The sequence below is a fragment of the Gambusia affinis genome, linkage group LG02 (genome assembly GCF_019740435.1).
Source record: "Gambusia affinis linkage group LG02, SWU_Gaff_1.0, whole genome shotgun sequence".
NCBI classification, from domain to species: Eukaryota; Metazoa; Chordata; class Actinopteri; order Cyprinodontiformes; family Poeciliidae; genus Gambusia; species Gambusia affinis.
Window position 1 is genome coordinate 11,708,483 of NC_057869.1, and position 123,576 is coordinate 11,832,058.

Consider the following 123,576-nt stretch of genomic DNA (forward strand, 5'->3'; position numbering starts at 1 on the left):
TCTGGTCCACCAGATTTATTTATGTGGCCCACTAGACCAGGAGTCTACAACATGTGGCTCTTAAAAAAACAAAAAGGACTTTATATATATATATATATATATATATATATATATGTGTGTGTGTGTGTGTGTGTGTCTGTGCTAATCTTAGGAGTTTTTCTCATAAGTTCTTATGCAAAATCTTTTAATATCTACAACAAGCTTTTTAAAGTAAAAAGCATCAAACCATGCAACTTTTCTATTTCCCATGGTTGCTGATCCTAATCTGGACTCTACAATCATTTAAACTTAAAGGTAACAATTGTGCTCTTAATTCTATAGTGCCAAATTACATCAATGTGAAAGGATGTTCAATATTATTTAAGCTCCAATATTAAAAGTTAATAGTTTCATTAATACTTTCTGGCAAAAGCAATCATAATCTGGATCTGGCCCAAATTGAAAATGAGTTTGACACCCCTGATATACTTTTATATAATCTGATATATACAAAATTCAGGAATAAAATATTTCTCAGAAATTCAGAAATAAACAAAATTCCAACATTTATTCATAAAAATATAACAATTTGTATTAAACAACAAAAATATATCGACTAAAATCATAATTTGTTGTACAGCTGCATGTGTTTTACTGATTATTAGTTTAACTTGAGTCTTTATTATTTCATCCAGTTCCTGTTCATTCTCTTTCCTGGTTCAGTAGCTGATGAGAGTAGACGGCGTCCTCGTAGTGGTATTTTCCGGTTAGAGCCAAGATGGAGTCATAGCATCTCAACCTGCTGAGAACCTTCAGCTCTTCGACCACAGCAGACCTGCAGCAGACAGAGTTTGAAGACGTTGATACAGTCAGGAAGGATCTCCATCAGCCTACAGAGGGATTATTGTTTTGTAAATACACCGGATGCGTCCGCAACTCAACAGCAGCAAGAGCAGGGCCCGCATTTTAACCGCTTATTGGTTACCATGGTTACCCGCATTTATCTCGCTGCTAGCTATTAGCTAGCATGTTGTCAGCGGACTACAACTGTTTATCACAGCGTGATCAAATACGCTATGCTACTAAATTGACAGTGAATGAGATGCGTCTTAATGACCCATAAGCTGCAGGTGAGTTGATAAATGACGAGAAAATACGCCCCAAATGTCGGATGCTACTTGCTAGCAACACTAAAGCAATTTGCTTGCGGTAACGGGAGGCAGTGCGACGTGCAGAATCGATGTGCCTTCAATCGGCAGATGCCGCAAAGCTACGCATGGGAGTTGGGCCAGACGAAGAGGAATGACCTACGCTGGCTGCCAGATGTAAATTATTTTATTAGCCTCTTTGTAAATATTTAAAATAATGTATTCTCGACTGCGTTCTGAAGACGACATGCGAAGTAAGCGGCTGCTGACGCAACGTGACATCGACCGATAATCTAATGGTGCTTTATTACCTGTTGGTGGGATTTTCAGGCGGCTGCTGTTTGCAGAGGCTGTGAACTTTCTGAACAATGGTGTTCCTGAAATTTTGCAGCTGAGGCAAACAGACGCTTTCTCCTTCAAACCAAGAGTCAGGCAGACATTCTGCAATCTGGAGCCAAAGAAAAGGTTACAAACAGAACCCAGGATAAACTCTGTGTTTAGATATATTTAAATACCTTTCTGTGTGCAGAAACAACTCTGCTTGACAGTGTCTCACTAGACAAGGTGATCATCAGGTATCGGTTCAGAAGTTTGTCCAACATTAGTTCTTTCAAAATGGACTCAGGAAGCAGCAGATCCCATTTCCCCATATTCCCCAGCAGCTAATAGAAACATAATATAATCCAGATTAGCTTTAAAAAACAGCCTGTAAACATTTAAAGGCAACAACATTTAAATCTGAGACATCTTTTAGGGAATTAGTTACTTTTACAGCCATCCAGAACTGTTCATCTCTGAAGCGACGCTGTGGGGACAATCTGTCCTCCAGCAGCCTGGAAGGAAAAACAAATGGACCATTAATGTGACTGAGATGATGATGCACAAAATAATATAAAATTATCCTTTAGAGACAAGGAATTTAATCCAATCAGTGAATGATCAATGACTCTAGTATACTGACTTTTTTGGATACAAGGGGATAAAGACGTCTTCATCTACACAGCTTCTGAGCCTATGAACCACTGCTTCAATAAATCCCTGCAAGAAACAGAAAATACACAGAAAATACAGTTTATCTGATGTATGTTTCATAGGCTACATTAGCACTGCAGGTGAATAAGACCCAAATCTTCTTTTTTGCCTATATGTGACCAATATCTGACCATTTCACTGCAGTTTCAACATCCCAATTTCTTTTATCAACCAAAAATATCCAATCTGTGCCACTTCCATATGTGGTACTAATTCAGATACACGTCCAATAGTTTTCAAAGCTTCTGCATTCCGATTAGTCATGTTGCATTTTATCTATCTTCTATGTCATTAATTTGAGACGTGCATCATATTTCTGCACCATAAAAAGCTAGAGGCGATAAATCAGCATGTAAACAATGGATGAAAATTATAATTATGAACTTATAAACAAAGTCTGCTCCACTAAAGCAGATCAACAATAGACCACCGGTGTTTCTGACTACAAATCCAAACAGACTTCTTTACAAAAGCTGCGGTCAATGCTCCACAATTTTCTTTTTATTAGCTTTCTTCATTTTGATATGATCTTGTCTGGTCTAATTGCTAAATAAACTTTAAACTGATGCATAAACGACTCCAAACACCATGACTTCCACAAACAATGTGCTGCTATGTTCCGTCAACGTTCCTCTGCGAATGCGGGTCGCAGAAGTCTCACTGCAGTCTGATTTAATTAGTATTATGAATGACAATGCACACACACACACACACACACACACACACACACAAAAAAAAAAGAATTTCAGCAACAACAAAAAAAACTTTGGAATTAAGCATCAAAACCTAAACATAATAAATCTAACGTTAGTTGGCTTCACCTTCACAAGTTTACTCTGCTCGCCTTCAAAGATGGAGTAATCCTCCCTCAGCCTGTGGCAGACAGCGGACAGGCAGGTAGATTGTTGGTTGGAAAAAGGATCCCACACCAACTCCACATGACCTGCGCAGAAAAACACAAATTATTTATTCACTTGCCCTGACAGACAAAACGTACAGAAACAGAAAACTCTGCTGGTAAAGGTAGCAGCCGTACAATCTCACACTGCAGCACAGTGAAGCCGTGGTAGCAGCACTGTCGCCTTCAAGCTTAAATCCAACATTTAAATCCCAGCTTGGAGTATTTTCTACATTCTGTCACATTTTCTGACATAAAAAAATGATCTTTTTTCTTGCCACAGCCATCAGATTTTTTCAATTCTGTACAAAATAAGCTACTTTAGAATTAGAAATACAAACATTGCTTGTTAATGTGAAATCTAACGACTCCACAAGTTTGTAGTCTCCTAAAACTTAAGAGCTTCTTTAAAAACGTAAGTCAAGCAGACCCATTTTAATTGTATTTAAACAAAAATATTACTGTTTTGTTTTGAGTAATGTGCAAAAAAACCCAACATAATGTAGCTTCAAAGTAGCTCACTGGTGCTACATCTCATAATTTAATCTTTGATAATTAGCTACATATAGAGGTGAATATGTGCTGATGGATATATGAGTGTAGAGAAGGGAGGATGGGAAAGTTGTTTTTCTTTCTATTTGTGCTTTTTTGTATGTATTTTTTTTATTTTTCTTCACTTTTATCTTTTCCCTGATATTGAAATTATCTTTATACAGTGAGCTGAAACAGGTTATACTTTGGTCTGTGTTCCTGCTGCACATATGTTTTTTATATTTTAATTTACAATTAGAATAAGGCCATGCATCTAAAAAAATTAATAAAAAAAAGAAGCATAATACAACTTTTGAAGAATTGTGTTTGTGAAAAGCAGGAAAGAAAAACAAAGTTTCCTTTGGTTCCCTAAATTCTCTGAGCAAAGGTTTTTATGGATTCTTCACTTAAACTAGTTACTGTGATTTGATTATGCACACTCGGTGGAAACTATGAAATTAATCAAATCAATTAATGACTCCTGAAAGCCTGGCTCTTACTTCTTTTAGTTACTGACCGTTATGGATACTACCTGAGACAGGAAACATGAAGTGAAAATAAAAAAAATAAAAAAAACTACGGACAAAATGGTCAGCAATAGACAAAACAAGTAAAGACTACAGCTCCATCAATTCACCTTGACAGGATCTAAAAAGTTAACATTGTTGGTAAAATGTTGTAGTGTGTGTGATATTTACTGGTTATTTTGGGTAGAAGAGTCTTTTCCATGACGTTAGAGAGCGTCTGTCTGTCTGTGTGCTCCAGCTCCTCGTGGCCGTGTCCGTGACAAAATGTCTCCACTGCTGTGAACCAGGGGAGGTTTTCAAATTCTCCACCAACGTCCTGCAACACGAACACAGAAATGATCAACACCTCGACGTGTTTGGCCAAGCCCGATCGTTTCTAATCTCTGCTCTCACTTTTAACGGGTTCCACGTCAGCAGCTGATGCCTAACGATGGGGTTGAGCAGCTTGGGCAGACACAGAGAAATGTAGGCGTTGTGGTAGGAGTCAGAGTACGACCTCCTCCATTCTTCAAATCGAGACAGAATCTTTTTAACGTCGCAGAAGTCGTCTTGGACGTCAGCAAACACCGCCTGAGCTCTCGACTGGATATCAGCTGAAAAGGAAGCATAGAAGGCACAAAGTGAGACAATCCATCAAGAAGAAAACAAAAAAATAAGCACCTACAGTAAACCTTTAGCAAATAGATTTGTCTTTCACATATTCTCTCCTGAAGCTGCTCCTCCTCTTCTGCAGAAAGCTTGTCATCTTCAGGTAAATGAAAATCTTCTAGATTACTGGCCACCTCACTGCAGGTTATACACACACAGAAGAATTAAAAGGACTATGGTTTTTTTGTAGAAAAAAAGTTTAAACAGGAAAGTAATTTTAAATTTCACTAACCACTGAACATCAGAGCTGCCAGTCTGTTCCTCTGTGTTATCTTCAAGAGACAAGGAGTTAGTTTAAATGTTTCATCACTTCCTGGATGTATGGTTGTATTGCACAGAGCAACCACTTACAGCTGAGCTGCTGCAGGCGGTCAGCCTCCTCTTTTATACTCTTTCGCCTCTGAGCCAACAGCGCCTCCATGTGGTCAGACAACAGTGTGTGCATTTCCAGCTCCAAGGCATTGATTTCAACAATCTAAAGACAAGAAATTAGTGATAAAACCTTAAGCCGATTAAAAATAAAGACTATTAAAGGTGTCCCATCATGCTTCTTTGAACAGGTTAGAATAGATATACGGACGATACAAAATATGTTTAGAACATTTTTTGCATAAAATCATTCTTGGATAATGTGATTTTATTCTGGTCAGTTCTGAAAAGAGCTCACAACGGACAGAATGAGCTGTTTTAGGGCCTCTGTTACTTTAAATCCAAATAAGCAGCTCCCAACTCAACATTTTTACTCGCATGTGAAAATGGCTGCAAACAGATGCACAATTACACAACTGTACAGCTTTGAAAAGTGGAGCCTCCTGCTCAACCAACAGGAATGCAGCAAGTGGTTTATGAATGGTGAGTCAACAACAAAACACTCGTCTTTTCCACCAGCCATTTCACAGAACATACAGCAGAAAAAAAAACAGCTAACCAAACATGTTGGAATTCTGCTTGGGTTGCTAGGTAACGGGCTAGGATTCGCTGGGCTTGCTAGGTGATGGACAGCAAGCCCAGCTTTATTATCAACAAGCAGGGAGGTTTTGCTCATTAAGCAAAAAGGATTAAGTTATTGCCAAAAGTATTTTTTTTCCCTTTTCAGAAGCAGCAACTCAAATGGAAGCATAAAAATATCCAAAATGTGATTTTTACATATTAGACCCCCTTTAAATATCACTAATCAAGCTTTATACTCAGTCAAGCAGCTTTTCACAAAGTCTTCTTTGTAAGTGACACATATTATTTTCATAATTGTTTCAAATAATGTTGATTTCCAGATCATAACGTGGTGAAGTCAGACCTTCTCCTGCAGACATTCGACCAGGTTGTGGACGTAGAGGATCATGGTTCGGTAAAACCTGAGCTGAGCCTCAGAGGAACTTTCCTCCAGCAGCTCTAATGAACTCTGGGCGTTCTCGGCGTCGCCTGCCATCCTCCTCAGCTCCGCCTGCCGCGCTCTGTACACCTCCTTCAGGGAGTCCAGTCTAGAGACCAAACACAATCAGGGGGGGAAATGGTCTTATATTCAATGAAACAAAAACACAATCACACCTTGAAAATAATGCATCAGTCTGGAATAAAGAACGTCACAGGGAATGGAAACTTGAATGTCTGTATTTGAGAAATCCATTTTTATTTTCAGTAAATTTATGGAAGTTTGTGTTACTTCTAAGGTATCTACAGGCTTCAACAGTATTCCCTCACAGCTATAAAATATTTCCAGCTCTGAAAAACAGAGAAAGAAAAAGAGAACTGCTAGAAAATGTAGAAAACTTTTTGCGGTAAATGTATGTTTGGCTTATTTAATTGAGTCACATTTTTTTCATTATTTATTTGTTACTGTGTTTGTAATGTTGGTTGTTTTATTAAAACTTGTCTCTCTTGTAAATGAGATCTTGGATCCCAATGAGAACCTGTATAAATAAAGGTCAAATAAATTAATATCATTACTAAAATGATGTTATTAAAAGCACATTTAGCTTATATTGCAATTTTGAATTTTTGTGTTTTAACTATGGATCTTTTTACTAATCTGATTATAACAACTGATTTTAAAGATAATTAAACACCTGGTTGTTATTTAGATAAATGTTGCTACATTCCAACTTCAGTTCAGAAAAGCATCCATTAGTTTACTTTAACTAGTCAGATACAAACTGTAGATTCGAACAGTGATTCTGCTAGTTGCAGCTACACCAAGGTTTGAAGTGAAAATACATTAAACACGTGTTTTATGTATCACTGATTATGTCTGAATCATTGCGGTTGTGGATTGTTATGATGTGATGTAAGTACAAGCATTGTAAGTGAGAGGAAAACTAACTTTTTAGTGATCCTTTTCTTCACCGTTGAGACAGAAACGAGAGGAAGAGTCTTTGGGATCTTAGCCCCTGTTAGTCTCTTTTTGTGTCCTCCTCTGTCCGGCCTGCTGCTGCTGCTGTAGCTGCTGGACTCGCTGCCAGACGGACTCTGAGAAGGAAAAAAAAAAGAAAAAAGAGACTTTCTGTAAAAAAAAATAATAATAAATTCTTTTCCAATTAATAGTCAAACTTGACAATAGGAAAATGATTAGAGGGACAAAGAGCATGAGGAGATCACAGAGGAAAATAAAACAGAAACAGACATGAATAAAGAGCAGAAAATGAAGATGAATGGGAAGAAACTATTCTTTTATTATTTTCACCTGTTGTCCTGGTCGTCTGTTGACTCCCTTTCCAATCTGTGTCTGCTCCCAAAGTTCCTGCTCCTCCTCATCAGTTCCTGACAGACTTTCATCACTTCCTCCTTTATTATTACACCAAAAATATAAAAGAAACAACAGTGCATCTTTTTTTTTTTTCCACTGTGAGCTTCAGTTTTATTTACTGAAGCTCACAGTATCTCTGGTTGCTCTCTCTCACGGTGTCACCTCGTCTTTACCTAGTTTCTCTGCAATCCTCTCCCTGATGCTCTTCATTCGGGGGGCGAACTCGATTCTTTTCTCATGGTCGTCTGGCTCATCATCGTCGTCATTTTCAACTCTGTCCTCTTCATCGTCGCGGCTGTAGTGGTCGGGGGTGCTGCCAGCGGAGCTCCGGCCATCTCGACCCAACGGTATGAACCCCTTCTGGGCTCGTGCCGCGCGCCGCTGCCTCCTGGCCGCGTGTATCTCCTCTGCTTTAGGGATAACGGCTGAGTAGCCAGAAAGTTAGACAGACTTTGAACACGCTTTCTCTATCACAACTGCCTTTAATGAATACATTCAATAAACATGAAGACATACTTGGTTTGGCAGCAGAGCAGCTGGAGTCAGAGTTGGAGCTACTTGCAGATGATCTAGCAAAACCTCCATCACCGTCATTGTCACCATCGTTACTGCTGACATCATCGTCGTCATCATCATCATCATCATCGTTATTATTCTCATCATCACTATGCTGAGAATATGGTGAAGCCTCACTGCTGTCTCCATGACTGGGAGAAACAGATGGTGGAGCATCTGCACCCCCAGAAGCTGGAAGACATGCAGTGCAGAAGAAATTTGATCAACATACAACGATGATTAATCAGATAAATTGGCACATTCAGCAGATATTATTATTAGAGTATTAGAAATATATTAAAAGAAGCAAATGAACAAAGAATTCAATTTACTTTTTAAATAAGATAAGTATTTTAAAATGCAACATTTGTTCTACAGAATTTGAACCAGGTGAAGCTAAAACTATACCACTTGAGTAGTTCACAGACAAAGTTTTTTCTTTATATTTTCACCTCATAAGCAAATTGTATACATTTTAAAAAGATAAATATCGACCTGGACTTAATTTAAGTTCACATACATTTAGAGAAAGGAGGAATCAGAAAATGGAGAACATTTTGGTGATTTTACCTTTGCTGCGGCTCGTCTTGGTGGGTGGAGCCTCCTTCTTCCTGGCTTGAAACACCACAGCTTTATCAGAGGACCTCTTTAGTTTAAAAGTTGACTCTTCTGCTACAAGAAGAAATGAAAAGTTTTTAGATTAATTTTGAGCATTATGCATGTACCTTTTAGCTCTAATCCAACTTTAAGATAATTGGTCTGCAACCTTTATAATCCTAAAATTAATCCTGTATAATCCTGTTCATTTGCCTCCAGTATAGCGAATTAATACTTGTTTAGAATAGCAAATGTATTTATTTATTTATGGTATTTATTTTTTATAAAAGGCTACTTTGGAAAATTTGTCATTTCAAAGATTCACCTTTTAGTTCTGTTTTTGGGTTTCAGAATAAAGATGATTGATAGCTATCTTTCTGCGGATGCTAATGAAAAGGAAAAAAGCACATAATTTCCAACTTAATTACAAAATAAAATAGATCTTAAAACAATATCACTGTATTTTTAGTCATTATGTTATGGAAAATAAATAACACAAGGACAAACTGTTTAAACGAGCTGGTGTTAAAATTTGTATTTAGAAACATTATTTGATTCTTTATCGTTTAAAGCCAGAGTTATTAAGAGCCATTGTGGATCATCCAAAGAGGCACTTATGGCTCCGGAGCCGCAGGTTGAAGACCCCCTGTTCTAAATCAGACGACTATTTCAGTCAAATAAATAGTCAATACATGTACTTTTGTCACGAAAGACCCAAATAAAATACAACGTGAAAAGTAAAAAAAAAAAAAAAGTATGAATATTTCAACGGACAGAAAATATCGATTTTTCTGTCCGTCAATGACAGAAAATACTTATTTCTTCACTTTAGCGCATTAATTTAGCTACCTTCTTTGTCGTCTGTAAAACTAAGGATGGAGCTTTTCGTCGTCTTTGTCCCATCTTTATCATCTCTGTCCTCCGTCGCTTCCAGCGTCCCTGCCGCGGCTTCTCCATCATTGCTGTCCGCCTGCGGAGGTGTCGCTTCCCGCTTGGAGCTGCAGGAGATGCCGCGGCTCTGCGCCGCTTTGGAAGGCTTGTTTATCACCGACGGAGCCTCTTCGGGTTCATCTCCTTCTCCGCCGTTCTTCTGTTGGTCCTCATCCTCGCTGGAGGTCTGTTTTCTCTGGCGAAAGTTCCTCCGTGGCTTCTTGTTGAACATTTCTGTCTACACAAGGGCCTGTCATACGTTACTTCTGACGTTTGCGGTAAAATGTCGCAAAGCAGCAGCTTACTTCTGACGTTTGCGGTAAAATGTCGCAAAGCAGCAGCAATGCACCATGGGTAATGTAGTAAACAAGTGTATATTGTAGAAAACAAGCGTAAGATAGCTACATTTCAAAGGAAATTTATCATATAGTTTATAAAAGTTTCTCATAACTATTCCAGGTGTGGAAAATGTGTCATAAAAAAGTTAATTTGGGGCCTCAAATATCAGTAAAGACCTAGTTTTGACGGTAGATGTTGGTGATGCAGTGGTAACGCCAAATCAAATAGATTTTTTTTCTTTAGTTTTAACATTAATTCAATTGCTTATGAATGATATAGGACCACTATATTTTTGTGCTTCCAAGTTGCCAGGCAGGGGACACAGCGGCACTCCAAAAGAAGGGCTAAGTGGGGCCATGACTCCCACTTGAAAAATGTTGACCAATAGTCGCCACCAATAGTGGCAGGGTTTCGGGGCAGATATCTTGTTATGTTCTTCAATCAAGAAATAAATGTACAACCCAATGAATGAATGAATGAATGAATGAATGAATGAATGAATGAATGAATGCATCTATCTATCTATCTATCTATCTATCTATCTGTCTGTCTGTCTGTCTGTCTGTCTGTCTGTCTGTCTGTCTGTCTGTCTGTCTGTCTGTCTATCTATCTATCTATCTATCTATCTATCTATCTATCTATCTATCTATCTATCTATCTATCTATCTATCTATCTGATTTATTTAATGCTTGTTTCTTTTTTTTTTAAGTTGTGTCGTCCCCCCCTAAAAAATTAAAACTTGCTGCCCCTTTAAAAATTGCCTGTGGCCGCCACTGAATGGGCAGTTTTCCTCTTTAAAACTAGAGATAAAATCAGTAAATTCCTCCTTTAACGTGAAGAAACGACAGTCCTTTCTGTTCTGCTGTGTCCTTTGTCTCTCTATGTCCCGTCCTCTCCTCTGTGTGTCCGTCTGTGGAGCTGGTATCCCTCCCTTTCTCTCCGTCTCCTCCCACCGCGGTCGGTCAGACGTTAACTGAGCCCCGCTGCCTCCGGTGAACACTCGTCGTCGTCAGCCATGTTGTTGGTGTGACACACGGAGCTGTCAGCAACAGGTTCCCAGAGTTTACCAGCGTGGGTAAAACTCACCAGCCTCGACTCTCCGTGGACAGTAAACTTGACAGCGTGTTCGAGAAAGCATCCAGAAGTGTTGAGGGATAATTTTGAGGCGGCTCGGAAGTTGGTGTTTTCTCTGGATTGACCGTGTGAGAGAAAGGTACGCGAGCGAAACTGATTCTCTAAGCACGACTGTAACTTTGATGTTAGCGCTGTAAAGAAACAAAACGGTGACTTTTAACTTTTAATTATACTTTAAACTATAAATAGTCCCGGTATGTTTGCTTGTGTCGTAACTTTTGATTCCAGGAAATGTGTTGAAAAAAATGATGTTTGTAGGGAGTGATGCATCTCCTCTCTGTGGATTCCCAAACTGGCTGGAGCTGTAGTTCGGTTAGCTAGCTAAGTTCTGTTCTCATTAGCTTGATATGTTCCTGAACCTTTACAGGTTCGGTGTGAATGGGTTCTTCTATAAGATCGGGCCTCTTGCCGGAAAGTTTGCAAAGGCAGATTTGCCGGAAAGTCTCTTAAATTCCTCTCGGTTGAAACTAGTCAAACAGGTTGCAAGTCTCAGTGAGTGGTGACAAGTGATCAGGGAATGTAACTCTATCAGTTCATCAACAGACACATAGAGGCTGGCGGATTGTCTGCAGACAGGAGAGATCTGTAGAGAGTGACTGTGCAGGTTTGGCTTTGATATTCAGCCTTTCAAAAGAGTTTAAAACAGCCTTTTAATTTCAGTTTAAAAAATACTTTATGTATTAAACCATCTTCAGAGAGTTGCTATGGATGGTGATGCTGTGGGCATTAAGCATCTCTGGTAGCAGTCAGTCTAGAAGCAATTTGAAGAGGCCTCTGACCAAAGACTGTTTCTGTCTCGTTTCTAGCTGTGTTTCCATTACAAATGTGTGCATATCTTTTTCTATATTCTGCTAATGACAACAAAACAACAACAAAAAAAAACACAACTTTGCAATTGCAGTGTTTCCATTAAATAAGAAATTAAATTAAAATCACATGTGAATAAGCTGGTTCATGCTATAAGTTGTTACAAATCATGGCGGCGACGGATGTAAACAATTACATAATACATAAGGGTGCACCGATTTATCAGCCGGCCGTTTTCTTTAATTTTGGGAGATGGGAGATTGGCTATTACTTGCAGGTGAAGCCAATCTTATCTATTTCAGCAAAGGTCTTAAAATCAACCGGTGTCCTCTTCTGCTCTCCAGTTAGAGAGGTTTGACTGGCAGGCCGGTCCTCCAGGTCACGTTTGCAGTTAACAATAGTCACCATACTGTTGCCAACTCAGCGATTTTCTTCCTATATTCAGAAACATTTCATACTAAAAAAATTGGTATCACCCAAAATCTGAATCGGCAGGTCAGGCCTTTATAAAATTGGTAATTACTGATTCACCAGAAAACTGCAGTTGGTGCACTCCTAATGATATGCATTCATAATTCAACCATGGCGCTAAAGCTCATCATCTATCAACCACCATCCTCCTTCTACTTCCTGTTGTCGTCTTCATCCTTTTCGGACCGTTGATCATGTGACTTGGTTTATCCGAAAGAAGTGCTTAGATACCTCTGTGAAACCACCTCAGCCTAGAGCAAGAACTTTTTATTCAAAAACATGATTTTTATTCTACAACTGTCGTGTTTCCATTAAGCAAATTAATTTTATTCATGCAATTTGTGCACTTTTAAGGTTAATGGAATCACAGCTTCTTTCATACTTTGCAAACAGCTCAATTTCTGGCAGCAGAGATGATATTTCACAGTAACATTTCCTGGATGACTCCATGAGTTGGCAAGCACTGCTGATCCACCTCATTTGGTTTTGCCATTCCTCTTGAAATCTCTGTTGGACCGAAAGCCAGAGAGAGAGAGATGTTGGGATTAATATCATAATAATATCAGATAAAAGTAATACAAAGTTGTTTTTGGATATAGCTGCATGATATTAGGTCAACATTTAATTGGGATGTTATTGTTTGCTATTGTGATGGTATTAGTTGGGTTTAATAAAACTGTTTCTTAATAATTTCTTTATTTTCCATCACAGCTATGTGAGTTTTAGCTGTATAGTTAATAAAACCTCCTTCTGTCGAAACATCTGCGTTGTGTTTAACTGAAGTAGAGAAGCTGTGTCAGCGCTGTTGTTGTGGGTAGAGAAATCTTATTGGTGAATATCTGTTATCAGCCTTTGTAGCAATATTAGTATTGAATGTAGATATTGGCTCAAAGGGTATCAGAAAAAGAGAATGTCTTGCCTTGAAAGAAGCGTGGATTCAACTAGAGTTTTTTTTTAAACAACAAATGATAGTTTTATTCTAAAATTAAGAGAGAAATTCTTCTCAATATTTGCAGGAATCTGAACCTTAGTTAGTCTGATTAAGCATGAACACAGCTGGGGGGGTTTTCTATATAGGTACTTGAAGACATTAGTTGATTTTTAAATTTTTTTAAACCAAACTCTGCTCATCTTCCGGTAAATCTTTGTTTCAACATCCGACTTTGTTTTTCTGCTGGTGTTTTTATTGTGGTTAGAGTGTTTTTGTTATACGAGACCACAATCAGAGAGACTGATTATAGCAGATAGATCAAACTGCAATGTGTTGCTATGTTTGCACTTGTACTCATTATATAGCAATAATCTACAAGTTTACAATCTCATAAACATAAGGTTTTGGAAATGCAAAACAAACACTGAAAGACATAATGAGTGATTTAAAATACACAAATAAACCGAATCTGAAATATAGTTTAACCCAGAATAACCAGTTAAAACATGAAAAACTGGAAAAAAATATTCCATCCAAAATAAGTCATGTTGACTATAAAGAGAGAGGCTGGATAATTTTCATTTGAACAAGTTATAAACGGGTCACAAATTAAAGATGTACCAATCTATCAGCTTCGACTCTGAATCTGTTTTTATTCTTGACTGGCTGTTTGGTCCAAATACACATTATTCCTACTCAATAAACTTTTGATATGTCAAAAATAAAAAAATCCCTCTATTTACATATTAAAAGTAAATGTAGGGTATTTCTTGATTTTCTTTGTTGGATTTAAAACTCTTTTTATATAACCTGTAGTAATTGCAGTGTTGATGATTGTTGTCCATATCGGTCTCAATATTCAATCAACAGCTTTCACGTGACAATGCTCAGGTATCATCTTTATGGGATAAATCCACTAAAAAACTAGATATTTAACATTTTCCTCATATTTTTTCAAAATTTTTGCTAGATTTGTAATAGTTGGTGAGATTCTCAGAAACGTATTTTTCAGAAACTTTAAAGTTTTGTTGCCACAATAAAAGCACCTAAGATAACGCTGATCGAGCATTGCAATATGTCCACAGAATGGCTGGAAAACCAGTTCAAAATACAATTTTTCCCAGCGCTTCCTTCAGTTTATGTGCAAATAAGGGTGTGTCAAAGCAGGGAAGGGCAAGCCTTGCCTCTTAAAAAAACAGAATCCAGCAGAACAAACAGTGAAGCTAATCCAATCTTTTAAATCTCGATTCAAGCCTAGCAAACACCACAGCTGAATTTCTGTCTAATGGGGAGAAATATTATGTTTTATGGTGAATTTTTGTCTCTGAAATGCATGAAAAGATAAATGAGTTGCTGTCAGAAGGATAAGTCATCAAGCAGAAATAGTGTTGTGGTTTACGCTGCTGTCATTATTATGAGGTCAGTGTGAGAGGCGGCTGAACTTCAATTTTTATTTTTTTTTATTTCAGAACAATAGCCAGTCAGACAGCAATTGTTTCTGAGAAAATATTAATTAAGAGGCAGTAGAGCACAAATTTTATTTGCTCAAGTTATTAGATTTGGTTAGAGAAAAAGAAAAAAAAAATGCTGTAATTTTTTATTTTTTCTACTTTTCTGGATCAAATCTCAAGGAGAAAAAGCTAATTAAGCAAATAGGGGAGATAACAGGAAAAGCTACATGTTCAGCACTGCTGCTGTTGAAGCAGATGAGGTCAGAGGTCAGAGATATTTATCCAACACTTCTTTGTTGTGTGTATATACTGAGTTAAAGACAGAAACGTCCCTGTCCGAAGCAGAACCGATGCAGCAGAGGTTTAACCATGAAACCAGATCAAAAGTAGAGACGGAGACCACACTCTCAGGAAGTGGGGTGTTTATTTTACTGCCGCTGCGCAAGTTCACCGAGAAGCTTCCTGTGACTTTTGGAAAAAATTACTTTAAACTTTTCAGTGAATTAAAGGAAATATGCAAACGCTTATTAATAATGTCTAACTTCAGCTAACAATGGCGTTTGCTGAGTATTGCTGTGTTATTAGTTAGTTTCTGTATAATAATGTTTAATTTAGAGGGGATATGAAAATAAAAGATGGACTGACCCGGCTTTTCTTGGTCAGTTTCCAAAAATCTTTATTCTGATTTTTGACTAATATCTACTTTTTCTTTTTAAAGACTAGTGCAGGGGCATCAAATTTTCATTTTGGGCCATATCAAAAATCTAAGTGTACTTAAAGCGCCGGTTGTGCCGGAATGTATTGATAAAACCAATTAAACTAATTGGAACTGCTATGTATTAAATATCAATAAATAGCTGTTCCTCCAGGATTCTGTGACTTTTTTTTTTTTTTTATCAAAATTAAAGATTTTGTGGTACCAATTTAGAAATGTTTAGGATTTTTTTACAATATTTGCATTAATGTGTGATGTTAAATACGACATTTTATTGTTTGTATCAATTATGAACTATAAAATCAAGGAACGCTGAGGCAGTAATCACTTAAGTTCAATGTTTTTGTCCAATTCTTTGGAAAATTTACAGTAAAATTAGTAAAATTAAGTTTTATAATTTAGCCTATCGTGTTTTAGGCAGGTGATTATTTATGTTGCGCACCATGAGTTTCTTCCACCTATGTGTTTCTGAAGAAAATTTTCAAGTTCAGACTGGGGGGATTTTATTTGATTATAATGTCAGGGTTTTTATTGTTTTTCGGGGACTCGGAAGCGCTCTACACTTAAATGCTTCACCACCTCTCCATGTCTGTACAAGAGCCATTTCAAAAGTGACGCGTTAGGAGTCAACATGATACGTATTTCTATTTATGTGCCAAACCATGACAGCAGTAATGGAACTACTGAAACCGGTTCTGGTTTACGTTTGATCAGCGGGGATACACAGAGATTACAAAATAGGCAAGCAATGTTAATGTGAGTGAGAGTTTGGTGACAAAACTCTCACTCAGTATGGTGTGTTCAGCAGCCACACTGCGGATTTGCAGTGGCCAGTCGCTACATGCTACTGTGTACCGATTAGTTTAAGAGTCTCAGATATGAAAAGGGTTTAGCACATTTGACATTTGTTTGTTTTTACATATTTATGGGAGTATATACTTTTAATATTCCCACTCTTTACCCACTGACATAATCCTACATTTACTACATGTGTAATCCAGACGTATGACAATAAAGGTGTTTGAAAACAAACATGGATCTGGTGCAGAGACACACATTTTATCAGTGTAAACAAGAATTTAGTCCATTCAGATGTATTCAACTGCAGCCCTGTGCAATTTCTGCTTTTGGTAATTTTACATAATTTCTTTAGTAATCCGCATCAGGATGGGTTGCACTACTCTGCTTCATTGCTTCACTATTTGGTAGCCGTCAGCTGATAAACATTTTCTTCAGTGCTGTTTGTTTTTAGTGTAATTAGAAAGAAAGCACTGCATCACTGCTGGTGTACAGAGAAAGTTGGTTTTCATGGAAAGTGGAGTTCCAGTAGCTGACCATTGCCCTGATTCCATCTGACTTTATCGTAATGCAAATAGTGACTCATTCAGCAGATCAAGACCTCAGTGTAGACTCAGAGGAAAAGCGTCGGATGGTCTCTGAAAGTATTTGCATGAGGTTTGCCAAGCTGCGTCTGCTCCTGAAGTCAGCTCTTCTGTAGGTCAGGAAGACACAAAACCTCAAAGCAGACAGTTTTAGTGATTCATTAAAAATCCTACAGTGTAATATTCTCATCAGCTCATCAATCTCACAGCTTAAGACTGATCACTCCAAATACTAAAACCTCAGAGCTCTGTTTACTTCAGCTCTGGCGAGACAGAAAATGCTCCAGACTCATACTTGATGGATACTTGCTCTTGCATTCTGTTTTATGCTATGTGTATTTGAACATATTGATTATAAAGCAGTAAAAAGCATCTTAGTTGCCCTGACCATCTTGCTGATTTAATAGATCTGCCCACACACTGACTCATGCTACCTGATGTCAGAGACTTTTCAACTGTAGGATGCTTCATTTGGTTGGAGAAAATTCAAAACTTGTTAATTTTATTGTAGTTATGATTAAATCTGGTGTCAAATAGTGGAGAAGAGCACACTGGTTGTTGTGTAATATTATCCGTTTACTGCAAGGTCCTTATTGCAAAGTCATCAGGGTTTCCCGTGGTGTATTATAATCCTGGTGGGCTGCCAGGCTTTACTTACTCCCCCACCAGGCTAAGCATCGTTTGTTTTTTATTTAAGGTTTCTTTTCATTTCCATTTTATTAAGACTTTATAGTTGGGATTTAGGTATTGTGAATAATATCTTCCAATAACACTAGTGATATTTTAAAATTTTCTGTCACCTTTAAACAAGGTTTTTACTTAAAACCACGGCAGGCCACTAAATGATTGGCCTAGCCTGCTTTCCACCGGGCTTAGCAAGTTTTATGAAGGAAACCCTGGTCATCCTGATTTAGTTTGTATTTAGGCCTGTCACGATAAGCAATAAATCAATTAATCAGATGGTAAATTAAAACAATCTCAATAATTTCCATTTGTATGATTTACTGTTTTTCTCTTTCTCCCAAAAGGTGGATGATAAGTCTTCAGTCTAGTGCTTTAGTCTCAACTAAGCCTATTTTTGAAGGACACGTATGTTTACAGAGACTTCATAATTATTAGTTTTTTTGTTTTTGTTCTTTTGTTTTATTTGTCTTGGATATTTAAAATGTCTTCCCAGTGCCTGCATTAAATGTTCTTCAGAATTTAAAGTGTTGTAGTGAAATTTAAGGATGTTTTCTTGCATTATTATGATGTCATTACCATTATATTACCGTACTTCAAAATAGTTTGAAAACAATATTATCGTTTATCGCAATAACTTCTGGGACAATTTATAATTTGTTATTGTGACAGGCCTGGTTGTATCTAATGGAAAGAATTGATGAAATTACGTCTGCGTATCAGAAACATTTTGCTAACATAGTTGACATTTTCTGTAATTGTTGGCAGTAATGTTGGAGCACCTCAAGGCTCTACATTTGACCCTCTGATTTTTTTTATTTAATTTTTTTATTTTTAGCAGTTTTTTATTGGCTTTCTTGAAGTTTGTGTCCTGAAGAATGTTTTTTTTTCAAGGTGTATAAATGGAGTTGCTGATATTCAAGAATCAGAAAGAAGACCTGATTTAGGAGTAACAATGAATATGTAGCTTGCTTTAGGAGCAATTTAGCTGCAAAGCTTTATAGATGCACATGAATGTCATAATTATTTTACATCTGAATTACTGCATCGCCCAAATGACGTAATCTTTCCATCTTGTCGTCATATCCTTCATCGGCCAGGTTTGCAGTTTACCTGACACTGATTGATGCACATTGTCCCATTTTACATAAAATAATAAAATGAATGACTTTTCAGGGAGTTTCAGTTCTGCTTGTCTGCTGCACAGCTTGCTGCTCATTAACGAACTGGCTGCAGTTTTCCATTGGTGCCAGACTGCCAGTTGTCCACTTTATGAGCTCTGTATTGATTCAGTAGTTTTATAGTTGGGATGCATACAGTTACAACCTCTTACCTCCTTTCACACACCACACGAGCGTCATATCTGTCAGTCAAACACATATTGTGGGAATAAACTGTGTTGTATTTATTTTACAAATGGAGTAAACCTTGAGTGGAAACCTTTGCGCTGGAGGTTTTTGTAGCAGGCAGCCAAATTGTCACCACAGGCACAGAGTTATTGATTTATTTATTTTTTTCTGTTTAGAACTTCATTTTAGGGTTGAATGACCAAATTAGGTTAAAGTTTGGTTCAGGTCACGGCTGGATGCTCAACTTTAATTGCTTGCCCAGTTACTCCCTTTTTTATTTTCTTTGTTTATGTATAATTCTTATTTTCCTCATAGGTATTAGTATGTTTTTGTTTTCTTGTTTTTTGCCAACGTTTTCCTACAAATCGGCTCAGATGTTAAACTTTCGAAACAAATTTTTCTCCTTTCTTAATATTTGTTGCCAAGCAACACACTCCATAGTTCAGAGTGATGTCATCAAGCCCAAGGTCCACCATTTTGTTTTTCATGCATGCTTTTCTGCAGGGGTGTCAAACTCCAGTTCTCAAGGGCCGGTGTCCTGCAACTTTTAGATGTGCCTCTTCTGCACCACACCTGAATTGAATAATTACGTCATTAAGGCTCTGGAGAACTGATCTACATAAGAAGGAGGTAATTAAGCCATTTCATTCCTGTGTTTTGTACCTGTGGCACATCTAAAAACTGCAGGACAGCGGCCCTCGAGGACTGGAGTTTGACACCTGTGCTTTACAGCATCAATTTATTTATTAAGTTTCATAATATAAGGGTTGATTGATTACTTATTGCTATTGGCTAAAACTTACTGGAATAAACTCCTGAAAAATTGTAAAACATCTGAGACACTGAGTTCCTTTAAATCTAGACCAGGGGTTTTCAACCTGTGGCTCCTTGAATGATCCACAACGGCTCTTTATAACTCTGACTTAAATAATAAAGAATCAACTAATGTTTCTAAGTATAAATTTTAATACCAAATTCTGTTTCAATCAGTTTCTCATATATTAAGTGGATTTTCTATGACAGAATGACACTAAAAATACCAGTTATATTATTTAATTTCTACTTTATTTTCTAATTAAGTTGGAAATAATGTGCTTTTTTATTTCATTAAGTTATCAACCTTACTATATTTATAAATCTTTATTCTTAAACTCAGAAACAGAACTAAAATGTGAACCTTTTAAAGTTACATTTTTTTTCCAAAGTAGCCTTTTATCAAAATAATTCAAGTATGTGGTTCTGAACAAGTTTTAATTTGGTGCACTGAAGGGTAATATGGCTCTTAGGATTGTAAACAGACCAATGATCTAGACTAAAAGCCCACCTGTTTAGTTACCTTTGAACCATAATCAATAAAACTACTAAACATTTTGATATCTAATGATGGCACTTAGCAAAATGTAATGCTTCAGTAGTTGACTGTGTTCTCTGATTTAGTATTTTAGTGATTTTATGATATGAAGGAATCACTTTGAACTGCCTTGTTGCTGAAATGTGCTTTACAAATAAACTTGATGACCTGATAATTGTTCATTAACCTTTTTGTGAAATAAGTATCATCGTCACGTCTACCACTACCATTTTTTGTACTGAGAAATTCAGATGAACCTTTCAGCCATGAAATTAAAGAAGTAAAAAGTGAAAATACAGGCTGAATGGACAAAAGAATAAAGTTAAGAATGGAAGGAAAGTTTATTGGTCTCAATGAGAGGAGGATCGACTGTGGAGACGGATAAGACACAGATGGCAGGCGGCGGCCCGGTCCCTCCTCGCTGTTTTCTGCCCTTATGAGAGTAACAACCAGACCACAGGCTTAACTTTCACCCTTATTATGTTTCCTCTAATTAGCAAATAACTCGTGCAGCAGTAGAGTGCTAAAATCATTTATCGGTTTGTAATATCTGCTTCCCTCCTGTGCTTAAATATTTATACATCTCTTTCAATATCGCTTTTCTTGTCTGGGAGCATCAACTCTTTGGACTGATGAGGAATGAGGACATGTTTACCACTGTTTGGTATCGGACAGGAAGCTGAGCTGTGCAGAAAGTTTTCTTTGTATTATTTGAGGTCTGAATGCGCTGCATCTTTTTTCTTATTTTGACCATTTCTCAGTGTCTGTAAATAAAATCAAAATTTTTGCTTGGAATTTCAGAGACAAGTTGCTAGTAGTTCATAGAATAAAAGAACAATGTTCATTTTATTCAAACCTATAATTATAAGGAGTAAAATCAGAGCACTGATCATTTTAGGTGGCCTATTAATTTTTCCAGAGTTGTATATTATTATTATTATTATTATTATTATTTCTTGCATTTTGGTTGTGAAGCATTTCTCTCTGTGTGGAGAAAAGTGAAGCATCTGAAGGGTTTGGGTCTCTGCCAGTGCAGGAGAAGCCTGTTTACGAGCGCTGAGTGATCAGAATCGCTCTGTGTGCAGCTCCTGACCCGCCCTCGGTCCCGGCGCTGCTGGGGCAGCTGCAGCTCACTGATGGACAGTGACTTTGTGCTTTTCAGATGGCCGTGAGCAGTAGCTGAGGACGCCACTGGGAGTTCCCCCCCTTGCAAATATGAATGGTAAGACCTCTGTAGTGTGTGTGTGTGTGTGTGTGTGTGTGTGTGTATGTGAGAGAGGGAGGCGTAAATGAGCAAGTGTGTTGGTTTGCAAAGAAACATTGTTCTGTAGTTGTGCTGAGGCCAACACACTGTCAGCTCTTTTATTTTTCAGCTCTACTTTAAGTGTTTTTTTCTTGATGGCATATTTAAGTTTGAAGTTAAGTTTAAGTTTAGTGCTTGTTTTCCTACTAAAGCACAGAGTCTTGTTTAGCCGACCTTGATTCTGTAAATAATAATTAAAGGTATCGGCTTGTGAGTACTTCATTATCAGTTTGTCAATAAACCAGTACATTCTCATCTCCTCACTACTGCTGATGTCGGCTTTTGTGTTCCTCCTTATCTGTGCTCCCATGGGAACACCGTCTGCTACTTTCCCTTCGTTCTTTTCTGTTTTGTTTTTCTTTTTTTCCACTTATTTCTTATCTCTTTTTCTTTCATCTGTTTTTTTCTTGTTTTCCTTTTTCCCCCTTTTTTCTTTTTTTTTCTTTCTTCCTATTTTGTTTTTCTTTTTTCTCTTTTTTTTCTTGTTTTCTTTTCTTTCTCTCCTTTATTCCCTTTTCCCCTTTTTCATTTTTCCTATTTGTTTTTTCATTTTTCTTTTCCTTTTTTCTTCTTTTTTTAAACTCAAATAACTTAACTTTTCAACACTATTCTGATTTATTATGATGCTCCTGTTTTATCAGATTTGTCAGCCATGGTTGATTATTTGAAACTTATTCAATGTAAATTTGTGACGCCTCTAACTGTGTGTGACTGCAGGTGGTTCTGCTGTTTGGGCGATCTCTCCAGAGGAGAGGGACAAACATGACCAGAAGTTTGACACTCTCTCCCCGTCGATGGGATTCATCTCAGGTTCACACATTAAGACACTCTGATGCCTGATGTCCATCATTGTTTCGCCCAGTTTAAAATGTTTTTATTGTTGTTTCTTGTAGGAGAACAAGCCAGAAAGTTCTTCCTCCAGTCAGGACTCCCTCCCTCTGTTCTGGCTGAGATTTGGTACAGAACATAAATATTAGCATCCACTGGCAGAATTGTGTAATACATTGTGATCATGAGGCATGGTTGTTTTTACGTTATGGCGTGTTTTTGTCTCTCAGGGCTTTGGCCGACTTGAATCGGGATGGGAAGATGGACAGGTTGGAGTTTTCCATCGCTATGAAGCTCATTAAGCTCAAACTTCAGGGCACACAGCTTCCATCAACGCTGCCGATCATCATGAAGCAGCCTCCAGTGTCGGCTCCCGCCTCAGCCATGCCCAACCCGGCCTACGGTACGGCGTCGCTATGGATGATTTAACGTTTAAAATACATTTCTTAAGTTTAAAAGGTTGTTTTGGAAATCAAGGAGGGCTCAAATGACTAATTGTAGTAACTGTGACGCGTCTATTATTGAAATAATCGTCAACTAATTGTTAATCAACACCCTCAGAGCAATAATTAAGATGGAACAGAACAAAAATATCATAGATTTTGTATTTAAGAAAAAATAAAACCTTCCTTGTGATAAATATGTTTTACTCAGAATTCATCTACTGGGAATTTCAGCTTCACCTGGTTCAAATTCTGTAAAAAAAATAAATTATTTAGCACCTTCTCATATTTAATTATTAATTAGTCAATTAAAAGATAATCAATAAATCAACTATACAATCAGCCATACACTGTATTGGTAAGTCAAGCAGGAAGAACTGAACTTTTCAAATGTTAGAAGTATTTCTTTTTTCTATAAAAGTTTAATCATTCACTAAATGTTACTGTTACTTCATTTTTGACTATAAAATGTTTAATTTCTTGTTTTAAAAAAATAGATCAATTTTTTTTGTCTTTGTACTTAAAAACTAAAAATTTATAAATTTTACTGAATTTCTAAATATATTTAAGTACTTAAATAAATAAAAAAAAACAAATTTTCTTTTTTTACACCATCATCTTAATAATCAATAGAACAATCATTTTTTAAAGGTTTTGTTGGCCTTTATTTAAAAGAAGGTGGACAGGAAAGAGGGTAATGAGAGAGGGGGAAGACAGGCGGCAAATGTCGCCTGGCCCGGAGTCGAACCTGCGACCACCACCACGAGGATTATGGCCTCAATATACGAGTCGTGCTTTGCCCCTCCCCCACCTCAGAAGGGTTATCAGTTTCAGCCCTCACACCAAGTGTTTGACTTGTTGGACGTAAACGTTTGATGGTTTGCTGCAGGTCTTGGTTCTGTGCCCATGATGAGGGGATCAAACTTCGCCATGTTGACCCCTCTCTCCATGGCGTCCCCTGGACTCTCACCTTTGACACCAATGACCGGCCTCAGCCCGATGGTTCCCACGTCAGCAGGGATGAACCCACTAATCGCCTCCACCGCCACCAGGCCTCTGATGCCCACGGTGGGGAACGCAGGGCTGCCCAACGGCACCATGGGAATGTTCCAGCCGATGCTTACTGGAGGTTTGAACACCGGTGTGTGATTTGTTGCTACATTAACCACTGTTTCTTTCGTTGTGCATTTATGAAGAAATGAAGGCTTTGTTTTTGTTTTGCTTGGTTTGGTGGTGATAATGTTTGGTATTACAGTTCACACACCTGATAGATTTAAGTAAGGGGAGCTGCAGATTATCAAAGAGTTGGAGCTGAAAACCAAAGATAAAACATCAGAGGAAACCTGCTGCTCAAGGGCTCAGATGCTGTAACGCCAATAATTAACGTTTTATTGATTATTAAGAAAGATATAGATAATTTCTTTTCAACTTAACAATTTTACTACACTGTTTGAATTATCTAGAGAAAAGTAGAAAAGCTGGCATTTTAATACCAGTTTCCAAGTGTTTGAATTTAATTAAAAACCTAAGAAATGTGGATAATGAATAAATGTATGTTCTGTAGGCTTGCCTCTTGGTGGAACTTCCTATGCCTCTCCGGGTGGACTCTCCTCTTCTCTGATGGATCTGGGATTTGGAAGGTAGAACACACAGAAACCTAAACGTAGAGCTGATACGTTGTTTGTTTTCAGTTTCTTATGGTGTGTAAATCTTTCAGCTCTGCCTCCTCTCCCATGGCTGCTGTTCCCAGTGACTGGGCTGTGCCGCATGCCTCCAGACTGAAGTACAAGCAGCACTTCAACATCTTGGATACACAGATGGTTGGATACCTTACAGGTGGGTTGTGTTTTTCATCGTCGTTAAAAAATATGGTGCCGTTATGCTGCGTTCACACTGAAAGTGTTTCGTACGTCAAAAACGCAACCGACACTTCAGGTTTGACGCACTTTGAAGTCAGACTCTTGACATTTTTCTCTAGATGTCAGACGTGTCAAAACCGCTCTAGGTGGCGTTGAGAGGAGACTCCTTGTTCCTCAAACTCTTCCACCGTCATGCATATTTCATCTAAATAAATACTTTTATTTAACGTTTAATGTTCTTGCTGGACATTCCTACTTCCTTACTGATCCTCTTCCAAGTCAGGTCCTTTCTATTCCTGTCTCTGTAGTAACAGTTCGATTGGTCGCAGATTACAGGACGAGGGCAAACGGCGGCAATTAGTTTGTCTTACAAACTTTTATCATGTAGGAAATTGCAAAACTACAAGCAGTGGAAGTTCCAATTTTCCATCTCCAGTGTTGGACACATCGGATGTGAGAAACACTCTCTTGAAGCACCGGACACTCAAAATGCGTTTGGTGTGAAACAGGGTTTCTCTCGGTGTATCATAAGCCTGGTGGGCCGTCAGGCTTTGCTTGTGTCCCCACCAGGCTTAACATAGTTAATTTATCTTAGGATTTTTTTTTAATTATTGCCTGTTTTTAAAACTTCATCGTTGATGTTTAAGTATTAATCTTCCAGTCTTCCAAAAATGCATAACTATCAAGTGATGTTTTCAAATTTCCTGTCAACTTTAAACATTTTTTAACTCAAAAACATGGCGGCCAGCTGGATGGCTGAATCCTGGTGTGAACGTAGCATTAGAAAACTGTAGTTTTGGATCTCCTTGAAGAGTGATCACTGGTGATTTTATCACAGGAAGTTGTGGCTGTACTTAGGGGTGTGTTTCAACACAGGGCAGATTTCTCAACTTGTGATTGAGAAATCTCCCAACCATTAAAGACATATCTTTAAATGTCTTTCTTTAAATGTTTTTAAAGAGACATTTCTTGTTTCTGCTGGACTGATTTGGATAGTTCAAATCCACATTTGTATTATCCAAATTTGAATTTGGATTTGCTGACATTTAATTCGCTGAGCAAATTAAATATCTTTAATTCTTTAAAGACTTTTACAGAAATGTCTTCCTTTAAAGACATTTCTTTAAAGATTTTTAATGGAATGTCTTCCTTTAAAGACATTTCTTTAAAGACTTTTAATGGAATGTCTTCCTTTAAAGACATTTCTTTAAAAGAAAGACATTTCTTTAAAAGAAAGACATTTCTTTAAATGTCTTTATTTAAAGGTCTCACCAAACCTGTTTCTATAAAAAGCAAGTGGTTTATTGAAATGACAAAAGTACATGTAAACACATTCTCACTCTATTCCTCCAGCCACATTTACATATGTTTTCCAGATCAATGCAGTCAGACACGTAAAGCAAGTTACATAAGTGGCTTTTTTTTTTTTGCATTGCTCCACCCAAGCTGTTGCATTCATTTACTGTTTTTATTTCTTTTATCTGACAGAAACATCTGAGATGTGACTTAGTTAAAACAGAGACTTACTGCTCTGATGCATACCTATCTGTGCTGCACAAACCACCATGACATTTTTCATTCATGTTTCCAGGTCAACAGGTGAGAAACGCCATGGCAACTACGATGCTGACACAGACGCAGCTGGCCTCCATCTGGTGAGAACATTTGTCTCCAGTCAAAGAGAAACATGATCTCTGTTTCATTCATATCCAGTCTCTGCAAAATGATCCATGCAGCTTAAACTGTGTCACACTTTTCATGTTAAAATCACAAATTTCAATGTATTTTATGAAACTACACCAAGTAGTTCATAATTGTGAAGTGGAATAAAAATTATACAAGGCTTGCTTAAGAGCGCCCTTTACTCTAATACCCCTAAAACAATCCAGGCCAAACATTTTTCCTCAGTTTAGTAAACAGAGTCCATCAGGGTGTAAATTAATATCAGTATAAATATTTAGATTCTGGGAAAACCTCTGAGAATGTTTGTGACCAAAGTATCATGAGAACAGCAGAAGGTTGTGGAAAGTTTAAAACCCTGAATATGATAAATCCACAGATTAAATGATAAATAGCAGACAAAAACGGGAAGAAAATACAATTTTTACTGAAAATAAAAGATTAGATGAGAATAAAAATAAAACTATTATCTAACATCCAAATTAATGAACACCAGAAAAATATTAGAAAAGAAAGTATTTAAAAATACTCAAATAAAATTGAAAATGTTGAATGATTCCAGCAGTTTCTCCATAAAAAGCCTGTTTCAATCAGAGATCATAATACTTGAAAATCTTTTCTCCGGATGTTTTTCTTCTCAACTTGGTGGATTGATTATAGACCATATATAATAACTATATAAATCTAAAGCAAATCACAATAATTCTTTGGTCTAATGCAATTTACACTTTTTAAACTTCCAAAAGTCCACAACCATTTATTGGAAATAGGACATTAAATGTTCCTTAGTTTTGACATGTTGCTTTGAGTTTTTCATGCATGTTTGAGAAATCTTTTAATCTCCATGGCAACCATTCAGCTGTTCAAAATGCCTGGGTGGACCAAGCCCCGCCTTCAAGACGCAGCTCCTCCTCAGAGTTGCAGTCTACAAGCTTCTGCCTCACAGAGCATCATTCCCCTGTGATTCCTCCACTCAGCTCCTTCAGACTAGCCAGCAACAATTAGCCAACAGCTGGTGCAACTGTAACAATATACGATCTACGTATATTCCTAAAATCACTGTTAAAGGGTAAATAGAATAGCCATAATGCAACAATCTTGGAAAGATCGGGAGTTTCTTAAAGAGACATGGGCCCAATTTTAAGACATTAAATTACCAAGTAGAATTTGTATTTTATTGTAAGTTATAATTAATATTAACAGCATTTTTACAGCAATTGAAGGTCACTTCATTGTGCTACGAAATGATACTCTAGCTGGAAAATGCATAATATTCTTTTTACAATTTTGTGAAAACTTTAATTACTGATTTGTTACGACTGCAGGACTTTGTCTGATGTGAATAAGGATGGAAATCTGAATGCGGAGGAGTTTGTTCTGGCTATGCATCTTGTTGACATGGCAAAGAGCGGACAACCGCTGCCACTCACCCTGCCGACCGAGTTGGTACCGCCCTCACAGAGGTATGACGACAGTGTCTGGAAACGGTTTAGAAAACATGGGAACATTCTTGAAATAACTTTGGCACAACACTGACTCTAGTTGCCAATTTAAAGATGTTTTGTAGTCATTTATTTTTAATCTGCGTTACAGGAGTGCAATGAATGGCTCCAGCTCTAACCTCTATTCGGCGATGATTGACGACCTCAATGCAGAACTGCCACAGAAACCCAAAACTAACAGTCAGTACTCCCACAACTTCTAGTTTTAAATTATTTCACATTCAATAGCATCTTTTTTTTTAGCATCATTAGCAAGATTGACGATGAGTTAAAAAAATAAACATGAAAACTACATTTTCCATTCCAGTGTCATTTGAGGATAAGTTCAAAGCCAACTTGGAGCAGGGGAATGCCGAGCTGGAGAAAAGACGACTGGCTCTGCTGGAGGCGGAGAGGAAGGAGCAGGAGCGGCGCGCTCAGAAAGAATGGGAGGAGCGCGAGAGGAAGGAGAGGGAGGCCCGTGAGGCGGAGGAGCGGAGGAGGAAGGAAGAGGAGCAAAGACTGGAGCGGCAGAGGGAACTGGAGAGGCAGAGGGAACTGGAGAGGCAGAGGGAACTGGAGCGGCAGAGGGAACTGGAGCGGCAGAGGGAACTGGAGCGGCAGAGGGAACTGGAGCGACAGAGGGAACTGGAGAGGCAGAGGGAACTGGAGAGGCAGAGGGAACTGGAGAGGCAGAGGGAACTGGAGCGGCAGAGAGAGATAGAGAGAAAAGAGGTGAGGTGTACTCAGTGCTGAGCGACCTTCACCTTAGGTTTTTTAGGATCTAACACTTGATTAAAGCCTACATATGGAAAACATTTACATTTAAATGTTTTTCTCACTGTCTGAAGTTAAATCAGACTAAATTTTTCTTGTTTTAGGTCGGTAAGAATTACCAAAATTATTTAGATTTATTAAATGCCAGAAAACTTCACATGGACATTTTTTTAGAGATTTTCTTTTTTGTAACTTTCTTTGTATAATGGGTTTAAACCTTTAATTTAATTTAAACAGGAAGATTGTTTATCTTAACACAATTTGTTTGGATTTTTTCAATGTAATAAATATCTATTATTTCTATAGTATGGCTAAAAAAACACATCACAATATGAGCGTTTTATATTGGTCAATATCAATAAATATTGATTCGTTTTTTGTTGTAAATATCAAAAATGTTTACAAAATGAGTGGACTTTTCTGTTTCATCCACAGTTTTCACTCCACTGTGTTGTTTTTTTTTTTATTTTTAAGCAGTTGTGAAGCAGACTTTAAACTGCTGCTGCGCCAGTTACTCAACAGATTGTTGCTAGGTAACCACAAATTAGTCAAAAGGCTGTTGCTAGGTTACCAATGAGTGAGTCAGTCAGTTGACTCCACCATTTCATTCAGACCAATGAATCAAATGTATCAAAGCATAAAATTACATGTGAATGCTATCAAAAAATTATAAACACTTATGAATAACAGCATATAATAGTGAATTGAAGCTGTATTTTATTTATTTATTTTTCTTATTTGTACTTTTATCTCCAGAGTGTGATGCTGGAGAAGTTTAAAAACTTACCTTGAAAATGCTTGAGAAGTGCTTGAATGTTACTGTGTGAACCCTGTTGACCTCTGGTGACTTCAGGCGGCGCAGCGGGAGCTCGAGCGACAGAGGAAGGAGGAGTTTGAGAGGAGGAAGCGCGCCGAGCTGAAGATGAAGAAGGAGCAGGAGCAGGACGAGATCATCAAGCTGAAGGCCAAGAAGAGGAATCTGGAGATGGAGCTGGAAGCAGTGGTGAGTCCTGGAAAGACACTTTTTTTTTTTTCTCATTTTCCATCCAGATGCATGCAAAGTTGGAAATTTGTCTCAACTCTTTGTTTTCAGGGTAACAAACAGCGTCAGATTTCTGACCGACTGCGGGACATTCAGAACAACAAGAAACTCCAGAGGTCAGAGTTCGATCTTCTAGATCAGAAGAAAGACACACGGCAACAGGATCTGAAAGCACTGCAAAGACAGATAGAGGTTTGATCCGTTCTTCTGTTTGGTCAAATAAATCATACTTTAACGCATTCATAATGATGTTTGGAAAGTTGAGTGAAATATTATTTATTCATTCTTTTATACTTTATAGATCAGAACCCAAGTTTAGTAGATTATCAATTGTCTCTAATTTATATATCTCTCTCTCTAATTTCTCTAATTTCTCTATATCTGTCTTTCTAATTTATCTGTAAATCTCTCTATCCAATCTAATCAAAGACCATGAGATGAATTGGATACTTTTAAATATCAAATTAGCAGAAAACATCTATTTGATGTTACATGTATTTAATTAATTTAATTGTTTGTGTTTGCCTGTGGTCAGGAGTTTCAGAGGAAGTTGTCCCAGCTGACTCCAGAGAAGAAACGACTGGCAGAAAAACTCCAGAATATGTCTCTGAATAACCTGCCTGGTTAGTACTGAGGGTTGGTCCCACAGAGCTCTGATCTGAACTCAGATTAATATCAAACAGTTTGAAGCTGCTTAGTTTGTAAAGTGAAATGTGATTTTAAAGGCAACCTCACAAAAGTATTGACCTCTGACTGGAAAGATGTTAAGAGTTTTCTTAATGTTCTCTGACTGTGAAATTGTGTGTTTCTGACCTTCTTGTAGCTTCAACTGTGTCCAACTTCAAGATGGGAGTCACAGAGAAGAGAGGGACATGCATGAAACTGAGAGACCAGCTGGAGGCTCTGGAGAAAGAAACGGCTGCCAAGCTGGCTCAGGTGGACCAGTACAACAAAGACATGCAGGTAGGAGAGAGCGAAAGGCATTCAGGGCTTTTATCTCTCTAATGTTTCTATATTTATCTACATCTGTGAAGCTACTGACACTTTTTACAGAGACGTTTCTCAACTAATTCAAAGAATGAACTGTTGTCCAGGTAGTGTCATAACACCACCTTGTTGTTTGCACATATTACGGTACTCTGATTCTAATCCAAAGATTTCAAATTCAAATTTAGTCTAGATTCTAGACTAAACACTAAGTGTGCTTAAATATTATGTTATCAGTCAAATCAATACGGTTTTTATTCATTTACTGCCAGATTATATCAATCAGTCCCTCCAGTTTCTTGAGATTTATTGTGAAAATTTACACAAAATCAACAAATCCACACACTTTTTTTGTGATAATAATTGGGAGTTTATTGAATATTTTTCTCAATAAATGTCAAACACTTTCTTACTTGTACTAAACAGCTGCCTCAGCCTTAATTGATGTCAGATAATAGTTTATGATCTACACAGCGAGTTATAAAAAGTCACATTTAATGTCATAAATAAGTGGAAATATTTCTAAATGAGAACCACAAATACTTTGACTTTTATTGTAAAAACAAAAACCCACAAAAACAATCACAAAATCCTGGAGGAACTGAAAAGATGTTCAATAACATTATTTCATTTTAAGAGTTCATTTATATTTTAAGTTTGTGAACAGGTTTTATCAATACATTCTGGCACAACCGGCCCTTTAAGAGCATTCGTGTTCTGGATTTGGCCCAAAACGAAAATGAGTTCGACTCCCAGATCTGGATGATCAATGAAACAAAAAGCTTTAGATGAAGGAGCCAACATTACTGCTGCTCTTTACATATTGACTAATGTAATATTAATTAATGTAAAGATTGGCACCTGGATCTCTAAAACCCTGCACTGATGAGACTTTTGAATCAGGAGAAATGAGTTTCACTGGTTTAAGCTGAAATTCTGCTGTCATGAGGAGATTCTGCAGAAAAAGCTGATAGATTTGATCTCAGAAGACTCTGTACCGATGTAAAATAGTTACATTTATTTCAGATTAAATTAGATATCTTTAATGTGTTGAACTCTTACATTAGTCGGCAAGTTTGTGCTCACAAACAGTTTGACTTCAATTCTTCTTCGCGTTTAATTTTAAATAAATAAGAAAAGATAAGTAGAAAATTGTGTTTATTTGTACAGTGGTTTCACAAAACAGAATATCAATTAATTGTACGAGTTGTTTGGGATGTAGACTAGTAGAGTGATGCATGTCTGTAAAGAAAATTATTTTTTCCTCACATTAATGTTACATTTCTGCAAACATTTGGATCTCGAACACTCCCTAATGCTTCTTAGACTTATTTTGTTCTTTCTTTTTATCTTCTGTCTCGTCCCACTTCTCCCTTTAACCTCGTCTGCTGCTCCTTCCTCACTTCCTTTCTAACCTGTCCTCCTCTTGCATCCCTCCATATTTCCTGCCTCAGTTTTTGGGAGCTGATGACAAAATGCTCCAGCCTGTCTTCTGTCTGCTGGCCTGCCTCCGTAAACTCTTCCATCTACTAAAGGTTTTGCCTTAGGTCTCTTTAAAACTTCTTCTCTATTTTCTTTGTGTCTTTCACAGAGTTGTTTATGTGTTCATGTCCTGACTTGTTTCATTTCTTATCCTTGTTTTTTGTACTGCCTCTCCTGTAAACTGTAAAATATTAGTGCAGACCAGCAGTGTTCAAACTTTTTGTCATTAGGGACAAAACTGTTGAGAGAACTCGAGGGCCACATTTGTTTTAATTAAAACTGAAAAGATTCCCTTTTTTTAAAGACACTTGTTGTTTTTATCTCCTCAATAAAATACTAAATAAACATGTTAAGTCTAAATTTTGTAGAAAAGTAATCTGTAAAATATAAACAGGGTCTTAAACATTTTCCAAAACTTTTTCAGTTTCTATTGTCCTCGTTTTTCTTTGCTTTTTTTTTTTTTTTGGCAACCAGGGTTGAGCAGCGTTTGCTGATTTTAGCAAAGTGTAATCAATGAAAACAGAAATATTGTTGATAAAAGAAAAATACTTTGTCTGTATAATGCATGTGTCAAACTCAAGGCCCCGGGGCCAAATCTGGCCCTCTGTAGCTTTTTATGTGGCCCTCGAGACTCTAAATTACACCAGTATGTAAAAAACATACAAAATTCACTCTAAATCTACAGATCTGTAGATTTCACTTGCAAACGTTTCCCAAAATTGTTCAAATATGACTTGGAGTGACAGCTGCCTCAGCTTTACTTGATGTCAAGTTATAGTCAGTGATCGTTATGGCGATTAATAAAAATCCACGTTTAGCATCATACATAAGCTCAAATATCGTAAAAATCCCTACAAATAATTCTAAATTAGCGCCTCAAAATCTGGGATTTTAATTTCAAAAATTAAAAAAAGACTATCATGAAATCCTGGAAGGACTGATCAGCGTGAAAAGATGTTCTAGATTTAATTTTAAGAAACACTGAATGCTGAAACAAACTGCTACTTATTCATATTTTAACAGTTTAATGGTTTTATTAATACATTCTGGCAGAACCGGCCCTTTAAGAGCACTCAGATTTTTGATTTGGCCCAAAAGTGAAAATGAGTTTGACACTTCTGGCGTTTACACTCCATTCTTGAATTCTGGACCGAGGAACCAAACAAAATCATCCAGATGGCCTCAAATGGCCCACAGGCCACAATTTGGGCATCCCTGGTGTAAACGATGGCTCGATAATTTTAATTCTGATTATTAATATTTTTCAAAGGGCAATTTTGTTTACTGAGATGTCACAGTCTTTCATTTATGGATTTTGTTTTGTGTGGTTTTTAATATTCCTTCTGTTTATTGTTTTACTTGCTATTGAAAACGCTCTCATGATAATAATGTTGTTTACTGGAATCATTTTGGGACAATTTATCGTCCTGGTAAATTGATGATCACGATTTGCTTCTCGTTGTGTTTTTATTTTTTAATGTGTGTCAGGAACTGAAGGAAAGCCAGAGGAAGCAGCAGGCGGCTCTGGAGAAACTGCAGAGCGTCAAGGAGGAGAAGCAGCGCGAGTTGATTCGAAGGAAGGCACAGGAGGAGGAGAGGAAGCGACAAGAGGAGGAAACTCAAAGGTCCACAGCAGAACTTTATAGATTTCATCATAAATGATATTTAGGATTTAGTCGTCTTCTTCATTAGGAGTATGTTTTATAGTAACGCCATGAATGTCTTCACAGGCGTATTAAACTGGAAAAGGAGCGCCAGCGGCAGGAGAAGCTGAGGAAGGATGAAGAAGAACGTCAGAGGAGACTGGAGGAAGAAAGGGAGGCCAAAAAGAGGGAGGAAGAGGAGAGGGAGAGACAGGCTCTCCTCCAGGCTGCCAGGGAGCAGGCGGAGCGAGAGCTGAGAGCGAAGGAGGAGGCCGAACGGAAAAGGAGAGAAGAGGAGGAGAGGAAGAAAAGAGAGGAGGAGGAGCATGTGAGGCAGATAGAGAGACGCAGGCAGGAGGAGGAGAGGAGAAAACTAGAGGAAGAGAGGAGGAAACTAGAGGAGGAGAGAAAGCAGCTGGAGCAGGAGAGGAGGCAGGAAGAAAAGAGGAGAAAAGAAGAGGAGGAGAGGAAACGTAAGGAAGAGGAGGAGCGATGGAAGAGGGAGGAGGATAGAAGGAGGATGATGGAGGAGAAGAAAGAGGATGAGCGCCGGAGGGAGAAGGAGGAAGAGGAGAGGAGGAAACAACGAGCAGCGGAGGCGGCGCTCCGAGACGCTGATGAGAGGAGAAAGAGCGAGCAGGAGGAGAAACGGAGGGAAGATGAGGACAAGAGGAAGCGAGAGGAAGAGAGGAGAAAACTTCAGCAGGAGGAAGACAGGAAGCGAAAGGAGGAAGAGGAGAGAAGAAAAGCAGAGCTGGAGGAGAAGAAGAAGAGGGAGGAGGGATCCCGTAAGCAGCAGCCGAACGGAGGGAAGGTGGACATCCAGGAGAAGCTGACAGCTCTGCTGAGAGGCCTGGAGGAGAGGAAGGGTGAGCAGAAAAACTCTGTTTTCTCCTGGATTATAATCCAGATTAATTCACCTCCTGATCCCGCTGCTACAGGTGGACAGCCGAAGGCCGCGCAGCACAGGAAGTCTGCTGCCCTCACTTCCTACAAAGCACTTTACCCGTTCACCGCACGCAACAACGAAGAGCTCAGCTTTGAAGCAGACGACATCATCGAGGTAAAAACGTCACTAAAGAAACGCAGCTGGGTTTAACGCTCAAGGCTGATGGTTTTATGAAATCTGATTCATTAAACTAATTAAATCCAATGAGATTCTTTATGAATGGTTTACAACCCCAAAGCGACCCGTATGCTCAGAAAAGATTGTTGACATCACATGTCAGAAACGATGATGGACGGAGACGTTTATGGATCAATTTCAAAGTTTATTCAGCAGTGGAGCCGATGACATCGCTACCAGATTATAACAAGACGAACGAAGCTGATTAAATAAAAAAAACAACAACTAATAGCGACAACACTTGGTGGAACATTAACTGCAACAATTTATTGATTTATAGTTCTTTTATTAATTCATAATCATAAATTTCATCCATTGTTTACGTCCTGATTTACCAGTTCTGGCTCTTTCTGCTGCATCTTTCATGTCTCTCACTCGGGGGCAGACAGTGTCAATTTGTCATGGCTAACTTTGTTCTCACTTTATTATTTTCATTACTATAAGTAGTACTATTTCTATTATTATCAGTAATGAAATCTACGATTGTAATATAGTTGTTTTTTTTTTCTCATTATGTAATACTTTTTCTTACTTTTTTGTCATTTATGAACCACATTAACAGAAACACTCCGTACTACAAATAACTAAATGACTGCAAAGGTCGATCATTTTTCACACATTTACTTTTGTTTCTGTGTCTGTTCTCTAAATCTTAATGCCTTTATTTGATTTGTTTACATCACAATAAACTTCCAGAGGTGGAAGCGGGAAACCCTCCAAATGCGACCTGACAGTTCTGACTACAGACACTTTGAAAGAATCTGATGCTTATCCAGATTTGTGCCTTTTATGGAAGTGGCAGAGATCAGACTATTTTGTTGGTGTTAAGATTGGAATCGGGCCGTTCAGACGGCGTTGAAAATGCAGGTTAAAGGTTAAAGGTATCTCCGCTCACCTTCTTCAAACCAAACAAAATATGATGTCAATCAACTGAGCTGTGATGTTTGCGCAGCAATTCTTTTACCTGTGCCATTATCATTTTTAAAATTTTACAAATGAAAAATGTTTCCAGGGTCAAAGGTCATCAAAGGTCAGCTTTACCCCCCTTCACAAAATCAAACAAAACTTATAAAACTCTGGAAAAACTTAAGAGTCCACTGCAGTGAACCCCTTTGAAAACCTCCTGGTTTTTCCACCAAACACTGATTTCTGAACTCTTCCTGAGTTAAAACATTAGTTTTGTTGTTTCTAAATTAATATGAACTTGTTTTCTTTGCATTATTTGAGGTCTGAAAGCACTGCATCTTTTTAGTTATTTTCACCATTTCTTGTTTTCTGCAAATAAATAAAAAATTTTTGCTTGGAATTTCAAAGACGTGTTGTCAGTAGTTCATAGAATAAAAGAACAATGTTCATTTTACTCAAGCATAAACCTATAAAGAGTAAAATCAGAGAAACTGATCATTTTAAGTGGACACTTCATTATTTCCAGAGCTGTATAAATTGTGCCATGTTTCTACAGATAAAATATCACAGTTGATTGGCACCAAATTTGTTGGATGTTGTAAGTATGGAATTGCTGCTTGACCTTTTATGACCTCTGAAAACATTAATTAATAGCTTTGTTAAATATTTATCAAAAAAAATCTTTGCCAACTTCCCTCAGGCGAATGTAGCTGATGACTCAGAAGTTATTCTCTTGGTCAAAAGTCTCCTGCCTCCTTCTCGTGATGTAAAAATCGATCCTGTCTGTTTGCTGCCAGGTGGACGAGACAACGGAGAAAGAGGAGGGCTGGCTGTACGGCAGCAAGCAGGGGAAGATGGGATATTTTCCAGAGAGCTACGTTGAAAAGGTCGGCCCGTCGGATTCAGCCAAACTCGCCGCTGCCGCTCCTCAAGCGTCGATCCAGGCGCAGCTTTCCAACGCGCTGGAAGCTGCAAAGGGATCAGGCACAAAGTCTGCCTTCACCCCAACGCAGTCTCCACACCCGGCTCCTGAGACGCACGGACAGGTAACCAAGGCGACCGCCTCCGGGTCCTCAGGATCTTCGCTCGTTCGCTGAGCTGTCTCTTCCGTTGCAGCCAGTGATGGGGAACGTTTTGGCTCAGGCGCTCTGCTCCTGGACGGCAAAGACGGACAACCACCTGAACTTCAACAAGGACGACGTGATTCACGTGTTGGAGCAGCAGGAGAACTGGTGGCTGGGGGAGCTGAACGGCGAAAAGGGCTGGTTCCCCAAAACCTACGTGACGGTCCTGGGAGAAGACGATGGGTCAGAGTAAGTCATGAATCGGAGCGCCATCAAAAGTTTTTTATTATTGTTCATTTTCATGACCTTAGCTCAGAGCTAATGAAAACCCTGAATGGAGTTCACCTTAAATGTGCAACAAGAATTTCAAATCCAGAAATGTAACAACCAGGCGTGTCAAACTCATTTTAATTTTGGGCCAAATCAAAAATGTGTTCGTAAAGGGCCTGTAGAGTCAGAATGTATTGGTAAAACCATCAAACTGTTAAAATATCAATGAATAGTTGTATGTTTTTCCATTAGAAATGTGTTTTGCTTTTTATTTGGAAATCAAGTTCCAAAAGGAGGGAGTCACATCTGCAAGCACAGACTTTCCCTCTTATTTTTTCAAAATTCTTACCAACAATACTAAAGTCAATCAAGTCTTTACATTAATGTAAGTTGTACTTGCTGGTCTGTGTATGATGAATGTCGGCTGGTACTGAGGATGAATGTTGTGGTGAAACTGAATCTGTAGCTGTTGCTCTTGCTTTACCTGTCAGTCCAGTGTTTGTTACAAACTTCACTGTTTACTTCAGGAGCTTCTATTTACACAAGCTTGCTTTCTGTTTAGGATTCATGCAAAACAAATGTAAAAGAATAATGAAAGAAGTTTTTCTCTGCTTTTAGACCCAAGAGCTCTACCTCAGATACAGTTGACCCCCTTCAGCTTGAAGGTAGAGTAAAACCCAAGTTACTGTGGCTTTATACCATTAACACAGAAAATTGTCTTTCTTGTCGTGTCTAACTGCATTATCAGTAGAGTGTATCTATTTTTTGCTTTTGTCATTGCAGAGTATGTGGCGCTGTACACGTACGAGTCTCCAGAGCCCAATGATTTGACGTTCTCAGAGGGCGACGTAATCTTGGTGAGCCAGCGGGAAGGAGAGTGGTGGCGCGGGTCGACGGGCGAACACACGGGCGCCTTCCCCAGCAACTATGTCAAACCCAAAGAGGCTGACGTAAGGACACTCTGCACAAACTCTGAATAATGCTACACGGGCTCAAACTTTTACATGTTCATCATAATTTCTTGCAATGTAGAAATTGTGCTGAAGTAAAAAGGCACAAGAATGACCCCAATAAGTTTGTCATGCTGTGATGGTAACGATAAACTAATTGATAACATTCGCAAACTGAAATACAAAGTGTTTTGTTTTTGATAGCTTTTAAATTTATTTTGAAAAAATTAAAAATAAACGCCACAAAGTATACATATAGCATGTTATCATCATGTGTTCCTTTAGTTTGTGTGAATGTTTATATGCATTAAATTGAAGTTATTTTTTCTCCTTTTAGACATCAAGTGTATCTGGAAAGAAAAAGCAAGGTAAGCTCTTATGTTTTCTCTTGTTTAAGATTGTCAACTTGTTGTCCTTTGACTTTTTAAGTCAGTGTGCAGTCACAGTAAAAAGAAAGAGCACTTTGAAGACACACTGGTGCACTTTGCTCAATGTTTGCTTTATTTAACTCAATTTTATTAAGTGTACAATTTTCCTAAGTAACTACGAAGAATGGAAATTCAAATCTTGGTCATAAATTTAAAGTTATGATGATGTCATGTGTGCAGAGATCGCTCAGGTGACCAAAGCCTACAGCTCTGCTAGCCCGGAGCAGCTGAGTCTGGAAAGTGGTCAGCTTATCCTCATTTTCAGCAAGAACCCGTCTGGTTGGTGGCTCGGAGAACTTCAGGTGTGTGATAATTATATTTCTAATATTTTTAAACATTCCTCAACACTGCTAACAGATGAGAGCAACAACAAGCGTCTTTGTATATTTCCATGTATATTATGGAAATATACATGGTCACAGAATATGATAGTCCTTATGAGATATTGTGACCACAATGCAACTTATTGTAAAATACTAAATAAAAACTAAACTTCTTTCTGCTAACTCTCTCCTTCATCTTCAATATAAGTCAATTTTTGTTAATGGTATAAGAACTGTTTCAGAAATGCAGAAACAGTTCTTTTACTTAACTTAATAGTATTAAGTTACAGTGTGGTAACAATATCTCAAGGTGATAACCATACTGCTAAGATGTTTACTTCTTATTCTTTGTTCAGTGTTGTCTTATTTTTCGTTTAACGTTAAGCCGAAGTATGGCTAAGTATGGTGTAAAACTGCAACAGCGCCTCCCACTGTCACAATATACGGCGGTCACAGAATATGGTGCAACACCTGTAACGGTTAACGGCTAGCTTACGCAAGCTAAAAAATTACACTTAACCATTACACACTCAGAGATAAATGGCCAACTTGCTCCATATTAGCATGGACTTAAACACTGCTATAATTATATTACTAATTTGGCTGTTAACAGATAGATATGAGAGCAACATTGAGTGTTTTCCGTTAACAGCCGTTATAGCGCTGAATTTCCGTTGGCTTGCTGAGTCAGGAGTACGAACTGCTGCAACTACACGCTCAATTGTAGAAATGCAGCTTGATGAATAATTTTCATATTAAAAGAAAACAGTCTTCAATTTAAACAAAATTTGCATTTTGTGCAATTGAAGTTATTTATTTAATACTCTAAAGTAAATCAGTTTGTGTTGACGTGTATTATGTTTGGATAAAGCTTTGCTTCTGTCCATTTGCTCTCATAAGAGAAAATGTGTGGTGTAACTTCATAATAACAATGTAATTCTTGTAAAAATCAACGTGTTCTTTGCGGATGCATTTTTGTGCATCCTCTCGGTGATTAAAATTTTGTGATCCGTGTGCTTTTTGATTTCCTCTGATTCAGGCGCGTGGTAAGAAACGTCAGAAAGGCTGGTTCCCTTCCGCTCATGTCAAAATATTGGGCTCCAACAGCGGAAAATCCACTCCTGCTCAACAGCCTGGTAAGACGCAACAGCTCTGGATGCGACACCCAAGTAGAATAAATAAAGATTTTCATAAATAATAACTCTTTTCTTTCTCGTTTTCAGTCTGCCAAGTGATCGCCATATACGACTACACAGCAGCCAACCAGGACGAGCTGAGCTTCTCTAAAGGGCAACTGATCAATGTTTTAGACAAGAGCAACCCCGACTGGTGGAGGGGAGAGGTTAATGGCGTCACCGGCTTGTTCCCCTTCAATTACGTCCAGATGACCACGGACAATGAACCCAGTCAAAAATGTGAGTAAAACTAAAATTTTTCACAAAACATGAAAGCAAAGAAGTGTGCATTAAAACTGGGGCTCTTCTTTGATTCTCCATATATCGAAACTAATCCTAAATCTGCCAATTTATCAAATTTTACCTGTGATCACTAATAATTTCTGATCAGTTCTGCTTTTTTCCTCATTGACCATCCTGTTCTTTCCCTCTTTTCACGTCATCCTGTATTTTATTCCTCGTTTCCTCTCTCTCTTTCCCTTCCTTTGTCTTTCTCTTTCCAGGGTGGTAAAAAGCTTCTTCCTCTTCTCCTCCTCCAGGCCACAGAGACCCACTATCACACTCTGTTGCTTTGATGGGGTGAAAATCTGGACTGTCTGTCTTCAAATTATTCCTCTCTTCAAACTAAACCATTTGAGGGGAAACCAGAAAAGGAGGAATGTCTTCCTTTATGTAAATAATGGGACTTATAATGATTTTTGGCTCACTGTGTTGATTCTCTGGGTTGCTGAAACCTCTGTGCCTTTAATCCTTATGGGAGTTTTTTCCCCCATTTGTTTTCAAATTTTGAACTGGTGTGGTTGAATCTGCAGGAAATTGTTAAACAGAGCGATTGTGGGTTTCTGTTGCTTGTCTTTCCTTTCTTTTTCTTGTATCCAGATGTTTCCTATTTAAGATTTTTAGAGGTTTAAAATCTCAAAACAATCTTTAGTAAAGGATTAAAAGATCAAGATTCTATTTTTGTAAGTTATAAAAACATGGGATAGGCTTCCTGTTTAGCCATGGATTGTATGTGAAAGATGGACACAGCTTGCTCGCCCCCTGCTGGTCACCAGAAGGAATGCAAACACCTGCATTTTCTCTAATTGCCAGCAAGGGGCGATCTTGTGTTTGTAGAAAGCCTATGGCCCTTCTCACACAGCCTTTGACAAAACATGGAGTCACAGCTGCCATATTTGGTCATTCCCGCTCATTTCTCTGTGTGTTTTCAGAATGAACACTGCCTTGCAAAAGTACTCGCACCTCTTTTGAGCACAAATTTATGCGTTTTATTGGGATCTAGTGTGACAAACCAACACAAATTGGTGTATAATTGACAAGTTAAAGGGAAATTGTTAGTTTTCCATTGTCTTAAATTAAAAATTGAAGTGTCTCAAATTATATTAAGCTTCCTTTACTCATCAGATAAAACATAAAATTATGGAGAAGTTTAAAGAAAAGTTACATTATGAGACAATATTCTTAGTAGAGCTGAAACGATTAATCAGATCAACTAATTTAGTAATCGAATATTAAGTGGACTATACAGACTGCTGAAATAACACATTCAGAGCAGTAATTAAAACAAAACTTTACAAAAAAATTATTAAAATGGAAAAAAACACCCTCTGTCTGTAAATCTGTTTTACTAAAAACTGAAGCGTCTTAGTTTTACTTCACCTAGTAAAAATCTGTAAAAAAAAAAAAAAATTAATAAAAAAACCCCCTCTTATTAGGAGGCTTTTGTTATTCTGTTATTAGTCGGCTAATCCAAAAGTTAGTCACCAGATCAGTCCTACACTGTATTGATGTTAAATCAAGCAGCTTTTCACATGTTGTAAGACGTTTTTTGTTTTTTTTGCATCAGATACATCTTCCACTAAAAATGACCAAGTATTTACTATAGAATTTTATACCAATACATGTTTATTTTCTTATTTAAAACGCATTTATTCATTAATTTTCATCTTTTAATGTATTCCAAAAATAGTAGGCTTAAGTGAAAAATCTACAGATTTATTCACTTAATCTTTAAAATAAGCGATGGATTAATTGGTAACTAAAATAATTACTTGCAGCTCTCAATCCAAGCTGCAAAACCATCATCCAGCCTTAAACAAATCATAACTGGCAAAAAATACGACACTGCAAGGAAATTTCACTTTAGAGCGACAAGTTCAGGTCAAATCATATTTTAAATTCTGCTGAATCCGAGATTCAGAAACTTGTCATTTCTGCTGCACCGACACTTTGCATCTAATCTCACTGAGCCTGAGATATTTCACTCCAAAAACACCAAATCTTACCAACTATTTTAAGTTTAACTTCTGGTGCAAATATCTTATTTCACTTGAAATGAGTCAAAACTAACTTACAAGTAAGTCTTTGGCCAGATATAGGTGCTTGTTTTAAGCGAATAATTCCTTAACATTGGTTAAAAAGTACTAGTTCCATTGGTAGATAAAGTTACTTATAACAAGACAAATTTCCCATGGTATAAGTGAAATAATCTACCTATAGAGCAAGTACTTTTTAACCAATATTAAGAAATTATTTACTTATAATGAGCTTCCATATCTCCCTGATAAGTAATACAAAGTAATTAACGTGGAAGGCTAAATAAGTATGCCTCACCTTTTAGATAGTTTTTAATTAATTAAGACGCAGATTTGTTATTTTCCTTCCACTTCATATTTATGCACTACATTCTGTTGATCTATCATGTAAAATCCCACTAAAATACACCAGAATATTCCTGTAACTGTTCAAAAATGTTGAAAGTCTTGTGAAAACTAGTGCGAGGCATTGTGGAAAAACTTGGCAGAATCCCAAACGGCGTCTCTGATTCCAGGTTGTTTTTTTTCCCCCGCTGTCTTGGCTTTCTTTTACAGACAAGCGTTGATGCAGCTTTGTGACATCTCCTGGTTCAGAGGTGCCCTTTGACCCCCCACATTCTCCTCCGTTCCTTACTAACGAGACGACTATAAACACCAAAGGTTCTTCGCTCGCACCTTGAGCAGACTGTGTGAAAAGGCCAGTCAGAAAAGGACTTTTCTTCTCTCACAAATCTGTGAATCTCACTATCTCCAAGGGCAGGATTTAAGTATTACTAAACTCTTATCTTTTGATTGTCTTTTTGCAAACGATGAACAAATATAGATTAAAAGTATCGGTGAAGTGAATGGGGCTTTTTGTGGACCAAATTCAGTCAGTGATTAAGGTTGTAGAAGCCTAAATTCAAATTAATAGTGAAAGAAAGGAATGTTTTGTGGCTGCGTCCATCTTTTATGTGCTTTGTGGTTATAAAACGCGTGTTTTTCTTCTTTGGCTTCTCATGTAACGCTTGCTTGTGTTTAGATTTAATGCCAATGAAACTCATTTGGGTCATAGATTTAAAAAAATAGATATTTAAAAGCCATAAGTGGTATTTGTATGCTGTTACAGAGAGTTGTGTTTATCCCACACCTTTATAGGGATTTAACTATTTTCCTGCTGCTCCGATAGATTTTCTTGAGATGTATCAATTCAGAAACTGCACTTGTTGTGATTCATACTTTGTAGTGGGCATAAAAATCTTCACATCCTCTTAAGATGCCGGGTCCAACCAAGATTAATCATTTCAGACCTTTTACCACCTTTTTTTTTTTTTCTACCCCTCCAGGGGGTCTTTTTGTGGGCTCTAGTGTCCCCCTTTACACAAGTAGGCTGACAGGAAGGGGGAAGGAGAGGGGGGAAGACATGCGGCAAATGTCGCCGGGTCCGGGAGTTGAACCCGCGCTGGCCACGTCGAAGACTGAAGGCCTCCAAATATGGGTTGCGCCATCCCCTACGCCGCCACGGCACGCCCCACCTTTTTCCACCTTTAATGTGACATTTTCCACAACTCAACTAAAATCTGTTGGAGAGAAAAAAAACTGTTCCTATTGGTTTTCACACTCTGGACATGACGTAGAACCAGCAGAGGTTTCTGCTTACGACTTGGACCTTCATAAGGTCTGTGGGTTAAAAGACAAAAGCCTTTTCTTTTACAGAAAATATCCAGGCCTGACTAAAACATCCCAACAACAACTCTACACATCACCAACAGAGCTGTAGTTTGTTTATTAAATCTTTTGTCTCCATAAGCCGCATGCAATTAGGCTTTAGATTCCTGCATGTTTTTTTTATTACTCTGGTTCATTTCTAAACAAAGTAGACTCCACCTACTGGAGAAGCTCAGAAATCCACCCTTCAGTTTGGCAAAGATTGAAAGACTCTTACTTACATTTATAAGTCGCAGTCAATAGGCATTAGGCCTTTACCTAGCAACCCCACCCGAGCTCAGCCCGTCACTTAGCAACCCCACCCTAGCTCAGCCCGTCACCTAGCAACCCAAGCTGAGCTCCAGAACGTTTATATCAAAACTACTGACACAAACTTCTAGTGGGAATAGTTTCAAGTGGCTTTTGTGTTGTGATATTTCAAATGAGTTTAAAAAAGTTTGTTTCGTGTCAACAGAGAAGCAATCCTAATAACTGCAATAAAGTATTTTATTAGCTTGAGGCCTACAAAGACAAAAAACATTACAATAGTTTATTTATCTTTTCAAATGGTCATTTGTCAATTGAGTCTATTTTACTCAGATTCTGTCACGTAGATCCAAATCTCATACAAGAAATAAACAGTTTGTCATTTTTTTCCAGCAGGTTAAATGTTATGTCATATCATACATCTCACAAGTGGTAGGAAAAGTCATTTTTCAATTACCTGTTTTTACATTCCTTAAAAGGGAAATTGTATACACTGATCTGGCTGTTTTATTATGACACTTAAAGAAAAACGTAATAGTACACATGCTTTGTGAAGCATAGTGGTGGCAGAATCATGTCCTGTTACTTTTCTTCAAATGGGGTTTGTGTTTTCAAAGTAAACAGTCGTAAATATGGGCCGGTTTTGGACCAAAACCTTTTGGATGTTTTAGTTTCAGTTCCATCAAATGTCAAAATCAGTTTTGTGGAAAAAGGTTTCAAATGAATTATGATGGTCTTATATTTTTCAGAACACTAAAACCTACCTTTTATCAAGTTTATTCACATTTTTGACTGCACTGTCCTATTGATCAACAATTACCAATACATTACTGTCTGATACAAACGGAAAGAAGCTCAGGTTGCTGCATTTCTTTTTAAATGAAACTAGTGAATGTATTGATATGTTGTGTTATAAATTCAGAGCTTTTAGTAGAACAAATAATGGCGAAGGTGTTAATATTTTATGGTGCTGGTCGGTGTAACTACTTTTGCAAATCTGCCTGATACCGAATACGTTTTCTGATTCTCAATAAATAAATAAAGGGTTATTTGAGACGATGCTTCAGTCAAGTATTTTTCTTAAGCATGTTATTTCATTTTCGTAAATCTTTACTGTGTTTGTGTTTTCTGTGCTAACACCATAAATGTGATTTAGGTGACCTCATCAATAGTTTTTTTCTCAATCATTTCTGAATTTTTCCCAAATGGATAAACATTTTCTCCCATTTTTAACACATCTTTCTACATTTTCTGGGAAACATTTGTAAAAATCATTTTTTTTGGGGGGAGGGGGGTTTCAAGCTTTTCCAAGGTGGAAAAGCAGAAAAATGTTTAGCTTGTATCGTCTCTAAACATGCCAGTGAGTAAAGAGGGAAAGGAGGAATTTCTCTTCCTGTTTTGGTACAAACAGATTTCAGAGCGACGAGGAGATAAGAGCTCAGACGAGACAGGCAGGAGACGAACAGAGAGGAAGCTGAAAAACCTGAGCGGAGAGAAACGTTGGTAGAAATGGCTTCAGACGGCAGATTTCAGTTTTTAAGGCTTTGGGATGAGGAAGAGTTTAGGGAGGAAGAGGAAATGTGTGACTCTGTTAGTGAGGAGCGGCCACTTTGTTTGGGAATTTCACAATGGCACAGGTGTGATCTTTTAGATGGTAAGTGTTAATTTGCTGATTGAAAATTTCTGTCCTTTTTTTCCCCCTTCTCATTCCTTTAAAAATTTAACATTTTTTTTACTTCCTTTTGAGTTTGAACTGCTTCTAAAAACTTAAAAAAAAAAAACTTCCAGCCGTTTTCTGGCAATACGTTACTTTTTTGTTTTGGTGTCTGGAAAATGAGCCTTTTTAATATCCTCATGATTATTAAGTCTCATTTTTGGGCACTATGCTGTTGCTTAGCAACCCCAGCCAATCCCAGCCCGTTACCTAGCAACCCAAACTGAGCTCCACAATGTTTTTTACACGCTGTACAGTGGCTGCTGGAAAAGACAAATGTTTTGTTGTTGACTTCCTGAATTCTTGTTGTTTGTGCAGGAGGCTCCACGTCTGCTTTTCAGAGATGCACAATTGTATAATTACACATCTGTTTCACGTGCGAGTGTAAACGCTGAATTTGGATTGAGGCCCTAAAACATTTTATTCAGAAAGAAACTCAAAACGGGCAGAACTGATGAGACTAAAATCTGTTTATCTCAGAATGTTGTTTTTTTTTAAAAGAAATGTGATGAACATGTTTTGTTTAACCCATAGATCTAAACTCGCCTGTTCAAGGAAGCATAAAGGTCACCTTTAAGAAAGTCTCAGAAATGAGAATAAGAAGCTTTAGCCGCCCACCGTTTGTGGCTGAAATGTTCAGATTGTTGCTCCTGTCCTGCAGGGTGTTCAGACCCAACCAGCCTGGACTCTCTCAGCCCCCAGGAGAAGAAGAGGCAGGGCTACATCCATGAGCTGATAGAGGCGGAGGAGAGATACGTGGAGGACCTGCAGGTTGTACTGGATGTAAGTTAATGAAAGTAGTACAAACAAAATATGATGAAACATTTGCTTTGCTCTTCATTTCATTTCATTTCTTCACATTCATCTTATTGCTGCATCGGTTGCAGGTTTTCTACAAGCCGATGTCTGAGTCGCGGCGGCTGAGTGATGCAGAGATGGCCATGATCTTCGTCAACTGGAGGGAGCTTCTGGCCTGCAACAGTAAACTCGTGAAGTAAATATGATCTGGTGGAGCGAACAGAACCAGAAAAAGATGAAGTACCATATTTTCTGGACTATAGAGCACAACATACTATAAGCCGCACCTACAATTTTTTTTTTTGATAAATACTGGAAACAAACATATATAAGCCGCACCGAGCTATAAGCCGCTGGTATCTCCACTGCTCTCGGTTTTCTGCAGCAGAGGGCAGCGGTCTAATAAATCTGCTAGATTTATTAAGGATGCAGCTCTCTTGAATATGGCTGAATATAAATGCATAAATAACATAGAAGCATGCACGTGCAAATATGTTAATCTGAAAACAATCTAAAAATGAGTGCAGAGAAAATTAGATTTAAGTTACTCAGACTTGGGCATTGTAAAAAAAAAATAAAAAAGACTAACCTTTTAGGAAGTAATCACACTCATGAATGCATTTTGCACATTTCTGGTTTCTATATAAGCTGATAATATAAATGTTAACCATAAAAGCTGCATATTTTATTATATTTGAGTTTAAAATGGATCATATGTTGCGTTCAGGGCTCTCCATGGTCGGAAGAAAACCACGGGGGACAACATGCCGGTTCAGAGCATCGGAGACATCCTGGCCTCTGAATTGTCCCACATGCAGCCCTACATCAGCTTCTGCTCGTCCCAGTTCAACGGCGCCGCGCTGCTCCAGACCCGCACCGACAACGAGCCAGAATTCAAGGCGTTCCTCAAGGTAGGAGGGAGAGGATGGAAAACGAAATGAGGAAAGATGAGAAGAGGTCAGGAAACCTTTGGAGTAAAGGAAACGTTTCCACTGAGGGATGTGAGATTTCATCTGTGTGGCCCACCAGAGCTAACCCAGAGATTTTTAGAGTTGAATGGTATTTATTTTCTAATTTTACAGTTGATAAAACTCATTTACAAACTGATAAAATATGAATAAATAAACGTCTCTGCATTCAAAATGTTGTCACAATGATGAAATTTGGCAGAATACAGATGAAAACTCAACCGTCATTTTAAAGGTTAGCAGAAGTATAGAGGGCCAAACAACAGGGAAATGGCGGGCCAGATTTGGCCCCCGGACCTCGAGTTTGACATGTTCTAGTTAGTCTGAAAACTGAAAGTCTTTCTGCTGCAATATAAGTTTTGAGTTTTAGTTTGACTTTATTGAATGTAGTGTAACAAGAGTATAAACAAAATTATATCCAAACAAAAATAAATTTAAAATAAAAGAATTACAGTAGTAAAGTATATTTATATTTAAGGAGTGGGAAGAAGTATGAACTTATTTTGACATTACTCTTTCACATTTCTTCAAAGAACTAACATTTACCATTTATTATTGTGACTGTATACAGAATTTGCCAATTTGCAAAGTAATGAAAAAGAAAACAATTCCTCAGGGATCCATGTAACGTTGTTGAAAGCTACGTTGGCCTTTTTTCTGTCCAGAAAATTGCGACAGACTACAGGTGTAAAGGCATGCCGCTGTCCAGCTTCCTGCTGAAGCCGATGCAGCGGATCACTCGCTACCCGCTGCACATTAAAAACGTAGGTCGTCCAGTTACTGACCTGATGCAGTCACTCTGTCGTCCGTCAGTCCGTTGTTGTCTGTTAAAGATGATCCTTGGTGTGTGTGCAGATCCTGGAGTGCACAGCAGAGGGCCATCCTGACCACAGCCACCTGAAAGAGGCTCTGGAGAAAGCAGAGGAACTCTGTCAGCAGGTTCTTCAGTTTTTTTTAATCTCATCTCTTTAATATGCTGCTGCTTTTTCTTCTGGGCGAAACGGCGACCAGACGCTTTTGTTTCTGTCCAGGTGAACGAAGGCGTCAGGGAGAAGGAGAACTCTGACAGGCTGGAGTGGATCCAGAACCACGTACAATGTGACGCCTCTATGGAGGTAATGAGCGTTAAGCACTCATAAACTCATAAGAGATTATAATCCAAAAGGAGATTAATTCATTTTCTCTCTGCTCGCAGCATTTGGTGTTTAACTCTCTGACAAACTGTTTGGGCCCCAGAAAACTGCTGCACAGCGGAAAGGTGAGCAAATCTGAATCAATAAACGGTGATCTGCATGTTCTGAAAGCTTAATGATTTAAATGTTTTTAATGTAATAAATGACAAGGTAGAATTTTATTTTAAAAATATAAGCCCTTACAATGTCCTTTTAAGAAAACCTTAATACATTTAACTCTAATAAAAAAACCTGAACATCCCTAAAGCAACAAAAAAATATATAATGAGATTATTTTCCACAGCAGTTTCAGACAGAAATGTCCGTATCAAATGTTAAATATATTTAGCTGTAAATGAACATATTACTTTATGTTGGGATGAATGAAGAATCAAAAATTACTATTTTTCTGTGAGTCTCAGAGTTGCAGTTTTTGGAAAATTCTAAAAATAAATGTTCTTTGGAGGAATATTCAACCCAAAATGGATTGAAAATAAAACTGGAATGGTACAAATTGTCCCTTTGCGGTCTTTTAAAATGCGTTTTTATTCTGGAAAGTAGATTTTCTTGTCTTTTTAAACTGTAATTTGATAGTTTTTTTAATTATTTAATGTGTCTATTTTTCAGATGTACAAGGCAAAAAGCAGCAAGGAGCTCTGGGCTTTCCTTTTCAACGACTTCCTGCTTTTAACTCATGCTGCCAAACAGTTCACCTCTTCTGGGCCTGACAAGCTGTTCAGCAAGAGGACCAACTTCCAGCTCAAGATGTACAAACCAGTAAGAAACCTCCACAGAAACCAGTTTCATTTTTAAACATCCACCAATCAGACGTGTGTGCCCAGTTTCTTCAATCTCTGCAAAGTTTTGAGCAGCTGAAGATGGAAAAACAAAACAATTGATCGGATTAATCATGATGAATCGATCATTTAAATTGTAAACTAATTAAATAATCAATTAATTAACTGGTGTATACAGACTTAAAGAATATCCCAATTGCAGAATAAAACTGCAAAAATTTCTGGATGAGACAGAAAGAAGAGAATATTACCACTTAAAGTGTAAGTAACGTTTTCAAGTACCTTCTTGAAATAGAAACTTTAACAGTACAAAAGAAGAACTCTAATAAAACTAAACTAAAACAAAAAGTCACAACAAAATAAAACTGAACTATAAAGAAAATCCAAACTATTATAGCTCTGCCTCTGTTGTCATAAACAGTAAAATAACTTTATTTATACAGCACATTTTCAGCAACAAGGCAGTTCAAACGTTTACATGAATGAGAAGGAAAACAAAAGCAACAAACCAAAAGAAAGACAAAAACGTAAAGATACATGTTTGTTCCCCATATTTAATAAAATTTATGAACTAGCTGGGGTTTCTCTGGATCTTACGTTTGTTCTGGATTAGAGAGATAAAATACTAAATGTTGGTTCCAGTTGTTCTGGGTGAGTTCTAGATGTGTATAAAACTAAATGTTGGTTCTCCATCTTTGATTCTTGATTTGTGTTGCTAAGTAACAAATTAACAGGAGTTTCTCTTAGTCTTGCTCCAATATTAAGCTAAATGTTGGTCTAAAGTAATAAATATTCCACCGTTTATAAAAGTAGTGAACTAAACAGACAAACCAGGCAAAGAAATGACGTATTACAGAGTGGAAACCCGTTTCCTGTTCTCCACAGCCTGTTCTGCTGAACGAGGTTCTGGTGAAGCTTCCGGATCCCTCCAGCGACGAGCCCATCTTCCACATCTCCCACATCGACAAAGTCTACATGCTGCGGACCGACAACATCAACGAGCGGTAGCTGCTCACCAGTTAGCATCACTCTGATAAACTTTTCAGTGTGTTCACGAACTCTCTGTGTGTCGTCAGGACTTCCTGGGTTCAGAAGATAAAAGTGGCTTCTGAGGAGTTCATCGAGACTGAGAAGAGGAAGAGGGAAAAGGTTTATCAAGGTTGGTCATTCGGAGCGGCCATGTTTGGCTCTGCTGTGTTTTGGTCCGAGTTAAAACCATCAAACGTGTGTCTGCAGCTCGTTCTATAAAGGGCACTGGAATTGGCAGACTCCTCGTCACCATTCTGGAAGCCACCGAGCTCAAAGCAGCAAAACCCAACGGTGAGTCTCCTTCTCCTCATCTCCCTGCTTCATGTTCCCGTTCTCCTCACCGACTCGTCGTATTTCTTTGTTTCCTGCAGGTAAAAGCAACCCGTACTGCGAGGTGACCATGGGCGCTCAGACTTTCACGTCCAGGACGATCAACGACACCCTGAACCCAAAGTGGAGCTTCAACTGTCAGTTCCACATCAGAGATCTCTACCAAGACGTCCTCTGCATCACCATCTCTGAAAGAGACCAGTTTTCACCAGATGGTTAGCTGCAAACCGAATCCTTTCACCTCTTGGTTAAATACTGTAATATTTACCCACTTCTGATGTCTAAAATCCAATCAGAGCAGCACGACTCCTGGCTGATTTCTGCCTTTTATCTCAACAAAAAGATGCATAATTTCTTTTTTAGCTGCTCTGAATCAGAACTAAAGCACAACGCTGCGTTGTAGTTACATGTGGACAATATGAATAAAGAATTTTATAACTATAAAAATTATAATAAAAATGCTACTTATTATTTCTTTTTTATTAATTGTATGTTTGTGACTGCATTGCTCAGCATTCAAAGCACCACAAACACAAATTTTGAAAAGCATTCCCAAGAAGGATGAAGCTAAATACAGAATAATCCCAAACGAAATCCTGCTAATGGAGCATTTAAATATAAAATCAACTTTTTTTTCTTTTTACATTATGTTATGATGTCAGCCTGGAGTGATGCTTTGATTCTTTCATGCATGTTTGAGAAATCCTTTGATTCAAATTAAAGAATACTTCATGAATCCCAATGGGAAATTGAATGTTGTTGTAACTCATATTAATTTAAACTCTTCAGAAAGTTATTGTAGACAGTGATGGCTGTTGGCAGGAAACGTCTCCTGCAGCAGTCTGTGTTGCAGTGTATTTGAAGACGCCTCTGACTGAAGAAACTCTGTTTTCTCATGAAGAAGATGTTCAGGGCTGTCCATGATTTTCATGACTTTATGAAGAATCCATAATAGGAATCTTTCATGGAAACAATTTTTATATATTTTTGATCTTCTATTTTTTGAGTCTGTGTACTCCAGTTAATGATTAATCGACTAATAAATTAGTTAATGATTAATCGTTTCAGCCCTACTCACCTGACTAGTACGCACTACCGTAATTTCTGGACTATGAGGGCACTTAACAGCCTTTAATTTTGTGAAAAAACGATGCCTTATAATCCAGATTGCCTTGCATATTGCTTATGAAACAAATTAAAAATAGACCGTTCATTTGACAGTTCGCCATACAATCTAGTGCCTCACATAGTGGAGAAAATACAGTACTCCATGTTGGTTTATCACACAAGATCCCAATAAGAGACGTTAAAGTTTTTCTGACAGTTAATGTTGTTAATTTTGACGCTCCTCCGTTCCGTTTCTCTCTCCTCAGGGTTCCTTGGGCGGACGGAGGTTCCCGTGGCAACCATCAAGAAGGAGCTGGAGAACAAGGGACCAGTGACGCGACTTCTTCTGCAAGTCCCGACCGGGGAGGTGTGGGTCCGACTCGACCTGCAGCTCTTCAAATAGCAAAGAAGAACTGTCCTTCTCAGAAACTTACCAAAGACGACAAGAAGCAGAAAAGCCCTGCACTGGTTCATGTACCACGCCTTAAAAATGCAAAACTAACCTGAACTGCTGCTGCCGCCCAGTCCTCTGGATCGGCCGTCATCTGTATCCAGCAATACGAGTTTTTGTTTCTACGTTTCCTCCTGATTAAGGAAAGCAACAGTTTCTATCAAACAAACGCTTCCTAGTTGGAGGACAACCTTTTGTTTTATTTTTTTAAACGGTTAAATCAGTGAAATTACCTGCAATTCTTTTACTTCTCTGTTAAAAAAAGTCGGGTTTTATTCTCCTTTTGCCAAATCTTCTCACCCGATTCCAGCCATTGAGTTCAAGTCGTTTTATTCCAGCTGTCAGGACACTAGTATGTTAAAGTTTTAATATTTTATTTTTTTTCTGAGGAGAAGCCGACTCGCGCTGTTTGACTCGTCTTCATCAGGAGCGTCACAAACGATGGGCGACGGATGACAGACAGCAGCGTGAAACGCCTCCGACAGCGGGACGAGAAATTTCAGATTGTCGCTCTCTCTTTAGGCAGAAGAGCTCAGGACTCGATGTTTTGAGGTCATTTCCTGTTTTCTGTTGTGTTTATATCAATATGTGTGTGAAGTTTAAGGATTCCCAAGTGGGGAGAAGTTGATGAAACAATGATGGAGGCTTTGATTTTTGGAGTTTAGAGAAATGTCACGTTAAGACTTGAGTTGTTCAGATGAGATCATTCTTCTTTGCTTTTTTCAATCAAAGCCAAATTTATTTAATTAATTCATTAGACGCTGACCTGCCGACCTCTCCCTGTGTTACTCTTACAGATTCAGGATTTAAGGAGGATAACATTTTAAGGTGGCACAAATTAATTATTACTAATTGATCCCTCTGTTCCTGTTTAAACGTCTGTGGCTTCAGGAGTCAAATTCAGCAAACATGCAGCATTAAATTCTGGTCAGGTTTCCAGACTGACAGAACTCTCTATGGAAGCCCTGTCGGGACATTTGTATGTTTTTAGGGCTCTGACCAAATTTATCTTTTCTTCTCATTCAGTGTGGAAAAAAAACAAAAAAACTAACTATTTTGATTGCAATATTTTTGTTATTTTTCTTTTTAGAAAATAAATTATAATTTATTCTAATTATAATTTGGAAATAGAATTAAAATAATTATTAATTAGAATAATTTGTAACTATTCTAATTTATAGAGTAGTTATATTCTATAAATATACCATCCTTATTGTTGATAATAAATCTACATTTAAATTGGAATGAATCACAAATAAGGATAATTAATACTCTTATTATTAATGAGTGGAAGTTTATTCTTACCATAATTAATACCAGTAATAATGGCATTGATGTGTTATTATTGAGGATAATTGATCCTGTTTACATAATCAGTGATAACTTTGTACATTATTACTGATGGGATTAAATACTATTAATAATAATATAATAATACATTCTATAAAAGCAAAAAAGGTTAAAAAAATTAGCACAGCTCTTAAAAATGAAAAAGAGAGAAATTGTATTTACTAAAGTCAAACACAAAAGGAGAAAGGAAACTTGCCCAGACATAATTATTATTATTTTCTTTGTTTTTCCTTTTGACCAAAACTCACTTTTTTACTTCATTCAAGTAAAAAATAAATTAATAAAATATTTCCTTTCATAAATGCTTTTCTTATTTTCTCATAACTCATAAAGTTAGAAGAAAAAAAGTCAATTAAAATAAAATACATTTATCACCCTTCAGGTCTTCCATACATTTGCCTTGTTTTATTTTCTCCTGAATGCAAACGGACTTTATATTTATTTCTTTATTTATGCGCGTGACTATCTGGAGGCCTTTTCTGGATGAAACCTGTTGATGCTGTTTTCACTGGTAGAAGTCTGACCTGCTGCATGTTGTTCTTTCAGTTTTATCCCGTCCACTTGGTTTGTTTTAAAGTGTCGTATTAACAAATGTTTTTCAAACGCCTAGAAAATGTTACATGATGTGATTATGTCTTATCTGTATATTGGTGGTAAATTTGTTTTAGTTTTTATTTTCTGTTTAGTCTGCGATGGCTGCTGCAGTGACTCACTGACACAGTGTTTTGGCCTTCACATGATACTCTGAATCAGGTTTTTAGAAGGCAGAATAAAGACATTAAAGCTGATAAAACCGTGGGATTTCTGACTGATGGTGTGTAACAATAAATACACAATTTCTGTTCTGATTACGTTGCTTTAAAACATTTTAAAAAAACTATTCTACCACATACAAAAGTAAGCAAAGTAAACTTTGAATCTGAGGAAAGTTGAAACAATAAATATTTATACAAGCGTTTAGCAAATAAAACAAATTAACCGAGCAAAAGCAGAAAGAATGTCTTTGTGTTGAATGTGAATGTCTGGTTTCAGTTCTAAATGAAAAATTGCCAAAAATTTCCAGGTAAAATATTATAATGAAATTTTGTGACAGAGTAGATGTAATTTTATTATTTTTAGCTGAATATTTTTGACATTTTTCACTTAAAAATGCAATCATATATCAGCCTGAACAGGTTTCCTTTGTTGTTATTACATCAAAAACAAAATGAGAATTTAAATTTACCAACATAAAAACAAAGATGTATTTTTATATACATATTATCTTCACAGCTGAAATTTTCACTGCACGGCTCTGAAATTTCAAGCTCAAATCCAAAATAGTGTACAATAAAAATATTACACCTCAAGTTTTTCTTCACCCTCCCATATAAAATATGTTACAACCTGGGTTTGTATTTCCTTTTTTACCTTGGACATATTTAAACTGATGCTACTAGATACCAGAAAAGATAAAGAAAATGTCTAGTTACAAGCGTCTATAACCAGATATTTTCTTGCTTCTGTTGTTTCCTGGCCAAACGTCAGTAGACTGGACACCAATGAACCTCAACGAATCCTTCTTCACACTCCACCGACTCCAACTGGGGGTACAGAGCAGCAGCCATTATGTAACCGCACCAAGCTGCTCCACGCTGCCCTTACAGCAGCAGCACACCGCAGCTGACTGGACAAAATTAGCAGAACCTCGCCCCCTGAAGTGGCGCTCATGGAGTCGATGACATAACGTTTCCAAATGTGTCACACCTGATCCATTGTTTGGCTTTTGTTGCAACAGGAAAATCATAATGTGGGACACACCTGGAGCTGTATTTAAGAGAAATTATTGCAAATTGCACAATATTCCTGCTTTCTGGTCTGGATGTTTGTAGTGTAGCATCAGTTCAGTAGGGAAAATTAAGGTTTAACTATTTTATTAGTCAGTTTTCTGGATATACACTGCAAAAACACAAAATCCTACCCATTATTTTGTCTAGTTTGTAGAGCAAATATATTAGTATACTTTAAATAAGACAAAACCAACAAGGTACTTTTTAGCAAGATATAGGAGGCTGTTTTACGTCTGTCATTTCTTAATGCTGTCTAGAAAACTATGAGACTCACTTGCAGATTTTTTTCATTTTTAAGTAAAACATTTTTCCATGTTATAAATGAAACGATCTCCCTGCGGAACTACTAGATTTTCCTCAATCATAAGGAATTACTAACTTAACGCAAGCTACTATCTCTTGTTGAAAATATATTTATAAGTTAGTTTTGTCGTATTTCAAGCGTATGAACATATTTGCACTAGAAACTAGACAAAAAACTTACTGATATATTGTGTTTTTACAATGCACTGAGCTTTGAATTATCATTAATGTAACTCATGAGATTCAGCTTTCCACAAAATTGTTAAATTTAAATTCTTAATTTTATTGACCATTTTTCTTATATTGGATAACGACAGCCTGAGTAGATACAAAAATCAGTTTTCAAATGATGATTTTAGGGGGAAAAGCTTTCCAACCCAACCCAAAGCGTTATGGGGTTTGGACCTTTTCCTGCAGGACTTTCTAATAGAGAGCAAAATTTATGATTAACATCAATTATGGTAAGTTGTCTGACATCTTTAGGAAGCAATCCAACCACAAACCACCATACTCCCATCATACCGTTTTACTTTTAATATGATTCTGAAATGCTGTGTTATTTTTCGGTTGGATGACAAACTTTTTATCTTGTTAGCCAACAGAATATTTTATCAAAATCCCTGCAGTTCCTTAATATCGTTTTGGGGATAAATATAAGATGTTTCATTGAACAGGCTAGGGTACACAAAGCATGTTCATTACATTTTTTTTTTTTACATGAAATAAGTCTTAGATAATTGTTGTGCCTATTTTGAGCTCCTTTCAGAATGACTTTTTTTAGGGCTCTGTCACTTTAAATCCGAATCGGCAGCTGGTGACCACGCCCCCCAGCTCAACATTCACACTCATACCTGAAGAAAGCTGTAGCTCGACGCGCTTTTATATAGCTGTGCATTTAGAAGTGATTCGAGTGGTTTCTGCATGGTAAGTCGACAACAAAACACTGTTTTTCTTCCCCCCAGCAGCCAAAATGCAGCTCATACAGCGGAAAAACCAAACTTCCCTGGAGCTCCACTGGGGTTGCTAGGTGACGGGCTGGGCTGCCTGGGGTTGCTGGGTAACGGCGCAGCGCCAGTTGAATGTGACTTAACGTTTGGAAAGTTTTTAAAACGGCTCTTTTTCCCGATACAAAAACATTAAATTATTGCCGAAAAAAATAACTGGGTGTTTTTTAAGCACTTGGTCTGCTTTTAGAAGCAGTTAAGACTCAAATGAATGTTTAAAAATATTCAGAATTTGAATTTTATTCAGATTTTATGAGACTGTAAACAAAAGGATATGTGTTTTTTATGTATACAGTGTGTGTAAGGTTCTAGTTTCACTTATTTGTAAATAACAGTAAGACAATAATCTGCCATATAGCCCACGTAACCAAAATGACCCATAAAAGTATAGAATATTTTATATTAAGGCATACAATAGAAGAAAAGTGCAATAGAGCGGAATAGGAGCAGCTTAAAGTCAGAGCAGGAACACATAATAAGATATAGAAAGAGGTTATAGAGACAGAGAGACGTGTGCAGAGAGGATGAGTCCGAGAGGCCCTCAGTTCCACTTGACTCAGTCATGGGAATGATTAGATTATCGCCACATGAACAGCTGTCTTATATAACACACACACACATTTGGTTACTCTGCTATCCCCATGGGGACACTTACCCACATTATATTGTCCACAGCCCCTCACCCTAACCCTGAACTGAAACAACTTAACCCATACCCTAAAACCAAGGCTTCATCCTCAAGGAGCGGTCTGGACCAGACAGGAGCACCCCAGAGGGCTGGGATGTCTGAAGTGCCCACAGGGATATGAAAGCAAAACGCACACACAGAGATAACTTGAATATAATGAGGTCTGTGTTCTGGCCAAAAGTCCTGGCTGAGTAAAGGTGCCCCATAGCAACAGAAACTCTGGGTAATAAAAGAGACAGTCCATGTCTAAGAGGAAAAAGCAGGGCCAGTCGGTTCTCGTGCTGTGAAATATATTAATTAAAGACACAGAGAATGCTTTACAGTATCCGATTCTCCACAGAATCAGTTTAATATTAATGAAACGTCAGCCTGGAACTAAACTATTTTAGGGAATCAAATAGAAGTAAGACCGTAAATATTTTAACAAAAACTTTCTCGGAATCCCTCTTGATTTATTTTTTTAATATATTTCCTTTTTCTTACAATGCTTGAGCGTGCCAAGCTGCCTGTACAGCTACACTGCGAAAACACAAACACTTACCAAGTATTCTTGGTCTAGTTTCATGCAATATCTCAGTAAACTTGGATTAAGACAACACACATAATTTGCCAGTGACTAATACTTTTTCATCAGTACTAGGGAATTACAGCAGTGACTTAAAACAAACTCATACATCTCGATGAAAAGTTGCTTGTAAGCTTGTTTTGTCTTCTTTTAAGATATTTTACTAGAAACTTAACCAAAAATATTTAGTAAGATGTTGCGTTTTTGCAGTGTTTCTAGAAACATCTTGCCATTTTTTGCGGTTCCAATGTATGCTTCACTACAGCATGTTATGGTTAATCTGTAGTTCTTTTCTTAAATCATGTTTTTATTGATAAAACAACGTTAGTGACATTTATTCATACTTTGGTAGCTAATGACTGATGATTTATCCGTCAGTTAAACCCAGCAGGAGAAATGTAAACTGCAGAGAAAACTCTGAGTTCCTCATCCTTAGTCCTGTCCCTCAATATTTAACTGATGACAGACGATTCCTCACAGGACGCACTACATGGAGTTAAGACTCTTAATATTTCATCAACTTGTGCAGGAGATGCAAAAAATAGATGTGCTGGTATGCAAGATGTCCACATGCGGTGCATTCAGCATGTACAATATCAGGTTGTGCTTATTGTTCATAATTTTCTTATATTAGTGTTTTAATTTAGCAATGTATTTATTGCCAAAGTTTGAAGCAAAAATGTCAGTTTTCTCTCTTTTGTTTCTTTAACACCTGTAATATTTTATCTACAGGAAAGTTTAAAGACACAGAAGCAATAATTGATACTTGAACCATAACAAGTCAGGCAAACACTTCTCTACACATACCATAAATAATTCATATGTAAATATGTTTAAATTTGGATTCAGCAACTTTGATAAGATTTGTGGGTTTATATTTGAATCGTGTCTAGTTGTCTTTGTTCACTGAAATGATTTATGAAACAGATTTCTGCTCCAGAAATGTTGCAAGTTTTTCTAAATTAATATTACAATTTACCTTTGCATTACTGTAACAATGTCAATTAAAAGAGTGTTTTTAGATTATCCTAAAATACCTTTTTGTTGATTTTACACCTTGAAAGAAAAAACAGCAAAATGCTTGGAAATTATCTTAAAAAAGCAAAATGAAGGGGCTAAGATTAAAGACAAACTTTACAGAGCTTAATTGGGGTCATAAAGTTTGTTCAAAAGAAAAAAATTCAAACAGAAAAAAATTAATTTGAGAAAGAGTTTTCAGTTTCACATCTTTTTTTTCTAAACTTTTGTCAATTTCATTTTTTGCTTTTGGTCATGATGTAGCTCCATACATTACTGTTCACCATTGAATATTAACAGTATTCTCATGCATGTTTGATAAATACATTGTTTGTAGAGCAATCCCTTCACTTCTCCACTTTTGGGACTTTACTAATCATATTTCCAGCTTCATTTTTTATTTTTTTTAAATTTAGCACATGAAATCCAATTTGAACTCTTAATTATTTTTTGTCCTTGTCACTTCAAATTAGGCTGGAATTAAAGTTTGTCTTTGTGAGAGCATTTATTTCAGAGCGCTTGTAGCCTCAGAGTATTACTGACATTGAAGTCACCCTCCCATTCACCTAACAGCGATGTATAATGTAGGATATGTACAGCATTAACATTAAATTAGACGGCTTCATCCAGTGTGTGGAAGCTTACTCAGCAGGGGGTAGATGAGGGTGACGATACTAACATTGGTGGCGGTGGGATCTGTGAAGAGCTGCTGCAGCAAAGCATGAGTGTGCAGGCATGCGGCAAAATAACGCAAAAAACACTGATGGTATAAATTCATCTGCTTGATTTAAATGCATTGCTGAACAAGCTTCAAAGAAGTTTGTAATATTTCTAAAGCTGGCTGCATGAGCTAACTCAGATTTTTCCTTAATTGTTTGAGAAATGTTGGTTGATTTGAGACGTTGTTTTGTAAGTATTACCTCTGCCGGCGTGTTTTTCTTGCACATACCTGTTGAGAGCCGTTGGCCTGGAAAAAGCTGCCAGCCCCCAGCCAGAGGCGGGAAGATTTTCAGCCTTTTCCTGTTGCGTAATGCCAGCTAGAAAACAACCTGCCAACAGGACAGGTTGGCTGATCAAAATTTAATAAACAGAATCTGGTCGACTTTAACCTAAATTAAACATGGTTTGCTGGCTCACCTTGGACACGCAAACTTTTGTTTCTTTATGTTTTTCTCATCAGAAGAATTCATACACTTCAAACTTTTAACATTTTATTACATTGTTGCTGCTGTATATTCTTCAGTGTTGGGATTTTATGTTATTTATACAGAGACAAGAAACTGTGGCAGGAGTGTTCAACCTTTCAACCTGAAGAGACATTTTGCTCTCAGGAAACAAAACTAGTTTATTTGGCCGATGACTTTTTGGAAAAAGTCAGATTCGTTGTGAAGAATTTGACTTAATATGAGTTACAACAAAAATTTTGTTTCTATTTGGTATCAATAAAGTTTTTTTAATTTAATTTGAATTGAATTAACTCACAAACCAATCATCTTGTGTTCTCGAGATTACCTTATGTTGAGAAAACCATCGGGAAAACGTAGATTTAAAATATGTCAGCTCTCAGCTTCCGTAGGTTTTTATTTCAGTATTTCAGTTTTGGGTTGTCATATTTTATTTTAGGTATTTAAAATATCCTCCAGTTCCATCGTTAAGCTTATTGCTCTTCGAGAGGGAAAACTTGCATTCTTAAGCAATTATCAATATATTACTTAAAAATATTCTCAAAACATCAATATTATCGTTTATCGCAATAACTTCTGGGTCAATTTATCGCTCCGTAAATTTGTTATTTTGACAGGCCTGGTTGTGACAAGTTTTACATCGTAAATGCTGATTTAGTGACATGACAAATGTGTTTTCCTCTCCTCTCTCTAAGCAGGAGGAGTGGCACCCAGTCTGCATGTGCAGTTATGTGAATGTGTGTGTGGCGTCGTTGCCTGTAAGTGAGAGAAAGAAAAGGATGCAGAGGTTTGGCAGCGAGGGAGGAGGAAGATTCACTCGACCTGTCCGGGTCTTTCATGTCACATTTCTGCCCTCAGGATCTGACCTCTGTAACTCTGTCTGGAAAATAACCTGGAAAAGCTAAAATGGAATAATGGAAAACTGCCCTCTGGAAAAGAGTCGGAGCAACGCGCCTCCTCTTCCTCCTCCTTTTTCTCTTCCTCCTCCTTCTTCTCTTCCTCCTCTTCCCTCCTCGTCCTGCTGCTGCATCAGACAGGAGAACTGAAGAGAAGAATGAAAGACGTTTTTAATTTGCTCCTGCAGAACTCAGGGAGAGGCGCTGGAGCTTGTGCGCCAAAGTGAAGGCTTCATGTGGATTTATGCATCTGATTGTACAGTTTGAACTGTTTTAGTTTCTGTTTAAGAGGAAAGAGCAAATAGTGGAGGGAGAGAGGAGGGGAGCGATGAGCAGGGAGATGAGATGACTACAAAGGACAGGAGTAAAGAGGAGAGTTGAAGAAGAGAAAGCAGAAGACTGGCATCTGAATCCTGTTATTATTAAACTGTAAGTATAGCAATATACATAATATTTGATAAAAACAGCACTTTTTGGTAGTCCAGATCCAAGTATTGTGCAGAAAGTCTCCTCTGTATTTCTTTTTTTCTAGATATTCAACACTGCTTCTGCTCAGTTTGTCCACTTTCTGCTGCTTTCTTTGCATTTTGTCTCATTTGATTGTTTCTGCTCTCTCTGCGTGTCACGTTAGCAGCAGGAGAGGGAAAGGCCACTGTCACATCGTGTTAGTGTTATTAGACATGCACAGAGGGAGAAATACACTTCAGCTTTGATGAGAGCATTCTGGAAGATATGTGTGTGTGTGTGTGCGTGTGTGTGTGTGTGTGTTCAGAGACAGAGTTATAGCGACAGTTTTCTAAACCAACATTTTGCTGCGTAATAATCTGGTCAGTCACAGCAGAAAGGTAAAGAAGATTGCACTCTGCGATAAAATGAGGATCAGGATTTGTTTTTTCCTAAATGTTTCTTAATTTAACAAAAAAGGAAATAAACATTAGCAATGAGAATACAACATGCACACCAAGAGCAGATTGTCTTCTTCTGAGGATTATAAATACATGTGTTTTATTTTAAATGGTTAAAGTAATTGAATTACATCACACATTGAAATAACAAAAATTACACAAAAAAACTTTGAGAACTGGTCATTAATAATAAAATTTATTAATTATTCAATAAACTTTTACTCTACTTCATTAAAAGTGAGCAGATATTAAAGTGCCCTGTATAATAAAAAGCCAAATTTTTTCTTCTCGGTTCAATATTAAGTTAGACTTTCCTGTATTATGTAAATTAGGATTACCAAAATTATTTTAGTTTGAAAACTGACAGAATAATGAGAAAGAAAGAGATTTTTTATGTTTAAAAATTAATTTATCCAAATTCAGAAGTTCACAAGAAGGCTTTAAATATTTGAGAAAGCCAAATATTTGTAATCTCAAGGCTTTGTTAGATTCTCAATTATTAATTTAATTTCTCTTTGGGATCAGTTAAGTACTTTTGAATTTGAATTTGAATTAATTAACAACAACTTACTTTCATAGAATGAGATCTCAATGAAAAAATTTAATCTTATGTTAAGTGTACGTTTTAGATACAGCAAAAGTATTTTTGATCATGTTTTTTATCTTAATTTTTATTTCATGCTAAAATCACAAACATTCAGGATCTTTTTACTCAAATACAGACTTGCACACACAAGTCAATAAACATTAAACTTGGATACGTTTTTCAAAGAACATTGTTTTTTTTTATTATTATTATTATTATTATTATTATTATTATTATTATTATTATTATTATTATTATTATTATTATAAAAACGCTTTATATATCAACAAAAACTTTTTTTTCAAGATGACGGGGTTCCATTAATGACAGAAATGTGTTAACATGCCTATAGTATGTTTCTGTGGTGGGTTTGTAGTGTGTTTATTTACTGTGCTCTTATGTGTATATATGTAATTTGTATAAACATAACCATAGACACCTGAACATATTTTTGGCACCAACGCTGCGTTTACAATGGAGCCTGAAGTGACCTAATTAAAAATTTTTTTGCCTTAATTAATGCGACCTGAATCTGATCTTTTCATTACTGTCTGAAGAACAGGACGGATTTTTTTGACTCGGGCCACTTGGATATCGGATACGTATCAGATCTTTTCAAATTTTTCAAGTGTGAAAAGATTTTATGTGAATCTGAACGTTCAGGTCTCATCGATCCGACCTGAACGTCACTGATACTCGACAAACGTCACTATTCTGCGTCCTGATACTCGGAAGCGGGAAGAAAGACAACAACCATGACAGACTTTAATGAGGATTAAGTTCTTATTATGCTGCTCCAGTCGGATAACAGCTTCAAATGTGTAAACTAAACTCCACCTTTAGCTTCCATGTTTACTTCCGCAAACACTGAGCACTTCTTCTCTTTTGTAGCGGTTGACAAAACACTGAGTACACACGGTATTGCGCCCTCTACTGCGCATGCGGGACACTTTCAGGTCGTTTGTAGTTCACACTGGAGGTCGCATACAAGACGCATTTATTTGGAAGTGTGAACGACCACATAAAAAAAAAAAATTATAAAAAAAAAAATTAGAATTGGGTCACTTCATGCTGCAGTGTCAATGTAGCCCAATAGAATCTCATGTAGGCTAATATCTGTTTTGTGAATATGGCTGTAACTCTTCTATATGTTGTGCAGCACATGAAGTATTTATTATGCAAGTATATAATTTGAATTAAAAATAAATGCGGTTTGTACAGTTTGTTTATACTGTACGAATGCATCCATTTATCACCCATATTATTGTTTTCATTCATTAGTCACTCCCACCAGAAATGTGACATCTATTTCTTTTAAAAGAATATTTAGTTTTTTTCTATTTAATAAAAGGCGAATGGACAGTGTCAGTGATGGATGCAGCTAGATGATGGTGTTATGTTGTAGCTTGTGTTGTGTTGACTCCTGGGCAGAGTGGCAGTGATGCCTTGGCTGCAGGCCTTGAGTGTCTTTCTGATGACATTACATAACTATGATGCTCAGTTTCCTAATATTAGAGTAAGATATTCATTGGATGCCTATTTTAAAATCTGGGCTTGTAATAACCTTAAATAAAAAAATCATGTTGACATGTTTCCTGCTGTAAGTCGCATCCAGACTTTGGAGGGAAAGCAACAGAGGGTGAGAAGGAAGGGCAGCCACTTCCTGGAGCTTTTCCACACAACATCACAAAGTGACTCTGACAGTCGGTGGATTTAGAAGTGCTCCGAGGTTGTGTTCATGCAATGGTCGACAGCCACGCTACTAAATTCCTCGGTTAGTTTTGTTAAACAATTCAAACCCTGATGTGCTGCTTTTCTGAGAATGAACAGGTATGACAGGGGGAAAAAAGCATCTGGATGCTTTCAGAAATGTGACAGCCGAAACACACATCTGTCCTCCAGCATGCTGTCTTTTTATTGCAGGTCAGTAGTGCTGTCTTTCTGCATTTTTACAGCTGAAGACATCCTGAGAAATTAGGCCAGTTTGATCTCCTCTGAGTGCATCATACATTTTTTATTTATCAGAGTTTAAACTCGTGCCCTGTCTTTACAGCTTCTCATCACTAGAGTACAACATTTAGGTTTTAACGTCTATGTTTTCGCCACAGTTTAAAAGTTAAATGTTTAAAGACAGTGTGAAGCCATTTCCAGGTGTTAAAAACAGAAGCTGCTCTGTCTTCACAGATATTTTCTTACACTGGAAAGGGGAAAAGTACCCAACACATATCCTGCATATTTCACTGACATTTAATTCAACTCCACTTACCCTGTTTTGGTGAGTTAGGAATGCCAAAAATAATTTCTGTTGGGGTTTCTGCTGGGGTTCCGTTACCTAGCAACCCCCAAGTGGAGTTCTGCCCGTTGCCTGGCAACCCAAGTGGAGCTCCGGCAGTTTTGGTCAGTTGGTTTTACTGCTGTATGCGGTGAACAGTGACTGCTGGAGAAGACAAGAGTTTTGCTGTAGACTTACCATGTAGAAACCACTTTCTGGATTCTTCTCCCTTCAGGTGTATTGTTGAGTTGGGGCCAGCAGCAGCTTATTTGGATTTAAAGTGACGCTCTAAAACAGCTCATTCTGAAAGGAGGCAAAACTGAGCAGATTGAAATCTCATTATCTAGGAGTAATTTTGTGCAAAAAGAATGCAATGAGCATGTTTTGTGACCTGACCTAACATGTTCGATGAAGCATAATAGGTCACCTTCAAAGTTATTCTTGTATAATGCCATGAACTCAAAAGACGGTGAGCAAAGGTGTTTAATATTCTAGTTGCAGAGCTGAACACAAAAGCAAAAGCACAACAAAAGCTTAAGCGGGACCCTGGAAGGTGGTGTGCCAGAATGTGAAAGGTAAAAGCCATTACCTTTTACCTTGTGTTGGCATTTTTACCTCCAACAAATATGTTGGAAGGAGAAAACAAACTCCTATGCTCATCAGAGTTGTGTTTGTCAGGTTTATTACCACAAAACACACTAAAAAGGATCTGCTGCTCTTTATTACCTTTAAATACCTAATTACGGCGGATTAATCGGGAGAAAACAATGCAGTGACCTCTGCAAAATAAAGATAAGCAATTACAGTGAAATATAAACTTGTAGCTAAGAGTCATTTAAAAGTCCAAGCTAGAAATACAAAACAGGCTACAAATACTTCCTTGAAGTTGCAACAACACTGACTTCAAGATGAGAGCACCAGTACTAATGGACTGGGAGTTTTAGGAACTTAATCCACAGAGTCAAGTTTAATCCAGTCACTGACTGGTACAACTTCATGTTCACTGCATCTCATCCTCTTGTACCAACACCATCTATTCCCTCTGGAGGAAGAGATTTTCCCTTGTAAAATCCATTCATTGGTTTTTGCCAGTCTGCTGACTGTCGTAAACACTGAAAACATGCAACATCAAATAATTTTGGGTGAATAATGTAGTCCTTTCTGTCTCAGTATGCCATGATTCATTATTTAAAATGTGTTAATAATACAGATTCACGCTGTGGCTCTGCAAAACCTGAATATTGTGAAAAAGGGAATAATTAATGTATTTTAATGCAAAATAAGGTAGATAGGATACATGTTGGAAATTTCTGATGGCGACCTTTCGGAGGTGATAAAGCTCATCAGAGTCATGAGGTCCTTTCAGTATGTTTTCCACTCAGGGTGCGATTTTGGACATTTATCTGTGGTGACATGGTGACTGTGTAAGCACTGAGCAACACCTGCCCTTTTCCACATGCTCTGCACAAAGGTCAAGTGTACAGACCTGCCTGGCTGATGGACGCACCGCCTGGGGATTATTTCACTGCAGCCAGGGAAAGTGAGGTGGGAAAGTGAGAGGAGTTTAGTTCACTGTACAGAAGCAACACAAAAATAGATTGACTGCTTTAAGAAACTGAATTGTGAGTTAATTAAAGGGAACCTATGATTCTTCATTGAACAGGTTATTATAGTTGCTGCTGGCCACACCCCACAAACTCAATCTTATAGTAGAAAAGCAGAAGTAGAGGCTCCTGCACAAACAACAAGAATGCAGAAAGTAGTGACAAAACACTTGCCTCTTCCAGCAGCCATTGTACAGCACATACAGCAATAAAACCAGCTGGCTAAATGTACTGGAGCTCGGCTTGGGTTGCTAGGTAACAGGCTGGGCTTTGCTGAAGTTGCTAGGAAACGACACATTGATCGCGGAATGTGACTTAACAATCAGGAGGTTTGTGAAATGCCTCATTTTCTAGGCATCAAAAAACATTAACTTATTGCCAAAAAAACGGCTGAATGTTTTTTTAAACAGTTGAACTGTTTTTAGAAGCAAGTGAGGCCATAATGGAAGTATAAAAATCTGTATTGTGTAAAAATTTTAATTTTGCATAATAAATCCCCTTTAAATTATTTGCATTTGGATGAAACAGTAGCATGTTCAGCTTTAAATTAAATCCCCTTCAATTATTTAAAGGGGATTTAAATAATTGATTATTTAAATCAATTATTATTGTGATTATTGTGTTTCTTTAGCACCCTAAAGAAGCATCTAGAGTGCTTCTTTCGTTGCACATAGCTGCAGTTACGAATCACATGCCATGATCTTGTTTCATGATGAGTTTGTTTTGTGTTTACCATGATCTAAAACCATAGATGAACATGCTACTGTTTTATCCAGTAGTTTTATGAGTTTCACTTTTCATCTTGATTCTGTTTTTCATAAGGATGTTACTTTTTAAGTTCAATTTGAAATCCTTTATAAGGACTAATAAACAAATGCCATTATTAATATTACTAATGATATTTATTATTTCAAATGCTGTGCAGAATTGTTAGTTTAGATGCAACAGAACCATTCACTTACTCTTCTGCGTTTTCCTAAAAACCTGACAATCCAGGAGGAGAGATGAGGCACTGATCTAACTTCTCCAGGAACTCACACCGATCTCTTCCACAAAATGAGCACTCCAACACCCGGAAGCCCAAACACGGAGGTGAAGATGGGGTCCCAGGAGATGGCGATGCTGAGCAACCTTTTGGCTGCTTACACTTTCATTGCAGGTAGGATCAACAATTCATGAGGGATTGTCTGTGATCAGTCGTTTGATTATAGCCCTCACATATTTCTGTGTTGAACAAACATTTCAACACATCAGTGGCTCTAAAATTATACTCAAGTAAAAGTAAAAACTGTCCAATAAGTTACTCAAGTTGGAGTGCAAAAATGTTTCTGGTTTAAAGGCTACCCAAGCACTGAGTAACTGTTCAAAAACCTCTGATTTCATATTTAAAAAGTACATCATCAGACAGAAAACATTGTAAAGTTATGTCCAAATTCAGATTTTTTAAGACTAAAATACAAACATTCAAATAAATTTGCAGTTTGAAGAAGCAGAGAAAGGAGGAGATGCAGAATGTAAATACGGAGGAGGATGAAACCATCGGCTGCCTGTTTAACTCTGAATTGATTGTTGCTTCCCTTTGTTGCAGACCAACCTGAGAGAACAGCTCTCGTGTTCCTCGGCGGTGTGTGTGTTGGTCTCCTGGTCACGCTGTGCGCCATCGTCTTCCAGATACACTGCCGAGCGGACTGCCACTATGGCAACAGCAACGACCTTCAGAATCGCCAAAGGGTCAGACATCACCGTCGCCAGCACCTCTGTCCCCGCCTCAGCTCACAGATTTGCAACCCAGACAACCCCAGTGCTGTGGTTGTGGCCTCTGGAGTGACTGGGAACACTGGGGACTGTGAGCCAGAGGACTGGGATGATACGCCTGACCTGTCGGCACGGGCACGCAGGCGCTCGAGAGAGCTCTGTTGAACGCCACCATGTTCACATCTTCTGAGGGTATCTGTCACAGAAACACTTTTTAATGGTCTTTTATAGTCTCCTTTAATCAATCAATAAATCAATCAATCAATCAAGTTTATTTGTACAGAACATTTCAGCAGCAAGGCCATTTTTTAAATTATATTTTACATAATAAGAACACAAAGTTACAAAGTTTACAACATTACATTTTGATGAGTGTCAACACGAACATCAGACACATTAAATATGTTGGTCAATGTTTCATTTGTTATGTTCAAAAGAAACTCTAAACAGGTGAGTTTAATGAAAAACGTTATGTTACAAATATGCATTCAAGCTGCAAGTGTAAATTCAGCTGTTGTCACCTTTGATTAAGATGCGTTAAAGAGCTTAAAATAAACAAATCTTTTAATAAACTGATCTCACACTGTAAGTTCTTTATTCTTTGGGGAAAAATAGGAGGTCAACTATGCAAAATTTACTTTTTTCACATTTTTCTTCTTCCATTTGGGATTCAACTGCCTCTAAAATCAGCCCAACGCTTAAAACACAGACATCTGTTTTATGGCTGTAAGTTAATGTCTTTTGGTGTCTGGAAAATGAGCCATTTCAAAAACCTTCTAATTGTTAAGTCAAATTGTGTGCTGTCACCTTGCAACATCAACCGAGCCCAGCCCGTCACCTAGCAACCAAAGCATAATTCCAACACTTTTGGTCAGCTGGTTTTACTGCTTTATGTGATGTACAATGGCTGCTGGAAAAGTTACAAGTTTTGTTGTTGACTGACTTCAAAAAACAGCTCTGAATTTCTAAATTGGTGAAATGATATAGTTAATGTAGGAGATACGTTTATGTCTTGTTTAACCACAACAGTATAGGGTCACAACTTGAAGATTTAGGACGAAAAGGTTGTTGTAGGCATCTGTAAGGGTTCAGCAAGAGAAACATGTTAAATGTGTGTGAATTGTTCAATCCAGTGTGTTAAAAACTGTAATGACACAAACATAATCAAACATTGAGGCAGGACTAAGAATAAATGGTTTGAGACCTTTTTTAGTAAAACTCTAAAAAAATAACTCATCAAATGGATGAAAATGATTCTTTATGAAAATGTTTTCTTGTTGGGTCTGAGTTTAGCTCTGATTTTCTGGGTTTCTGCACACAGTCCAACTTTATGTGATAAATGAAACGAAATGTTAAGTTCTAAAAGTAAATCAGAAGATATGTGTTTCAGAGTGTCTGTTTGTGTGTCTTTAGAGCTGGACCGGGCCCAGCGACTGGAGGAGCGGGAACGGGTTCTTCGAGAGATCTGGATGAATGGACAACCAGACATCAGCACAGTGACTCAAAGCCTCAACAGATATTACTGATGGAAAACCAGAACGACAGATACAGACCGGGAAGAAAACAAAGCGCAGGCAGTCAGATGGAGGACTGGTGCAGAAAAATGAACATAAACATGAAACCGTTTCCACGGCAGCAGTGAGCCTCTGAACAATGAGGTAACTCTGGTTTGTTTGGGGCTGAACAAGAAGAGAGGACAGAAATGGATTTTTCAAAGACTGTCTAGCAACAAAACAATTGTCTGTAGCTGATATTTAATGAACTCTGGGTTATGTGACTGCTGCCATTAATTTACTGGGATGTTTTATCTTTTCTGTTTCTTCGGCACTTCTCAGTAGAACATGAAAAGGAGCAGAAGGGAATAACAATCCAGAGTCCACAGCTTGATTTTGTAGAATAATGTTGCACTTTTCTCTGCTGACCCTATATTGTTTGTGAACCTGCAATAATCAAAGTGTTGCAACTTGATACTTTTATATTGAAGGGCAACTTTCTCTTCCAAGACGATCATGGAAACTCTATCACAAACATGGTGATATGAATACTGGTGCTTTTACTGCTGCATTTCAATTTAATCTAGTTGCACACTGAATGACATCAGACACATGAAGCACTGAGGATCATCACCTCTGTTGCATCACTTTATTACAAAGAATGATTAACTTAAATTGAATATTTTATTAACCTTGTTTTGATGTACTGATTAAACTGCTGTATGTAAGACATTAAAATGGTGGCTTTGCAGTTTTTTTTAAAAACACAAAGTAGACCTATTATGCAAAATTCACATTTTGCACATTATTGTACAAGTTGTACAATAATGTGCTTAAAATAAATGCATTTATTTAATTTGTGTGGCTTATAGAATATCAGTCAATTGAATCAGTTTCAGAGTATGCAGACAATTCTTGTTTTTAGAACATAAAATGAAAATCTCTGATGCGTTATTAATCAACCTTAAAAAAAAGAAGAAAAAAATTTAAAATGAGTATTTGAAGCGCTAAAATTTATATAAACTCATGCAGGTGATGAGGGTATGGATATTTTGAACCAGAACAACCAAGAAGAAAAATTGTAAAAGTGTGTAAAGTTCGTCACCTGGTGTCGAAAAAGTGCAACTGGATACTTTCGACCTCTTTTTTTCATTCTCTTTTTTATTTATTTTTTATAAACGTTACTAAGTTAATTCAGGTCAAATTTTAAGTACAAATATAATGAAAACAATCTAAGCTAACTAGCACCAGATAAACAAACAACAAAATCCCAACAAAGTGCTAATGTAAATACAGCTAAAAAATTTCAAAACAAAAAAATAAAGACACTCCAACGAACTGGGAGTAAACCAGTCCCATTTGGGAATGTCAAGAAATGGGCAAAATAAGACAAGAAAAAACTGTCCTAGACACAAAGTGGATTCCGGTTAATTACTACGCTAACAAACAAGGAGGTGATCTGGAAGAAGTTAACTGAGGACATCTAGCGGTGATGGGGTGAAACAGCACATTTTTGTCGTTGACTTCTTCTTTTCAGTTAGTTTTATTTCTCTTACACAACTTTTTAAACATTTACTTATGGCTAAACAATAATCGATGTCATGTATGTGCTCCAAAAGCAAGAATGTTTAGCTTGAACCGAAATGGAAGCCGTTTGCAAAGTGAAAATCGCTAGCCAGTGCGGCCATCTGATTGGACAGCTCGCTCAATGATTGGCTGTCGAGCTGCTCAACTTGCTCAACGGCGCTCAGTGATTGGTCGGCATAGAGCCTTTGCTGTAAGCTTTTTCTGACTCTTTCATTAATATATCTTTTGTGAAAGATGACACTGAATCGCAATGTGCCAGAGGTATTATGAAATGTACAAGTTTTCCCCCATGTTTAAAGTGTGAAAAGCAGGGTGCAAGTCGTTAGTGCCCCCCGGTGGCAGCAAAAGCGTACAGCACCTGGTATTTCCAATCCTGAGGTTTTTGACAGTTTTCTCACATGCAACTGCAGTTAAAGCAATCAACTGTTGAAGTCCTGAAATGTTTCAGTGAACAATTGTTGTCTAGTCAGTTGTTTTTCAGAGGGGATTTCAATATGAGGTTTGTAAACTTGGTGGAAGAGACGCCGAGATTGACAGCAGCTTAATGATAGCTGTAATACTGAAAACACTGCTGGTGACAATAAAAAACCGACAGAAACAAAATTCACGGTTCTCTCGCTGCCTTGTGAATTAACAAATCAAGGAGCCGTCGTACTGACGTCACCGAATGCAGTTGGGGGTCAGGAAGTAAATGCAGCCCATTTATCAATGTTTGTTTGGACTATTTCCATAGACAGAAAGATAAACGCTATTTTTGTGTTTTGAAAGTAGTTGGTCACACGGGAGTTAATTTGAAAAAACTTGCTATAAAAAGATGAGAAAAGTGGATCAACAATCTAAGCTAAAAACAGGAGGTGTGGAAAATACAATACCAGAGTTTGCAGCGCCCACTTTTTAACAGGTAGGGATCGCATCATTTAAATTGTATTTTCAGATATTTTATTGAACAATTACTTATAAAGATAAACATTCATATATGAGTTAACATGTGAATGTTAACTTGCATATGAAGTAAGTTAACATTTCCCCACGCTGCATGTTTTTGATGGGATTTCTGATCACGTATGGTTGGCCTACATAAATCTAGAAACCCTAGAATATTTAGCCTGGCTTATTTAGCTAAATATAGGCTAAATAAACCAGAAATATCTCTGGTAATTTAACTTTACAAACAGCACCCATAATTATAAACCAGGTCTGTTTTGGATTGTACAAGATAGAAGTAAGAAACAAATAGTATGCATCACAAATATCTTACAATGGGTCAATATACAGCTGTGGAAAAAATTAAGAGCCAACGGCATTGAGCCTCATTAAAAACCTCCTGGTTATTCCACCAAATATTGATTTCTGAACTCTTCCTGAGTTAAAACATCAGTTTTGTTGTTTCTAAATTAACATGTACTGTTTTCTGTGTATTATTTGAGGTCTGAAAGCTCTGCATCTTCTTCCTTATTTTCACCATTTCTCATTTTCTGCAAATAAAAACTACATTTTTGCTTGGAATTTCGGAGACACGTTGTCAGTAGTTCATAGAATAAAAGAACAATGTTCATTTTACTGAAAGATAAACCTATAAAAGTAAAATCAGAGAAGCTGATCATTCTAAGAGGTCTATCAGTTATTCCAGAGCTGTATATAAGTATAACCAGGTGAAGTTAAATCTCAATATCCAAGGTGAAGTCACTTTTATTCCCTTTCTTTGTCTAAAGCGGGTTTCGAAGTGTCCAGCAGGTGGCACTGTGGAGTAAGTGGGCTTCTTAGTTCTAAGCGTTAAGCCGCATATAAGTGCCGTCATATCTGCGGAAGAAGCGTTGGTCCCGATCTGAAGTTGCAAAGGTAACAGAAAAAAACTTCCTAACTTGGTAAGCTGACCTAGGAGTAATCTGTAATGTTAGAAAACAAATAATTAGTATAAGCTTTGTACTGTAAAATTTACTGGTCGATTTTCCTTTTTTTTTTTTTTTTTTTTTTTTCAGCAATGAGGTTTTATTTTAATTCATTTATGCCCGTGAGCAGTGAGATCTGGCCCATTGAGGAGATTACGTAGCTCTGTGAAGGCGTGAGAGTTTAATATAAACATATGAACCGATTTCTGAGGTTGTGGCTCCTATATTGTTTGTTCAACCTGTTTTGTGTATTTGTGTTGTTCAGAGGGGAGATGAATTGTCCAGTGTCCAGGGTGAGAATCGGCTTCACTCTGGACAGGCTGTTGGTCGTTTGGAAGGGAGTTTGTTGATTTCTTTGAGGTCCTTTAAAATGCTATACATGTTTAAAGTAATGTTTCTTGCAAGGTTGTATGTTGTTGTTTTTTTCTAAATGTATAGGATGCTTATGTTGTGTTTTAGCAAGCCCACTACTGATGTCTTTTTCTGGTGTCAACGTTTTCATTTGTGATTCTCAAGTTAGGAAAATTTAATTTTTGTTTTTAGAAAAGCCGTTTGAATTATTTGTTTTGATAACACCTTTCACGAGTTTCTTTATTTTGTTATTATTAAATCAAACCAAAATTAATAACTGTTCCATCTGAGGACAGTCGGGAAATAAAACCCACTTACGTTTTTCAGTTGGATGTGTTTGGCTCATTTGTCTACACTTGGTCACATAAATATAATTAAAGTCGTGCTGGTGTGTCCGCATCGTGCTGTGTTGCTTTAACGGGACGGTCGGGCGGTGACGGTGGGACGGTGGGACGCAGAGCTGCCGCAGCTGGACCGGGTGGGAGCAGAACCACCCCGGCCTGCATTCACCCATCTCTGTGAATCCGAGGAACCGATCATCTTTTTCACGCCACCATGAGGGATTACACGGACACCCCGAGCAACGGAGGAGGCTACATGCCGTGTTGCCAAGTTTGCGTTTTCGTTTTTACCGCATTCCTGATCGTTGCGGAGAGGACGGCCGGTGAGTGTTACCTGGGACACGCTCATATCTCACTCCGTCCGCTGTTTTCTCTACACAGGGTAGATAGAAACCCGCGTGTTTGCTGTGTTGATCTTATAATAATCGGTTCTGGTTGCGTTATGTTTGCAGTGAGATGCAGGTTTGCTCCGCTTTGAGAGCCCGTGTGGATGCGGGGCGCCACAGACAGGATTCAACATCAGCATCAGCGGCTCTGAGTTTTAAACTCATTGTCACTTTAAAGCTGGCCTGTGTTGTTATGAACAACAGACTGCAGCGGGATCTGCAGAGTGTTCCCTATTTTTAAACCTACATGCATCAAGACTGCTGACTCATGTCAGCGTGTTCCCCGCCTTTAAGTCTCATCTTTAAATGGTCTGTGGGATATTTTGTGATGGAGTCCAAGAGGAGCCATGTTGTTATATTTTAGCGCTCTTTCTGGATGGATGAGGGGATGGGCGTTTACCCCGGGATGGGGCCTAATTTGGCAGCTCAGAGGTTCAGATTACATGTATGGAGGAATGCGGGGAGGCAGAACTGCGGGAGGATGATGATGATGATGATGATGATGATGATGATGATGATGCAGAGAGGTTTGAGCAGCTGCTGTCACTAATGAGATGTTGAAGAGAGGACATTCAAACTCAATCTGGACAGTCATGACAGACAGGATTTCCCAAACACCGCAGCGTGTTGCTCAAATTACTGTCACTTACATGTAAACCTGGAGGATAAATCAGTAGAATCAGTTGCAAAATTAAACAAAACAGCCCAAAATGTTGTGACGAACTAATTTAGGGACTTTCTAATATAAATTAGGAATAGAGTTGTATTGTTTATCATTTATTATGATACATTTCTTATGATAAGAATTGTGATTTACTGTTGTCATAAATTTCAATTAATACTGATTAAAACAAATTGTCAGGATTGCAATTTGTTCTTTTTTTCTCTACTGTTTGTTAAACCAGTGTATCAACAAATGACAATACATTTTAAAATTTGATTAAATGTAATTACTGTGTGCAGTTTAATGATACAAATCACACTTTTTTGTCGTAAAGAAGAACTTGTTTTTCAAGAGTATTTGTGTTTGTGGGTCTGTGAATGCAAACAGTTACCTAAAGAATATCACAATAGTACCACAAAATATCCCAGCAATATTTTAAGTCCATCTCTATATCCACTCTGTTACAAACTGTTTGTATGTAAATGTCATAAAACTTCTAGAGTTTCCTGGTTTTCTGCTGTAATCCAGCAGCAGAACTCAACATGTTACAGAATGCATGTTGCTTTACACTAAAATTAGTTATTTAATATGATTTACTAGATCAATAACAGTAAGTATGTTTTGGAATCATATTTATTTCTCTAATTTATAATCCTCCACAGAAGACCGAGTAACACAAATTACAAATTCAAAGGTCACTGCTTACAAATGTGTAAAGTGAGGATCACATAATTTTCAGTTATAGTATTTATATGTTACTCCAGCATAAACACCAGGAGTAATATATATATATATATATATATATATATATATATATATATATATATATATATATATATATATATATATATATATATATATATATATATATATATATATATATATATATATATATATATATATATATATTCTCCTTTATTTATTGTGTTTTCTGTGTTTTTCCCAGTGATCTATTGCTTTGTGTATTACATTTGGATTGGCCACAACTACTGCTATGCTCATCTTGCTGGCTTCACTGCACTCTTCCTGCTCCCAGGTAAAAAACACAAATCAAACCAAATGAATCCAATTACAGCCAGAGAGTGAAAACTTCACTTTTTTTTTTTTTACTTTTATTCCCCTGTGTGTTTGCAGGTTGGGGTCCACAGTGGCTCAGTTATCTGTGGTATCGCTCAGATGGAAAAATCCCCAGGAAATCTCTCAGATGGACTCACATATTACACCTGGGTATCTTTAAAAGGTGGGCAGACTTTACAAAGCTGTACATTTATTTCATTTAACCTTATGTCTGATCGTTGGTTGCCATGTTTGTCCCCGGCAGACTGTGGGACTGTATGCGTCTCCCGGATGAGGATGTTTATGGAGAAATCATGCAGCAGGCTGATGTATCAGCGTTACGTCTGTTTGAGGCCTTGGTGGTCACGCTCCCCGAAACGCTGCTCCAGACCTACGTACTCATCTGTACCGACATAGGAGTCCGCTCTCCTGGTGAGCCGAACGCGAAGACCGCAGTGTGTGATTGGTGTGTGTGGCTGAATGAAGACAGCAGAACAGCTCAAAACGTTTAAATGTTGTCAGTTACCCTCAACAAAATTTAAATTTCAGAAAATTTATACTTTAAATTGTAATAAAGAAAAAAAGCTGCAACAAAATCTAATCTGGAATATAATTTTTGATTGAGCTTGAGAGGTACTTTGGCTACGTTCGCTCCGCAGCTTGAAGTGACCCAAATCAGATTTTTTCCCCCGTGGCCGTTCACACTTCTAGATACATGCAACACTTGTATGTGTTCCCCAGTGTGAACCGCAGAGCCCTGCATGCGCAGTAGAGGGCGCAATAACTCCCTGCTCTTTCCTCCCTGCAGCCTCGGTGTGTTTTGCTGTGTGTTTGCTGTCTCTGGCCTGGGCGCTGGTTCTGTACGCCAGATCCTGCTCACTCATCAGACCGGGACACCTGCACATGACTCCAGCTGCCATTCTTTGCCGACTCCTGTGGAGGGTGGGGATTATTCAGCACACATGTCTGAAGCTCACAGCAGTCGTTTTTGTTTTCTATGTGTAAAGATGCATTCTGTGTTCATTCAGGTTGGCATGTTGGGATCTCGGTTTGCTGTGCTCATGCTCTTCACACGCATCTTCAAGCAGTGGGTCCTGGGAGTCATTGGTAAGCCAAGACCTCATGCTGAGGTCCAGTTACTTTGGTATAAGAGTAACTTGTTCTTCAGTAAGAGTAGCAGTACTTCAACCTATTTTAATCAAGTGAAAAAGTAAAAAGATCAGTATTGGTAAGGCTCAGGTACCGAGTAACTGATCAAAACACCAATTATATTTGAAAATTACATCATCAGATGGACAAAAATACATTTTGAACATTTTGATATTTTAAAGATCAAAATGAAAAGCATTTTAAAATAACATATTTGCAAAATAACAAAATCAGTAAAAAATATTTTACAATTTCTTTCAATATAAAACTTATGAAGTTTTAACAAAAGCTGCAGGTGTTGGTGAATGTTTGACTAAAATAACAACTAAATGACTAAATGGGGTAGAGAATCCAGAAAATTTGCTCAAGCAAGAGTAGAAATATTTCAGAATAAAATTACTCAAGTAAAAGTAAAAAGTACAGCGTAGAAAAATACTTCTTAACATACAACTCCATATTAGTGCCATTGTATAAAGAAAAAACAAGGAGGGATAAATTTTCTCCAGAAAACTCAGAAATCTTGTAGAAAAAAATTGGAAATTTCAAAAGTCAAAATTTTCTACTGATAAAGATAAAACAATTTTGAGTTTTTAAATTCAGAAACGTCCAAACTTTTTCTAGAACATTTCTGAGATCTCAAAATTAGATATTTAATTTTGACAAAAATGTTCACTTTCTCAGTGGCCCTAATACGCTGTTGTACAGAACAGTTTATCATTTCTCCCAGCCTACGTTTAAACGTTTTACTTCATATTTATAAGGTGTTTGAAACTGACTTTGGAAGTGTGTGTTTGTGGCAGGTGTGCACTGGCTGGGTGCAACTTTCTGGATGGTGTCTCAGCAAACCGACGTCATCCGTTCAACGAGCCGATGGAGTATTTTCAACCTCGTTCTGGGAGCCGTTCACGTCTTTCTCTTCCTCAACGTGAAGTACGGTCCGTCCAGATACCGCATGGCTGCGTTTTACCTGGTACGTCTGTCTGCCAGCTCTTCTCTCTCTTCCTGGAAACATTGTGACAACCATGATTTATTTTGGAAATAGGAAGTGTTTTATTTTGAAGAGTTCTTAACCAGATCTGATTTTGTCTTTGGTCGCTTGCTTGTCTTCTATTGCTGGGATACGAAATATCCGTTGACGTTGCTCCTCCCGTGAGCCACTGAAATTTTAAAGCCTTTTCAACTTTTATAATTTCCATTTAAAGGTTGAAATTTTCACAACCTTTAATTCATATTATTTGGATTTCATTATGACATAATTACAAATAATTATGTCATAATGAAATCCAAATAATATGTTGGGATCTGTTGAAAGACAGACCCCAATGTGATAGCATTAGTGTAGTGGCAGAAATCAATCAATCAATCAATCAATCAATCAATCAATCAATCAATCAATCAATCAATCAACCAATCAACCAATCAATCAATCAATCAATCAATCAATCAATCAATCAATTTCATTCATAAAGCACCCATTACACTAAAAGCAGCTCAAAGTGCTGCACAGATCAATAAAACCAATTTCCCATCTCAGCCCCACATGGAAAAATCACACCACTGCATGGGAAATGCACAAACTGAGCAGAAACGATTCAATTCAGGACATACAGTTAAGAAGATGGGTCTTTATCCTGCTCTTAAAGACAACAACGTTTTGTGAAGCCATCAGGTTCTCTGGCAGACCGTTCCACAAACTGGGGCCATAATACTGGAAAGAAGCCTCACCATAAGTGTGAGTTCTAACTCTTGGAACGGTTCATAATCTGTTGCCAGAGGACCTCAGAGTCTGCAGGGGTTCATAAGGTAAAGCAGCTCTGCAAGATAAGACGGTGCGAGATCATTAAGACATTTAAAAACCAGTAAAAGAACCTTAAAATCAGTCCAGAGACGTACTGGGAGCCAATGCAATGATTTTAAAACAGGTGTGATGTGAGGCTGCCTTCTGGTCTCGGTTAGCACACGAACTGCAGCGTTTTGTAACAGCTGAAGGCTGTGCAGAGTTTTTTCAGGGAGACCAGAAAGGAGGGCATCACAACAGTCTATACAGCTGGAAGTAAACGCATGCATAGTGTTAGTGAGGGAGAGAATAGGACAAACTCTGGCTATGCTTTCAGGTAAAAATCTTGTTTTAAATATTTATTTAATATGTATAAAAGTGAGCTCAGAGTCAAGAAGAACGCCCAGGCGTCCGACTCTGTTTGAAGGTTTAAAAGATGCAGTTTTTAATTTTGGAAGAATAGTTTCCTTCTGATCCTCTGATCCAGTGATTAAAACTTCTGTTTTGTCCTGGTTGAGCTGAGCTGAATCCACAACTCTGGTGGAAAATTCTGTAAGCAAGTAACCAAGTTAGAAAACTATTTGTCTTTCACTTCCCAGATCTGGCGTTTGTTTAATAATGGCAGCAATAAAACCTCTGTTAAAAGAAAGCATTGTTTGCAGTGGATAAACAAGGCAGATTACAAGAAAATTAATCTTCGTGGCCCAAATGCAAATCGCTACATGTGGAGTAAGTCCCTAACATTCCTTCCATAAAATAGGGTGGCAGCAACTTCATGCTGCAGGGATGTGTTTTTAATCATATGTAGGAAAGCTGGCAATTTCAAAGAAATTGTCTTTCTGATCTCAACCAGGAAGACATAAGAGAAATGCTTTGTGTACAATGCTTTTACACAAAGCATTGTAAAATATACGCACGAGAGACAGTAAGGTCTAATTTGTTACTCGAATTTCAACCCCCACTACAATCCACAGGTCATGTTTTTTGAGAACGCTCTTCTTCTTCTGGCCTCCTCCTGGTTTTTTGCGATGGTGTCCTGGGACACTGTGGGGATCCCGGCTGCAGTCTTCTGCAGCTTCCTCATTGGTAAGGCATGCAAAACTTTCTGTTTTCCCTGAATGTTTTTAATGAAAGTCTACCTTTTGATGAGTGCTTTCCATCTGCAGGTGTGATAGCGTTGGTGCTGTACTACCGTTTCCTGCATCCCAAGTCTTTTGAGATCTTCCAGAGTATTCGCCACAGGGGGATCGGTGGGGCTTGCATGGAGCGAGGATCTACACTCTCACTGGAGGAGAAAGTCGAGCCCAATTTCCATCACCGTACAACATTGTCTGGTTGGTGATTAACCTGTCTGCATATTCATCTTTGTTGTAACTATTTATATATTGTGCGTTAAATAATTATTTTATTCTTTTACTGTCTAATTTGACCTATTTTGCTTGAGTTCCAGATGTGCCATTTTTTAAAAATCCATTTTACTTTTTTAAAATTATTTTTGTTTAACCAAAACATGTTTAAAAACTTTATTTTCAGGAGGTGGGACCCTGATGGACCTGCCCATCCAATGGGAAGGCTGGAAGCATCACCACTGGCTGCTGATTCGTTTAGCTCTTAAGACAGGAGACGTTTCAAGGATCTGGTCAGCGTACGGAGAAGGCGGACTGGCCGGACTCATGGGTCTCCCGGAAGAGATTCACTCCCCTGATGTGCATCATGTACCCCGGGTTTGTTGCTCTCCTGAACTCTTGGTCTCCATTTAATGATTAAATTTAAAGTGCATTCACACCAGCCCCGTTTAGTCCGTTTTAATCAAACTCTAGCTTGTATACAGCTTGGGTAAATACAACCAAAACAAATGCCAAAGTCTAGCGCTAGTAGAAGAAATGACTCATAGTCTTTTACCAATGACAAAAGAGAAATAAAACAACCCGACTCCATTTTTTGCTTACATTTAATGATGCAGGAAGTGTCTTCTTCAGTGGTTCTTGGTGTAGTGCCACCTCAGGCGAAGGGTGAAACAGGTTATTAAATTAATTTGGTTTGTTTGACACCAAACTGCACCAGCTAAAAATGTAGCAAATGTTGCAATATGGGCCCCTAATCCAACCAATTGAAGACTCTCATAATTTTACCTTTCTTTTAAGTTACAACGGTTACAAAGTTACAAAGTGTGATCTTTATTGCTGTTTGTGTTTGTGGATTGAGGAAAAATGTCCTCCCTTCCAGACAAGATTGGCTTATTTTGAAATAATGTAATGGTTTTTATTTTTATTCCAATTTGTCAGGTTCCACCTCCTCAACCGAGAGTTCTTCAAATCTCACACCCAGTTCCTCAACCAGCCCCTCCAGCTCCTCCACCGCTGGTCGTCCAAACTCCTCAGGCAAGATATTCTGTCAGAAACCTTGAATTGAAACCTAGTTGGAGTGAAATTGATGAAAGATGAAAACTGCGTGTATCTGTGTTGATTGCAGTTGCCAGCTTTAGCTGTCTTTTCTGTGCAGGTGAGTGAAGTCGTCCAGCCACCTAAACCAGCTCACAGCAACATTGTGGCCCGACCAGTGAGAAAAGCTCCTCCCACAACCATCAAGGACATGAGGTTTCCAGAGATCATCCCTTTCCAGGAGGTCATTCCTGAGGAAACCACAGAGGACGAATTAAGCGCCGCTCCATCAGATGATAAAGGTGGGAAACCAGAAGCACTGTTATAAAGTGTTTGGCCATGAGGGGGCAGTAGAGGCAAGCTGTAAATGCTGCATAATGAAAGAATAGATGCCTCATGGACCTCTCCACTCAGCGTCATATGTTTGGCAGGAGCATTGACGTATCAGCACATTTAATCCATCCTAGTACAGTTTTTTTTTCACTAGAAACCTGATTCAAAGAACTTTCCATCCATCCATCCATCCATCCATCCATCCATCCATCCATCCATCCATCCATCCATCCATCCATCCATCCATCCATCCATCCATCCATCCATCCATTTTCTTTACACCCTTCGTCCCTAATGGGGTCCGGAGGGTTGCTGGTTCCTCTCCAGCTGCGTCCCGGGCGAGAGGCAGGTTCACCCTGGACAGGTCGCCAGTCTGTCGCATCAAAGAACTATCAAAGCTACAATTACAAAGATTTTAATTTTTTTTAAGCATTTTTGAATTGTAATGATTCATGGTTCAGCATATTTAAATATGCTTAGTGGGGGAACAATAGAAAAGGAATAGAATATTCTGATATTGATGTATGATGAGCATTTTACAAAGCACACACCCATAAATAATTAAAAAAATATATATGAATACATATTTATATAAATATACAAACACAAATAATTACTAATATTGAGTAATATAGGCTATCCATGTTTATATGCACACACACACACACACACACACACACACTTCTTTCTTACGTCATGTCTTTAGGAAACATTGAAACCAAAAAACGGGAGATTTGGACATAAATATGGTATAGTAATATTCTAATCACAAAAAACGCCAAAATAATATGTCTGTACTTGTGAAACGTTGTCTGTCAAACCCTCACATCAATAGTCTGTCGATCCAAACAACAATATCCTGCAATGCTGAGGCATCTTCTGCTGTTTTGGTTGAGCAAAGTAGGAGGGACAACCGCTCCAAGATGGCCGCCGTATTTTCTGCGCCGGAGCAGCCAATGCTGGGACTGCTCTTTTATTATGTCTATGAATGTACACCCTTCACCCGTAAACAAGGGTGACTGACAGCACTAAGACCCGCCTGCTGGCTCTGATTGGTTGTTTCTAATTAACACTGGGAAAAGGCAGAGGAGCTTGATTGTTTTTCACAGATTATCTGTCTTATTGTCACGACAAGGTGACAGTTTCAACAAATATGTCAAAAATATTTTTTTTATAAAAGTTATGTACTGCAGCTCTAAATAAGAAATGCAATTAAAATGACACATGAATACTATAGTAATTTTAATATTGTGGTAGAACCACATCATCTTGGCGCCAGAGCTGGATGGTAACAAGTTACATTTACTTGAGTAACTTTTTACTTTTACTTGAGTAATTTTATTATGAAGTATTTCTACTCTTACTTCAGTAAAATTTCTGGATTTTCCACCTACTGAATGAAAAACAAAAATGTATTAACCAAAAATTCACCAGATACAAACACACACCAGTAGTTTTTGTTAAAGTTTCACTAGATTTTTTTATTGAAAGAAACTGATTTGATTTTTTTAATTTACATGAATTATTGTCATGTTTGTCTTTAAAATACCAAAAGTTTTACTGACCTTTATATGTTTCTTTTTTAAATATTAAATAATTGATTAATTTGATCAGTTACTCAGTACTTGAGTAGACGTTTTACCAACATACTGTTTTACTTACTGGAGTAATTTCTTGGATGGCTACTTTCTACTTCTACTTGAGTAAAACCATGTTGAAGAACTTCTACTTTTACCTTTGTACAATTTTTGGGTCCTCTGCCCATCTATGTCTGGCACCAAAACCTTTTATTGAATTTTTTTTTTTACATTTTGTTTAATTACCTTCTTTCTAGTAAGCATTTTATTTTTGGAATGTATGCAATTTTAAGGTGAGTGGAAACGCAGCTTTGGACGTTGACTGTTTTGCTCTAAATCTAAAGGTGACGAGGATTTCCAGAGCGCTGCTTACGGCTCACCGTCTCTGTCCTCTCCTCAACTTGGCGGAAGCCTCCGCCACATCGACAGCAACGCCGCGTCTCTCACGGAGGCGTCCTCCTCCGTGGCGTCTCTGGACATCAAGACGCCTGGCTGGTCCCCTGAGCGCCGCTCTCCTCTCCTGTTGGCCTCCCCAGAGAAGAAGGAGGGAACCCCAGCAGAATCCAACACTACTCTGTATTTCAGCGCAGACGCCCCGTCGCCGTCCAGCGGCAGCTACCTGGGCTGGGGCTCGGAGCTGTCGCCTATTTCCTCCTACAGAAGACCCTATCGGATCAGAGAAGCCCGCTTTGTCACGTCCGCCCCTCGACTGGAGGCTGCAGGTGGAGCTGAAAGCCCCGGCCCGGCGCCGGTTGTTATCATTCCCGCTACTCCCGGCACAACACCGGGTACCACTCCAGGAGGAACACCTGGAGCCACCACACCTGCAGCTTCCACTCCTGGTGCTGCCACTCCTGGTACTCCACTCACACCAGTCATCTCCCATGCTCGCAAACAGATGGTGCAGTTTGTGGACTTTAGAGAGAATTTAGTGTAAAGTAAAGGAAAAGCTAACATTTCCAGTTCAGCTGTTCAGTATATAAAAGCATTCTTGTATTAACTAACTTGTTATGAAGTCTTTTAAGGCAGTCATAGAGTTTATCTATAAAGTATTTATTCTTTTGTGCAGACAGATTATATTACATAAAATAGGATTGTAAACAGATGGCTCTCCCGATATCTGGACAATACACCGATTTGTAAGAGTTAACCCTTTAAGGCAGTGCTTCTCAATTCCAGTCCTCAGGCCCCCCTGCTCTGCATGTTTTAGATGTGCCCCTTTTTCAGAGCAGCTGATCCAAATGATTGCATTACCTGTTCAGCAGGCATCAAGTACTGCATAAGCCTGTTAATCACTCATAGATTCAATCCAGGTGTGTGGCAGCAGTGAAACACCGAAAACATGCAAGGCAGGGGGGCCTGAGGACTGGAATTGAGAAGCGTTGCTTTAAGGTGACCTATTTTGTGTCAGTGGTCAGATTATGATTTATCTATGCGCATTTTCTTTGCACAAAATAATTATTAGATGATGACATTTACTCTGTTATTTTCAGAATGAGGAGTTTTAGGGCCTCATGTCACTTTAAATCCAAATAAGCTGCTGTCCACAATTCAACGTTTACACTCACATGTGAAAATGGTTGAAAACAGATACAGAATTATACAACAGTACATCTTTGAAAAGCATTAGTAGAGCCTCCTGTACAACCAACAAGAATTTATCATGTGGTTTCTGGATGGAAAATCATCAACTTCCTGCAGCCATTGTACAGCATACAGAGTTGAAACCAGTTGACCAAACATGCTGGAGCCCCACTTTGGTTGCTACGTAACAGGCAGGGCTACGTAATACGCAGAACTTAAGTCTGCGTATTAAGTTCTGATGTTGATCCAGCAACCTTACCATTGCTGCTCTGCAAAAACACAAAATCTTACCAAGTATTTTTTGTTTAATTAATAGTGCAAATGTCTTAGCTCACTTGAAATAGGACAAAATCAACGAGTAACTCTTTAGCATAAAATATGAGCTTGTTTAAATTTAATAATTCATCCATCCATCTTCTTCCACTTATCCGGGGTCGGGTCACGGGGGGTAGCAGCTTCAGAAGGGAGGCCCAGACTTCCCTCTCCCCAGCCACTTCTTCCAGCTCCTCCGGAGGAATCCCAAGGCATTCCCAGGCCAGCCGAGAGACATAGTCCCTCCAGTGTGTCCTGGGTCTTCCCCAGGGCCTCCTCCCGGTGGGGAGGAGGCCCCGGGAGGCGTCCAGGAGGCATCCTGACCAGATGCCCGAGCCACCTCAACTGGCCCCTCTCGACATGAAGGAGCAGCGGCTCTACTCTGAGTCCCTCCTGGATGACTGAGCTTCTCACCCTATCTCTAAAGGAGAGCACAGACACCCAACAGAGAAAACCCATTGCAGCCGCTTGTATCCGCGATCTCGTTCTTTCGGTCATGACCCAAAGCTCATGACCATAGATCAGGTACTTAATAATTCCTAAGTATTGATATTAAAAAAGTACTAAATCCAATGGCAGGTTATTTCACTAAAAACCTGCACTTTTTATGCCAATATTAATTAATTATTTGCTTAAAACAAACTCCTCCATCGTGGTGAAAAGCTACTTTTGTCTAATTTCAAGTCTACTAAGATATTTGAATTAGAAGTTAGTATAAAAATGGTAGAAATTTTTGTGGTTGCAGTGTGAGGTGTTGGATTTCTGTTTCTTATCCCGCTGTTTTTTCAAAAACAAAACTAAACATGGCGATCATGATGTTTTGACTGGCTGCTGGCTTCTTTTTGTTTCCGAAGTAGAGCTTAATGTTGGAAACGCCAAAAAATAGTTTAGTAAGTTCTTGAACCAGTTTGGCACTGGTACCAGTTTGGTGAGATGAGACTGAAGAGAGACAGCATCAACTGCCAATACAATATATTTATTTTATCTTGTCATAAAAACTGTTTTTATCTCTTCTATCACTTTTAGCATAAATGTGCTTCTCCATGATCTTTCTGGTAATTTAGTTTAATTTCTGAAGTGATCTCACTCTTATCTTATCTTAGGAAACCACAGATATGGACCTCTTTACATTTCAACGCCGTTAACTCTTTCAAAGCAAAATAATAAAAAAAACAAAATCCATGTAAAGCTTCAGACTTTCACCTGATTGTTGTTTATTATTACTTATATTTTAGTTATGTATATTTCTAAACTTTGACTCAATTCTTTATTAATAAATAATTAGATTTCTTTTCATTTCAAGCTAACAGTCTGCTGTAGGGAAATGACCACAACACTCAGATTTATTTGCTTTCTTGGTTTGTAAAATTAATGACCAATTTTCACAGTTTACTGAAGACTAAGGTCAGAAAACCAGAGATTGAGACAAGGAAGGGAAAGGTAGGGGAAGACAACAAAACAAAACCAGAATGCAATCAAAGTAAAAGAAAAAAACATAATTTAAGAAACAATGAAAAACCCCCTGATTAAATTAGATTAAAAAGTGAATATGTAGGAAAGGGTCAAACAAAAAAATGTAAAATGTTTGAATTGATGTTTTATTCATGTCTTCCATGTTGTTTGTTGTTCATTTTTCATAGCACTGTGATATTATAGCAAACATCTTAATACATCAGTTTTTTTGAACCTGTAAAATAAATGTGTGGTATATTTCACAGGAAGGTAAGCTGCTCTTATTTGAAGACATGAAAACAGAAGATTAGAAAGACATTATAAAATAAAGAAATAACTAAAGTTGACATGCTTTAGGCAGAGCCGATCTATTACAAAGAACAAATCCATTCACAGCATCATCACTGCATGGTTCTCAAAGAAGAATATAGGAAGAAAGGACAGTAATTTGAAAAGACATGCACAGTATTGTAGCTAACATTAATTTGTATGTGTGTGCAACAGCAATAAGGCAGCTTATGCAATGGATATCTCACAGTGCTACAGAGAAAAATACACGCTCATGCTTTACACCAGAAACGCCTCATAGAAATGCTGTCAGCTGCCACACTTGCCTGCTTTCCCTTTGGTACTTAATGAAAATAAGAATGTTGTAAAATATTTTCATTGGGTTTTTATGTGTTCAATTTAAAAAATGAAGGTTTGTGTTGGATGTTTGTGTACAAAGCAGATTTGTGTAAAGTGTATCACTGAAACAAAAACTTGTCTTTTATCTTTCTGAACAAATAAGCATCACCTTATTTGTGCAAGGCTTTACAGGACCTCTTTGGTAGAAGTGACCCATAAAGTGTGTTATTGAAGTGGCAAAAATAAAGAAATTTATCATGAAGCAAGGAAAGCTTTGTTTTATTTCTTTCATTTCTTTATCTATTCTCCAACTATGGTGCACGACCAAGGTCCATTTACCAGTTTAAGGACCCGACTAAAATCCCAATAATGAGCTTTGGTTAAATATAAAACAGACTCTAATGCAGAAAAATGTTGAATTGTTGCATGTCATCCAACTGGAACAGATACAGAGACGTTCACCGTCCAGCGCTGGGCTCCACTCAGCTCACCTTAGGGAGACACCAAGTGAAGCAAAGATTGTAGAGCAAGTTCTGCTTTATTTTCTCCTCATTCTGCTCCCTTTCTAAGGTGTTTCCTGACTTAAACCGTTTATCTTTATTTGTGACCATCATCAGTTTTAAATGTTAAGGTTAAATCAGCATGCAGCTGTGTGCATGTGAGCAGATAAAACAAAGAAAAGACAAACAGTCCTGTTGTCCATAACAGAGTGTTCCTTATGAATTTCTTGCAACATTTCTTGTCTATAAAATCACAAGTTTAATAGTTTCTTTTACAAAGGACATTTTAGTTACATTAATCTTTTTGTTTTTCACAATGTGGCATCAGGGCTCTTTATCTATTTTTTGTACATATGTTTGTTCTTAACTTGATCTTTGTTAGCACATTAACCCCACATTATACCAAACTAACTTTTAGCCACATAAAACTATTGTTTTTTCTTTGATTAGCAGATAAATATGTAATCTTGTTTCTAATTAGTCAAATCACAAACTGTTACTCGACGGTTCGTTTTGTTGCTCCTCATCATTTCTCCCTGGTTTCTTCATGGTCTCTCCATGTCTCTGGTTAGGGTTTATTTTTATCCCTTGGACTTTGTGTATATTTAGTAAGTTTGATTTTTAATTGAATCTATGACAGAACTTTTACATCTCCTGCCTGCTGCATTTGGGTTGACACTTCAACCACACATCATGACAGATGGTGGTAATGCATTGGACTTTAAAGCCACTCTGTCCATCGTGGTCATTTTGGAATGAATATATGTAATGTAAACATTTAAATATAAATGTTTTTATTGCCAAAATATTTGCTGGAAATGATGCATATTGTGTATCTAAAGTCATAGCAATGACGTCAGTAAATACCTGTCAAAATATTACCACTGATGCATGATGTCCACTTTAGTGGACAGGTGATCATTTGTAATTTCTCCAAATACAAACTTGTTAATTTTAAACTGCATCAGTAGTGTTAGTCTTTAGGGGTTGCTTCATGTCACAATATATTTTTTACCTGCAAGAGTTTCTACAGTAGAAGGAAGGACTGGATATTCCTCAGTGGTTTAGTATGCTTTTTCATCTGTCGGCCATATTGGATTCAACTAAATTTTCTTGCACTTGCAATGGATGGCCAGTAGTAGTATAAACACAAGAAAATGGCTTTTGGATGGCTGTCCATTGTCCACTATGCATGAAATGGGTTATATAAAAATAATGGCTTGTCTGAGATACTAACAGGATGGTGTTTCTCAGTTATAAAATATATTAGGAGATATGCACCAGCAGCACCCCTCTTGACCACACTGGGGACAAAGGTGTAAGAAAATTAATGCATGGGTAGCATTGACACTAGCATGGAGACTGGCATGGAGGCTAGTGTCAATAGATACTATACTAGCCATGGAGGCTAGCATAGTCTAGCCATGAAGGCTAGCATAGTCTAGCCATGAAGGTTAGCATAGTCTAGCCATGAAGGTTAGCATAGTCTAGCCATGAAGGTTAGCATAGTCTAGCCATGAAGGTTAGCATAGTCTAGCCATGAAGGTTAGCATAGTCTAGCCATGAAGGCTAGCATAGTCTAGCCATGTCAATAACCTCCTTGCTTGTGTCCATGCTAGCATAGACACTAGTATGGAGGCTAGAATGACTAGAATTAGCATGGAGGCTAGCTCTCCCACACTTTGAAATCCTCTGGGCTTCATGGAAGATCAAGTTTTGTATTTTGTTGTTTATTTTGTAATGATTGATTGGAACATGTCATATTTATTTCTAGACTGATTGAGAGTAATATTTGTTTTTGTTTCATATTTTTAATGTTGTGGCCTGATTTTAGCCTTTTACTAACAATTGTGTTAATTTCCGTTTTTTGTTGTAATTTTGCATTTACAACAAATGCAAATGCTCTTCACCACACAGCACTGTAATATTGTTCTTTTTCAAAATCAAAGAAACAAACTCTTTTCTGTTTTTCACAGTTCATCAATAAACATAATGATTCTACTTTTGGGAACAAAGGCAGTTGTTAATTCTCTTAGATTGGAAACCAAACAGTTTTTCTTAAAAAAATATCGACTTGAAAAGAAAGACAAATTGTTCTTTCTTAAGAAAATCAGTTTTATTTCATCAAGTTTACAATCAAGTTTTCTCTTGTGAAAAACTCACTGCAAGCTCATGCGCTGCAAAAACAGAAACATTTTCCAGTTATTTTTAGTTTATATTCTAGTTCAAATCTCTCAGTTCACTTGAGATAAGGCAAAACTAACTTACAAGTAACTGCAGCAAAATATAGGAGCTGCTTGTTTTAAGTCAATTCCTTAACACTGATGAAAAAGTTATTGTTTCATTATCTGATTATTTAAGTTATAACAGGAAAAATGTTTCACTATTAGTGAAATAATCTGTAAATGGAACAAGAACTTTTTAAAATTGTTTAGAATAAAGAGATGTTAAAGTTTCTCTGCAGATGACAGCACAGATCAGCTTCTGTTCTGTGATTGGTGGCTTTCTTTCCAACAGGAAGTTGTGAACAGAGTTTAAAAGTTGCTGCAGGACTGCAGACATTCAGAGGAAGCTGGACCAGCAATGGCTCTTCTGAAGGTTCTGCTGCTGCTGGGTCTGGGTGAGTCGGAAACACTGGAGACACTGGAGACGCTTCGACTGGTTCCAGAGAGGCTGCTGCTCTCTGTGATTCTCAAACTTCCCTCTGATTCTGTTTCAGACTGAAACTTCTTTTTCATATAAACTGTGATTCTGTTTAATCTTTAACTGTTTATCCTTTTGCTGTTCCAGCAGCCATGTTTGCACCTGATTTCTGAGTAAAGTTCTAATTTTTCTTCCTCAGGTGTTTCAGTGAACTCAGGTGTTTCTCTGAAGAAGAGAATCATTGGAGGTCAAAACTGTCAAGACACGGAGCGTCTTTATCATGTTCGGCTGGAGATCAGGAGCGGTGATAGTACATACCGTTGTGGAGGATCTCTGATCCATCCTCAGTGGATCCTGACCGCAGTTGGCTGCTGGCAGTCTGGGCCACAAGGGTAGGAAATAGACATGAAGACAGTTTTATCTGCAGATTATCATGTTTTCTGTCTGTTCATTATATTCTAACCTTTTCTGCAGGACTAATGTAGCAATGTTAAAAGTTCATCCACGGAGTGTTATACACTACAGTCAGGTAATCCAAGATGCTCCTGTGATTTATACCCACGACGGCCATCAGCATGGCATCATCTTACTGAAGCTTCAGACACCAGTACCAGATTTTCCACTGGCTCGGCTACCAGACTGCAGTTATCGTCTTCATATGTAAGTCTTTCACTGATCAAAATCATAACTTCAGGTTTTCTGTCTCCACTCCTCCAGTCCTGCTGCCTCTGTTTCAGCACACCTGAGTCAGGTAATCAGGCCACCAGCAGAACCAGAACCTGTTTAGCTCAGGTGTGTTGGACCAGAGACACATGTAAAGGACGCAGAACACCGTCATTGAGGACTGGAGGTGGACACTCCTGTGTGAAGTCCTTCATGGATTCATTTCATGGATTCATTTCCTGTTCTGTCATTGTTCTTCATAACAATATATTTTCTACTTTGTTATCTTGTATTTTTACATTTTATTTTTATTGTGTTTTAGAGGCGATATTGTTCAGCTGGCAGGAGAGGGAGCAACGACAACTGGCCCCAATAATCAGCGATGTGAGAGAAATATTGAAGTTATGAGAATAAAATCTTTGTTTCTGTCTCTACAGAGAAGATCGAGTGAAGAACATGTTAATGATTCTCATGTTTCTCTACAGTAACAGCTGCTCCTCTTCCAGCACATCTTCAGTGTGTCGACATGAAAGTTATTCAGTTTTCTGGCTTCATCCCGACATTTGGGCATGTATTCTATGCAGAAGCATCGAACAAGGATATATGTTATGTAAGTTTTTCATCAATATTTCTCTGCAGTGATTAGAACTTTTCTGTTTTACAACATAAATAAATATATTGATATAAATTTTTCTACAGGGCGATGTTGGTGGAGGAGCGGTGCACAACGGCATGATTTATGGTGTGATTTCTCTTGGTCAGCCAGACCATGCATGTCAGAGACCAGCTGCAATCCTTGATGTATGTGAATATCTGGAGTGGATAAAACAAACAACTGGGATTAATAAAACAGAAACTATCATGAAATAAAATTCTCATCAAATTTCTCACACCTAAATTTATAATTGTATTTTCATCAGTTTGATCCACTTCTTTGTAGAATTAGAATAAATCAATAGGTTGGTTTTTCTCTCCTTATCTTTACCTCCCTTATGAATATTTTTCTGCCTCAGAAATGAAAAATAAATCAATAAATGCATGAAAAAGAAACATTTCCTGGCTGATTGTCTTTACATTCATGGTTCTGTTAATATTTTCCCTGAACTGAGTCTAAGAACTTGACATGAATTTTAAATCATATGAAGAGGAACACCAGGAGTAATTATTTTATTCAGGTTTTTTTCCTTATTTTACATCAGAAATGATCACGAAGCATCTAAACTCTGCAGCTCTGGAGTTACTATTCCTGATTTATTTCTAGAAAACCTTAAACTCCAACAAGACTAAAGAGCTGTGCACACAAATAATGAAACAGATGTCACATAATACAATTAACAAATAAAATCTTAACAACTTAAAAATATTAATAAAAACATCACGTTTAATGACACAAAGGAAACAAAAAGTTGAATAATTAAAAATAATTTACAGGTCTGGAATGAAACAAGTTTTAAGATAATGTTTGAAAACATAATGGTAGCTTCTGGTTACCACAAATTTAACATAAAAATGATGATAGAAAATTTTCTATTGCATTTAAAGTGTCATTGTTAAAGCTTTAATCAGGGATCCATTCAATAAGCTTTATTTATTATGTTCAAAAAGCACATTTGTTATTGGTGTATTAATTTGTGCAGCAATCGAAAATGAGCACATACCCCAACATCCTTTCCTTCCCGTTGTTCGAGAAAAAAAAAGGCAGACTCAACTTATGACCACCTCTCTGCTCCGGCTGATAAAGAAGTCTGGGATGAAGTCTTTTTGTTCTTGTAATTCTGCATAATTCACGTGTGAACATTTGTGAATATATAAAGCCTGTTGCTGTTAATTTTAAACACATGTCTATCCTGTCCCTGACAACTTTATGTTGACTTTATCATGTTGATGACAACTTTGAAACAATATAAACTCATATATCCTTTATTCTCAACCTTATCAACCTGGTCTCACATGAAAACCAGTTTGATGTGGCAGCTGTTTCCACCAGTTTAATGGGCCACACCGGTGCGTCTGACCATAAACATTTATCCTTGTGGACATGTCAGGCGTCCGCTTCAAGTCTCGGGTCTGAAGGTGAGTATGTTGGGGTCTTTACATTACCCAGGATGCAGACAGACCAAGTGTTTCATGCTGTAGTATTTTTTGTGTGCTTCCCCCGCTAACAGACCTGATCTCAGAAAGTCACTGTCGTTTTCCACTGCTTGTTGTCTGTAGTGGCTAAAAATTGATATGAAAAGTTTAATGTGCTTGGTAAAAACTATAGGGTTTGAATGACTGTGGTTTTAGCGTCATTTTAAACCAGAGCAGATTAAAGGTTGGTAAAAATTGGGCAGATCACACAGGTGGCATCAAAAAAACACTAGAAATAAGCTGCATTATGGAAATGAGGAAGCTGAGCCTGTGGACGCTGGATTGGTCTTTCCGATCTCTGGGTAAGAGGACGCCGAGGTGGTTAAAAGCTCTCGGTGGCAGGGCCCAGTTGTTTTCTCTGTGGGTGTCTGGGCTCTCCTTTAGAATATGGTAAACTCAGTCATCCGGAGGGACTCAAGTCCGCTGCTCCTTCCGTCAGAGTCAATTGAGTGCCTCGGGCATCTGGTTAGGATGTCTTTGGGCGCCTCTGGTGAGATGTTCGGGCACGTCCAGAAGGGGGAAGACCAGGACACACTGGAGGGACTATGTCTCTTGGCTGGCCTGGGAACGCCTTGGGATTCTCCCGGAGGAGCTGGAAGGAGTGGCTGGGGAGAGGGAAGTCTGGGCCTCCCTTCTGAAGCTGCTACCCCCCGTGACCCGACCCCGGATAAGCGGAAGAAGATGGATGGATGGATGGAAAATCAGTTCATATAAAATGAATTTTAACCATTTCATTGGTGACGTGAAGACAAGAGAAGGTACGTGCAGACGGGATCCCTAAATGTCTTGGGGACCCTGAAAGTCTGTAGGGCTCTACCAGCAGCTACTGAGTTTTTTTCTTGATATATCTGTGATACAATGATATAGTATGATCTGATAAAATATTAAATTCTTGACTAATATGGGTTGTTGCTATGTTGTTGTACAATGTTTTAAGATCTTGTTCAATGTGCCCCTTTTAACTCACTCAAAGGTCTCTCTGACCCTGTCTCAGCGTCAGCCCTGTTATGTGAGCAGATTAAACAGAAAAACGACAAACAGTCCTTTTGTCCAAAACAGAGTGTTCCTTATGAATTTCTTGTAACGTTTTTTGTCTATAAAATCACAAGATTTATTGTTTCTTTTAGGAAGGACATTTTAGATACATTAGTCTTTTTGTTTCTCACAATGTAGCATCAGGGCTTTTTTAAATTTTTTTTTTTAATGCTTGTCCTTAACTTGATCTTTGTTAGCACATTATTATTTTTTTTTTCTCACCAGTCTTTGTGTCTCTGTGTCCAATATGACAGTAGGCAAAAGAAAGAAAGGAGGAAGAGGAAAGACATGCTGCAAATGTCCTATAATGAAAGTCGTCTCAAGGTCAAATGTGGTTAATGATATCTCATCACAACATGATTAGCTTACTTTATACCAAATCTTTTGACATAAAACTAATGTTTTGTTTTATACGATTAACAGATGAATATGTAATCATGCTCTAATTAGTCAAATCACACTCGCCAGTTCACCTTGTTGCTCCTCATCATTTCTCCCTGGTTTCCTCATGGTCTCTTCATGTCTCTGGTTTTGGTTTATTTTGTTACTTCGATTTTTTTTTTTTAAAGCTTGATTTTTAATTAAATCTACAACAGAACTTTTATGTCGCCTGCCTGCTGCATTTGGCTTCACACTTCAACCACACATCATCACAGACGGTGGTAATGCATTGGACTTTAAAGCCACTCTGTGTCATGAAGTAGTGTGGTGAGGCAAACGCGATGGAACCAGGTTGCCGTGAATAAATGAAGATTTTAATAATGAAAAACAAGTCCAAAGTCCAAAAATCCTGGCAGCAATAATGAGGAACAAATGGCTCAAATGGTAAAATCAGGATAACATGGACACTATAAAAGATCAGACAAGGAAACAAAAGACACAGACACACAGGTGACATTTAAATCCACAGAGGGTAATCACTTCTGAACTAATCAAGGGGAGACAGGACAACACAGAGACTCAGACACACAGGAAACTTGAAATAAATACACAGAAAATCATGGAACCTGACACCTGTCCATCATGGTCACTTTGGAATTAGTATATGTAATTTTTCAGTGATTGTATGATCTAGTGAACATTTGCTTGTGCATTAAAAAATAAACATATAAACACAAGAAAATGTCTTTTGGATAGCTGTGGATTGTCCACTAAGCATGAAATTGGTTTTATATATAATGGATCATCTGAGGTTCTAACAGGTCAGTGTTTTTCAGTCATGAAATATATTTGGAGCCTCAGTTGTGCAGAAGTTTGTGAAATCACAATCCTAATTGTGAGAAACAGAGCGAACTTAGCATCTGTTACTTTTCTTGTCAAAAATTAGTAAGTTCAGGACATATTTGAAATATGTAATGAAAAATAATTTCATGTGGCATATAGTAATGAATCCTATAGCAAGGCTGCAGACAGTTAAACAAATAAAAGGTGTTTATACATTTAATAAAACTGTAATGAATGTTGAATTATTTTTAAATTGGAACAGATAAAGTGACATTATAGCTTCTAGCTACAAGACATGAAGTGAAGAAAAGATTGTAGTTCTGCTTGATTTTCTCCTCATTTGCTTTTAGTTACAAACAAACAGTTTATCTTGATTGACCATCATCTTTAAATGTTGGTTAAATCAGCCTGCAGCTGTGTGCATGTGAGCAGATAAAACAAAGAAAAGACAAACAGTCCTGTTGTCCATAACAGAGTGTTCCTTATGAATTTCTTGCAACATTTCTTGTCTATAAAATCACAAGTTTAATAGTTTCTTTTACAAAGGACATTTTAGTTACATTAATCTTTTTGTTTTTCACAATGTGGCATCAGGGCTCTTTATCTATTTTTTTGTACATATGTTTGTTCTTAACTTGATCTTTGTTAGCACATTAACCCCACATTATACCAAACTAACCTTTAGCCACATAAAACTAGTGTTTTTTCTTTGATTAGCAGATAAATATGTAATCATGTCTCTAATTAGTCAAATCACAAACTGTTACTCGACGGTTCGTCTTGTTGCTCCTCATCATTTCTCCCTGGTTTCTTCATGGTCTCTTCATGTCTCTGGTTTGGGTTTATTTTTATCCCTTGGACTTTGTGTATATTTAGTAAGTTGGATTTTTAATTGAATTTATGACAGAACTTTTACATCTCCTGCCTGCTGCATTTGGGTTGACACTTCAACCACACATCATGACAGATGGTGGTAATGCATTGGACTTTAAAGCCACTCTGTCCATCATGGTCAGTTTGGAATGAATATATGTAATGTAAACAATTAAATAAGAATAAAAATAGTTTTTTTAAATACCACAGTAAAGTCTAAATTTGTTACAAAATAAAATGGTAACAATGGACTTTTTCCCCTTAAATCTATACTTAAAGATTTAAGGGGAAATTATAAAAATGTTTTTATCGCCAAAATATTTGCTGGAAATGGTGCATATTGCATGTCTATTACATAGTTTGGATTTGGAAACTACATCAGTAGTATTAGTCTTTAGGGGTTACTTCATGTCACAGTATATCTTTTACCTGCAAGATTTTCTATGCCATGTTCCAAATTATTATGCAAATTGGATTTAAGTGTCACATTTTTTGTTGTGCTAATAAATGTATAGATGGTATTGTGTGTCAGGGCTCTTTGAATCACTATAATTAATCTCAGAGAGCTGGTTGATTAGTTTGTCTGCTGAGCTCAATTAAAGGAACTCTACTTAAGAAGGATGTTCCACATTATTAAGCAGGCCACAGGTTTCGGCAATATGGGAAAAAGAAAGGATCTCTCTGCTGACGAAAATAATCAGATAGTGTAGTGCCATATGACAAGGTATGAAAACATTAGATATTTAACAAAACCTGTGTTATAGTACTGTGAAGAGATTTGAGACTGATTCAGAACAAAGATGGGTTTGTTCAGATAAAGACATAATGAGGAAGGTTTCTGTTAGACAAATTAATTGGATTAAGAGAGCAGCTGTTAAAATGCCCTTGAAGCAGCAAACAGTGATTTGAAGCTGCTGGTGCCTCTGGATCCTCCAGAGGCTTGTGATGCATCAACCTACTATTGGGCCCCTAACCAGAGCTCACAAGCAGAAACGGCCACAGTGGACCCAGCCGTACATGAAGATTGATTTTCAAACAGACTTGTTCACTGATGACTGCTGTGCAACCCTGAATGGTCCAGATGGATGCAGTAGTGGATTGGTGATGGATGGCCACTACATCACACCACAGCTGTGACGTCAACAAGGAGGTGGTGCAGTCATTTTTTGGGCCGAAATCATGTGGAGAGAATCATTGGTCAGCCCCTTCAGAGACCCTGAAGGTGTGAAAATGACCTCAGCAAAGTATATGGACTTTCTGACTGATCACTTTCTTTCATGGTTCAAACAGAAGAGCCGCACCTTCAGTAGCAAAATCATCTTCAGGCATGACAATGCACCATCTCACACTGCAAGAAATACCTCTGTGTCATTGGCTGCTATGGGCAGTGTTGGCATAGTTACTTTGAAAAAGTAACTTTAATCGGACTACTGATTACTCCTTGAAAAAGTAACTTAGTTAGATTACTGACTACTTGATTTGGAAAGTAACTAAGTTACACCAAAAGTAACTTTTTAGTTACTTTCAGCAGCTGCTAACAACAACGCTGCGCCTCCTGTGAAAATCACATTGAGCTTTGCCAATTCTTAATTGTAAGCTATTTTATAATGGTAACATCAACAATGTGTCTCCACTGATAAGGTTGAACTGAAGAGGAGATTGTAGAAAAAACAGTACAAAAAAAATAAAAAACCTGAGTGATTTGTGTGGTCCACTGTTGTCTGGAAAACTCTAAGAAGGATTGTAAAGCCCCACCCCCACCTGCAGGTTCTGCGTTACGACCCTGCGTTTGGTGTCAGCTCACAGAGCTCCTCCTGTAGCTCCACAGCTCAGATGGCTGCACAGATTTGTGACACTTATCTTAATATTAATAATTAGAATAGCGTTAAATTGCCATTATAATCATTGCCAACTACGGACACGTTCATTCGTGGCTGTTTTCACGTTTATTGCGCTGTTCATATTAGTCTCGATGTTTGCAGTTTTCTGGAGCGCAACGCGAAGCTCGACGTCATTCAGCGGTAATATATTAACTTGACATTAACAAAGAAACAGCGGGACGGATCATCGGGAAATGATGAACAGGGAGAGACTGAGTAAGACTCCCTTAATGACGGACACATTCTGGAATTTATTATGAGTATGCTTATTTCCAAACCCAAATGAGCAACTTCACGTTCAAAAACGAGCCAAAAAAGGCGCAACCCGCCACTCATTAAATCTGCAAGCGACTTAAAAAAAAAAAGAAGCCCAAAGCCGTTTATAATAATCGGACTTGGCAACAGAAACTCAAAATAGTTCCAGTTTTTCCACCAACAAAATGCGCATCTCCCTCCATTGTTTACATTTCTGTCGCATAGAGACGTCGGTCACTCGACAAGACGAGTAGAGGAAATACGATTACGGTAAATAACAAAAGAAAATAGTAACGCACAGTGATTTTGATAAGTAACTGTAGTCTGACTACTCAATTTGAAATAGCAACGCGTTATATTACTCGTTACTGAAAAAAGTGGTCCGACGTCAGTAACGCGTTACAAATTAACGCGTTACTGACATCACTGGCTATGGGCATAAAAGGGGAGAAACTCATGGTGTGATCACCATCCTCCTCTGACCTCAACCCTTTTGAGAACCTTTGGAGTTTCCTCAAGCAGAAGATCTGAGGGTGAAATGCAGTTCATATCAAAATAGCAGCTCTGGGAAGATATTCTGACATCCTGCAAAAGAAATTCAAGCAGAAACTTTCCACAAACTCATTGACCGGGTGATACCAAAGAAGGGCTCCTTTGGTAACATGGAACTCGGTCATGTTTTTGATTGAAATAGCTTTTGATTTTAGTACATGTGACCACTTAATGCTGCACATTCAAGGAATGACCATTCCTTATAATCCATAAAATGTTTAGAAAATCTGCTGTGCATAATAATTTGGAACAGTGCATTTTGAGTTTTTTGTTTTTGAAAAAAAGTAAAAAACAAAAGAAATTGAGAAGATATCATTTGCATAATCAGCTGGAACACAGTGTACAATAGAAGGAGGGACTGGATATTCCTGAATGGGTCGTATACTTTTTCATCTATCGGCCATGTTGGATTTAACAAACGTTTCTTGCACTTGCAGTGGATGACCAGTAATTGGCAGTGTATTACATGATGCACTAGTGACCATTTTAGTGGTCTGTGAGCATTTCCAAAATAAAATCCCATATAAACATGAGAAAATGGGTTTTGGTTAGCTGTGTGCTGCCCGCCATGCATGAAATGGATTATATATATAATGCTTGATCTGGTGTACTAACAGGGTGACGTTTGTCAGTCATGAAATATATTTGGAGCCTAAGTTGTGTAAAAGGCTGTGATGAGCACAAAGGCTAGCACAGACACTAGCATAGAGACTAGCATGGAGGCTAGAATGAAGATTAGCATGTAGATTAGATCTCCCACACTTTCAAATCCTCTGGATTTCACTGAAGATAAAGTTTTGTATGTTAATCAATCAATCAAACTTTATTTGATTGATTGATTTGATTTATTGTATAGCACATTTCAGCAACAAGGCATTTCAAAGTGCTTTACATCATATCAGACACAAAAACACAATGCAACATAGAATCAACAACAAAAACACAACATCCAGTCAGATTCCGTCAATAAACTTGCAATTGATTACGTTTCAAATACAACTCTAAACAAGTGGGTTTTTTGTTGAGATTTAAAGGAAGTTAGTGTTTCATCTGTTTTACAGTTTTCTGGAAGTTTGTTCCAGATTTGTGGTGCATAGAAGCTGAATGCTTCTTCTCCTCATTTGGTTCTGGTTCTGGGGATGCAGAGTAGACCAGAACCAGAAGACCTGAGAGTTCTGGAACGTTGATACAACAGCAGCAGATCTTTAATGTGTTGTGGTGCTAAACCATTCAGTGATTTATAAACTAGCAACAGTATTTTAAAGTCTATTCTTTGAGCTAGAGGTAGCCAATGGAGGGACTTTAAAATTGGTATTATGTGCTCTATCTTCCTGGTTTTAGTGAGAACGCGAGCAACAGCATTCTGGATCAGCTGCAGCTGTTTGATTGATTTGTTGGACAGACCTGTGCATTAACAAATGCATCAAAGCAGTCAAGAAAACCTGTGAAAGCAAAAACTGTGATGGGTGATGAAACAGGTCTGTGTCTGTGTAATAAAAAGAATCACAATGGTTAAATTTTTACCATAATTTTCTTTTAATAGTGTTTTGAAAGTCAGAAGTGTTTTCATTTAATTAGTTGAATTTCTGTGAGTTTTAATCTCTTGTTGTAATTTTGGATTTACAACAAATGCAAATGCTCTTCACCACGCAGCGTTGTAATATTGTTCTTTTTCTAAGTAAAAGAAGCAAACCCTTCTCCGTGTTTCACAGCTCATCAATAAACAAAATGATTCTACTTTCGGGAGCAAAGGCAAATGTGAATTCTTGTAGATACTGTTTTTTTCTTAAAAAACTAAACATCAACCAGAAAACAAGAACGAGTTTCTCTTTCTTCAGAAAATCAGTTTTATTTCATCAAGTTTATATTCAATTTTTTCCTTGAGCAAAACTCACTGTAAGCTTGTGCACTGCAAAGGCAGAGCATTTGCCAATTATTTTTAAACTATTTTCTACTGCAAATCTCTCAGTTCACTTGAGATAAGACAAAAGTAACTAATAAGGAACTTTGCAGCAAAATATACGAGCTGCTTGTTAGTGAAATAATCTGTCAATGGAACAAGAACTCTTTTCCAGTCTCTCTAAAACAATGAGATGTTAAAGTTCCTATGTATGCAGATAACAGCACAGATCATTTTCTGTCCTGTGATTGGTGGCTTTCTTTCCAACAGGAAGTTGTGAACAAAGTTTAAAAGCTGCTGCAAGAATGCAGACATTCACAGGAAGCTGGACCAGCAATGGCTCTGCTGAAGGTTCTGCTGCTGCTGGGTCTGGGTGAGTCGGAGACACTGGAGACACTGGAGACACTCCCACCGGTTCCAGAGAGGCTGCTGCTCTCTGTGATTCTCAAACTTCCCTCTGATTCTGTTTCAGACTGAAACTTCCTTGCATATAAACTGTGATGCTTTTTAATCTTTAACTGTTTATCCTTTTTCTGTTCCAGCAGCCATGTTTGCACCTGATTTATGAGTAAAGTTCTCCTTTTTGTTCCTCAGGTGTTTCAGTGAACTCAGGTGTTTCTCTGCAGAAGAGAATCATTGGAGGTCAAAACTGTCAAGATACGGAGCGTCTATATCATGTTCGACTGGAGAGCAGGAGGGGTGATAGAAAGTTTGGCTGTGGAGGATCTCTGATCAGCCGTCAGTGGATCCTGACTGCAGCTCACTGCTATAACTCAGAGCCAGGATGGTAGGAAATAGACATGAAGACAGTTTTATCTGCAGATTATCATGTTTTCTATCTGTTCATTATATTCTAACCTTTTCTGCAGGACTAATGTAGCAATGTTAAAAGTTCATCCACGGAGTGTTATACACTACAGTCAGGTAATCCAAGATGCTCCTGTGATTTATACCCACGACGGTCATCAGCATGGCATCATCTTACTGAAGCTTCAGACACCAGTACCAGATTTCCCACTGGTTCGGCTACCAGACTGCAGTTATTGTCTTAAAATGTAAGACTTTCACTGACCAAAAACATGACTTCAGGTTTTCTGTCTCCACTCCTCCAGTCCTGCTGCTTCTGCTTCAGCACACCTGAGTCAGGTAACCAGGCCACCAGCAGAACCAGAACCTGTTTAGCTCAGCTGTGTTGGACCAGAGACACATGTAAAGGACGCAGGACATCATCACTGAGGACTGGAGGTGGACACTCCTGTGTCAGTGGATGAAGTCCTTCATGGATTCATTTCCTGTTCTGTCATTGTTCTTCATAACAATATATTTTCTACTTTATCCTTTATTTTTACATTTTATTTTTATTGTGTTTTAGAGGCGATATTGTTCAGCTGGCAGGAGAGGGACCAACGACAACTGGCCCCAATAATCAGCGATGTGAGAGAAATATTGAAGTTATGAGAATAAAATCTTTGTTTCTGTCTCTACAGAGAAGATCGAGTGAAGAACATGTTAATGATTCTCATGTTTCTCTACAGTAACAGCTGCTCCTCTTCCAGCACATCTTCAGTGTGTCGACATGAAAGTTATTCAGTTTTCTGGCTTCATCCCGACATTTGGGCATGTATTCTATGCAGAAGCATCGAACAAGGATATATGTTATGTAAGTTTGTTTCTTGAATATCTCTCTACAGCAATTAGAAAACTTTTCTGTTTTACAACATAAATAAATATATTGATATAAATTTTTCTACAGGGCGATATTGGTGGAGCAGCGGTGCACAACGGCATGATTTATGGTGTGATTTCTCTTGGTCAGCCAGACCATGCATGTCAGAGACCAGCTGCAATTCTTGATGTGTGTGAATATCTGGAGTGGATAAAACAAACAACTGGGATTGAATAAAACATAAATTATTATGAAATAAAATTCTCATCAAATTTCATCTCACACCTAAATTTATAATTGTATTTTCATCAGTTTGATCCACTTCTTTGTAGAATTAGAATAAATCAATAGGTTGGTTTTTCTCTCCTTATCTTTACCTCCCTAATGAATATTTCTCTGCCTCAGAAATGAAAAATAAATCAATAAATGCATGAAAAAGAAACATTTCCTGGCTGATTGTCTTTACATTCATGGTTCTGTTAATATTTTCCCTGAACTGAGTCTAAGAGCTTGACATGAGTTTTAAATCACATGAAGAGGAACACCAGAAGTAATTATTTTATTCAGTTTTTCTCTTTATTCTACATCAGAAATTAACATGAAGCATTTAAACTCTGCAGCTCTGGAGTTACTATTCCGGATTTATTTCTAGAAAACCTTAAACTCCAACAAGACTAAAGAGCTGTGCACACAAATAATGAAACAGATGTCACATAATACAATTAACAAATAAAATCTTAACAACTTAAAAATATTAATAAAAACATCACGTTTAATGACACAAAGGAAACAAAAAGTTGAATAATTAAAAATAATTTACAGGTCTGGAATGAAACAAGTTTTAAGATAATGTTTGAAAACATAATGGTAGCTTCTGGTGACCACAAATTTAACATAAAAATGATGATAGAAAACTTTCCTCTATTGCATTTAAAGTGTCATTGTTGCGCTGGCTTTAGCTTTAATCAGGGATCCATTCAATAAGCTTTATTTATTATGTTCCAAAAGCACAATTGTGATTGGTGTATTAATTTGTGCAGCAATCGAAAATGAGCACATACCCCATCATCCTTTCCTTCCCGTTGTTCGAGAAAAAAAAAGGCAGACTCAACTTATCGGACCACCTCTCTGCTCCGCTGCTGATAAAGAAGTCTGGGATGAAGTCTTGTTTTTTTGTTCTTGTAATTCTGCATAATTCACCGTGTGAACATTTGCGTGAATATATAAAGCCTGTTGCTGTTAAACATTTTCGCTTACATGTCTATCCTGTCCCCGTGACAACTTTATGTTGACTTTTATCATGTTGATGACAACTTTGAAACAATATAAACTCATATATCCTTTATTCTCAACCTTATCAACCTGGTCTCACATGAAAACCAGTTTGATGTGAACGCTGTTTCCACCGGGGAGTTTAATGGGCCACACCGAGTATGCGTACGCGGCCATAAACATTTATCCTTGCGCGGACATGTCCAGACGTCCGCTTCAAGTCTGCGCGGTCTGAAGTGTGCCCCAGTATGTTGGGGTCTTTACACATTACCCAGGATGCAGACAGACCAGCTTGATTGTTTCATGCTGTAGTATTTTTTGGAGTGTGCTTCCCCCGCTAACCGCGGCCTGATCTCAGAAAGTCACTGTCGTTTTCCACTGCTTGTTGTCTGTAGTGGCTAAAAGTGTGATATGAAGAGTTTAATGTGCTTGGTAAAAAACTATAGGGTTTGAATGACTAGTCGCGGTTTTAGCGTCATTTTAAACCAGAGCAGATTAAAGGTTGGTAAAAATTGGGCAGATCACACAGTTGGCATCAAAAAAACACTAGACATAAGCTGCATTATGGAAATGAGGAAGCTGAGCCTGTGGACTCTGGATTGGGCTTTCCGATCTCTGGGGAAGAGGTTGCCGAGGTGGTTAAAAAGCTCCTCGGTGGCAGGGCCCCGGGGTGTGAGTTTTCTCCGTAGGGTGTCTGGGCTCTCCTTTAGAGATATGGTAAGAAGCTCAGTCATCCGGGAGGGACTCAGAGTAGAGCCGCTGCTCCTTCACGTCGAGAGGAGTCAATTGAGGTGCCTCGGGCATCTGGTTAGGATGTCTTTTGGACGCCTCCCTGGTGAGATGTTCCGGGCACGTCCCACCGGGAGGAGGCCCCGGGGAAGACCCAGGACACGTCATCCAATTGGAAACAAGAACTAATTGATCAATATTAAGGAACTGTGATGGGTGATGAAAGAGGTCTGTGTCTGTGTAATAAAAAGAATCACAATGGTAAACATTTTACAATAATTTTCTTTTAAAAGTGTTTTGAAAATCAGAAGTGTTTTCATTTAATTAGTTGAATTTCTGTGAGTTTTAATCTTTTGTTGTAATTTTGCATTTATAACAAATGCAAATGATCTTCATCACGCAGCTCTGTAATATTGTTCTTTTTTAAAGTAAAAGAAGCAAACGCTTCTCTGTGTTTCACAGCTCATCATTAAACAAAATGATTCCACTTTCGGGAGCAAAGGCAAATGTGAATTCTTGTAGATACTGTTTTTTCTTAAAAAACTAAACATCAACCAGAAAACAAGAACGAGTTTCTCTTTCTTCAGAAAATCAGTTTTATTTCATTAAGTTTATATTACATTTTTTCCTTGAGCAAACTCCCTGTAAGCTTCTGCAAAGCAAAGGCAGAGCATTTGCCAATTATTTTTAGTCTATTTTCTCGTCCAAATCTCCCAGTTCACTTGAGATAAGACAAAAGTAACTAATAAGGAACTTTGCAGCAAAATATACGAGCTGCTTGTTTTGAGTCAATTCCTTAATATTGATGTTCTTGTTTCATTGGCTGATTATTTAAGTTATATAAGGGGAAAATGTTTGGTTATTAGTGAAATAATCTGTCAGTGGACCAAGAACTTTTTTCAAGTTTCTTTAGAACAATGAGATGTTAAAGTTTCTCTGTATGCAGATAACAGCGCAGATCATTTTCTGTCCTGTGATTGGTGGCTTTCTTTCCAGCAGGAAGTTGTGAACACAGTTTAAAAGTTGCTGCAGGACTCCAGACATTCACAGGAAGTTGGACCAGCAATGGCTCTGCTGAAGGTTCTGCTGCTGCTGGGTGTGGGTGAGTCGGAGACACTGGAGACACTGGAGACACTTCCACTGGTTCCAGAGAGGCTGCTGCTCTCTGTGATTCTCAAACTTCCCTCTGATTTTGTTTCAGACTGAAACTTCTTTGCATGTAAACTGTGATGCTTTTGCTGTTCCAGCAGCCATGTTTGCATCTGATTTCTGAGTAAAGTTCTCCTTTTTCATCTTCAGGTGTTTCTGTAAAGTCAGATGTTTCTCTGCAGAAGAGAATCATTGGAGGTCAAAACTGTCAAGACACGGAGCGTCTTTATCATGTTCGGGTGGAGATCAGGAGGGGTAATGGAAGGTTTGGCTGTGGAGGATCTCTGATCAGCCGTCAGTGGATCCTCACTGTAGGTCCCTGCTATAACTCAGAGCCAGGATGGTAGGAAATAGACATGAAGACAGTTTTATCTGCAGATTATCATGTTTTCTATCTGTTCATTATAATCTAACTTTTTCTGCAGGACTAACGTAATAATGTTAAAAGTTCATCCACGGAGTGTTATACACTACAGTCAGGTAATCCAAGATGCTCCTGTGATTTATACCCACGACGGCCATCAGCATGGCATCATCTTACTGAAGCTTCAGACACCAGTACCAGATTTTCCACTGGCTCGGCTACCAGACTGCAGTTATCGTCTTCATATGTAAGTCTTTCACTGATCAAAATAATGACTTCAGGTTTTTTGTCTCCACTCCTCCAGTCCTGCTGCCTCTGCTTCAGCACACCTGAGTCAGGTAATCAGGCCACCAGCAGAACCAGAACCTGTTTAGCTCAGGTGTGTTGGACCAGAGACACATGTAAAGGACGCAGAACACCGTCACTGAGGACTGGAGGTGGACACTCCTGTGTCAGTGGATGAAGTCCTTCATGGATTCATTTTCTGTTCTGTCATTATTCTTCATAACAATATATTTTCTACATTGTTATCTTGCATTTTTACATATTATTTTTATTGTGTTTTAGAGGCGATATTGTTCAGCTGGCAGGAGAGGGACCAACGACAACCGGCCCCAATAATCAGCGATGTGAGAAAAATATTGAAGTTATGAGAATAAAATCTTTGTTTCTGTCTCTACAGAGAAGATCGAGTGAAGAACATGTTAATGATTCTCATGTTTCTCTACAGTAACAGCTGCTCCTCTTCCAGCACATCTTCAGTGTGTCGACATGAAAGTTATTCAGTTTTCTGGCTTTATCCCGACATTTGGGCATGTATTCTATGCAGAAGCATCGAACAAGGATATATGTTATGTAAGTTTGTTTCTTGAATATCTCCCTACAGCAATTAGAAAACGTTTCTGTTTTACAACATAATTATATATATTGATATTAATTTTTCTACAGGCTGATGATGGTGGAGCAGTGGTGCACAACAGCATGATTTATGGTGTGATTTTGCTTGGTCAGCCAGACTACGCATGTCAGAGACCAGCGGCAATCATGGATGTGTGTGAATATCTGGAGTGGATAAAACAAACAACTGGGATTGAATAAAACATAAATTATTATGAAATAAAATTCTCATCAAATTTCATTGCACATATTATTTTATGATTGTATTTTCATCAGTTTGATCCACTTCTTTGTAGAATTAGAATAAATCAATAGATTGGTTTTTCTTTCCTGATCTTGACCTCCCTAATGAATATTTCTCTGCCTCAGAAATAAAAAATAAATCAATAAATGCATGAAAAAGAAACATTTCCTGGCTGATCGTCTTTCCATTCATTGTTCAATTGATATTTTCCCTGAACTGAATTTAAAACATAACATGAGTTTTTAGTCATATGTAGAGGAACACCAGAAGTAATTATTTTATTCAGTTTTTGTCTTTATTTTGCATCAAAAATGAACATGCAGCATCTAAACTCTGCAGCTCTGGAGTTACTATTCCTGATTTAGTTTTAGAAAACTTTAAACTCCAACAAGAACCAACAACGATTCTTACTGCTGGATGATCCTCCTCCTTATGTCCCTGAAAACTTACTTACAAATTTACTTATGTCTTAAATATAATAGAATCTCCCCCATTTCCACCTGCACTGCCAAAGATCTTCAAGGCTCCACAGCATAATCTTAATGCTTAATTATTTCTAATATACTAATTATAGTTTTCTGCATGCAGTTTGCATGTTCCTCCTGTACATGCGTAGGTTCTCTCTGGGTACTCCGGGTTCCTCCCACAGTCCAAAAACATGACTGTTATGTTATGGCTGCAGTGGGTTTTTGCCCTTTTTCCTTGTAGGGGTCTGGAGACAGGTGTTATGTTATGGCTGCAGTGGGTTTTTGCCCTTTTTCCTTGTAGGGGTCTGGAGACAGGCCTTCTGCAGGTGTTATGTTTTGCCCTGATTTTGCAAAGATCATTCTTTTTATAGCCTTATATAAGCCTATAAAAAGTGTTAAAATTAAAATTAACAATGACAATTAAACAATCATTTTTATGTTAAATTTGTGGCAACCAGAAGCTACCATTAATTAGTTTTACTTGTTTTTAAATATTTTCTTAAAATTTTTCATTCCAAATTTTGACTTTTACATTTTTTAATAAAGAACATTTTGTTTCCTTTGTATCTTTATAAAAAAAAACTATGATTGTTTTTTTTAAAATTATTATTACTTTTACATTATTAGGATTTTATTATTTGTTAATTGTGTTATGTGACTTGTATTTCATTATTTTTGTGCACAGCTCTTTGGTAGTGTTGGAGTTTAAAGTTTTCTAGAACTAAATCAGGAATAGTAACTCCAGAGCTACAGAGTTTAGATGCTGCATGTTCATTTCTGATGTAAAATAAAGACGAAATGGCCAAATCCATAGCCACACTCTTTTGTCGGTAACTCTTTTTATGCACAATTTATTTTTTTATACAAACACAACAATACTTTAGTTTTGATAAAAACATTTATTAGTTGATTTGGATACATTTGTTCTATTTGTTAGCATGCACATTTAGGTGGCATATGTATTTATATCAACCTAAATTTAATTTTGATTACTTAAGATTAACTCGGTACTTACCTGCCTTTGAGCAAAAGACGGGGCCCAGGGCTAAGCAGGCTTAAATGCTGATTTGACTGCATCACTAGTTTCTGTTGGCAAGGGAAATTTGTAGTTTCTTTGTTGAGATAAGTTTTGTATTTAAGTAAATAGTAGTATTTAAAGTTTAATATTTTTTGATTTTCATTTTTGGGTCTTTATTTTAGCCAAACTTGGCTGTACTGTTATTTGTTTTGTGTTATTTGTAATTGTATTCTGTTTACTTACCCGTATTGAGTCTGATCAGCCAGTATATAAACTCCTGGGTGTCATTTCTTTGTGAGGTGAGGTCAGATATGTTTGTTTGTGCATCCATTTTGTTTATATTTTTTGCCTGAGTTCAGTTTTGTCACAGGACATATTTTTTTAATATGTCCTGTGACTCCTCCTGTTTTTAACTCAGTCCATCACAAAGACAAAAACTAAATAAATAAAATACTTCTGGTGTTCCTCTTCATATGAATTAAACCTCATGTCACATTTTAAAACTCAGTTAAGGTAAAATATCAACTGAACAAACTGAACCATGAATGCAAAGACAATCAGCCAGGAAATGTTTCTCGTTCATACATTTATTGATTTATTTTTCATTTCTGAGGCAGAGAAAGCTCCATTAGGGAGGTCAAGATTAGGTGAGAAAAAACAAAGCTATTGATTTATTCTAATTCTACAAAGATGTGCATCAAACTGATGAAGATACAATCATATGTGAGAGAAAATTTGATGAGAATTCTATTTCATGATAGTTTATGTTTTATTGAATCCCAGTTGTTTGTTTTATCCACACATTGTATTCACACACATCCACAATTGCAGTTGATCTCTGACATGCATGGTATGGTCCACTAAAATAAATCACACCATAAATCATGCCATAGAGCACCACTGCTCCACCAGTGTCCCCCTGTAGAAAAATATATATCAATATATATATTTATGTTGTCAAAGAGAAAAGCTGCAGAGAGATATTCAAGAAACAAACTTACATAACAAATATCCTTGTTCCATGCTTCAGCATAGAATACAAACCCAGTTATCGGAACAAAGAGGGAACTCTGAACAACTCTCATGTCGACACACTGAAGATGTGCTGGAAGAGGAGCAGCTGTTACTGTAGAGAAACATGAGAATCATTAACATGTTCTTCACTCAACCTTCTCTGTAGAGACAGAAACAAAGGTTTTATTCTCATAACTTCAATATTTCTCTCACATCGCCGATTATTGCGGCCGGTTGTCGTTGCTCCCTCTCCTGCCAGCTGAACAACATCGCCTCTAAAACACAATAAAAATAAAATGTAAAAATACATTATAATACATAACAATGTAGAAAATTAATTGTTATGAAGAACAATGAAAGAACAGAATATAAATCCATGAAGGACTTCATCCACTGACACAGGAGTGTCCACCTCCAGTCCTCAGTGACGATGTTCTGCGTCCTTTACATGTTTCTCTGGTCCAACATACCTGAGCTAAACAGGTTCTGGTTCTGCTGGTGGCCTGATTACCTGACTCAGGTGTGCTGAAGCAGAGGCAGCAGGACTGGAGGAGTGGAGACAGAAATCCTTAAGTCATGATTTTGATCAGAGAAAGACTTACACATTAACACGATAACTGCAGTCTGGTAGCCGAGCAAGTGGGACATCTGTTACTGGTGTCTGAAGCTTCAGCAACATGATGTTATGGTTGGGGCCGTAAATCACAGAAGCGTCTCGGATTACCTGATGGTACTGTATAACAGTCCGTGGATGTACTTTTAAGAATGCAGTGTTAGTCCTGCAGAAAAGGTTAGATTATGATGAACAGACAGAAAGGTTGATAATCTGCAGATAAAACTTCATGTCTCTTTCCTACCATCCTGGCTCCGATTTCCAGCAGTGAGCTGCAGTCAGGATCCACTGAGGGCGGATCAGAGATCCTCCACAGCGGATCCTTTCATTACCCTTGATGTTCTCCAGCCGAACATGATAAAGACGCTCCGTGTCTTGACAGTTTTGACCTCCAATGATTCTCTTCTGCAAAGAAACACTTGACTTCACTGAAACACCTGAAGAAGAAAAAGGAGAACTTTACTCAGAAATCAGGTGCAAACATGGCTGCTGGAACAAAATCAGAGGGAAGTTTGAGAGTCACAGAGAGCAGCAGCCTCTCTGGAACAAGTGGAAGTGTCTCCAGTGTCTCCAGTGTCTCTGACTCACCCAGCCCCAGGAGCAGCAGAACCTTCAGCAGAGCCATTGCTGGTCCAACTTCCTGTGAATATCTGCAGTCCTGCAGCAGCTTTTAAACTCTGTTCACAACTTCCTGTTGGAAAGAAAGCCACCAATCACAGGACAGACACTGATCTGCGCTGTCATCTGCATACAGAGGAACTTTAACATCTCATTGTTCTAAAGAAACTTGAAAAAAGTTCTTGTTCCAATTACACATTATTACACTAACAAAACATTACCTCCTCTTATAACGTAAAAAATCAACCAATGAGACAATAAATTTTTTATCAATATTAAGGAAATGACTCAAAACAAGCAGCTCCTATACTTTGCCTCAAAGTTACTTGTAAATTAGTTTTGCTTTATTTCAAGTGAACTGAGATTTGAACTAGAAAATAGACTAAAGGAATTGGGAAATTTTCAGTTTTTCAGTGCACAAGCTTCCAGTGAGTTTTCTTCAAGGGAAAACTTGATTGTAAACTTGATGAAGTAAAACAAATTTTCTGAAGAAAGAGTGACTCGTTCTTGTTTTCAAGTTGATGTGTTTTTTTAAGTAAAAAATGTTTGGTTTCCAATCTACAAGAATTCACATCTGCCTTTCCTCCCAAAACTAGAATCATTTTGTTTATTGATGAGATGTGAAATGACCCTTGATAAACAGATTCTTTTGTTTTGAAAAAGAACAACATTTCAGTTCTGGGTGGTAAAGAGCATTTGCATTTGTTGTAAATGCAAATTACAACAAAAAATTAAAGCTCACAGAAATTCACCCAATAAAATTAAAACAATTCTGATTTTTAAAACACAATTTAAAAACTTATGGTACAATTTTAACCAATGTGATTCTATTTTTTAAAGACACAGATGTCTTTCATCACCCATGATTCTTTGCTTTTACAGTTTTTCTTGATTGTTTTTGATACATTTGTGAACACAAGAGGCTGAACAGCAGCACTTAGGGTCAAAGTGACACATTTTGTTACCAAAAGGCTCAAACCATGCCACACCATTTAAAAAATATTAAACAAAAGTAAATATTACTCTCATTCAGCCTTGAAATAAACATGACATGTTCCAATCAATCATTACATAATAAACGACAAAATACAAAACTTGATTTTCAGTGAAGCCCAGAGGTTTTCAAAATGTGGGAGATCTAGTCTACATGTTAGCCTCCATGTTAGCCTTAATTCTAGCTTCCATTGTAGTCATGAATCCATCCATTTTCTTACACCCTTGTCCCTATTTGGGTCAGAAGGGATGCAAGTGCCTATATGCAGAAAGACCCTGGGAATCGATCCCAGAACCTTCTTTCTGCAAGGCAACAGTGCTACCAACTCTGCCACTATGCAGCCCCTTACTAGCTCAACAGTAGTCCACATGCTTGTCTCCATGCTAGCCTCCATGCTAGTAATAACTTCTGCACATCTGAGACTCCAAATATATTTTATGTCTGAAAAACACCACCCTGTTAGTGTCTCAGATCATCCATTTTATATATAACCCATTTCATGGGCAGTGGACAGCTATCCAAAAGTAGGGTGACCAGATTTGGGTTTCTGAAAAGGAGGACACTTCTTTTTTTGTTGGCCGGGGGGATAGAATCGGCAGATACACATGTGCTACCGATTTCTTTGCCATACAAAGAAACCTGGAATGGAGTAGTGGAACGGTGTGGCAATGTAATCACAATGCACTGTAAGCTATGTAATGTGTTTTGAGGCAGTTGACCAAAATCCCGGACGATTTTTAAATCCCCCCCGGACATTTTTTTAGGTCTGAAAAGTAGGACATGTCCGGGAAAAAGAGGACGTCTGGTCACCCTATCCAAAAGCCATTTGCTTGTGTTCATATGAGTTTCTATTTTGTAAATGCACACATAACACTACAGTGATCACTAGTACCTCATACAATACACTGTCAACTACTGGCCATTAACTGCAATTGCAGAAAAATTTAGCTAAATCCAATATGGCCGACAGATGAAAACGCAAACTGACCAACTCAGGAATATCCAGTCCCTCCTTCTATTGTAGAAACTCTTGCAGGTAAAAAAATATATTGTGACATGAAGCAACCCCTAAAGAATAATACTACTGATGTAGTTTAAAATTAACAAGTTTGTATTTGGAGAAATTACAAATGATCACCTGTCCACTAAGGTGGACGTCATGCATCAGTGGCAATATTTTGACAGGTATTTACTGACATCATTACTATGACTTTAGATACATGTTACGGCCCAAGGCCTTTCCTTTGGGTTAATATCCCTATTTCTGATTGGTTCTGATTGGAAGTGGAGGCAGCTGGCCAGTGTCTCCAGAATGACATCACATCCAGCTTAAGATGCACCGTGTTTCTCTCACCCCAGCTCATTCCTCTCTGTCTTTCTGCCACCCTCTTCCCTTTCTACCTCTCCTCCTTACCCAGTTATGATTTTTGTTAAATAAATCCTACTTTAAGTTATCCCATGTGTTGCTTCCTTTTGATTTGTTATGGTACTAGAGCCAGACCATAACAAATTGGGGGCTCGTCCGGGATTTGAACCCGGGACCTCTCGCAGAGTTATGCTCATGGATACTTTGTTGAAAACAAGGTATTGTTAAGGAAGTGGATGCCATGTGGTGACAATGCTATTGGGGAGCCAGTTTATCAGGTTGTGGTGCCTTTGAAATGGCGTAATGTGGTTTTGCAGATATCCCATGATGAGTCCGGACACATGGGAGTTAGGAAAACCTATGATCGCATTTTAAGAAATTTCTTTTGGCCACGACTGAAAAAAGACGTTGCTGCATATATTAAAACCTGTCACACCTGTCAGCTGACTGGTAAACCCAATCAAATTATAAACCGGGCACCACTATATCCTATTCCAACTATTGGTAAACCGTTTGAGCACTTAATAATTGATTGTGTGGGTCCTCTTCTCCCTTCACGTTCAGGTGCTAAATATCTTTTGACTGTTATGTGCCAAAGTACCAGGTATCCAGCAGCATATCCTTTGCACACACTTACTGCAAAGTCTGTGGTGCGAGCTCTTATGCAGTTTATTGGTATTTTTGGAATACCTAAAGTCATTCAGAGTGACCAAGGATCTAATTTATCCTCTCATTTGTTTGCACAGGTTTTGAAGCAGTTACACATTAAGCATAATCGATCTACAGCATACCATGCACAGAGCCAAGGAGCACTGGAGAGATTTCATCAAACATTAAAATCTTTACTCCATGCTTTCTGTGTTCAGATGAGTGCTGATTGGGAGAATGGTCTGCCTTGGTTATTACTTGCAGCAAGAGAAGTAACGCAAGAGAGTACGGGCTTTAGCCCTAATGAATTAGTATTTAGTCATACTGTGCGTGGTCTGTTAACAGTTTTACGAGATGAGTGGAAGGATGCTGAACCACCACAAAACCTGTTGCAGTATGTTAATGGGTTTAAGCAGAGACTCTTTACAGCTACACAGTTGGCAAAAGAGAAACTATCATCTGCACAGGAAAAAATGAAGCGTTGGTACGATAAGAAAGCTGAACATCGTGTTTTTCTTTTAGGTGACCAAGTAATGGCCTTACTTCCTGTTGTGACTTCACCATTTCAGGCCAAGTTTTCTGGCCCACACACAGTTCTGAAACAGTTGTCCGACCAAAACTATCTTATTGATTGCAACTCCAGAAAGGCGGAAGAAACGGCGAACAGTTCATGTCAACCTGTTAAAACCTTACCGTGGTCGTGTTGAAACTGTATTGGTGGATGAAATGCATCCTGTGTGCATTGGTGAAATGGTAACATCTGCTGGAGGTGAATGGAATGGCGATGGGATGCCTGTTCCAGATTCAGCCATTCTGACTGGTCGACTTGTGAATTCTGAAGTACTGAAAAACTTGGACACTGTGCTGAGTTATTTACCAGAGACTCAATGTTTTGAGTTGATTCAGTTGATAAAATCTCACTCTGATTTATTTGCAGATGTTCCTTCTTGCACACACCTGATTGAACATGATATTGAGGTGGGTGATGCACAACCTATAAAACAGCATTTTTACAGGGTTAACCCAGAAAAGCGCAAATATTTGGATGCTGAGGTTGACTATATGTTAAAACATGGCATTGCTCAAGCATCATGTTCAAGCTGGTCTTCGCCTTGCTTGCTAGTTCCAAAATCAGACAAAACCTACCGATTTTGTTCCGACTTCAGAAAAGTCAATAGCATAACCAAACCTGATTCATACCCTCTACCTCGTATGGATGACTGCATTGACCAGATTGGTAATGCTAAATTCATTACTAAGATAGACCTTCTAAAAGGTTATTGGCAGGTCCCTTTAACTAAAAGAGCACAAGAAATCTCTGCCTTTATTACACCTACTGGTTTGTAATCGTATAAAGTTATGCCTTTTGGCTTGAGGAATGCACCGGCAACCTTTCAGCGCTTAATGAATAAAGTTGTTGGGTGTTTAGAAGGTTGTTCTGTGTATTTGGATGACATTGTTGTCTATTCTCATGATTGTTCTTCTCACTTGGAACAACTTGCAACTTTGTTTGACCGTTTGGTGGATGCACGTCTTACAGTGAATCTAGCTAAATGTGAATTTGCTCGAGCTACTGTTACTTATCTTGGTCATCAAGTGGGTCAAGGTAAAGTATGTCCAGTTAGCGCGAAGGTAGAAGCGATTGAAAATTATCCACCACCATCAACTAAAAAAGAACTCATGAGATTCTTGGGTTTAGTTGGATATTATAGATCCTTCTGCAGAAATTTTTCAACTGTGGTTGCACCTCTGACAGATCTTTTAAAAAGTAAGGTGAAATACATTTGGTCCTCTGTCTGTCAACAAGCTTTTGAAAATGTGAAGAAGATGCTAAGCAACTCTCCTGTCTTGTTGGCTCCTGATATGGATAAGCCTTTTAAGCTCCAGGTTGATGCCAGTCATGTTGGTGCTGGGGGAGTCCTTTTGCAATTGGATGACTTTGCAATCGAAAGACCTGTGAGTTTTTTTTCTAAGAAATTTAATAGGCATCAGCTGAATTATTCAGTAATCGAAAAGAGACCCTTGCTCTTATTTGGTCTTTACAGCATTTTGAGGTCTATGTGGGTTCAGGGCCTTTAGCAGTTTTTACAGATCATAATCCTCTGACCTTCTTGAATTCTTTTCGCTGCCCAAATCAAAGACTTGTGAGATGGTCATTATTTCTGCAGTCTTTTTCTTTAGATATTCACCATATCAAAGGGAAGGATAACATCATCGCAGATGCTTTGTCAAGAGCACAAAGTCAGTAATTTTTTTTTTTCCCTCTATCTCACCTTATCGGTCTGAGTCACTTCAAGGTACCAGTTGTTGACTTGGGGATGGGACCTGAAGGGATCTAAGTTTTGTTTTCTGTTCCATCTCAGCTGGTATGAGATATTGCAAGTGTATTTAATATTGTTTTTTCTATATTTTTTCAGATGTGAATACACAGGTTGCCCAGGGTTCTGGTGGGGACCCTGTCTTGAAGAGGGGGGGTGTTACGGCCCAAGGCCTTTCCTTCGGGTTAATATCCCTATTTCTGATTGGTTCTGATTGGAAGTGGAGGCAGCTGGCCAGTGTCTCCAGAATGACATCACATCCAGCTTAAGATGCACCGTATTTTTCTCACCCCAGCTCATTCCTCTCTGTCTTTCTGCCACCCTCTTCCCTTTCTACCTCTCCTCCTTACCCAGTTATGATTTTTGTTAAATAAATTCTACTTTAAGTTATTCCATGCGTTGCTTCCTTTTGATTTGTTATGGTACTAGAGCCAGACCATAACATACACAATATCCATCATTTCCAGCAAATATTTTGGCTGTAAAAATATTCTTATATTTTAGTTCTTAACTTGAACATTTAAGAAAAAAAGTTTATTGTTGTCATTTTATTTTGAAACAAAGGCTTTGTTGTGGTTCTTAAAAATATATTTTTTATATATTTCCATCCATCCATCCATCCATCCATCCATCTTCTTCCGCTTATCCGGGGTCGAGTCGCGGGGGTAGCAGCTTCAGAAGGGAGGCCCAGACTTCCCTCTCCCCAGCCACTTCTTCCAGCTCCTCCGGGAGAATCCCAAGGCGTTCCCAGGCCAGCCAAGAGACATAGTCCCTCCAGTGTGTCCTGGGTCTTCCCCGGGGCCTCCTCCCGGTGGGAGGTGCGCGGAACATCTCACCAGGGAGGCGTCCAAAAGACATCCTAACCAGATGCCCGAGGCACTTCAATTGACTCCTCTCGACGTGAAGGAGCAGCGGCTCTACTCTGAGTGCCTCCCGGATGACTGAGCTTCTTACCATATCTCTAAAGGAGAGCCCAGACACCCTACAGAGAAAACCCCAACCCCGGGGCCCTGCCACCGAGGAGCTTTTTAACCACCTCGGCGACCTCTTCCCCAGAGATCGGAAAGCCCAATCCAGAGTCCACAGGCTCAGCTTCCTCATTTCCATAATGCAGCTTATGTCTAGTGTTTTTTTGACGCCAACTGTGTGATCTGCCCAATTTTTACCAACCTTTAATCTGCTCTGGTTTAAAATGACGCTAAAACCGCGACTAGTCATTCAAACCCTATAGTTTTTTACCAAGCACATTAAACTCTTCATATCGCACTTTTAGCCTGAAGGTGTCCACCAACGGGTTCGAGGGTTGCCGCCATGACAGGCACCGACAAGCTTGCGGCCACAGGTCAGATGATCCGCCTCGACAATGGAGGCATGGAACACGGTCCACACAGACTCCATGTCCCCCACCTCCCCTGGAACATGTTCGAAGTTCTGCCAGAGATGGGAGTTAAAGTTCCGTCTCACAGGGGATTCTGCCAGACGTTCCCAGCAGACCCTCACAACATGTTTGGGCCTGCCAGGTCTGACCGACATCCTCCCCCACCAGCGGAGCCAACTCACCACCAGGTAGTGGTCAGTGGACAGCTCCGTACCTCTCTTCACCCGAGAGTCCAAGACATACGGCCGCAAATCCAATGAAACGATAACAAAGTCGATCATCGAACTGCGGCCTAGGGTGTCCTGGTGCCAAGTTCACATATGGACACCCTTATGCTTGAACATGGTGTTCGTTATGGACAATCCATGACGAGCACAGAAGTCCAACAACAGAACACCACTCGAGTTCAGATCGGGGGAGCCGTTCCTCCCAACCACGCCCCTCCAGGCCTCACTGTCATTGCCCACATGAGTGTTGAAGTCCCCCAGCAGAACAAGGGAGTCACCAGGGGGAGCACTCTCCAGTACCCCCTCTAGGGACTCCAAAAAGGGTGGGTAATCTGAACTGTCGTTCGGCCTGTAAGCACAAACGACAGTCAGGACCCGTCCCCCCACCCGTAGGTGGAGGAAGGCTACCCTCTCGTTCACCGGGGTAAACCCCAACGTACAGGCGCCGAGATGGGGAGCAACAAGTATGCCCACTCCTGCCCGACGCCTCTCACCCTGGGCAACTCCAGAGTGGAAGTATGTCCAGCCCCTCTCAAGGAGACTGGTTCCAGAACCAGAGCCATGCGTCGAGGTGAGACTGATTATTTCTAGCCAGAACCTCTCAGCCTCACACACTAGCTCCGGCTCCTTCCCCACCAGAGAGGTGACATTCCACGTCCTAGCTTCCGCAACCAAGGATCGGACCGCCAGGACCCCCTCCCTCGGCCGCCACCCATCACACATTGCACCCGACCCCATTGGCCCCTCTCAAGGGTGGTAGGCCCATGGGAGGCGGGGGCCCATGTTTCCTCTTCGGGCTGAGCCCGGCCAGGCTCCATGGGTAAAAGCCCGGCCACCAGGCGCTCGCCATCCAGGCCTGGCTCCAGAGTGGGGCCCCAGTGACCCGCGTCCGGGCAAGGGAACGCCGAGTCCAAAGTTTGTATGCATCATTGGGGTCTTTGGGCTGCACTTTGTCTGGCCCCTCACCTAGGACCTGTCTGCCTGGGGTGACCCTACCAGGGGCATGAAGCCCCAGACAGCATAGCCCCTAGGATCATTGGGTCACTCAAACCCCTTCACCACGATAAGGTGGCAGCCCAAGGAGAGGTTTTTTTTCTTATATATATATTTAGATGTTTAAATTGCATATATTCATTTCAAACGGACCATGATGGACAGAGTGGCTTTAAAGTCCAATGTATTACCACCGTCTGTCATGATGTGTGTGGCTGAAGTGTGAACCCAAATGCAGCAGGCAGAAGACGTAAAAGGTCTGTCATAGATTTAATTATAAATCAAACTTACAATAAAAGCAAAGTCCAAGGAATAAAACTAAACCCGAATCAGAGACATAATGAGACCATGAGGAAACCAGGGAGAAATGATGAGGAGCAGTGGTGTGGAGTAACAAGACGAACCGTCGAGTAACAGTCTGTGATTTGACTAATTAGAGACGTGATTACATATTCATCTGCTAATCGAAGAAAAAACATCTGTTTCACGTGACTAAAAGTTAGTTTGGTATAAAGTGTTGTTAATGTGCTAACAAAGATCAAGTTAAGGACAAACATGAATACAAAAAAATAGAAAAAAGCCCTGATGCAACATTGTGAAAAACAAAAAAACTAATGTATCTAAAATGTCCTTCGTAAAAGAAACTATGAAATCTTGTGAATTTATAGACAAGAAATGTTACAAGAAATTCATAAAGAACACTCTGTTATGGACCAAAGGACTCGTTGTCTTTTCTCTGTTCACACGTACACGGCTGCAGTCTGAACATGTTTGAACATAAAGGACTCGGCACCTTTATGGGGTTTGCCACAAACAAATAAAACTATTAATACTACTAGTGGTTTGAAACCAGTCCAGTTTATTTAGAGGTAAAGAAAATATGATCTGTCTGCAAGAAACAATATAGGGGATAAGTTATGCCTTTATCCCATGTTAAAGCCAACAATAGAACTTCACCTGCCAACAACACATACAGATAATAAAACAAGATGGGAAAATATGCCAACTTGTGTAGGTATATATTTTTCTCAAGAAGGGAAGGCGGCAACTGGGAGAGGCAGATGTTTCTGTGAGCATGAATTTTTAGGATCCCTTTACCGAACCAGGAAATAAACAATGCTATAAACTTAGAGATCTACAAACCTTTGTAAAATATCACAATCTGTGACCATTTTGATATTGGCTATTTGAGGCTTAAATATTAATATAAATGCACCCACATTGTAGTGAAGTGGTGGTAGAACTAAGAAAAATATTTGTTTTAAACTCTGACATTATTTACTGGCCTGTACAGTAAGGTCACAATTAACTTAAATGTTTTCTGATAAATAGTTGTTTATTTTTTATCCTCTTCATCACACACAGAAAGTCAGAATGAGAGTAACTCCTGGCAGATTTACATCTGAGTTGAAACTCAGTTTCACACAAAGACAACACACTATAGCTTATGTTTGATATCTTCACTGGTGGGTCAGTTCAGCACAGACTAGCTGCTGCCAGGGTGAATAATCCAGCAGCACCAGTAGAGCCAGTAGCACCCTGCCGCTCTTGTTGTTGCCACTGTCGTTTTCTGTCTCATTTTTGTAGCTCATGGAAACAATTTCAATTTGCTGCCACGTTTTCTTTTTAAACATAATTCGTTTAATAAATCTGCTCTTTTTCTTTGAGCTGGTTCTCTATAAACTACGGAAATCTAAGACTAAGCAAAATTTTGCAATTAACAACATCCTCAATGTTACATTATTGTTGACAAATAGTGAAAAAAATATCTTACTGATTAAACGGTACCTTTCTGATTCTAAATGTTTATTTTTTGAAACAACAAAATTAGCAACGATACATATTTGTACTTTGATAACATTGTGTTAGACCAGATGTCCAGATTTATTTAGTTTCAATGCGTGCTGAGTTACAAAGCGAGAACATGTAGAATTTATGAGTTATTAGTGCTTTTGCTACACCAGGTGTTACCCCAGAAATTTGATTTTGTTCCAGGCTTCAAGGCATGCTGTAAAAATAAAAATCCTTCATTTGTGTTTGTTTTACACCAGAAATTGACCACAGATTAAAGATCCTTTTTGTACCAAACGGGATTGGAAATAATCATGCCAGATGTGTTCAATGGGAGAAGTCAAAAAAACCTAGAGATGAGTTTGATTCTTATTGCTTGTTTTTTGGATTGAATGTCAACTCATTTGAATTCTCCCTCTTTAAACGGAGTGATCATTGTTTTATGACTAACTAAATTGCTTCTGCTTTTCCAGCTTAATGTTGAGATTTGACTGTTGAGTTTATTGATTAGGAAGGTCATAAACACTGAGCAGATAGATGATTTTTGAAATAATTAGACTGTTTATGATGACTACTTTTCCTTTGATGGTTAATTTTCTTTGCTTCCACAGATTGAGCTGATTTTGAATTTTGGTTATGATATTTATCCAGGTCTAGTTTCTCGTCGCCCCTCGCTGCTTACCAAGGTACATTCCCAGGACCTGGACTGTGTCCTCCACCTCCCTGAACTCCCACCTTCCCAGCCGCCTCGCCAAAATACATGATGTCTGATTTAGTTGCATTGATTTTTGTCTCTGCTGCTGAACCGTATGTATGTAAATGTTTAATGACTAAATCTAAACTACTTTCATTTTTAGCTGTTATTAATGTGTCGCCTGCAAACTGAAATATTTTACTGACGTTGCCTTGTGATGATTTCATGCCCTCAATGTTTTTATCCTGTTTGATCAAGATGGCGATGCTCTACAGCCTGTCCTCTACAACCTGTCCTCTACAGCCTGTCCTCTACAGCCCAGCCTGTCCTCTACAACCTGTCCTCTACAGCCTGTCCTCTACAACCTGTCCTCTACAGCCTGTCCTCTACAACCTGTCCTCTACAGCCTGTCCTCTGCAGCCCAGCCTGTCCTCTACATCCCGTCCTCTACAACTGAAATATTTCTACTTGTCCTCTACAGTGATGTCCCCTACAGCCTGTCCTCAATGTTTCTATCCTGTTGTCAAGATGCCCATCCCCTACAGCCTGTCCTCTACAGCCCGTCCTCTACAACTTGTCCTCTACAGCCCGTCCCCTACAGCCTGTCCTCTACAGCCCGTCCTCTACAGCCTGTCCTCTACAACCTGTCCTCTACAGCCTGTCCTCTACAACCTGTCCTCTACAGCCTGTCCTCTACAACCTGTCCTCTACAGCCTGTCCTCTGCAGCCCAGCCTGTCCTCTACATCCCGTCCTCTACAACCTGTCGTCTATAGCCTGTCCTCTACAGCCCGTCCTCTACAACTTGTCCTCTACAGCCCGTCCTCTACAGCCTGTCCTCTACAGCCTGTCCTCTACAGCCTGTCCTCTACAGCCTGTCCTCTACAGCCTGTCCTCTACAGCCTGTCCTCTACAGCCCGTCCTCTACAACCTGTCCTCTACAGCCCGTCCTCTACAATCTGTCCTCTACAACCTGTCGTCTATAGCCTGTCCTCTACAACCTGTCCTCTACAGCCCATCCTCTACAACTTGTCCTCTACAGCCTGTCCTCTACAGCCCGTCCTCTACAACTTGTCCTCTACAGCCTGTCCTCTACAGCCTGTCCTCTACAACCTGTCCTCTACAGCCCGTCCTCTACAATCTGTCCTCTACAGCCTGTCCTCTACAGCCCGTCCTCTACAGCCTGTCCTCTACAGCCTGTCCTCTACAGCCCGTCCTCTACAACCTGTCCTCTACAGCCTGTCCTCTACAGCCCGTCCTCTACAACCTGTCCTCTACAACCTGTCCTCTAGCAGGAGCTATTTCAACACAGTCACAGGCATCGTGCAACGTTTGAAGTTGACAATAGGAACCACTGTGCCATCTACAGTAAAATAACACAAATTTTATGTGTGACCTTGACAAACTAATAAACAACAACTGGAAACCACACAAAGACGTACCTTTAATGGCGACTTCTGTTGTTATTGCTGAACAATAGAAATCCAGTGAGGGACACTCAGTTGTTTTCCCAGTGCAAATTTCAGGGCTGACTTAGCAGGAAAGACTTAGCAGGAAACTAGATCATTATTGCAGTTTTTAATGAGAGAAAATGTAAATTGAATGAAATAACACCAAATGAAGAGGAACATGTTGCTGGCGAATTATAAGTGAGTTATAATTGTCTCTGCTGAAAAAATATATTGAACGTTTTTTCCTGGGAGGGGCTCTAGTCTCAGCTTCTCACCTCCCCAACTAAGCAGTGTTAAGAAAAATTATTATTTCTAATGCTTTAAACAGTTAATTTTATGTCATGTGTAAAAGGTATCTTGAGCATTCTATGTTGTATAAATTTCTTAGTTTTAAACAGATATTCTGTGAAGAATTTACAGGAAATTATCCACCAGAGTAAATGTCAAAGGTCAGGAACTAGATGCAGATCAAAGGAGATCTTTTAGTATTGTTATCA

General features: G+C 38.2%; 8 protein-coding genes, 2 long non-coding RNA genes and 1 pseudogene across 10 annotated transcripts; 8 read left to right on the forward strand and 3 right to left on the reverse strand.

Annotated features, from left to right (window-relative positions):
• Positions 1-520: 520 nt before the first annotated feature.
• Positions 521-9,870, reverse strand: gcfc2 (GC-rich sequence DNA-binding factor 2). Its single transcript, XM_044097752.1, has 18 exons — positions 9,505-9,870; positions 8,629-8,730; positions 8,020-8,250; positions 7,677-7,928; positions 7,441-7,541; positions 7,081-7,226; positions 6,058-6,241; positions 5,115-5,238; positions 4,996-5,035; positions 4,813-4,901; positions 4,509-4,708; positions 4,287-4,431; positions 2,981-3,102; positions 2,089-2,165; positions 1,894-1,960; positions 1,643-1,789; positions 1,439-1,575; positions 521-814 (listed from the first exon to the last, which is right to left on the reverse strand). Exons 1-18 carry the CDS (start codon positions 9,815-9,817, stop codon positions 682-684), a joined length of 2,610 nt encoding a protein of 869 aa, XP_043953687.1. The 5' UTR covers positions 9,818-9,870; the 3' UTR covers positions 521-681.
• Positions 9,871-10,756: 886 nt separating this feature from the next.
• itsn2b (intersectin 2b) lies at positions 10,757-54,746 on the forward strand. The gene is made up of 40 exons (XM_044139488.1): positions 10,757-11,138; positions 21,360-21,419; positions 22,218-22,310; positions 22,394-22,457; positions 22,559-22,731; positions 23,661-23,912; positions 24,336-24,411; positions 24,489-24,607; positions 26,222-26,285; positions 27,636-27,773; positions 27,904-27,992; positions 28,120-28,526; positions 29,422-29,571; positions 29,662-29,802; positions 30,146-30,233; positions 30,434-30,573; positions 33,568-33,704; positions 33,810-34,591; positions 34,664-34,785; positions 36,552-36,800; positions 36,871-37,067; positions 37,707-37,753; positions 37,872-38,038; positions 38,376-38,406; positions 38,647-38,768; positions 39,829-39,925; positions 40,013-40,204; positions 46,608-46,729; positions 46,834-46,940; positions 47,472-47,655; positions 48,378-48,476; positions 48,568-48,651; positions 48,744-48,827; positions 48,908-48,970; positions 49,512-49,661; positions 50,567-50,685; positions 50,758-50,840; positions 50,918-51,001; positions 51,082-51,255; positions 52,414-54,746. Exons 2-40 carry the CDS (start codon positions 21,413-21,415, stop codon positions 52,548-52,550), a joined length of 5,634 nt encoding a protein of 1,877 aa, XP_043995423.1. The 5' UTR covers positions 10,757-11,138; positions 21,360-21,412; the 3' UTR covers positions 52,551-54,746.
• Positions 52,651-65,253, reverse strand: LOC122844240. Its single transcript, XR_006372834.1, has 3 exons — positions 65,192-65,253; positions 60,304-61,580; positions 52,651-52,732 (listed from the first exon to the last, which is right to left on the reverse strand). It is a non-coding gene; the product is annotated as an uncharacterized LOC122844240 (long non-coding RNA).
• Positions 61,796-67,842, forward strand: LOC122844246. The gene is made up of 3 exons (XR_006372835.1): positions 61,796-61,863; positions 65,110-65,200; positions 67,798-67,842. It is a non-coding gene; the product is annotated as an uncharacterized LOC122844246 (long non-coding RNA).
• A 15-nt stretch (positions 67,843-67,857) lies between these two features.
• LOC122844234 lies at positions 67,858-70,719 on the forward strand (annotated as a pseudogene).
• A 3,594-nt stretch (positions 70,720-74,313) lies between these two features.
• LOC122821040 (XK-related protein 5-like) lies at positions 74,314-87,786 on the forward strand. Its single transcript, XM_044098878.1, has 13 exons — positions 74,314-74,540; positions 76,214-76,303; positions 76,402-76,507; positions 76,589-76,755; positions 77,132-77,265; positions 77,352-77,430; positions 78,273-78,442; positions 80,224-80,335; positions 80,416-80,583; positions 80,783-80,973; positions 81,535-81,630; positions 81,752-81,932; positions 83,885-87,786. Exons 1-13 carry the CDS (start codon positions 74,432-74,434, stop codon positions 84,475-84,477), a joined length of 2,196 nt encoding a protein of 731 aa, XP_043954813.1. The 5' UTR covers positions 74,314-74,431; the 3' UTR covers positions 84,478-87,786.
• Positions 87,787-90,504: 2,718 nt separating this feature from the next.
• Positions 90,505-92,202, forward strand: LOC122821103 (trypsin-like). The gene is made up of 6 exons (XM_044098962.1): positions 90,505-90,635; positions 90,858-91,050; positions 91,133-91,318; positions 91,644-91,705; positions 91,807-91,931; positions 92,021-92,202. Exons 1-6 carry the CDS (start codon positions 90,599-90,601, stop codon positions 92,189-92,191), a joined length of 774 nt encoding a protein of 257 aa, XP_043954897.1. The 5' UTR covers positions 90,505-90,598; the 3' UTR covers positions 92,192-92,202.
• Positions 92,203-101,476: 9,274 nt separating this feature from the next.
• Positions 101,477-103,280, forward strand: LOC122821135 (anionic trypsin-2-like). Its single transcript, XM_044098964.1, has 6 exons — positions 101,477-101,543; positions 101,765-101,957; positions 102,040-102,225; positions 102,543-102,604; positions 102,706-102,830; positions 102,924-103,280. Exons 1-6 carry the CDS (start codon positions 101,507-101,509, stop codon positions 103,071-103,073), a joined length of 753 nt encoding a protein of 250 aa, XP_043954899.1. The 5' UTR covers positions 101,477-101,506; the 3' UTR covers positions 103,074-103,280.
• A 2,554-nt stretch (positions 103,281-105,834) lies between these two features.
• LOC122821119 (anionic trypsin-2-like) lies at positions 105,835-107,643 on the forward strand. Its single transcript, XM_044098963.1, has 5 exons — positions 105,835-105,939; positions 106,137-106,329; positions 106,412-106,597; positions 106,918-106,979; positions 107,081-107,643. Exons 1-5 carry the CDS (start codon positions 105,903-105,905, stop codon positions 107,266-107,268), a joined length of 666 nt encoding a protein of 221 aa, XP_043954898.1. The 5' UTR covers positions 105,835-105,902; the 3' UTR covers positions 107,269-107,643.
• A 1,902-nt stretch (positions 107,644-109,545) lies between these two features.
• Positions 109,546-111,278, reverse strand: LOC122820182 (trypsin-like). The gene is made up of 6 exons (XM_044097398.1): positions 111,192-111,278; positions 110,848-111,040; positions 110,593-110,769; positions 110,204-110,265; positions 109,978-110,102; positions 109,546-109,895 (listed from the first exon to the last, which is right to left on the reverse strand). The coding sequence occupies exons 1-6, from the start codon at positions 111,226-111,228 to the stop codon at positions 109,746-109,748; spliced, it is 744 nt and encodes a 247-aa protein (XP_043953333.1). The 5' UTR covers positions 111,229-111,278; the 3' UTR covers positions 109,546-109,745.
• A 10,610-nt stretch (positions 111,279-121,888) lies between these two features.
• On the forward strand, positions 121,889-122,964 carry LOC122820445 (putative proline-rich protein 21). Its single transcript, XM_044097884.1, has 2 exons — positions 121,889-122,110; positions 122,176-122,964. The coding sequence occupies exons 1-2, from the start codon at positions 121,889-121,891 to the stop codon at positions 122,962-122,964; spliced, it is 1,011 nt and encodes a 336-aa protein (XP_043953819.1).
• The last annotated feature ends 612 nt before the right edge of the window (positions 122,965-123,576 follow it).

What these genes read in the sequence shown, in the direction of transcription:
- gcfc2 (XM_044097752.1), bottom strand. Translation starts at nt 9,817, where the DNA reads ATGTTCAACAAGAAGCCACGGAGGAACTTTCGCCAGAGAAAACAGACC. An exon ending in AAGAAAAGGATCACTAAAAA is followed by an intron (nt 6,242 to 7,080) that starts GTTAGTTTTCCT and finishes TTTGGTCTCTAG; the next exon opens with ACTGGACTCCCTGAAGGAGG. An exon ending in AGCAGAGTAAACTTGTGAAG is followed by an intron (nt 2,166 to 2,980) that starts GTGAAGCCAACT and finishes TGTTTCTTGCAG; the next exon opens with GGATTTATTGAAGCAGTGGT.
- LOC122821103 (XM_044098962.1), top strand. Translation starts at nt 90,599, where the DNA reads ATGGCTCTTCTGAAGGTTCTGCTGCTGCTGGGTCTGG. An exon ending in TGGCAGTCTGGGCCACAAGG is followed by an intron (nt 91,051 to 91,132) that starts GTAGGAAATAGA and finishes CCTTTTCTGCAG; the next exon opens with GACTAATGTAGCAATGTTAA. An exon ending in CGAACAAGGATATATGTTAT is followed by an intron (nt 91,932 to 92,020) that starts GTAAGTTTTTCA and finishes ATTTTTCTACAG; the next exon opens with GGCGATGTTGGTGGAGGAGC.
- LOC122821040 (XM_044098878.1), top strand. Translation starts at nt 74,432, where the DNA reads ATGAGGGATTACACGGACACCCCGAGCAACGGAGGAGGCTACATGCCG. An exon ending in GTGGGTCCTGGGAGTCATTG is followed by an intron (nt 77,431 to 78,272) that starts GTAAGCCAAGAC and finishes TGTTTGTGGCAG; the next exon opens with GTGTGCACTGGCTGGGTGCA. An exon ending in CGCTCCATCAGATGATAAAG is followed by an intron (nt 81,933 to 83,884) that starts GTGGGAAACCAG and finishes CTAAATCTAAAG; the next exon opens with GTGACGAGGATTTCCAGAGC.
- LOC122821119 (XM_044098963.1), top strand. Translation starts at nt 105,903, where the DNA reads ATGGCTCTGCTGAAGGTTCTGCTGCTGCTGGGTGTGG. An exon ending in TATAACTCAGAGCCAGGATG is followed by an intron (nt 106,330 to 106,411) that starts GTAGGAAATAGA and finishes CTTTTTCTGCAG; the next exon opens with GACTAACGTAATAATGTTAA. An exon ending in CGGCCCCAATAATCAGCGAT is followed by an intron (nt 106,980 to 107,080) that starts GTGAGAAAAATA and finishes GTTTCTCTACAG; the next exon opens with TAACAGCTGCTCCTCTTCCA.
- itsn2b (XM_044139488.1), top strand. An exon ending in GATGGTTGGATACCTTACAG is followed by an intron (nt 24,608 to 26,221) that starts GTGGGTTGTGTT and finishes TCATGTTTCCAG; the next exon opens with GTCAACAGGTGAGAAACGCC. An exon ending in ACCGACAACATCAACGAGCG is followed by an intron (nt 50,686 to 50,757) that starts GTAGCTGCTCAC and finishes GTGTGTCGTCAG; the next exon opens with GACTTCCTGGGTTCAGAAGA.
- LOC122821135 (XM_044098964.1), top strand. Translation starts at nt 101,507, where the DNA reads ATGGCTCTGCTGAAGGTTCTGCTGCTGCTGGGTCTGG. An exon ending in TATAACTCAGAGCCAGGATG is followed by an intron (nt 101,958 to 102,039) that starts GTAGGAAATAGA and finishes CCTTTTCTGCAG; the next exon opens with GACTAATGTAGCAATGTTAA. An exon ending in TGGCCCCAATAATCAGCGAT is followed by an intron (nt 102,605 to 102,705) that starts GTGAGAGAAATA and finishes GTTTCTCTACAG; the next exon opens with TAACAGCTGCTCCTCTTCCA.
- LOC122820445 (XM_044097884.1), top strand. Translation starts at nt 121,889, where the DNA reads ATGGCGATGCTCTACAGCCTGTCCTCTACAACCTGTCCTCTACAGCCT. An exon ending in ATTTCTACTTGTCCTCTACA is followed by an intron (nt 122,111 to 122,175) that starts GTGATGTCCCCT and finishes CATCCCCTACAG; the next exon opens with CCTGTCCTCTACAGCCCGTC.
- LOC122820182 (XM_044097398.1), bottom strand. Translation starts at nt 111,228, where the DNA reads ATGGCTCTGCTGAAGGTTCTGCTGCTCCTGGGGCTGG. An exon ending in TGCAGTTATCGTGTTAATGT is followed by an intron (nt 110,266 to 110,592) that starts GTAAGTCTTTCT and finishes ATTGTGTTTTAG; the next exon opens with AGGCGATGTTGTTCAGCTGG. An exon ending in GGAACAAGGATATTTGTTAT is followed by an intron (nt 109,896 to 109,977) that starts GTAAGTTTGTTT and finishes ATTTTTCTACAG; the next exon opens with GGGGACACTGGTGGAGCAGT.